Consider the following 123,316-nt stretch of genomic DNA (forward strand, 5'->3'; position numbering starts at 1 on the left):
GTCCCAAAACGTGATTTCTCGACTCGATACTCGACTTCAGAAATTAAATATTTGACAAGGAAGGAAAGTTGCTAAACATTCGCGGGAGGAGCAGCAGACAATAGATGGATAGTCACACGCACCACTAGAGTAAATGAATGTTGCGTGCCATCTATTGAGTAGGGTCAGAAATATTTGAAACCAATGTGTGTGCGGGGCAGACGGACACGCAATTAGCGGGGCAAACGGACAGTGACCTAAATGGTTAGTATGAAATAGAAAAACAATATTTCTGTGTATGTATATTACTTCAGAGGTTTCTTATTAGTACTACCATTTCTTCCAAAGATGGTACGTTATCGATCTCGTACAACACACAGATGCAAATAGGAAAATGATTCCCAATCGCTGCTGTTAGAGCCGTACGTGAAGACAAGATGCCTTTGTCAACTGCAGCGACAACTTTCAATGTCCCTCGTAATACACTACGACGAGCGTTATGTCATCGCACATAATCCGAAAGTTTGGAAATCATACAACATTCTCAGCACAGCTGAAAATGAATTAGAAAAGCATCTATCTACTTGCCTTGGACGAAATGGGACAGCTGAAAATGAATTAGAAAAGCATCTATCTACTTGCCTTGGACGAAATGGGATTTGGGCTAACTCTATGCGAATTACGAAAGTTGGCGTACAACTTTGCTGTTGAGAACAAATACAAACACATATTCAATAATGATGCAAAAATGGCTGGTAAAGATTGGGAGCATGGTTTCATACAACGTCACAAAACACTTAATGTGCTTGTAGCGCAATCATTGTCCTATGCTACAGCTAGAAGCTTAACTCGTGGAAACGATATCTCGAGGAAGAAGACTGGGTAATGTGTATATGTTGTTTTTTTCTGGTTCCATGTGAAATGCGATCCAAATGGTCCTGATGTATACTTTGTACGCATTCATTGTAACAGTGTTAGTGATTTATAAACTTTAACTGTAACTGTCCGTTTGCCCCACTATTTTTGTCCTTCTGCCCCACCCCATGGGGCATATGGACATCTTGCACTCTTGTATACTAATTGTTCAATATATCCTTGACTAATTGACAAACTGATTTCTTTGTTATATTTTCACTTTGTACAAAGCATACTGGTTTGTAAGAAATATCTTGAGTTCTCTTCGGTCATTCGTATTCATACAAGCAACAGAAAACTGCTTAGCATGTCCGTTTGCCCCGTCTTTACCATATTACACTTCCTGATAACAAAATTTACATTTAAATACAGGTGTCGCATTTTCCTCTAAGCGTCCCTTGGGCTCAGACGAAGACCCAATTCTATAAAAAGTGTAAATTGGTGGGTGATATTCAGGGGTTTAGCCAAGGGGGGGGCCCATCGGGGCCTGCCCCCCCCCCCAATGGTTTCCTGGCCCCCCCAAATGACCAGCTTTCAAAACATCATAGTAAAATTATCTCGCTTCATTCATTTAAAAGTAACAAAGTCTATTGACAATTAATAATTTATGGTAAAATACTATGGAGAAATATTGTTTTTCCATACCAAAATAGTATAGTATAGTATTTCTTCCTTATACCGATCGAAAAAATAGGATTTTTTTTTTTTTTTGACAGCAGATTACACAATTTACTGCGATTTATATTTGACAGTTTGAAGACAAACGTTTTAACAAGGTACTACAAATACGACCATAAAACAAAGGTACTAAACTGATTTGTAAGTACAGTATATTTTTATATGCTTTAACAAGTGTTTTAAAAGACGTAGAGGATGGAAAATTTGGTGAGAAACAATGCTTTTATTCAATTTGGATTTCATTCGCTCTCTCTCTTATTTCTACTCAGTGTAATAAAATAATTATGTTTTTTTAGTCACGAATAATAAATAAATATTTTTGTCAGGAAACAGTAAAGAAATTAAGTGAAATTTCAAAGAAAATCAGTCTTGTGTAGAAAGGTTCTGTATACAAGGTCTTAAATTTAAATATAAAGGGAACCAAGAAAAGTTTTGTTGCTTTTTCACCCACCACCTTCGAACATCGATATGTCACCTAACCTGGAAGATCAAAAATAGTCCCCATCAGCATCGATGACCTTCTGAAAACGTTCTGGAAGGCCATGGAATCCATCGCGGTAGCATTTTGGACTTTTACTAGGGATTTGAACTGGCGTCCTCTAAGGTGATTATCCAAAGAATGGAACAGGTGATAATCGGACGGTGGAATACCCGGGGAATATAGTGGTTGCAATATTGTTTCCCATCCAAGGCGAAAAATGGTGTCCTGAGTCATCCTAGCCACGTGGGACTTAGCGTTGTCCCCTAAACGAGGGCCCATTTGCAATTCAGAAGTGATGGACCCAGTTTTGAGTTTTTGTTGAGCACAGCTCAACTGCTGACACTACACAGTTGCATTGATACTCTGACCAGCTGGTAGCAGTTCCCGATGCACGATGCACCAAATACACAGAAGGACCTTCTTCTGGTACAGTGCTGGTTTCGGCTGTTTTGATATCGGTTCATGGGATGCTAACCAATGATGACGGCACCGTGGAGCTTCGTATAGGACACACTTTTTATCACATGTCAACGCCCTGTCCAGAAGTGGCTCCGAAACAGTAAATAAACACAGGTGACTGCCGCGTTGCCTTCTGGCCCGGAGTCAAAATAGGAGAGACCCATCGACCCAACTTTTAGTGCTTCCCAAGTTGATGGATGTGCTGCCGAATGGTTTCTCCACATACTGAATTGTAGTCCCAGTTCTTCTTTGTACATGTGTTGGTCTTCTGGCACGTGGTGTTTTCGGGTGTTTCGTCATCGTCCTTAAACTTGTTAAACCATCGCTGCAATGTCCGCGTCGTCACGACACTCTCACCAAAGGCGTGGCATATCTTCTGTCCCGCTACAGCGGCGTTTGACCTCCATTTGAACTCGTTCAGCATACATGCTCTTATGACGTTCTATGGATGTCCCATGTTCCCTCTGTCTTTACGCAAGTTCACGGTGTGTCTGAATTGCCACAACCAGGTAGTATGTTGAATATACCCACACCAACAACTGACGTTCGCCCCCACTCGCTCCACTCGCATTCAACTCACGGTGTGAGGTCCAATTGAACACAGACCTCCACGAAAAGGGCAGAACTTTCTTGGTTACCTTTATAGTTATGCACAAAAGTATAGCGTTTGGTCCCGGGCAGTAGTTCTTGATTAAGCATAATAAAAACTATCTTGAATATAATTTATGGATAATAATAATAATAATAATAATAATAATAATAATAATAATAATAATAATAATAATAATAATAATAATAAGAAGAAGAAGAAGAAGAAGAAGAAGCTGCTAAAATACTGTTTTTAGTTTTCCAGAAGGAAACCAAAATTTTCCTTTCTTTCAGGTCTCAAAAACACTAGCAGAAACACATTTTTTTGGCTTTGTACATTGTAGCTGGCCCCCCTCAGAAACGACGGGCCCCCCTACACAAAGCTGCTGGCTACACCCCTGGTGATATTATTTATATAATTAACCTACGATTTCCACATACAGTTAAAGCACCTATACGGTTATTAATCATTGTTAGAATCACACTATTTCCAAACTAAAATCGAAACTGACCCGGTTAGATCTCAGATCATGCAAGTTTCTGGTGAACAACATCATATCTGTGGATTTTTTCGGAGATCTCCCGTTCCCTCCCAATTGCTCATCTCACAAATTATCTTATAATAATTCATTTTCATTAATCATTCTTGTCCTAAGATTTCATTAATTATAAAATCCAAACTTCCTATCTCTACAAATCGCTTAATGTTAAGGCTGACAAACGATTGGGTAACATGTGATCAGCGCAGGAGCTTCCAATGCCATTTATTCTGGTGTTCTAGATCATGTTATATAACCTCGAACTCAAGTATGTCTTCAATTGCCTCACAATGCTGAACACACTCAAAATAAGAATATACATCTTATCGAGATGTAGCCAGAATTTCTCGCATCAACGCGACGCGTGCTAACCTTATGCGATGCGTCAACAAAAAGCCACAATATAAAGGTAACCAAGAAAGTCTGTCGCTCTTTCACCTACCACATTCGAGCGTCGATATGTCACCTAAGCCGTATCTGGAAGATCAAAAATTGTACCCATCAGCATCGACAACCTTCTGTCAACATTCTGGAAGGCCACGGATTCCATCGCGGTACAATTTGGTGAGCCGTGAAGCGAAGAAGGTAACAAGTGCATTTTGCACCTCTACAAGGGATTTGAACTGGCATCCTCCAAGGTGATTCTCCAAGGAATGGAACAGGTGATAATCGGACGGTGCGTTGTAAGGGGAGTATGGCGGATGCAATAGTCTTTCCCATGCAAAGTGTAGAATGGTCTCACGGGTCATCTTAACCACGTGGGGCTAAGTGTTGTCCTGTAGCAGGAAGACCCGTTTGCGATTCAGTAGTGCTGGCTCCAGAGTTTTGAGTTTTCTTGAACATGGCTCAACTGCTGACTGTACACAGATGCATTAATGTTCTGACCAGCTCCAAAAGCAGTTCACGATGCACGATGCCGCGAGCAGTCCACCAAACACAGGAGGAACTTATTCTGGTGCAGTGCTGGTTTCGGCTGTTTTGGAACCGGTTCATGGCATGCTAACCAATGATGACGGCGCCATGGAGTTTCGTACAGGACCCACTTCACATTACTTATCAATGTCCTGTACAGAAATTGCTCCTTCCTTAGATGAGACAAGCAAAGAAACACAGGTGTCTGCTCGCGTTGCCTTCTGGCCCGGAGTCAAATCATGTGAGACCCATCGGCCCAACTTGTAGTTCTTCCCAAGTTGATGAAGGTGCTGCTTAATGGTTTCTCCACACACACTGAATTGTAGTCGCAGTTCCTCACATGTCTGGCTACTGTTCGCCTCAATTGCTGCCTGAAGATCTTCATTTGGTACATGTGTTGGTCTTCCGACACGTGGCGCGTCTTCGAGTGTTTCTTCACCGTTCTTAAACTTGTTAAACCATCTCTGCACTGTCCGCGTAGTCACGACACACTCACCAAAGGCCTGGCATATCTTCCGCTCCGTTTCAATGGCACTTGACCCAATTTTGAACTCGTACAGCATACACGACCATATGACGCTCTGCGGAGATCCTATATTCACTCTGTCCTTACGCAAGTTCACGATGTAACTGAACTGCCACAATCAAGAAGAATGATGAATATAACCACACAAACAAGTGACCTTCACCTTATTTCCATTCGCATTCAACTCACGTTGTGAGAGCCAATTGAACACACACCTCCAGGAAAAGCGACAGAACTTTCTTGGTTACCTTTATATTTGATTCATACCCAATCTACGATGAAATAAAACTAGCGATAATATAAGTCGTAAAAAGTATACTTTTATTTGAGAAGTTATCTTAAAGATACATGCAAATGTCGAACATTTCTCATTTACATAATTTTCTTTCTCAAGAGGAAACTTAGTCACAGTGCTAAATAAAGCATAGGCTAAAAGAAAGAGATTAGAACAAATGTCCATTTTAATTCTATTCAAGTATAAAAACTAACATAGTACGTTTTCTATGGATACACATAGTAACAAAAATGCAAACGATAAAAAAAAACAATACTACATCTTTGATATATGTTAAAACTCATCAAATACAAAATACAGATACTCATTTTCTTCCAAACATACAACTTAAGTTTGTATCATTTACCAGTTATATGTCATAGTGAACGAATTTACTTTACTCAATTTTTAGGCCGTAATTTTTACTATTAATACTCGTACATGAAAATTGGAAATAGTCTTCACTATTTTCTAAAGCATAACATGTTTCTCTTTACAATAGCAAACTTAACCCTTTCGTTAGTTATTCAGAATGTATTTACACAGACATGAAATAATTTTGATGCGGATTACACAAATACAGTATTTTTAGGAAACATATATTCATTATTTTACAACAACGGAAGTTTCGGAAAATTGTAATGTAAATAATTAATATTTAATTCCAGATTCTATCGTGAATAATATTTAAAGAGATTATTTTCTATTGATACAATAGTATTCTTAAGAACAGGAAATGCTGCTGTAAAATTTGCTTGTCTGTTTTACGCTGTAAAGTTTGTGCAGTTAATTTAGCACGACAAGGATTATAATAGTTAACAGTCTCCTGTACTCCGGTTGAAACTATTTCTGTAACTGGTAGAAATAATGAACAGATCAAAATTTCATAATGATGTAATAGGGTCAATCCATGTGAAGTGATCGAGAAAAAAGAAAAATTACCGCTCGACCTTTTCCAAAAAAAAAAAAAAAAAAATCATGAATGTTTATACTAAATCAGGGTACTTTAAAACTACAATTAAGTATTTTTTAAAACATCTCGTAGCGACGCAGCTTCTGCCGCCATTTTGTGTTTTCTCGATTTCAGGTGTTTACGTTGTTTTGAATATCTCAGCATGTATTTGTCCTAGCAAACTGAAAATTGCTGGGCGTGTCCAACTTATGCAGAGCTAAAACTTTGTCCTCTTAACATTTTTGTTAAACCACTTGAAAGGGCTGTAATCAGGGACTACAGTAGCAACATTTTTGGACATTGTGTTTGGGAAGAGGAAGCAACTTACGTAGATATCTAAGTTTGTGTGCGCGTGTGTCCTGGGTCGTAAGTTAATGCTCAAAAATTTGCAAACCTGTAGCTGCTCCCAGGCCTGAAAAAATATCGTAAAATTGGGGAATTATGCCAATTTGGTATATTTCACTGTCCAATATCTCCAATGGGCATGAATTTAAAAAGTTGAAATTTTGGGAATAGTTACTCCTTTAGCATACCACGACACACAAAAAAGCGCGTTTTGTGTTTCTGAGCAGAAAGGGGTCAAAGTATTAAGGAATAACGTCGTACTTTAGGAGGTGTTTTGTTCATAAATTCAACTAGAAATTCGTTGTTGTGAAGTAAAATAAAGTAGGAGAAATGGCTAGTCCAGTCAGTGCTCTCAAGATCCTTTCTTTCCTCTAGTTGTGACTCACTGTCTTATTACCCACAGCAGCACTGGTGAAGAATGTCGCTATCAGCAGAAGGCGAGAAAAAATGCACACTTGGCCAAAAGTCCGTAAGTACTCATTGTTGTTTGCTATATCAATGATATTCAAACATGATTATGCTTGTTTTAACTGTCAACTCATGCAGGAGACTGTTGTTCTTTCATTTGATCTACATTCCCCAGTCAGTGAACACTCACTCACTGTAAACACTGACTGGGGAATGTAACTTTAACGAAAAGACAACAGTCTCCTGCATGAGTTGACAGTTAAAACAACAATAAACTGAATTGAATATCATTGAAATAGCAAGCAGCAAGAGAAATGAATACTTTCGGACTTTTTTTTTTTTTTTTTTTTTTTTTTGCCAAGCATGCATTTTAACTTTTCTCGCCTTCTGCTGATAGCGACATTATTCACCAGTGCTGCAGTGGGTGATAAGACAGTGAGTCACAACTAGAGGAAAGAAAGGAGCTTGAGAGCCTTAATTGGACTAGCCATTCATCCTACTTTATTTTATTTCACAACAACGAATTTCCAGTTGAATTTGTGGACAAAACACCTCCTAAAGTAGGACGTCATTCCTCAATACTTTGACCCCCTTTTGCTAAAAACACAAAACGAACTTTGTTGTGTGTTATGGTATGCTAAAGGAGTAACTATTCCCAAAATTTCAGATTTTTTATCCAGGCCCATTGGAGATATTGGACAGTGAAATATACCAAATTGACATAATTCCCCAACTTTACGATATTTTTTCAGGCCTTTGGGAGCAGCTACAGGTCTGCAAATTTTTGAGTATAAACTTATGACCCAGGACTACATGCACACATAAATTCAGACCTCTACGTCTGTTGCTTCCTCTTCCCAAACATGCCTTCAATGTCCAAAATTGTTGCTACTGTAGGCCCTGATTACACCCCTTTCAAGTGGTTTAGGCAAAAATGAGGACAAACTTTTAGCTCTGCACAAGTTGGACACACCCAGCAATTTTCAATTTGCTAGGACAAATACATGCTGAGATATTCAAAACAACGTAAACGCCTGAAATCAAGAAAACGCAAAATGGCGGCAGAAGCTGCGTCGTTACGAGATGTTTTAAAAAATAATTAATTGTGGTTTTGAAGTACTTTCTTATAGTATAAACATTCATGAAAAAAATTAGATTTTTTGGAGATGGTCGAGCGGCACATGCTTGGTCACTTAGAATGGATTGACTAAATACGGTCCAATAAAGAACCTGAATCTATTCATAATGAAGTTTTACTGTACATACACGAGATTACCTACATTATTTTCAAATAACTAAGCACCATACATAAATCTTGAAGTAAAAATACAAAACAAGGAAAAGATAAAAAAAAATGCAAAGTTGCAAATGAGGTATCGTTTCTTATTCAAATCTTTTTAAAGCTCGAACCATTTGTACATCTAGATCTGAGTTGATACCCGTATTCAAATATTATTTTTAGATATGTACAAAATGCTGCAAGTATTTATCTATACAAATTCAAAATTGTAGGTCGACCAGTACACTAGCATGACCTTTAGAATCGTCTAGTTTATTCTAAATCAGCTAATTTGAACGCTCTCCTTCTTTATTCTATTCTCCTAACCATAAGGACAGCCACAACCTTCTGTATTAAACAATCTATTCTTCAAAACTGAAAATAACACTTTGCAAATGAAATTTTGTTACTATTCTATTTTTTATATGAGTACATTTGTTAATCATACTACTTTTAATTCTTTCTTCCAAGCATCCTTCGACTCTACAGAAAACACATACTATTTTATAACTAAATGATTTTTTACACAATTTAAAAATATGTTTAGACTATTGAAACAAAATGTTGTTAATGTAAGTTAGTTTATATACACGATTTATTCTTTCAGGTACGATTCAGGTACATGAATTTAAGTTCAGGAACAATTTGGCAAAATGCAATATAAATCCTGTAACTCACTAGGAAAGTCATATTACATTATAGGAGGTTCATTACAGACTAGTATGATCTTTTGAAAGCTTATACTGTACAAATATATCAACAAAATATATAACAAATTTTGTATTTGACTACATAATAATAATAATACATACAGGCCTATATCAAAAGAAAGTATATTCGTATATTTCGAAAATCAATGAGTATACTGGCTGCACACCTGATTAACAGGAACGTGAAATGCATCACAAATGATTAACATTTCGACCATCTGGAATAACTTACTGAAGTTACATACGTCGTCGCTTCGGTCCGTATCGATACCAAGTTGAAGATGGGCCCTGACCTGCATTATTCTGACGAAGACGCGCATTGAGAGCCTCCAACTGCTGCATTAGCCGCTATTAATGAAGAAAACTACAATGTATATACAAGCAATACTAGCAACAACTTATTTATTACTCAATAGCTAAATCTAATTATCAGGGATAGTAATGCTACAGCAAAACATAAGAAACTAGATATATTGATGTTTATGAAAATTGCAGCACCAATCAGAAAGTTGCAACTCTCATGCTTTTTACAGCAGAGTATGGCGCGCTAACGATTACAGTTTTAGTGGGATGGCGCCTTTGTGGACCAAGTCGCTTCTCCTTTTGAGTTATTACTAGTGCCGAAAGAGGGATCTTTACACATCACTCTGGCCATGGAGCATAGACAAATGAACATCAAATGTGTGGGTAAGCATTACTATGTCGTGTCGATGTCAGTGTATGCAATATAAATGGGCAACTTTTGTATGGTGTCGGTCGACGAGAAGGTAGCTTGTAGTACTTCAAAATTGGTGTGCGTACAGCGCATGCCATCACAACAAATGTGCGTGAATGGAAGCAATGGACAGTATGCAATCGTATACAGCGACGATCGGACATGTGGCATCTTACCCGCCTGGCCATGATTGACAGTAGCCCTACAACATCCGTCCACTGTGGCAGATTGATGGAAGAACATGGTAACGATTATAGATTTGTCGACAGTTCGACTGTGTCTACTGAACGCTGGAATTGTAGTACCCATACCTTTGTGTCGTCTTCCATTGATCTAGAATTACAAATTATCCCCCCAAACTACGATGGATATATGAACGCCGTCGCTGTCATGCTGAGTCGTCTTTTCAAGCAGTCCCACTACAGTCTGTCCTAATGGCCAGATACATGTTTAAACTTTATCGTAGAAACACGCAATTTGCCAGTGTTCATTGTCAAACATTGTAGCAACCAAACCAGTACTGGTGATAGTATGGCAAACTACTGGATAAAACACGCAAATCTCGACTGTTACGAATTTGTGGTAATGACCGATAGGTTAAGGACATTTTGGAATTCGAGGTCATATACAACACAGACACCAAATTTCAGCAGGATATTGCCCACTATATGTATCCGGAATATATGATACACTTTTCGAGAAAAGACAGCAGAGCTTTAATAAACTGCACTTTAGCCTGGGATGTCTCCCATCGAATATGTGGGATGCATATGGATTTTCGTCATCTTATTCGTCACAGTCGTCTTGCAATCAGTGCTGATGTTATGTGGACTCACATGAAAGCTGCGCAGGCAATTTCTCATGAACTCATCAGATCCTATTTGATTTGTGCCGCCATATATGCAGGCTCTGATTGAAACACGTGGAGTCTTCACGCCATACGATTTCAATTTCAATTTCAACTTTAATTTATTAAAGACTGAGTTAAGGCTTGTGCCTTATTTTCCACTTGGTCTAATGCATAGTTACACTGTCAATAAAACAAATAAAAATATCAAGATTAGAAATGCTGTACTTTCGAAATAATACTTTCGACAAAGTGGATACTTTCAAATATCTAGGACCAATATTAACAGACAAAAATCATATTCACGAAGAAATTAAATGTAGAATAAAATCAGGGAAGTCGTGAATAGTAGAGAAATAGCGGTTCTCTGCCACTATAAACACACACTCAATTTGCCCCCGACTGATCCAGAGGACTCTATTTCTCAGTGTCGCACGATACGTGATGTCACCCGTACCATGCAGAATATACGGATGAGGTCGGAAGAGGACCGGATGAAATTCGTTTTCTTTTACGACTTTTTTCAAACATTATAAAAGGTTCTGACCTTTTTTCGACTCCTATTGAACATAACACTCGTTCTCTTTTATATCAGACTATGATCACATAGCAGGAGTGTATAGTGACCGGAACGGGATCCTAAAAAAGCCAGTTCTCTTTTACGACAACTTTTTTGGGGTGTATTCATTCTCTTTTACGACCCCTTTTTAGAGTGTATTCCTCCTCTTTCATGGCCATTTTTGGTGTTGAATAGTACAAAGGTACAGAAATACTGACAAGGGAACCTTCCGAAAATGATAGTTGCAGTGAAAGATGTGGCCTATGCCAATTGAAAGAGCTTTAACAGAGATGAGCATTCCCAAAAAATTAGCTGCCCATAGCAAGAAGTTCAAGAAATATAAGGGGTGGAAGTTCGGGAAACAGTAAGATTGGACAAGGGGGGAAAAGTGCAAATTCCGCAAAAAAAAAAAAAAAAAAAAAAAAAAAATGGTCACGGCAAAATACGATGCTGACAAGTGATGTATAGAAAGAGACTTGCCACAATAGGGAACAAATGAAGGCCACCAGTGGGGTTAACAGTGTTGCCAACTGCAATGAAAAGTACATGTTTTGCAAAGAGCACTATATGAAGTGATTGCAATGTTCAGTGTCAAGGAGTGTATAGTGACCGGAACGGGATCCTAAAAAAGCCAGTTCTCTTTTACGACAACTTTTTTGGGGTGTATTCATTCTCTTTTACGACCCCTTTTTAGAGTGTATTCCTCCTCTTTCATGGCCATTTTTGGTGTTGAATAGTACAAAGGTACAGAAATACTGACAAGGGAACCTTCCGAAAATGATAGTTGCAGTGAAAGATGTGGCCTATGCCAATTGAAAGAGCTTTAACAGAGATGAGCATTCCCCAAAAATTAGCTGCCCATAGCAAGAAGTTCAAGAAATATAAGGGGTGGAAGTTCGGGAAACATTAAGATTGGACAAGGGGGGAAAAGTGCAAATTCCGCAAAAAAAAAAAAAAAAAAAAAAAAAAGGTCACGGCAAAATACGATGCTGACAAGTGATGTATAGAAAGAGACTTGCCACAATAGGGAACAAATGAAGGCCACCAGTGGGGTTAACAGTGTTGCCAACTGCAATGAAAAGTACATGTTTTGCAAAGAGCACTATATGAAGTGATTGCAATGTTCAGTGTCAATCTGTCATGTAGAACACAACATGTGGCGTGTATAATTAGTGGTACAATCTAGCAAAAGAAAATAGAAAAAAACAGAAGTACGAAAATACGGAAAAGACGGAGTTGGCCATAATGCGCTACGTTTGATCACGAGCTGTGCATATTAGAATGAACAAAACAAGAAGCACCGACTATGCAGGAAACCGACGTACCTAGAATCGAAAAGAAAAACGAGTTTCAAAGTTGGCAACACTGGCAATGAACATCCAGACAAGTTTAATTTAGTTAGGCCACTCGCTTCACAAAAGAAAATTCCGGCAACAGGCATCACTCGGAATGCATCAATGCTAGAGTGATTGAGGCAATGTCAAGTCGGGGAACATGAAATGGTTGGGCTGAGCCAACAACCGATAATAGAAGTAGTGAACATTATGTCATGGTTGGGTTGTATGTGGGAATATACAGGGTGTCCCACAAAACTTTATGGCCTGAAAGATTTGCGAAACGAACAAAAATGTGACGGATCCAGTTGTGCAGGAATGTACCAATGTCCGGGGGTGATAAAAGTCTGTGAAAAGCAAGTGCCCCCAGGATCCCAATCATAGGGCCCCAGGAGCCAAAATCAAACTTTCAAATGGCAACAGGGACCGAGTGGTACCTCTCTCGATAGATCATGGAATGTGCAACAATACCTATAGGAAACATTTGCTGTATGAAGCATGTTTTTTTTCAAAATGGCCGCCACAAATATATGTTGTGTCTTAACATGGCATCAAACATTGTGATCTCAAATTTCTGCGAAGCGAAAAGAGATGTTGCAAATCCAATTGCACAGGAATGTACTCATGTCGAGGGCCAAGAAAACTTTGTAAGAAGGAAGTCCCCCAGGGCCCCCATCATAAGGCTCGAGAGGTCAACCGAGATATTTCAAATGGGAGCAGGGGGCGGATGATATTTCTCTGGATAGATACAACACCGCCTATAAGAAACATTTGCTATAAGAAGCACGGATTTCAAAATGGCCGCCAAAAATGCACGTTGTTCTTGTCACCGAGCAGATATTTTTGGCGGCCATTTTGAAATCCCGTATAGTAAATATTTCTGATATGCGTTGTTGCATACTCCAACATTTATCGAAAGAAATATAACTCGACCGATGGTGCTATTTGAAATTTTGAAGTTGGCCCCTGGGATCCTATAATGGGGAACTTGGGAGCACTTGCGTCTCACAGAAGTTTGTCGCCCGCTGACATGGGTACATTCCTGCACAACTGGATGTGTCACATTTTTTTCGCTTTGAAACTATTTCAGTCACAGAGTTAGGTGGGACACACTGGACATATCATATAGGCGGTGATAGTACTGCAGGCAGCAACATACAGCTGATCAAGCCTTTGATTATGTTTGCTTTCTACAGGTGTGGATATGTGATAGAAAGACCACCAAAGGTTCCGACACCTCTAGAGTACTGTTTCGAGACATTCACAGGCGATCATTGTACCATGTGTGACGGATTGGCAGTATTCCGCTGTGCTCACTGCAAATGTATCTTCTGTTTGGACCATTGTCTCATCGAACAATTGCACGTACAATGTGGACAAGCATGTAGAAATGATGCGAAGGCTAATGCCTGTTGCCAGAATTTTCTATTTGTGAAGCGAGTGGTCTAACTATGTTAGAATTGTCTGGATGTTCATGGCCAGTTGGATGTTCTGCCAACTTTGGAACTCGTTTTTCTTTTCGATTCTAGGTACGTCGGTTTCCTGCATAGTTGGTGCTTTCTTGTTTTGTTCATTCTAATATGCACAGCTTGTGATCAAATATGGCGCATTATGGCCAACTTCGTCTTTTTCCGTATTTTTCGTACTTCTGTTTTTTCTATTTTCTTTTGCTAGATTGTACCACTGATTATACACGTCATATCTTATGTTCTACATGACAGATTGACACTGAATATTGCAATCACTTCATATAGTGCTCTTTGCAAAACATGTACTTTTCATTGCAATTGGCAACACTGTTAACCCCACTGGTGGCCTTCATTTGTTCCCTATTGTGGCAAGTATCTTTCTATACATCACTTGTCAGCATTGTATTTTGACGTGCTCCCCTTTTTTGCGGAATTTGCAGTTTTTCCCCTTGTCCAACCTTACTGTTTCCCGAAATTCCACCCATTATATTTCTTGAACCTATTGCTATGGGCAGCTAATTTTCTGGGAATCAACATCTCTGTTACAGCTCTTTCAATTGGCATAGGTCACATCTTTCACCGCAACTATCGTTTTCGGAAGGTTCCCTTGTGAGCTAGTTAAAATGGACCATCGTCGCTTATTTTTCTGGTTGGAACAAAAGAAAATAAGCCACTAAAATTTATTCCTTCGTTTATTTGAATAGTACAAAATGGTACAAAATATTCAGCTTGTTAAAATGGACCTTCTTCACTTATTTTTCTGGTTAGTACAAAATTATTTAGAATACCCAAATTTATTTCTTCGTTTATTTGAATAGCACGAAAGCTATAATGGTCCTACTTCGCTCTTTTCCTGTTTGGTAAAAAATAAAACAGTCCACCCAAATCTACTCCTCCGTTTGTTTAAATAGCACAAAAAGGTACAAAATTCTGAACTAGTTAAAATGAACTTTCTTCCCTTTTCTTTTCAAATTTATTCCTTCGTTTATTTGAATAGTACAAAAGGAAAAAAATCTCAGTTAATTAAAACGGCATTTCTTTGCTTTTTCTGTTTGGTACAAAAGTAAATAGGACACCCAAATTTATTCCCTCATTTATTTAAATAGCACAAAAAGGTATAAAATTCTGAGCTAGTTAAAATGAACTTTCTTCACCTTTTTCTCAGCCTCCCGTACAAAATTATATAGGATACTCAAATTTATGTTTTCCTTTATTTGAATAGTAAGAAAGGTGTAAAATTCTCAGTTAGTCAAAATGACATTTCGTTGCTTTTTTCTGTTTGGTACAGAAGTAAATAGAAACCCAAATTTATTCATTCGTTTATTTGAATAGCCCAAAACAGGTATAAAATGCCAAGATAGTTAAAATGGACCTTCTTCGCTTATTTTGGTTGGTACAAAATAAGTAGTCCACCTAAATTTTTACCTTCGTTTATTTGAATAGTAAAAAAGGTATAAAATTCTAAGCCAGTAAAAAATAGTTCATTTTTTTTTGCTTGGTACAAAATTAAATAGGCCACTCAAATTTATGCCTTCCTTTATTTGAATAGTACAAAAGGTATAAAATTGACAGTTAGTTAAAATTCTATTTCTTCTCATTTAAGTAATACAGTTTTTTCTGCTTGGTACGAAAAATTAATAGGTCACCTAAATTTTAAAATGATTATCCTCAGTTTATATAAATGGTACAAAAAGGTAAAAAAAATCTGAGCTAGTTAAAATTCAAATTTAGAAATATTGCACTACAAATAATTAAATTGGCTTAATTTTCAAATTGGCTTCCTTTGTTTCTTAAATAGTACAAAAGATGTATAAATCTATTGAAAAATTCTAACCAAGCTAAATTTGCGCCATAAAATTGAATTTGTTCTGGTTCGTACAAAACTGTACAAAATAAAACAATGTTCTAAGCTAGTTAATATTTAAATTTGAAACTGTTACGCTATAACTAACTGGGTTTCATATTTAAGCAACTTCCAACTTGGAGATGTTAGGGAACATAAGTCGCATTTGGGTTCGTAGTCACTACTTTTTTTATACCTTTTTATAAAATGACTTGCTTTGTGGGTTACATCAAATACAAATTCTCATCGCTTTTCAATACCCTCATACCAAATATAAAAACAGAATCTTTATATATTATACCGTTTACGAGAATATATTTTGTAGTATTTAAAAAGAGGATATATAGTCCTTTAAATTGGTTATATAATTTTTGGTATGTTGCATAGGGGTTGTTAGAAGAGCCATAGTCTTTCTTGTGTCATTTCTAGTATCATATAAAAGGACCTTAAAAAGACTAAAGCCGTTCATGTGACCTCACTCATCTTTTCTGCTATGTTAATTAGAATTAGACAAAGGTGCCATTCTCTTATAGGGGTTGCGCTTTCTTCGCATAAACTATTTGGTGTCTTTATACCAAAATCTGCAAACAGAATTTCAATATGTTGTACTGTTTCACGGGTTACGCATGGTTAAATGTTTGACCTTTGACCTCGAGGTGACCGTTTTTCAGTTCGTAGTACTCAATGCCCTATTGCTAAATATAAAAACACTATTTTAATATCTTATTCCGTTCACGAGTTATACATGGTTAAACATTTGACTTTTTACCTCGACATTACAAGTTGTAGTCAATAAAAGGGTGTATCTCCCATAAACTGTAAGACCTAAGTAGAAACAATATGATATTCGTAATCAGCATGTTCGAAAACCAATAAATACCGAGTTACATCCAAATCGGACAAAATTATTATAAAAGGGCATATTCCACGTAAACTATAAGACATGGGTAAACACAAATATTATATTCGTAATCAGCATGTTCGAAAAACCCTAAATACCGCGGTTATGCCGTGTAGGCGAAAGGAGAAGATGATGATAAGAATGAACGAAATAGTGGAATGAAGAAAGTGGGAGGAAACCCAAGTATTTGTCAACCAGAAAGCTCACTTGGCACGATCTGTATTCAAACCAGGGCCTCACGCACTAGAAGTGAGCACCCTACCACTGAGCCACTGCTGTCCTCATGGATCATTCTTAGTGTTGCAATTTTCACAAATGGTGTAAACACGATGGATACATTTTTCCGCAGAAGTTTTCCAATTAGAGACATTCTTAATAGAGAAATAACTTAGAGTGATGGCTCTTCAGGAAAGAAGCTACATCGATAAAAAATTAAATTTTATCGGTACAATCTAAAGGAAGAAAACTTTATGCCGCTTCAGAATGTTGTGTACAAGAATTAGCATATTGTAATTAGGTATTCCTCCCTTAGCTTTAGCGATTTAAATTTTCACCAATGTGACTTCCTTCAAGATCCTCTATTGCTTGAAGGGTCAATTCCTGGTGCTGGTCAGACCTCCTCTTCATAATCTGATGTCCTGGAGTCAATTTTTTGTCTTCAAAGACTGCATTGCCGAAATCAATATTTGTTCTAGGTATATTTTCGACAGTCTCGTTCCCTGAAGTTGCAAAACTGCTCCTTTTCCCCGCAGGTAAAGTAAATTTCAATTAGATGATGTGACTTTTGTGGACGACACGTCCTTTAGAACGTAATATCAACAGAACGATCTTCAGCCAATGATTTCCAATCGGTATATCGTGAAATTTTAGAATTTAAACATTAACTAACTCTATGTCTTTTGGAACCCGGAAGTTCAATGCCACGTTCCAAAAGCTCTTAACCAACTGGATCCAGCATTAAATAATTAGTTAAAATCAATTTAGGAGTTTAATGTAATAAGGGCGTAAGCGAGATTACCCTTTTTTGCATCAAACACATAAATGGCTTTTACCATGCTTGCTTAACCTCCAGTCAAAATTTCAACTCAATATCTAGATTCTCGAGGTCAGGGCAGCTCTTTGAATTAAGAGCAATATCAGCCAAAGTAGCGTGAATGCATCGTTTATCAGCTGCTAACACTGCTTCTATTCCGCCAAAAGCTGTTCATTTCGCTTCAAACACCACACTGCAGTATGTAGAAGAATGTGTGTTTTACGGTAGTGCAGAAAGAATCCTGCGCCTTTTCAAGTCATTGATGGTAGTGCAGTTTTAAGAGACTAGAAGAATCATTTCATGGACCATTTGTACCCAAAACCTAAGAGTAAAATTCTGTTCAAACCTCAATCATATGTAAGGCTGCAGTGGTCTACCAGCGGTACAGTTCTAGCATCAATTAGCTACGTGTTATTGTATACGCCATTCCAATATATCAAGAAACCATTTCCTAAAAATAGTGCTATTATTGACACCAGTAACGAAACCAAACATAAGAGCCCCCAAGTTATCTAATGTTAGAAGTTTCTGTCCGTTTTTGCCAGATCCTGACAAAGCATGGTATGAGCATGTTTTGTCCCAGAGTGTTCCGAAAAACGAGGAAGAAAATTCGGAAAGTGATGATGTTCAACATGACAGTGGGGGCGCGGTGGCTCAGTGGTAGAGCGTTCACCTCCGGTGCTTGGGGTCCCTGGTTCGATTCAAACTCGCGCCGTGTGGACTTTGTGGTGGACAAACACTGTGCTCTTGGGTTTTATCGGGGTTCTCCCGTTTCCTCCCACTTTCTTCATTCCACCATTTCACTCATTTCTCATTATCACCGTCTCCTTTAGCCTAACCGGCATAACCGTGGGACGTTAAACTTACAGATTTCATTTCATTTTCAACATGACAGTGAGAGTGACTAAAGAGCAGAGCACTGACAAGCGTTTCAAGTAGTATATATTCTCATAACATCTTACTTTTATTTCTAAGAATTAATAAAGAGTAACATGTTTAGTAAATATCTTATTAATTATTTTTTTTTTTAATTTTAGAGAAAAGTTTAGATGTTAGTGGTTTGATGCAAAAATGGTGTATAACACCACTTACCTTCTACACAAATACATCAAAATAGAAAAGCTAAGTGCAACGTTAAAAACGTATATTTATCTTAATTAATATGTGATTTACGAACAACGAAAATACAATGCTGCATATTATGTTGTGTCACGTAAGAAAAATACTACTTAAGTTTTGAATTTTGTTTTTCTGAAAATGCATATTTCAGAATTACGTCATTATTGCATCAAACTCCTCAATTTTGAGACAGTCAATCAGTCAACATCTTTAGCGGCAGTAATGATGCCCAAAAGAAACTTTTGCCTTACATTATTATAATTTGTATTATTATTATTATTAAACAACCGAACGAATGTATTGTGATGTCTTGCATGTTCAATATAGTGTCGTCAGTGGGAAAAAAAAATGACAACCATTGATCTACATCCTTCCTTAAGCCAATTGTGCTGAAACTTAAATACAATTTCTATAGTGGAAGGTATGGAAGTGTCGGAACAGTGTAGCCAACTTAGCATCTGACTAAAGGGTAAAATACTGCCTGTTTCATTATAGATACTGGATTTGATTTGAAAAAAAAAAGTTACATCTATGGCATGTAAAAATTGAAGGGGACGACTAAAATAAAGATTTTTTGTAGGCTTCAACTAACGAGGGAAGGGCGCGATGTCACTCAGAGAAAATTGCACCAAATTTGGTGTAGGAGTAGGTAATGGGAATAGAAAAGAACGTGTGGAAGCATTCGTTTCGAAGGCGTTCGGAATCAGAAATAACAGGCCCTGCAGTTCTGAAGGAGCATGGCCCGTCAATCAGATATTGATACGATGGAGCCTTTGCTCGCTGTTGTGGCCAACGCAGAAGTTGAATAAAATAGAATGAAAACAGAAAAGTTGAGCTGAACAGAAAATGCACCGATGTCCGTCCTCAATTCCACCAGGCGAATGTTGCGATACTAAATCTATCACCTACTCTGCCCTTGCAGTTACCAATTGGATGTGCATCACAAGTTAGCTTAATGAAATTATATTTAAAAATAAAAAAAAAAACATATACAGAAGTTAATATTGGGCGTCGTCAGAAGTTTTTCCAGGGAAGGAATCGAAATGAAGTTGCTGTATTTCTTCACACTATAAGATGCTGTCAGTACGCAAGTATTAAATGTTTGAACCCACCAATATTAACTTATTTCATTTGTACGGGTGTTTGATATCTACGACGTGCCACCCACCAAAATTATAGTATTGTATATTTGTGATGCGAATTTAAATATATATTTCAGGATTATTGATGTTTAAAATGAGAACGACTATGCACGGCCATAACAAAAATAACCGTTTGAATACATACAAGGTTATTCATTAATACAACTATGTTAACGCAAAGGATAAAGGAAATATTTGAACTTGGTCTACTCATCACTAGAAAGTAGCAAAATGTGTTGGACAGAAACAGCCTGGTAACAACTGTGTTCAAGACTCCAAATATAACTCACGCATTTTTCACAAATAGTGTGTTTTAATAGTGTGAACACAAAATGAACATGAGCGTTTCACTTCTGTTGCCTAGCACACATGAGACAGAACGTCTTCACTGTCTACAAACATGCCATGTTCGTAAAGTTAGCTTCCAAATTTGTCTGAACAACAATAGAAAATACCGCAGTGAACAATAATATTTCGTACAGTGAATTATATATTGTTTTTTTTTCACATAAAGAAACATTTGTTAGCCGAAGCATTAAAAATATAACAGGCACCCATAGTACCAGAAACTGAATTCAAAAAATAAATATGCTTAAAAAGCAATACACTTTAAGTCTGAAACAGATGACTGCTTTTTTAAAAATTTATTTCAATTCCTCTTTATAGGGATAAGGTTGGTAATAGCAGGGGCAGTTGATGATTTAGTATCCCGGCATTCGCCTGGTGAGACTGAGGGCGGATATTAGCGCATTTTCTGTTCAGCTCATGTCTTCTGTTTTCATTCCACTTTATTTAACTTCTTCTGCATTGGCCGCAACAGCGAGGAAAGACTCCGTCCCATCAATATCTGAATCTCATTGGCAGGCCATAGTTCTTCTGAACTGTAGGGCCTATTATTTCTGATTCCGAACGCCTGTGAAATGAATGCTTCCACACGTTCTTTTCTATTTCCATTACCTACTCCTACACCAAATTTGGTGCAATTATATCTGAGTGATATCGCGCCCTTCCCTTGTAAGTTTACGTCAAAATTGTGAGGTAAATGGGAAGTTACTTGAACAAAGAGCTACAGGGATTCAGTTTCTACCTCTACCAGTACAATTAGTTATAATTTTCTTCCCTTACTGGTAGATCACGTGCCACCTATTTAGAAGTTTTTATATGCTACGAGCCCTAGGGAACTTCGTCTTGATGTAGAAATAATACCATTAGTTTTATAACTCTTTATCTTTCTTGATTTCCTTCCATCATATCTTCTACCATGTAACAATTTCTTCTTCGACAATATTTTAAATTCCTTTTAATTCTTTCACATTTTATTCTGTCACCCTTATTATTCCCAATAACTGCCATTAGTACATCGTTCCAGTCAGCTATTATTTTCATTCTTCTCAGCATTCAAGTGTGCGAGAACTCAAATACAACATTTTTTGTCGTCTTCCCGGAATGTTTACGTTTCTACTCCGCAGGATGTACTATTACTCTATGTATGAGTCCTTTTTGTAACTCTTCATTTAATGCATTAAAATCAATTAAACATGTTTTACAATTTGACACGATTCGTAACTTATATTTCGGTCTCTTTCAGTCTTTACTTACATATGGCATAATCTTCTGGGGAAATTCTCGAAAAAGTAATATGTTGTTTGTAATACAAAAAAGGCTTTTAAGAACTATAGCAGGGGCCAAAATAAACGACCCATGTAGGCCAATATTTAAGGAATTTAAAATTTTGCCGTTACCCTCTCTTTACATGTTTCGATTGCTGCTCTTCGTCAAAAACAACATTGACTTATTTAACACACCATCAACACATAAATATGATACCAGGCGCAAGGATAAAATCCCCAGCAAACAGCACTTCACTAAGTTATATGAAAGGAATCCAATGTTTATGGGTTCTATATTGTACAATAAACTACCTCAGAATATTCGAAGGACAGAACAAAAAGGAGAGTTCAAGAGGTTAATGAAAACCTATATGTTGCAGCACTGTTTTTATTCTGTAAACGAATTTTTAGATATGTAAGTGAATTTGTCTATTGATAGTTTTGGGTAGCATAGTAGTTTAATTCAATTGTCTATTGATAGTTTTGGAAATATATTGTTATGTAATGCTTTTATATCGTAGATGTAGCATAGTAGTTTATTTCAATAGGTATGTATTTGTCATTACTACGTGTTTTATATATTTGTACCCTTGACGAGTCTTATTCATACGCACGTAATCGTGCAATATGTATGACTAAAAAGACGAAATAAATGAATGAATGAATGAATGAATGAATGACGCGCATAGTGTGCTTCTCACCATTATAAACACAATAATCTTAAAGATATTTAACCATTTTCTACGTTGCTTTCTATTAATCGTTTGCATTTCACGGGTACCAAACACATGAGATAAGGATTTGAGCATTTAAAATTATTATTTTAACCAAGCAAAGCGGATAATCGAAGCTAGTAAAACCTAAAATTGTTCTTTTCTCCCCCACCACTTCTAACATCCTCTCATTCGTTTTCCGCTAGACTCAGCTAATTCTCTCCATTCTCCTCCACACCAACATTTCGAAAGCTTCCATTCGGTTTTCTTTTAAATCATTTTTGCGTAATTTCCATGTTTCTATCCCATACAGCACAATATTCCGCACGAAGCATTTCACAAGTCTTTTTCTCAACTCTTTTTTATTCAGGATCTCACAAAATAGACTTTTTTTCCTCCTAAAAGCTTCTTTCGCTATTCCTATCGTTGTTTTTAGTCCACGTTCGCATTTCATATCATCAATAACAAGAGAACCCAGATATCGAAAACTAGTCACCTACTCTATCTTTCTCCTCTGCTACTTCTATATTTGACACCGACCGCTTCGTTCCAATCATCATGGCTTTTATCTTTCTAACATTTATTTTCATCCCACATTCTTCCCAGCCCTTCCTCAAGTTTTCTAACATCTTACTAATTTTCTTACCAGATTCGTCTACAAGTGCCGTATCATCTGCAAACCGTATACGTCTAATCATTATATTTCCTACCGAAATGTCGTTTTTATTATGTGCGCTCTTTTTCACTATATCTTAAAGACAGTCTCGGACTGGAGGTATATGGCCCCGGTAGGAAATTCACTCGCAGGGCCCCATTTCGGCATACATGGGGCCCCAATACACATTTAGACAATATGATGCTGGGGCCCCATTGTTCATATTGTTCAAATATATTCTTACTAGGCCACAAGCAAAGGGCCCCATACAGGACTTCATAATACTGGTCATTATTGGTTAGTCTCATTCCAATAATGGGATCCAAGACTACATTCAATGCTGGGGGCCACCGAGCAAATGACAACGAGTTCCAACTTTATATGCTACAACACAGTAGACATGTTCTATCTTACTTTCCATGTTATTCAATATTCATTATTTTATATATAATATTTAGTGAGGGCCCCGGCAGGGATCCCTGCCCTCCTGCTCTGGCCAGTCCGAGCCTGCTTCCAGATAGATAGTAACTTACGTTGGAGAGAGACTATCCCTGTCTAACTTCCTTTTCAATTGCACTCTCCTCTATCATTTCCTTCCTTATACTAACACTTACTTTTTGGTTCATATATGCCTCTTATGAGTCTTCGATCTTTCCATTTCAATACAACCTTTTTAGAACTGTGAACAACAATTCCCAAATCAAGCGGTCAAAAGCCTTTTCTAGATCAATAAAAACAGCATATACCTGTTTCCTTTTTTCTATAAATCTTTCACCGATCAACCTTAATAATCCAATTGCATCTCTTTTGCCCTTACCTCTCCTGAAACCGAACTGTTCCTCCTCAACTTTTTCATTTGTTCTTCCATACAACCTTCTATTCAGCATTCGAAGCAAAATTTTTACTGCATTCAATATGAGACTAATAGTTATGTAATCGTCACACCTCTAGAATATATTAAATGGCTTAATTTGAAAAGCAAAAAAGTCAGATTGAAAATAGATACGAAAAAAAAAGTGGTGTTCAAGAATTTCGAAAATAAAAATACATTTATACAGTTCAATGTCTCACGATTATGTAGCGAGGCTAAGGCAGATGGTGACTATAAATGAAATGGTAGAATGAAAACAGTAACAGGAAACGGGAGAACCCCGAGGAAATCCATACTCACATGGTGTTTCTCCACCACAAATTTTATTTGGTTCAAGCTGGGATCAAGCCATAGACCCCATGCACGAAAAGTGAGCACTCTACAACTGAGCCACCGAGGCTCCTGTTTAAAATTTCGAATGATAGTCAACGATTAAAAGTGGAAATACGGAATTAGATTGTGTCAAAACTTACATCCATCTAGGACAGCAGATATTTACTTCTAGGAATATCAAAGAAGAAATTAATCAATGTAATAAATTATGCTGGTGTGCATGCGGAAGGAATAGCCTCATGCTGGAAAATGTTCTGATGCTAAGAAAGACTGTGATGATCATGAACGAAATGGTGGAATGAAGAAAGTGGAGCGGGAAGAAGAGAACCCCGAAAGAGCCCATGTACAAGGTGTTGGTCCACCACAAAGCTCATTTGGCCCAAAGTGGGATTAATCCAGGAAACCAATACACCACCACAAGTGAGAGTTTGACCACTGAACCACCGCGTTCCCAACATATGGAAAAGTAAAATGGCAACAATTCTAGAGCGTGAAATTTTCAATGAAAATAGTCTGCCTGTTTTGACATATGTATCGGAGATGGGGAAACTAACAACATCAGACAATCATCATCTGCAGACTACACAACGAAGCATGGAGAGATGTATGTTAGGAATCACCCGCAAAGAAAGGAGAGGAATCGCATGAATCAGAAAGATGACGGGAGTGACGGATATTCTCATAAAAACAAAGGTATTGAAGTGGCAACGGGACATATTGCCAAAAGAAATTGTGATCGATGGATGAAAGCTATCTAATAAGAAACGTTATCAATACAATGTGGTGTGACGAAATCAAAAAGCACTCCAGAGAAATGCGGAAATAAATTGTTCAAGATGAATTGTTGTGTAGAACAGTTAGAGAAACCTTCCTTTACCAGTAGATAGACAATGGTTGACTATTATATATAATTTGGTCACTGCCTAAATTGACCTTAACTGTAAAACCTGGATATTCCCGTATGACACACAGAGAAACGTGGGGGAATTCCGCGCACCTAAGAATGACACAAAATTGTGAAGCTATTTTGTCACATATATGAAGCTCAAAATTTGATAACGTTTATTAGGTCTGAAATAATAATGAAAACGCACATAGGTATATTGCATAGCGTGGAGTTACCCGCATGCCCCACATACCGGTGGGTAATGGCGCACAGGTTGACAAGAATTGTAAGTACTCAATCACTACGCTTCAAATTAACATTGTACTGAAACAAAAATCTAACTAAACGTTTGTTGCAACTAAAATATGTAAATGAGAATACATTTAGAGGATTCATAACACCAAGAAAATTATATCTAATTAAACAAATAATACTTGTGTATAAGTTTTCTAGATAAAAGTATAATTATATTCAATGTAAGAGACATTAAAGAAAATGTGTTTGCATATAATAATCACACTATTCACCACAATCTATTTAATTCATTCAGAAGTCACAAGTATAATTTACTTGATGTCCTAGCCACCATATTCTGCTATAGTCGTGGTCTGGACAAAGCATCAGTACTGTATTTATCTACGTGGGCTTCTATTAAATATATTAGATTCTCCTCCTAAATATATTCAAGAATTATTGTTCAGCAATTACTGCCGGAAAATAAAATTACAACACCCTGTAAAACATGAGGGAGATTGATGTACTTCCAGTATTGGGTTCCTTGGTGATAGTGAAGTATATGATTAACTGTGTAACAGTTTCGGCCAACAGATGGCAGTGCAATAGAGGGACATTTTCTCCACCTGCGCCGAGTCTGTGTTGTGAATTAGCAGAAACCGAAGATCAGCAGCTGCACGAAAGTGACTCACACAGTAAACACAAACAAGACAACATGCCACGACGACGCAATCGCGCTCCATACCGTGAAATGAGTGAGCTCGAACGGGGTCGTATTGTGGGCCTTAGAGGGGCTGGTTGGTCCTTTCATCGAATCGGCAATCACGTTGAACGTGATGCATCTGTGGTGCAGTGGTGTTGGCAGCAATGGATAGCAACACATTCCCACACATGCAGAGAAGGTTCTGGACGTCGTCGTACCACGGATGTGCGCCAAGATCGGCGTATTGTGACGGCTGCATTGAAGGACCGCACAGGTACCACGTCCAACATTCGAACAAATGTGGCCCCTGAAGTTTCCACACGCATTATTGGGAACAGATTACTACCGGCAAGACTTCGGATATACACACCAATTGCCCATCTGCCACTGATGCCACATCATCGCCGTACACAGTTGGTCTGGTGTCAGCAAAGGAGCAGCTGGAGGATGGAATGGCGTTCCGTTGTGTTCAGCGATGAAAGCCGATTCTCTCTCTATGCAAGTGATGGTAGACTGCGAGTGCGACGTCGACCTGGAGAGCGTCTGCTCTCACAGTGCGTGCGTGCAAGACACAGTGGTCCCACTCCAAGTGTTATGGTGTGTGGCGCGATCAGCTACAACTCTCGCTCATCTTTAGTGCTTGTGAATGGGACATTGACAAGCACCTCTTACGTGCAACAGGTGGTAGGACCGGTTTTACTGCCTTTCTTGAGACAGGAGAGTCATGTACAATTTCAGCAAGACAATGCCCGCCCACATACTGTCCGTGCAACGGAACGTGTTCTTCAAGGTGTGTCCCGACTTCTCTGGCCAGCACGCTCCCCAGATTTGTATCCTATCGAACATGCATGGGACATTATGGGTCGACAACTGACAACTGCTTCACGTCTACCTACAACTGTTGCTGATTTGCGCCACCAGATCGAGCAGGCGTGCAGAATGTAGCGCAAGACTGTACCCGTCATCTCTATGATCGAATGCATGCAAGAATCCGTGCCTGTATTGCAGTTCGTGGAGGGTATACACGGTACTAAAGTGGTGGTGGTAGTGTGATGATAGACGTGCCGTTCACAAAACAATGTACTGAAGGAGCTAACATTGTAATCATCTCATATTCGTACCATGTACAGTATATGGAATATATATATATAACCATGTGTTCCATGCGTCGTTTGTTTGCATCTCTGTATCCAAGACTTCAATAGAGCATTTATTCTCAGCATTAAGATGAACGAAGACTTGTCTTTGTTCGTTTCTATCCCAGTAACATTTGCAGGAATTTTCGTTCTTTTTATTGAAAGTTATACAGTGTGTAACAAAAAAGTATGGTAAAATTTCAGGGGTGTATTATTTATGTGTAGACACGTAAACAAGTTCATGTGACCATATGTCGGGAAAAGCGTCATTACAGAGTTATGGCCATTGAGCCGTCTGACGAAGTGAAATAGTCATATTTTGGACGCCCCTCAATGTGACTCAATTTAAACCTCAATAGTTCAGCTTTTAGTTAAGCTAGGAAGATAATTTTGGTATCAAAGTCTTCCTGAAGGATGAACTACGTGTAAACCACATGCAGATATGGCATGCATGTCTTAGATTGAGCCTGTATCCATATCACCCGGGAATGCAGTCTTTGTCAGCAGCCGACTATCTGCCGCGAGTATGCTTTTGCCAGTGATAGCTCCAGCAGTGTGCCGTTAATCTTATTTTCCCATCCGCAATAGTATTTACAGATGAGTCTTAGTTCACACGAGAAGGCATCTATAATTACTATAATGTTCATGCTTGAGTGAAGGATAATCCTCATGCGATTAGACCCAGGAGACATCAACAAGTGTTTGCTCTCAGTGAGTGGTGTGGAATTGTCAGTGACACTTTACCAGGCCCACACATACTCGCACAGAGGCAGACGGGAAACACCTACCGAGACTTCCTGGAAACCCACATTCCAGATGCATTGGATAATTTGTCCTTGACTCTGCGTCTACCCACGAAGGTGCATATCAGTGGAAAGCTTCATCCTTCAGGAAGACATTGATACGAAAATTATCTTCCTAGTTTAATAAAAAGGTGAGCCATTCAGGTTTAAATTGAGTCACATTGAAGGGCGTCTAATGTTACTATTTCACACTTTTAAGCGGCTCAATGGCCGTAGCTCTGTAACGATGCATTTCCCGACATATGGTCATATGGACTTTTTCACTTGTCTACCCATAAGGAATCCACCCCTGAAATATTGCTATACCCTGTATTTTGAAATGCGTAGATTATGATGATATGAATGATATGATGAATGATGACACCTTTGCCCAAAAGAAAGTGCCAAAAGGAACCTAGTTAGCGGTGACCTGATATTGGTGAATTATCAATCAAATCAATTATAACTTAGTAACTGAAACTGAAAGTTATATATATACATATATTTTACTTTATTTATATTTCCCACTTTTACTTATATATTGATTATTCACTTCACTGTGTCAAATTTTCCACACATGTATTTATTGATATTGACAGGACGGCACATTTTAATGGCCTGGGGAGACAAATATGTTAAATACCACCAAGACAACAGGACATACCAAGGACTAATTGTCGTTATTCTCAGAAGGTATTTTTTAATCATTATTTTTTAAAAGAAACAAGAAATGAAAGAAAAGGATTAGGATTTGAATTCATTTTAAGAAGTACCTCTCGTTCCATTAGGAGGAAATTTATTTGCATTTGGGCATGCTGAGCCACCAAAGCAAGGCGATATCTATCGTTTCTATCCTCAAGCGCTTCTGTATTCTCTCTGTATAGTCTGAACATTTTCCCCTCGTAATGTGAAAACAGAGCAGCATTTCTCAAGTTTCCTTCGTCTGAAATGAAAGACACAACAAAATTTTATCCTTAAGGAATGTTGACTTCTCACTAGACCAGACGAGTCCACGCCCTGGAAGAGACGAATTTGGCCTATAATTCGTAAACTATCCACCAAAGTGCAGCATGAATATTGGTACAATGTCATAGCAGATGGTTACTACTATCCATTTCATAAAGATAGGCCCCTGACTTCGTGGTGCTGCCGTGACGTTCAGTCAAAACTTATATTGCATTGTCGTACCTCGTTGGAATTGCTGAAATGTTGTCTTTTCAATACTTAAGACATACAAATTTTCTCTGTACTATGTAGTGAGAAAAAAATAAAAATTAATGAAAAAGTGCGTATTTTTTCGTACTCTTTTGGTAGATCAATGTTTAGAGGACTATATCTCAGAAAAGAGATCACGTGAAATAATTTCCTGTGCACAATATGTAGATGCATCCATTAACTGTAAGTTGTGAAAAGTTCAATTTTCATCACTTGATACTTTTTGTGTAATTAAAACAAATGTACGACGCTCTGATCTCCTTTGCCATGGTAGTTAGAGAAACGTACAAAACACTGTTCGAAAATTTGGAAGTCTAGTGTTCCAAATATTTGAAACTATTAACATAAAAAGGTTTAGTTGGTAGAGTATTTATTTTTTTAAATTTTTTTTTTACTTCAACATGTTCTCTGCGTTAAGCGGTGAGCCATGTTGCAGCCCAATCTTTAAATTCCCCGCGCTTATATGAAGAAACAGCATACAGTAAGTGGAAGTGCGGCAACGCTGTCGTGCAGTGTTGTCGCGTTCAGGAAGTTTGTAGCGCGAAGCTTACTTCATAAGAATGTAATAGGAAAAAGTATTTATTATAACCTTTCACAACATCATAAAAATAATAATAATGCATTACACATCTCAATTTAATCGAAATAAAACGTTGAAGTAAAACATCCGAAAACTCATCTATTTACTTCATTCACTTTCGTAATGGGTTTGTTGACTCATCGCTGCTCCTGTTATCTTCCTGTATACTTATTAACAATGGCTCCATTTCTACCTCAAGATCCTGTATCAGTATACACACTTTCCAGCTTACGAACATGTTAAAGGTTAAAAAGAAATGTATCTTTGGCAATCACGTGTTCACCTAAGTTCTGCGATCAATTCCCCTGCCGAATGTACAATAACACAGAATGAGTCCTTTGTTTTCTTTCAACGAAAAAAAAAAACAAAGCAATGAGTAGGTGACGAGGGCTGTATTTGGGTCTAATCACGTTGCACTGATTACGTCTTCAACAGTTCCCTTCGGTTCGTAGGCGTCAAAAACTTAGACATGCACTCACACCATATGGGTTCATTGCAATGAGACGGACGAATAGGCATTTATATTTTCCTTAGTATATGTCGTGGCTTTTGATTATATATATATATATATATATATATATATATATATATATATATATATATATATATATATATATATATATGGATATTCCTTTACGAGCGGTGGTATTACAAAAAGAAAAGACAAAATTTTTAGGGATAATGAAATTGCAGAACTGATGAATGACTCCGACTCAGACGGTTATGAGTTAGTAATGAATAGTAATGACATTGATTATTCTGTGCTCAGTGGCGTATTCGGAAGTGAACAAGATAGTAACTCTGTTTCAAGGGAACCTGAGGCTGCGCCGGGAAAGAGAGAAAAAAAGTGTCGTTCCTATTCAAAGACAGATTCTGATGTAGCTTGGAGCGATAAAATTCAAGTAAATGCATACCCCTGTTTAGTGGTATCCCGGAAATTGACCAAAATGATGGGCTATCTACAGAGTATTCCGCATATAAAGTGTTTCAGCTGTTTTTACCGATGAAGTTTTATAGTAAAAAAAAAAGTTGAATTGATTTTGAGTTGAACGTCTTGTTCAGCAGTGAGGCTATATGAGACGTCGACCTACTGATTAACGTGGAATCCAAACTACATGAGCTTCTCCCAGGAATAGTAGTAAAAGTTATGAATCAATACGCAAAACAGCAGATTGAGAAAAAGAAAAAAATACTAAAACAAAAATCTTTGTTTTCTAAATGAAAGCGTGTTACTTTAATTAAAAACAAGGAAATTTTTACACTAATTATTCACATAAGCCTTGTACGGAAGCCAGCTTTACGCGGTTTTACAAATCAACTACGCAAGAGCTATTAGTATGTCTGTCAAGTGGTGGAACAGATTTTCTGTGAAGTGTAAACTCAATATTACATATCAACTAAGGTTGTATCATATAATAAAGTTTATGCTTGTATTTGTTTCTGTGCAAGTGTATTTTGTACTGCGTGCAGTAAGTGAAAAACTGATAAAAAGCAACAAATTTTCGAAGACCATCACATGCAAATCCAAACAAAATAAGAGTTCGCTTTTCTAATTTTGAACATTTGGCACATTTTCTGTATATCCTGTTAATTTCTAAGAAATTGGTTTAAAATCTGTGGAGATAAAATTTTAAAAATATCTCTAAAAAGTGCCGGACAGTGTGCGTGACAAGTTTAAATACCCGTCCGTCTGAGAGTGTATACGCGCCAGGAAAATGTGGCAACGTAGCACTCCGTATAAACTGCGATAGCGAAGGGCGCAAAGCTGAGAAAATCATAATGTCATATTTGTGATTATTTATCTTTTAAAACAAGTCAAAACAGTTTGGTTGAAAAAGCTACTTTAAGATCTTTCTAAAAGTTTTTTAAGATTGTTAATACACCGCAGCAATTCAGAGATAATGATGTCTCACTTTTTACTGAATAACAAGAAAATTACTACGTGTTGAGTGATGAAATTTTCAGAACTTACAGGTAACATATGCATCTACATATGGTGCACAGGAAATTATTTCATGTTATCTCCTTTCCGAGATATAGTCCTATAAACATTGATTTACCAAAAAAGTACGAAAAAATACGCACTTTTTCATTAATTTCTATTTTTTTCTCACTACACAGTACAAAGAAAATTTGTATGTCTTAAGTATTGAAAAGACAACATTCCAACAATTCCAACCAGGTACGACAATGTAATATAAGTTTTGACTGGACGTCACGGCAGCACCGCCAAGTCAGGGGCCTATCTTTATGAAATGGATAGTAGACACTTTGGGCCTTATGCAGAGTCATTCTGACGAGTGATTTGTGCCATACTAAAGAGTTCGACTAACATATGTTTCGTGCGGTAGTTAGGCCTTTAGTATAACGCTAATCATACGTCAAAACGACTCTGCATAAAGCCCTTTGTATTTTCCTGAAGCGGAAGTCCACACATTTCATCAGTAGATGAGATTTTTGATTTCAGGTAGGTCAATACTTTTTTTTTTTACCACATTCCATTGAAAGCAATTTTTAACGTTCTTGATGTAGATCTCTTCGGTTTTGTTCTGTACGAACGCATTTCATTATAAAAGAATGTGTTAATGAAAACAATGAAGTTTCCCGCGTTCAAAAATTACAAGTAAACTACTCTTCTTACCTCTCCTTCTTGGGGTAGATGAACCACTGCCATCGTGGGAGAGTTGGACCGCATCAACTTACAGAGAAATAAGAAGAGGAAGTGTAAGTGCACCAAATCGACAACAAAAAACAATAAACAAGAAGAAAATTGCGATCATATCTTTATCTTCATGCAGAGATGATGATCAGTCGATAATATAGGTTGACAGTGATGATATGGAGGAGTATGAGGAAACCGAGTGTATTGGGTGCGGCGAAAATTGTAAGGAAACAAGAAGAGAAGACGACTGGATACAGTGTATTATGTGTGAACGCTGGTTACATTATGGTTCTTCGAAATATGAGAATGTTTGTGATTTGCGTTGCAAAGTTTTCAAATATACAAAACAAGATACAATGTACGGTACAATGCAATTACTGGCACACATTTTTCTTCTTAAAACATAAAACACATATTCTTTCCATTTGCAAATATTAGCCTACTTTTCTAGATTCCATGTTTTTTTTTAAAGTTCATTTTTAGATTTTTTATATTGCTATCTTAGTTTAATCAATATTAGATTATATGAGATCAATATTAGATTTCAATAAAAACTTGGTGGCTGTATAATATCTACTTTATAAATATAACGTATTTAAAGGGGAAACTGATATTTATTTATTTATTTATTGTTTAGGTTCTGTATATGGTTCATCACTCCCACAGTGCACTGTCCATCTAACTCATAGCACTATGGAGATCAGTCAGTCATTTTTTTCAATTTTAAATTTCAGGTATATTTTTTTTATTCTAAAAGCCTTTAGTTACAGCGTTTGCACACGTCCCCGGCAATGCCGGCAGCGTTACCGACAATGCCGGAACCGGAACCGTGCCTGCTTTGCACACGCAGCCGGCAAAACCGGTTCCGGCTACGGCAATGTCGGTGCTGGCGTTGCATTGCACACACATCCTGGTAATGCCGAGAAGTAGTTTGAGTTTGAACGTGAGGGAGAGAACATGAGTCCAGCAATAAACAAACGATATCTCACTCAGTTCACAATCGTTCTATGGAACAAATGCCAGACGAGACACAGATTAAATTAATATTTTTATTATGATCTATAGAGTAAAGCAGCATGCAACCACAAGACTGGAAATGTTCTTGTTCTGTTTGTGCTTTTTCAAAAATGAAATGAAATCTTTAAGTTTTACGTCCCAAGATTATGGCGGTTACGCTAAAGGAGACGGTGATGATGAAAAATGGTGGAATGAATGAAGTGGGAGGAAACGGACGAACCACGAGAAAACCCACGAGCACGGTGTATGTCCACCACAAAGTCCACACGGCGCGAGCTGGGATCGAACCAGAGTCTCCAAGCACCGAAGGTGAACGCTCTACCACTGAGCCACCGCGCCCCCTTGTGCTTTTTCAGTTCTTTCTGTAGTTGTGTTTTAGTTTTTATTTACTTCAATTTTATTTACAACCTTTGTTATGTTTGGGAATGCCTACTTCTTCGATTATGATAGATATTTAAATCGTTGTTTTCTTATTATCAAGGTGGGCCGCGATGGCTCAGTGGTAGAGCGTTCACCTCTGGTGCTTGAGGCCCCGGGTTCGATCCCAGCCTCTGCCAAGTGAACTTTGTGGTGGACAAACACCGCGTGCGTGGGTTACCACGGGGTTCTCCCGTTTCCTCCCACTTTCTTCATTCCACCATTTCATCCATTCCTCATCATAACCGTCAACTTTAGCCTAACCGGCATAACCGTGGGACGTAAAACTCAAAGATTTCATTTCATTTTATTATGAAGGTTATTCTTCTCTACATGCTGGGTTGCATAATTAACAGGATAAACACTAGGCAACTATCCTAGATTCACAATTTCTTCATATCTCCATTCTGTTCATTTCTGCCATGTTGATTTTATTTTATTATGACTTCATATATGCTAAGACATATTCCCTATAAAAACGAATCCAACAACCCCTTTGTTTAAATCGTTTTAGTAAGTTTCGGCTGTAGAAGATAACAAATTAATATACATACATACATATGTGAAACTCACTTTCCGCGTTGCCGTAGTTGTGTAATTCAAAGAAGATCTGAATTTCCCGTGCTGAGAATTTATGTAAATTGCAAGCCGCTATATTTGTGTACCTCAGAGCCATTTTGATTATTTCATTCTTCATTATATATTGAAGTGATGTGAAAAAAGAAAATAACAGAAAAACTAAAGTAAACAAAAAATCCAAATACAGGAAAAGAAACAAGAATACACAACGCCTTACCACTCACTCACTGTAGCTAGATTCAAGAAACCTATCAGCAAGCCGGCTCCGGCATTACCGGCTGTGTGTGCATCCACGCATACGAAAGCATTGCCGCCGACAAAACCGGAGCCGACACCGACATTGTCGGCGGCTAGGCCGACTGCATTTGCCGGTCCCGGGAGTTCCACTGGTTTTTTGCCGGGTCGGAAAGCGTGTGCAAGCTACCATTTAATTACATTGCCACCGCTTCCATCGCCGGCATTGTCGGAACCGGATCCGGCATTGCCGGGGACGTGTACAAACGCTGGGTGGTTTACAGAAAGTCCGTTCTTAGATTTCGTGCAGAAAATCATGCTCTACATGCAAAATTTTCGAGTTATTGGAGGCAGCAAAAAGTAGCCCATCTCTACGGGATTTACTATAAGGCGTTCCGGCTCGTAAGGGTAAAATCAACCCATGCTTGTTTCCTGAAAATACAGCCAGATCGATCAAAATAATCATGCATTTATTTTGAAACTGTATTTTCTGAGAGAGAGAGGAAGAACATTAACAAACTATATACGAGCGGCTCGTCCGAAGGTATCCAATTCAGCGGTATGACACATACCAAACAATATCCTGTCATCTGAAGGTACATTTCCGAAATTAAACTACCTACATACTTATCTGTGGTTCGATCACAACCCATTTCACAAATAACCCAATTTCAGTGGAAGTAGCGCTTGTCACTATGTTCGCCCGAGCCGCTTATATATTTCAGAGAGTTCTTGTCCCATATAACTTTTATTCAGTTTGCCGTTACTATCCGGAATGCCACTAAAAGATGGATAATATTGCTTGGAATATTTGAGTATGCTTGTCTTTTACCATTGTATGAATTTATAACAATATTTTATTTATTATTTTTCTTTTTACTCTCTTCTCGATCTTCGTAAATTCCAGTACGCTGTTTTCTAAATCGCCCAGTTTTCCAACAAAAACATTAAGAAATTGGTCAGAGATAGGCTAAGGTTGGCTCGCCTTCTATGTGCTACTTTCTTCTTCGGTAACTACTGGCTGGATCTCAACGGAATTTGCTGGGGAAGTAGCTCATCGTCAGGGGAATAAAGATCGCTAAATTTGGTGGCCGAGATCGGATCGCCAACAGAGGGCCTGATACACAGCTTTGAACACCGGGAGCTTCTGAGCTTGGTTCGCCTCGGCTTTTTTTTTAAAATTATTACTCATAAAGACAGTGGGCTATATTCAGAAACGATTTTACGTGTGACTAGGGTCGTACTAAGGATTTGACTAAAGTGTGATTATAAAATCCGTATTGAGGAACATTCTGTTTATCCTATCAACGTCTGATGCATATATCCATAGAGAAAAACTGCGAGATCTCTGCAGAGCTGCTCAAACATATTAGCAGAAAACAAGGTAATAGAGAATATTAAACACGTTTCTATCTTACCTTTTTCTCACAATGCATTTTGACAACACTACATGACAATTCTGCATCTTTCAATAAAAGTCGTATACATAATCACAAGCGTGCTTCTGAGTTCGGAAATTATAATCACACGTTAACTAAATCCTTAGTACGACTCTAATTATACATAAAATTCCTTCTCAATATGGCCGACTGTTTGCTTTAAAATTTAGTTCGTTTTGTGAAGGTATTGTGTCTTCCACGATGAACTATGTGTAAAAATACTAATAATAACAAATTTTGGATTTATTATATATTGGACAGAAATTCTGCGAAAATGATAAACATACAGGGCCTTATGCAGAGTCGTTTTGACGTCTGATTAATGCCATACTATGGGGTTGACTAAAGGATGGTTATAAAAATTGTATTCAGAATCTCTGATTAGGACGTCGTATTTGACGAAGTTAATCACATGTGACTAATTAATCTAGAGCAGATGCTAATCTTCTACCCACGGTTTAGCGTGGGGCACAACATTTCGGATTTCGTAATTCATCTATTTTTATTTTTAAAGACTACGCACGAGCTCATCTACTTTTCCGTAGTTGCCACATTTATTTTTTTACCAATGCATTGGGGTTGTGTAAGTTAATCATACCCAAATCAACGTTTTAGTTGTACTCAAAGTAGACTCTGAATACCAAAAAAGTGTACCTTGCTTAGTAAAGTTCTAATACGACATTAACTAGTCCGAGACTAACCCACGATTAACTCATTCTCTCTGCATACCGCCCTATTTGTTTCAAATCATGAACAGTGAATTCTCACCATCAGATCAATGTTAATATATATCTATATATATATATCTATATATATCTATATATATATATCTATATATCTATATCTATATATATATATATATATATATATATATATATATATATATATATATATATATATATATATATATATATATGTTAATTTCTAATTTCCTTTCTGCGCAACTAACAGTTCATTTGCAGATTCAGATATAAAAGAATTTCTATTTTGTGTTGACCCGTTTCTATATATGTATTTCTTAAACAATAAACTTTAAGGTTGTTTCCTTTGTCCACGTTCCAACAATCATTCTATTTGATAGTAATCTACACACTTTGCATTTTCATCATCCATATGGTAATTCATTGAATTGAGGTTACAATGACCGAGGACGCCTAACAAAAACGACGGAATCATAAGGGCACAGAATTGGAAACAAATTAAGCTACGACGAAGATCTAGACGTGCGAATCACGATTTTGAGACTAGATTTAGAGACCGAATTTTACCCATGTTAAGTAAGAATAACATCTGTATTTGCGTCTTTTGATATTTGACGAGAATGACACGACACTTAAGAGAGCGTCCGTATATTGATTAAATTCATCATTGCTGGAACAATAGTTTTTCTTCGCACCCACTCCGGACTTCTATTCTAGCTTCCTGGCCATCGGTTACATAGAGGGTGTGTATCGGTACCAGATGAATGACAACAATACACCGAAGAAGTGATCGTTGGAGGATCCCCGAGAACATCAGGCAAATGCTGTGTAGATTATACCTATCCCAAACATATCCTTATTCTTTTTCACTCTGTTTTTATCCCTTTCACATCACAATCTGTTTCGAAGTAGAAAGTATTCTATTTCAGTTATTAAGCAACCCAGATTACAAATCCCTTACATATGCCATACTAGTTCATGTTTACAAAATTCTGGGGTAGCTTGTCAGTTCTGAATCCCCCACATCTTAATTTCACTATTGCTGTTTTAAGCTACGAGAACTAGCAAGATCACGCTGCACATGGGTGGAGATGTCGGGTAATGAACCCAGTACCTCTCGTATAATCATAAGTACCGGTAGTTTTTGAGATATATATCTTTAATCCATCCCAGATAAAATACTGATGATTGTCTACAAGATTAAAATTTAAATTGGACGATAAAATTAAAATACACTTACCGTGTCTTTCCTCTATTGACTGCAACCAACTTTTCACTTCACTCAATTTTTGCGTTAATTCCGCATATAACTCCTCCAAATGTTGTATTTTCTGTTCAACATTGCAAGGACCAGTCTCCTCACTCTTGATCTAAGAATACACCAATGATATTATAAGTAAGATTTAGTCTCATACAAATATCAACTCTATGTAGGATAGTATTATTCTATATCTTTTATTATAACAAGGTTTACTTTTAAAAAAAAACTAATTTCAGTATTTATATTTTGACCACTTAAATGAAACTGTTTCGGGAGGATGATGCTATTATTACAGACAAATCTTTATAGAATTTTTAGGGTGGTGTGCGACACATCAATACGAATATATACATCAACAATGTTGTATCGTTGCAGCAGGGGATAATGACCAGAAATTCTAATTTCTTAGTGAGAAACGCTGTCCTTCTTCATAATAATGCTTGCGCACAATGTCAAAAGGTTTCTGAGAGATCCTGTTCATGTAATCTAGAGTCATGATCTGTCACCATGCAATCTTCCTTGAGAGATTGAAGAAAGTTTGAAACTGCATTGTACCCTTTCACATAGCTAGAATAATTCTTAGACCGTAAAGAGATATCTGTCGTTTGGTACCACAGTATGAAAAATGCGTTACTAACATTAGAAAAGAATTGATATGTGAGCACATCATTCCTTTCTTCCATTTCTTCCGCTAAGTTTCAATCGGCTTGCCATTATACGTACATAATAATTTGACTGTGCATTGCTTCCTCCAGAATCTCTGCAATAATTATGATAAAGTTACGATATATACAAATACTAGCATCAATTACCCACTTCGCTGGGTTAAATTAAGAAAAAAATACTAATATGTTCTGTCAGTCAGTCACTTTTACTATTACTAAAGTTCTCTTTGATATCGGTCATTTTCGATCATTTTTATATTTCTCTCCCCTCTTCCTCTCCATGTTGGATGGCTGAATTTAGATTTAAACGGCAACGGAAGTGTCGCTGTTCACTACAGCAACCCTGAAAACTACAGATTCGGCACTAACATCGCTCATTTTCGATTATTTTTATACATCTCCACCCTCCCCTTCCCCATGTTGTGGGGCATAGCTTCGGAAGTATTACTGTTCATTTCAGCGATCTCGAAAACCATGGATTCGACACTGATATTGGTCATTCCCGATCATTTATCTATCTATCTATCTATCTATCTATCTATCTATCTATCTATCTATCTATCTATATATATATATATATATATATATATATATATATATATATATATATATATATATCTCAGTGACCTCGAAAACTATGGATTCGACGCTAATGTTGGTCATTTTTGATCATTTTTATGTATCTTCCCCAAATTGCAGGGCTGAATTTAGACGTAAATGGGTTTGGAAGTGTAACTGTTCAACTCAGCAACAACGAAAATTATGAATTCGACACTAATATTGGTAATTTTTCATCACTTTTATGTATCTCAATCTCCCCTCCCCAAGTTGCGGGGCTGAATTTGGATATAAACGAGATAGGAAGTGTCACTGTTCAACTCAGCAAACCCGAAAACTATAGACTCGACAGTAATATCGGTCATTTTCGAACATTTTAGAAAGACTCTCCCTCTCCTTCTCCTCCTCCGCTAAGTTGTACCGTCAAAATGATATAATAAAAATCATCCCAGACCCGAACCTCATCTATGTTGAAAATTTGATCGAGATCGGTCGGGTGGTTGAATAGTTATTAACTTATATAACACCCCTCCCCTAACCTTCCCTTAGGTTTTACCGTCAAAGCGAAATTATATTTTTAAAAAAACTTTCCACACCCAGACTTCATCTATGTTGAAAATTTGATCGAGATCGGTATGGTGGTTCAAGAGTTATTAAGTTTCATTTATTTTTAAATATCTTCCCTCCCTCCCTCTACTTAAGTTGCACCGTCAAAGTGATATAATAAAAACCATGTCAGGTCCGAACTTCATCTATGTTGAAAATATTATTGAGATCGGTTGGGTGGATGAAGAGCGATGAAGTCACAAAGACAGTCACTTTCATTTTCACTTTTTTTTTTTTTTACATATAACTCCCCCTCTCCCTCTCCTACGTTGCATCGTCAAACTGAAATGATAAAAATCGTTCCAGGCCCGAATCTCATTTATGTTGAAAATTTGATCGAGATCGGTCGGGTGGTTCAAGAGTTATTAAGTATTATTTTTTATTTATATCTCCCCCTCGTCCCTCTCCCCTAAGCTACACCATTAAAATGAATAGACAAAAACAGTCCCAGGCCAAATGTTGAAAATTTGATTGAGATTGGTCCACCCGGTTTTATATCTCTCCCTCCACCCGACCACATTCGGAGTTGCTGTAATGAACAGTGACACTTCCGATGCCGTTTAAATCTAAATTCAGCCACGCAACATGGGAGAGGAGGAGGGGAAAGAAATATGAAAATGATCGAAAATGACCGATATCAGAGAGCGCTTTAGTAGTAGTAAAAAGTGACTGATTAAAGGAACATATTGCTATTTTTTCTTAATTTAACCCAGCGAAGTGGGTAATTGATGCTAATCAATACATATAATAAAAGTAAGTGTGGTTTGTCCGTGCATGCCACAAAGGCTGCGAAACCAACACTCGGAGCCCCATGGGAGTTTTATATTATTGTAGCACTATATCTCCCATCTATGAAGAAGGTTTCGGTTTGGACTAGCAGGGGTCCTAGAGGGAGAAACCGCCCTAGAAAAGGTGTTACTGTGCTTAAAAAAAAAAAAGTTTAAATTTTAACGACAATGCGTGCATTACTTTATTTTCAATTTCAATGTTGCTTTTCTTTCTACACAAATCATTATTGATCGAATAGTCCAGAATGTTCTAGAATTATCAACCATCTTGGAAAATGTTACAGACTGTTATAGAAGTTTCCCAAAGGTTCGAGAATGTTCTAGAATTTTCAGGATGCTCTAGAACTTTCTAGAACTATTCAGGATGTTCTAGAATGTTCGAAATTGTTGTAGATTGTGTTAGCATGTTATATTATTTTACTATAGGTTCGAAAATGTTCTACAATATGCACCACTAGGAAGGTACACATTAAGAATACGGAGTAATTTTTATTAAAGTTTACAGGTATCATTATCATTATGCTCAGGTTCTTCTCAACCTATTTAATGTTTCGAAGGGAAAATGGTGGGGTTATGTCTAGATGATGGGAGCCAGACAACAGAACCTACCTTAACCTAACTTAACCGAATCCGAACTACTACTACTCTTTGTACTACTACTAGCACTACTTACTACTACTACCAACTACCACTACTACTGTTTGTACCACTACTACTACTACTATTTGTTCTACTATTACTACTGCTACCACTACTACTACCAACTACTACTATTACTATTTGTACTACTACGACTACTTCTACTAAAGGCTGCCTCTCATATCTAAACAGAATTATGTCTGTGGCGCCCCTGAAGTTTACGTGTTCCAGGTTGAGTATCGCCATGCGCCAACACAAGAAGAATCTATATAGAGTAGCGACACTATTTCCACAAAGAAACGTGTTTCACACTTACGGTAAGAATTAATTATTCAGAAGCATAATTAACTAAAATTATAGATTGCTGAGAAACAATTTTTCTGGGAGGTACACTCATGTCCAAAATTATTGTCGCATATCTATAACTATGTTATTGTAGGAATATAATTTGATAACGAATTCACCCGGTATTTCTTATAATGCTATTATGTGTATAATCGGCAAAGACATGTATATGACAAATTTCATGTCAAAAGAGCAGTAAATAAGAACAATAAAACGAAAATAAAACTTTCTTGTCCATTTAGCAACATTTTGTTTTACTCATTCTAACTTTCGTATTTTATAATCCTTTTCCTGTGAAATTTACCACAAATATAACTTCCCGATTATACACATAGTATCAGTATCAAAAGTACTCTGCAAAATCATTATCAAATTATATTCTTACAAGAAGCCAGTTATAGATATGCGACAATCATTTTGGACATGAGTGCACATTGACAGAAAGTTTATGCCAATTTCATCTTCAAATTACTTAATGCTATTTGGCACCAGTGTGCTCAAATAGCACCAAAGAAACTTAACAGGCAACGATGGACCGGAATCTGAGCCATTACGTTTATTTACAAGTTTAATTAAAAGAAGAAGATATAATGTCTAGAGGCATCGTTGAAAATACAATGATGGTTTCAGAATTATCACAAAGTAACTAAAATGCCCATTCTTCGCACAAGGAAAATACGTTTATAGGAAATGAATTACTCTCTATAAATTGAAAATTAAATAAATGCCAGGGAAACTTTTAAAATATAAGATCGGATCAAGGAAAAGTGAAATTGCCAGACAGTTAATTGTATGCCAATGATACTGTATGTTTAAAACTGCTAAAACTATAACTTAGTGAACAGTGTATTAAATGGAATTTAAGAGTGTTAAGTAATAATAACGTTAAACAGAATACTGAAACGTAAAACAGGAGGTACGGTAATCTTGCCACTGATGACTAAAAGAAGGACGCAGAAAGAACAGCGAAGAAATGAAAGAGGTGAGGAGCACGAAGCACGTTTTGCGTCACAACGGAAGAGAATGAATACATTAAGAGAAAGCTTAACACATACACAACGAGAAGAAATTAAAGAAGAGGATCGAGTGAGACACCCAGCAAGTAGACACAGAGAAACTGCTGAAGAAATAAGATTACAAAACGAACTAAGTAGAATTACAATGAGTGGAATTCGAGAAAGACAACGATCGCAGGCGCATGAACAAAACATTAGTGTACGAGACGTGCGAGGCAGAAGAGGTAGATATTATATTTTGTCAGATGAGGCATTCCGTTATGATCCTACTAAAGAGTATAACAAACACAAACACGTTGTCATCGTTAAAATGGATCAAGTCTGTATGATCTGTTGTGCCAAGAAATTCAGTAGAGAAACACCAGGAAAGTGTTACAAGAATAGAAAAATTCGACTAACACCATTGAAAAGCCTCCTCCAGAATTCTTTGATTACATGCCTGCAGAAACTCCGGAATCAAAGCATTTTCTACAAAATATGAGAGCTTGTAATGCTTGCTTTCAAATGGCATCATTTGGTGCTACATCCATGAGCAGTGAGGAACATCAATTCAGTATTGTGTTTTCGATCAAAGGATAAGTCTATCATAAAATGGGATCATTGCTACCACTGCCAAATGATTCTCATAGATTTTTGCAGGTGTATTTCATTGGGGACAAAAAAACAGAAGTAGATCAACGTTGCGCAAAAATAAGTCGATTGAGGCGGGAAATAATTGAAGATTTCCAGAAGATTTCACACAAATACAATCAGTTGGTTCAGGTATTCAAAACAGCACTGGACCGAATGATATCAGACGAGCACGAAGTTGTGATTCGGGCAGACGAAAGACCAATTGGAGAACAAGAACGTCGATTCAATGCACCTCAGGTTAATGACATTGCTGTTATAAATGCGGACAGTGAGTGCACAAGTCGAGATATAATTATTCAAAGAAGGAAGGAAGGGTTACAACAAATCGCAGAAACACATCGTTCTTACGATGCACTTCAATATCCATTAGTTTTCTTAAGAGGAGAAGACGGATATCATTTCAATTTAAGACAAGTGAACCCAATACAGGTGCCGAAACAAACAGAAAAGTAATTGCGCAACGATATGATTATAGCGAGTCACCTATAGGTATATTTCCCCTGTGCGAAGAACGGGCATTTCATCTAGTAAATAATAAAATAACATGAATTATTTTTAACTTGAACCAATTGAACTTGTAGAGGGATAACTAAATTACAGAAAATACAATCGATTTCACTCCTGTTCATATAAAAAATATTAGTTCGCTAATTGGCATTCCTTTACCATTATATCTGGTATACATCCATATAATAAAAGGCAAGCTTCAGATGTATGTGTGACACAACAAAACTAACTCAACAAACACTTCAACTCATATTTACAAGACTGTATAATCACTTACCACACAACATTTAAAGAATATCGAGAATACAAGAAACTTCAAGAATGGGACATTGACATTTCTTGTAGATAAAGTATACTATAGCATTTTGGAACGTCTAGAAATTATGTTTACAAACTATATATTTACACACTTTTTAGTGCAACATTTTGGTATTTTATGGATTTTTTATGTATTGTAATTATGTATAATGATACTTCTGACTTGTGTATGTATTTGGTCTTCTGTAACCATTATCTACAATAATAATAATAATAATAATAATAATAATAATAATAATAATAATAATAATAATAATAATAATAATAATAATAATCTTGATTTTAGTGCCGCGAACAGCTTTTGGCAAAAATATAGCACGTTGTATCAGAGCATTACATTGCGATGGAATAACAATACTAGTACTAATATAAAAAAATATAGATAAAGTCAGTTAAGCAGAAATAATTTCTTGTCAACGCAGTAAAAATTATCAAGTTGTCCATCTATCTAAAACAACAAGAAGCTAAGAACAGCAGTCATAAAGTTACATTTTGGCTTAAATGTTTCTAAACGTCATTGGTTAAAAACTATCAGTCAGATCACATAGAACTTTCACATTGTTTAACACAGTGAGTCTAAAATGAGCTTAAAGAATCTGTCAAACTTTTAAAAATTTCACATTTCCAATTCAGAGGAACTAAAATCGTGCTATTTCTTATGCTATGATTGGGTGCTTTAAAACCCTATGTTTTGTAAACAATATTCACTGATATAAACGTTATCTAGTATTTTTTGCATACATACTCAGTCGAAATTTTTTTGTCTATTCATAAGACTTTCCAAACCCCAATAATCAATCCAATATTCATAACTATGTGAGTAATAGCTAATTTTCATTTTAAAATATAGCAGTCGAATAAAACATTTTTGCACAGATTCAATCTTGTTTGTCAAAGTTTTAGAAATGCTGTTCCAAATTACCGAGCCAAATTCTAATTTTGGTCTTACAAATAGTTTATATAGAAATACATACGTTTTATCTCTTTGAAATACAGGCCACTGTTTAAAAATAAAACCTATCATCCTTCTGGCACCTTGTGCAATACAATTTATGTGAATAGAAAACTTTAACTGACAGTCAAATGTAATACCTAGGTCTTTAATAATGCTTACTTTCTCTATTTGTACACCATTGACCTCATATTTACTGACATAATATTGAGTTTTATTGGTGTATGTCATAAATTTTATTTTCTTATCATTAATTTTTAGAGAATTGTTTCTACACCACGTGTTTACTGCATTTAAGTCTTGTTGCAGTAAATATTTATCGAACTCATTGTTGACTAACCTGAACAACTTCATATCGTCAGTTGCTCAGTCATATCGTCAATAATAATAATAATAATAATAATAATAATAATAATAATAATAATAATAATAATAATAATAATAATAATAATAATAATAATAGTTTGAAATGCACCAGTGAAATTAAACTGATAGTGAATATAAAAAATCGTATCAACACAAATTAGGAAAGCATAATAAGTGGAATACTCACCTGACTTCCTTCGTCATTTGGCTCTGTAATAACATCTGCTGCTAATTTTACCAGTTCTTCCTTCTTAACTTGTATTTTATTTTCAAGATCGTTTATCTCCTCATTTTGTTCTGAACTCTCGCCCTTTGACTTAATATCCACTTTCTCTGGGTCATACATTTCCATCTCCATTTCTTCATCTGCTTCTGGCTCATATCCACAATCCTCCTGGATTTGGTGACTGGTCTCCTCTACGGTCAACTGATCCTGGAGATTGTCTTCCTCGTCTTTCAGGGATAGATTCATTAGAGTAGAGGGATACATTGAAAATTAATATTAGGGATACAAACGTAAACAACAATAACTAAGTAATTGTTAATACACTAAAGAGATATTCACATCAATAGATATTCCTTTGGTATAAAGAACTATCACGTGCAGTTTTTGCTCAAAATGCGATTTTAACGGATATAGGGGTAGTTTGGTGTAGATCATATACCTATGAAGACATTTACGTGGTTATCATACTTTTAAGGGGTAATTACGTCATAAAACAAAACCCACCATCTGTTGAGACGAAATTGTACGACATAACGTGAGAAAATTATTCATTTTGTGGGCAACATTGAAAAGCGAGTGACTATGAAATAGTTGGTGAGAATGACAATGGTGGAGGAAAACTGAAGAACCTCGAGAAACTCTACAGAATGTTGTCCATTACAAATTCTCATGGTCTGGAATTGAACTATGGACTCTCTTGCCAGAGTTTCTCGTTCTAAGAAACATACGGGATTCTGTATGTATATACAATAACATGCATACCATACAATGACAAGTAAGAACATTGTCTGATATGAGTGTTTCTCGTAGGTTTCGTGCTGATGTGTACTTGTGTGTGTTGTTAAATAAAGCATGTTTCTACTAATATTGCAATGGTGAATTGAAGAAAGTGAAGATGTATGAACAATAAAATATATATTGGTGGTAAAAGATATTCTCTAATATTAAAGTTAAAATTAACTTGATTTACTTGTACCTAAATCGTGTACGAAGAATTATTACAAAGACGTTTCTTCCTCCACGCATCGCCCTCTGTGGTAGGACAAGATAGTTCTCCATATAATGCTTCAATAAACCTTCAAAATGAAGGTGATTTTAAACTTCTGTTAAGGATTCTAAATCAAAATACGTTGGAATAATTAATTTAATTAGTATGAATAAAGAGAAAACGATAACTTTGCTTTCTTGCCTGTAATTTCAAAAAATGTACAGTACATATCACTTATGGTAGAGATCCAACACGCATTTAATATTACAACAGCTGGTTCCACATCACCACCACCACCACCCAGTATTGATATTTTGTATGATCAAGTATTTTTTGTCGTTAAGGCATATATCTATATTTTTCCAACAATGAATCAACAAATAATTTTAAGACAGATATTGTATTTCTAAATAAGCATTAGTTAAACAATATTTAAGTTTGGTCAACAATGAATGAACAGGGAAAATATTAGGTATTCTTTTGTATTATGGTAAGATAATACATCAGCTACATGATGTCATGAAGACGAAAACGCAATGAATGTGAAGAGCTATGCAAAGAATCCTCATTTTGCATGACGTTGACAAAGTTACATCCCAGATTGTGGTTGTCAATGAAATACCTTTGGGTTTCAAAATTACTGTGGTATTCCTCTTATTCATCTGGTTTGGCTCCTCTGATTATTATTGGTCAAATTCGAAGAAATGCCTCATGGTACTAACATATGTTTAAAACAGTCAATACAAATTTCATTTTTTAAAAGAAGAGGTTAGAAAACTATAGATTGGTATATCCACCATATCACTCTCAAAGATGATATGTTGAATTGTTGAGTTGAGTTGATTTTGAGTTTAACGTCCCTTCCAGCAGCGAGGGTATATAAGACAGGACCTACTGATTAACGTCGAATCCAAACCACATGAGTTCCATGAGTATCGAATCCGGGTCTCCCACGCCAAAGGCGAGTATGATAACTTCTTAGCCAGGAAGGATCTCTAAGATAATATATTAAATAACTATGTACTTTCATCCCTATAGTTCTCGCCTTTCTATATATATATATATATATATATATATATATATATATATATATATATATATATATATATATATATATATATAACATGTACGTTTCCCCATCCTCCATTCGTACAATGAGAAAACTCCTGCTTTCACCGAGGATCAATTGCTTTTATAACTAATCCAAATTTAAGCAAATATTAGAACTACCATCTTCCATTGCACTGAATCGGTAACAATGACATGAAGCACAAAGTGACACGTATTCTTTTAAAAGCTCTATTCCTGCCTGCAGAAAGAAAAGATTTGTTACCCGTCAATGGTTGACGCTTTGCCCTACAGCTGAATACGGTTTCTAAACATAGACTCTGACTGACTGCGGATGCACTAGAAAAAACTGTTGAATTTCTCTTCCCTGCTCATTTCAAGTGTAAATATTTCAGTCATAGAGGATTTCCTGGACACATTCAAACTGAGCTCTAGGATCTTCCAGTTTTTCCCAGTAGAGGCGCTAGTAGTGATTGCTAGATGAAAAAGTGAGCGTCTGGTAGCGGTAAAACGAAATACTTGGAAAAGGGGGAGAGAAAAGCCACCTTAAGATCAAGTTAGTAAGGGTTATTGAAGATAAATGGTCAGAGTCGTGATAATAAATTTATGATGGTAAGGGTCATGATAATAAATTTACTTTTGAATATTAGGAAACAAGAATACGCAATAATAAATGCATTCACCGCGATGATCATCATCTATAAAGTGTTACAATATGAAAAATAAAGATAATTTCTTCACCTGTTAAGTATAACTCAGATCCCACAATTATTACTAAAGACCATTAATAATAATAATAATAATAATAATAATAATAATAATAATAATAATAATAATAATAATAATAATAATAATAATAAAAAGCGACTATATGGTCATAAGAGTGATGATAATAGAACCTAATGATGAGAGATGTAAATTTTTATCAAAAAAGATGTTTAGAAGATTGACTTCCATGAAAAAAAAAAGAGTCTGATAAATTCTCACTTCTGATTTTATGTAGAATACTCATCAACGCGCCCACCCAAATAAGTACAAAGATGAAAATAAGAAGTACATCTAATGTAAAACACGTACTTACAAAAAAGAAAATGTAATATATTGAGTAACTAAAAATGTAAAAGGAGAAAAGATAAGAGATAATGTTACTCCATTAGTAGAAGGTATAAATGCATTGCGATGTCTATCACAAAATATACATATGTTCACATTTCGTATGCTAAAAAAGGAATACTAAACTCAAAATCAAATCAAGCAGCCTACTGCTTAATTGTGGTCTAAAATAATAGTCAAGGTTAATTGAGACCAATGTCTCAATGTGCTAGAACACAGACACGCAAAGCATGGCGTCAATGAAAAAGCACTCACAGTCTTATAATACACTTTCTTACAGCTGAGATAATATCGTGGCAATGGTATATACTATGAAAGTTGATCTTCCATAGTGGTTCATGTCCTTGGTGAGTACATTATCCAGGAAAGGGGAAAGGAGAAAATTAATGGTGAAGGAAGAAAGGGGCCTGGGACCTATAGGTACCATCCCGGCTTTTGCTTGGTGTGAATGAGGAATACCAAGACAAAAGCTCACTCAAGATAGTTGCCCTGAAAATGTTGTTACACATCTTCAAACAGGTGTTCCCACCGGGAATCGAACCTGGAACTGCTCGCACTAAAGGCGATAGCGTTAATGACTACGCAACGTGAGGCCACATAAATGCAATTAATAATGCACAAAACTATAATAGACTTATCGTTTAGGACACTCGTTTCCACCACACACAGTTAAGAAGTTTAGGATTCATATCTCGTCAAAACTTTTCATTTGCGTACGCGCCTTTGGCGTCGGAGACCCGGGTTCGATTCCCGGCGGGAGCTCACGTGGTTCGGATCCCAAAATAAGCTGTAGGTCTACGTCCCATGCAGACTCGCTTATGAAAAAGGACGCTTATGAAAAGGATATATATTTACTTCACATTCACTACTTCACAATGATTGAAAACCTGAGTATCTTTTGGTATGAAGGATATGCGATCTCCAATGAACAGATTTCACTAATTTGCGTTTCACCATCTTACTTCTCTGGCTTAATGGAGCTTTAAGAAAAGAAAAGAAAATGGGCCTCATACTTTAGAGAGTAATTTGTAACACGAAAGCAATGACACTGAAACTTTGACAAAAATCTGACCGCGTACGGTACACATTGTTTTTGTGCTTAATCGGTACCTTAATTTAGTTTTCATAAAATTCCGTTATTTAAAAAATATTAAACTGTAGCACTGAAAAGAGGAGGTCTCACTAGACACCAAACAATCACTGATAATACCTGAAATATCTAGTACTTGGAATCGCGGTATGCGTTTCCTTCCTACCTGGAAATATGCTTTTATCAACACAACAGAGAAATTCTTATATTCAGAGTAATTTCAGTATCAAATTCAGTAATTTTCCAATACACGTTAACTTTCATTGATCGAAAACCAACAATTCACTCCTCCAGATATCAACTAACTAAAGCTTGTGACAAACATCTTGGCATTTCAGCTAAGCGAACAAAACGCAAGCTCTGACGCGACGTTGCCGAATGCTATGGGGTGTGGCTATGGCTAAGCAGACAAACTCCATCGCGATCAGTTGGCAGAGGATAGACGTGGATATGTACAAAATAAATGGCAATACCGCTGGCTTCTCATTTGCTCGCAGCATTTAAAGGGAACTTCGAGCGCCGCTTTCAAATGCCAAGATGTTTGTCACGCCGTTTAATTACAAATTCAATCGTATATGTAATCCGGAGGTTCAATGCAACATTCACAAAAGCTCTTCATTGAGTTTTATCCTTGACGAACTGGATACTTTTCTACTCTGCATTCCTATTTTTACGAAATCCATCTTAATATTGTTGTTGCATCTTTACCTAGGTCTTTCCAGCGGTCTTTCTACAAGTGGACTTCCAGTTAAGATTTAGCAAGTGTTCTTGTTTTGTTCCATTCTGGCTACATGACCTGCCACCTAAGCCTACTACAATGTTAGATAAATTTTATGAAGTTCTCACCATTTCCCATTCCTGTCCGTCTTCGGTCCCAATATTCGCCTTAGAATTTCACTTTCATGTACTTTCAGTCTGCGTTCTTCCCGCAAAGTAAGCGACCAGGTTTCAAAATCAAACAGCACAACACGCATAATTATCGTCTTATATATTAATATTTCTTAATTAAATGAAATGAAACGAAATCTTTCAATTTAGCGTCCTAGGTTGCGGCCGTTAGACTAATGGAGACGGATGATTAAGGCAAGTGTATGATAATGGAAGAATTGGTGGAATGAAAATGTAGGATGTAGCGGGAGTACCGCTAGAAAACCCACGGACACGAAAAAATCTTCTTTAGATTTTGTTCTTTTTTTTTTACAGAACAGCAACATATTATAATACATGGTCACTCAATATTAATTTTCCCTATATATTACTATTAAAATTTTAACAATTTATCTGCTAATTAACTTAATAATTGCCACAGATAATATAACCTAGTAATGATAAACAGAGAATTAATTTGCATTTTGTCTGTTGCAATATACCTTAACAAATTGTAACTTATTTAATGTCTGTAAGGTTTAATAATAATTTTAGGGGACCCGAAATTTATTTTAGCAGGTGGATCCGCATAGTTACTATTGTAACGCCAATGGCTTCATGCCATGTTAATTAATCAAGATAAGTTGTATGTATAGTCATGTAATGAACCTGCCGCACAAATTTTATTCACTTGCACGTTTCTTTCGGGGTGCTGAAATTTTCAAACAATCGCGTACTAGAAAACAACTCTCAAACCTCTAAACATGTGGGTTTGTGTTAATTTCAGAAATACCGATGATTAAATGAGACAAATTAAAAGCAGTTAATTAAATTAATGTCTATTTACCGTTTGTTCTGTTATTTTCTATTGGGGATTCCGTTTCATTAGCTTCTTCCGCTAACTCATCATTCGACTGCTGCATCTGTTTCTCTTTACAATTGCACGAGTTCTTCTCCGAATTCTTTTTCTCTTTTGCTAGTTGAATTTTTAAATAGCCCCACTTCGTTCGTAAAATGGCGTTTTTCTTCTTCAGTTCTTCATTCTCCTTCTTAAGCTTTTCAATCTCTTCAGCTGTCATCTGAAAGACATTTAAAATATAAAAATATATCTTGATGAGATATGAAACGAATCTATTTCCTGTCACAATATATATAAAATGTGAACGTCACAATATATTATGTTTACTCATCACGTTATTAATTGAATCAGCGAGTGGAAGGAGAATATTCCAAGAAATAAAAAAGAACATCCCGCGTTAATAATTTCTGTGTAACTAAATATCTAATCTCATTACGTTTTTGGCATTTTTGAAAATGATAGGTCCTCAGATATGCTACAAATGTCCCATATAAATATTTGTGTATAGGTAACCTTATTTTCGGTCAGTGGTTCAGTTTTTTCATTTTCAAAAAGTAAGGTGTTATGGGATGTTTGCCTTTTTTCACTCATCGATTCAACTGATTCGTGTATATTGGAATTAGCTAACCAAGATTATACAAGTTTGTCAAACGCACAAATACATCTAGTTTGTTCTATTGAATTTTAAGAATATACATAAAAGGTACGGGCCACCGCACTAAACTTAGATATTTATCTATGAAACACACACACAAAAAAAATCATTTGAGTCGTTTTTTCAGAAAGTAAGCTAAAAATAAACTCACCACAAGAGTGCTATTAGTTTGAACCTTTTTGTACAGAAAAATTTACGACACATTAATTAATGAAACCTTTATTTGTGGAATATGAACAAAATCGCCTGAGTCGTTTTTGAGAAAAAAATCCGAAAAAACACCTTGAAGATTATTCAAGACAAATGAGATGCCATATTGTTAGGTTTTGTTTATTTATGAACACACAACACAGATTGTTCAACACAAATGAGTTATATCATATTGTCAGGATGTTAATGAAATATTCATTTATGAAATATGAACAAAATTGCATGAGTCTTTTCTGAGAAAATCATCCAAAAATTCACGTCCAATAATCAACTACTCCTCAATTTTTTCCAAAGAAATGACTTACACCTAGAAACAAAACTTTTATTCTAATGCGATATGTGCGAAACGCTAAAGAAAATGCGTACATGTTTAAGAAAACCTCAAACTTTTCGTTTCAGAGCCAGAAATCACGTTTATATTATCGCGAATTCTCTCAAAATTGGGCATTACTTGAGATAAATGCGAATGAAAACAAAAAGTGGAATTCTTGCTGATTCTTGCTAATAATAATTAAAAAGCATATTTCCAATATTATTGTAAAAAATCGTTGCATTTTACTGAAAACATACATGACGCTAAATTAAGTTCTCCATAAAATTCGTAAGCTTGCATGGCATGATGTCACTTTCTTTGATTTCCAACGCCTCTTTGTGCGTCACTAAGGCCAGCCGGGACCTTTATCCTCACCTTATTGTCGGGAAAACAAAAAACTTCCGAAATAAATTAGAGTTAGCTCAAGAGGCAAATTTGGCTCTGCTACTGCAGAGTCAATTAAAAAGGGTAGTGATTCTCACCAGGCTGAAGATGAAGTAAAGTTGAAAACCTGCGTTTCAAAAGTATTGATGAAGCTGCAAAATTACACGCAAGCAAGTGACGACAATTCTGTGTCGAGAGTTTACGAAAAAATTTGATCCAGAAACTGATTAACGTCAATCCCTTTTTAAAAAGAAAAAATATTCCCTTTTCATTAAAAGGTGCCGGTACTCCGTACCGTTGTCTACCTCCAGAAAAACTATGTATATAGTCTTATAAAAACATTGGTTTAAATTTTATCGGGAATCTTTTCATGCGCTGAAGAAGTTTCTAGTTTTCATTTTACTAGAGTATTTATGATTATTTGACCCGTTACATAGACTATGTACTGTACATATTTTCTAGACACTTTAATGTTCAAGTTATTAATGATAAGTTTTCAAACTTCATTCGTAAAGCTATCATTAAAAGCATTAACAATTTCAGTTAATTATATATATATATATATATTACCTGAACTTGGGCTTCAGTAGTTGCACTTTGTCCCTGTTGAGCTTCTTCCTGTTTCTTTTCCAGTTTGCTTACGTCATCCTCTGACTGGTGCATCTTCTTTCGCATCTGAAGCAAGAAAAAGTAGACGCTGCATATAACATCGTTTTAAAATAATAAAAATTGTTATTTAAAATATTTGAACTTCCATCTGCACTGTAAAAATATATATATATTTCTTTCAATGACTAAGATTGTGTATCAATTTATCCTTATACATGTGTGAATAAAGAAACTACTTTTTAACTAATCTGTATTTTCCCTTTTATGATTATTAATGCACAATTATACATCATTCTTAACAATATAAGGTTATTCTCGTGAGATCAAGTTCCACTATATCGACTGTAAGAAATCGAACATGGTGGTAATTCAATATCATAATTTATAATGTGATATATTTTTGGTATTATAAAATGAACCGAAACTCTACAAGTTTATTTTTTTTCCTTTCGAGCGACGATAGAAGAAAAGAAGGTTTAGTGATTGTCGAACGTATTTACACGTTTCATGACCTCTACAAGCCGAGAAAATCGTTTTTGGATGTCCAACCGTCCGTTCGCCTGATGTAGATACGTTCACTCGTCTAGAGGGCGTATCGTACAACGTATCTGCACCAAATTTTAAACTTATGAATTCTATAAAATTCTCCAGTGCTATTTCCCGAATTTTTTTCCTAGTTTCAAAATTAAGGGTAATTTATTGAAGAATGAAAATCAAAAACTTCTGTTTTCCCGAATACATTAATATTTTATTAGCAACCTCATAGTGTAATACAAAACTTTTCTCTGGGAAAATTCAAAAAGGGTAATTTACTCTTGTGGGTAAGTTTTTCCCGGAAGATTTTTTCAAAAACGACTCAGGCGATTTTGTTCATATTTCATAAACAAATATTCCACTAATAAGCCAGTACAAATCATTTTATATTAAAAATTTCACAAGAGATATTTTATTGTTTTTTCGCGATATTTTCTCAAACTATTCAGGCAGTTTTGTTCATGTTTCATAAATAATCATTTCTCTAAGAACCCCTATGGTTTGAACAGTTTCTCATGAAAATATCCAAGAGGGGTCGTTTGCTCTTGGAGGAGCTTTTTTGATACAGTTTTCCGAAAACATGTATTATAATTTTCTTTATGTTTTGCAAATAAATATTTCCGTAATAACTACAGCATAATATGATATAATTTAAGAATTAAAAGCAAGAAAGTTTAGTGTGGTGGCCTGTAGAAAAATACCCTTTATTCATCTTCTTGTCAGGGTACGCAAGAAGTACTAAAGCCACAATTCTTGTATATTGCCTTCACAATTTACATTAATCTCTTTTTGCTAGCAAAGATATGTTGAAATGTTTTCAGTTTACACTTGTACGGTTTCCTGTTTCTAAGAGCTTCGATTGTCATCATAAGTATAGAGAATGACTTTCTTAGAGAACACAGATTCCTACTTAAGGAAATTATTTCCATGGAAAGTATTATTCTGATATTATCATAGTGTGGGAAAATCCTGAAATAAAACATCTCGAACAACAACTAAATTCTTTTTTAATCCTCTCATATTCAGCAGAGACTAATGGATAGACCTATATTTTGTCACTTAAAAACTTATATGAGGTACGAGAACAAGTTTTTCAGTGCAACAATACAAGGAATAATTTTATCCAATACGAAATTGAAGCTGCCAGGAAATCATGTCACTCTCTTAAAATTTTCCATAATACTATTTGGGTTATATATTGTCGACAGATAAGACACATATTAATCAATAAATCACATTTAGCTGAACAAAATAACATGATTGGAGTAAATTTTCATTCGTAGTTTCGAGAAATCGAACTTTTATGGCGCTAAACTATATCTTGTTCATTTCCAATAATAATTGAAAGTTTTTATTTTGGTGAAAGTAATTGTTATTTATTTATTTATTACCCAGGGTGAACCAAATGTAAGTAGACAGTAAAAGATGACATTTATCTTGAGATTACATATACAATTATATTTACTGAAGAGAAAAATATTAATTTAAAATAAACTTAGTTATAAAGTTTATAACGCAAACACGATATACAGGGTGTTTCAAAACAACACCGACAACGTTTGCGAGGTGATTCCTGACACCAAGATGAGACAAAAAGTATAGACCAACCTGGCTTCCTTTCGGAGTTATAGGCTGCCGAAAACTTGAAAAAACGAACTTTAAAGGTCCATAGCTCCAATACTATGGGACAGTGTTCGAAGTGGAAAAAAAAGCAGAGGCGGTATGTTTTATTACGATTTTGACTTGGCATACCGGTTATCTAAATATTGAAATACAGTGAGAGTATGTCGCCTAAAAAATCGCATTTCTATTTACACAATGACTCAAAACCATGCGAGAACTTTTCCGTAGTCATAGGGGGCATGAAGAGACTATGTCCTCTGCCAACTTTCTGAGAAACATAAAAAATATCCTCTTATATATTATTACATAGAATTATAGTCGAAAATGCTCTAAAATCGAGTTTTTATATTGACAATTTGTAAATAGTTTTCCGTGGGAAAATTCCCGGATCTCCACTCGACAGAGGTATTTCGGAACGCTGGAAGGTCCGCCTCCACAAGAGACAACTCTTAAATCCGTTCATGCCCAAAACACGGCATTTATATACCATAAAGAAGAAGACATATGTACATAAGAAAGAAACAATTGAATATAGCACAACAAAATTTTGAGAAAAATATTTACGGAAAGCAGTTTTTAAACTATCATAAATACACTGTGTTATAGTGTTGGGAAACTTGAGCAAAGAGAAAAAGAAACTATCTACTTCATCAACTGAATTAGAGAAGAAGACGCGAAAAGAAATGACAAGTGTTGCCTAACGACTCAGTGTAATGTACTCGTCAACCATGACTCCGATTTTTAGATTATTATCAATAAAGCACTTGGCCAGAGTTTCATGCCTTTCCTCAGCAATGTGCATAGATATATCCATAGCGGAATGATCAGAATGCAAAATATGGTCCATATCAACACTATTGAATTTCTGAGTACCTATCCATGAAGGCAAGTGTGTAAAGGTCAACTTTGTTTGGCCAAATTATATACTGTTCTAAAAACTCTGCACGTGGTTTCTCCATATACAGACTCCTGTGTAGCAGTGGCATGCAATATTTGATTTTTGTTGAACTCTTGAACAATTTTAAGACATTGCATATGAGCTATACATGTTCTGTGATTACAGACTTTTTTTCGGATGGCCTGACGGTTTTGAGCATGTGTGCTCCCAAATGCTTTTAACGCTGATGTACACCATTCATTTGAAATCCTAATTCTACAAAAAGAAATAAAATCTTTGAATGCAACTATTTGCCAATTACTGTACATAAAAATGGTTTATTAAGGATATGTTAGCATCCACCTTCCAGTGACGGTATGTCTTGATCACTGAAAAACAAGAGAAGGTATGTCTTCATCACTGAAAAACCAGAGGCGGTATGACATACCACCGCATACCGTCTAACTTCGACCACTGCTATGGGACCTACCGTAGTCGGGTCAAGACTTCACTTAGAAACTAGTATGTGTCCTATCTAAATATCCACGGTAGGCTACGGGCATATAATTTGAAGTACTCATCAACTACCTCTATAAAAAATTGTTACGAAAGTACTGCAGGATTCTGAAACATGGATATTTAGATAGGCACATACTAGTTCCTAAGTGAAATCTTGATCCGACTACGGTAGGTCCCATAGCATTGGAGCTATGGACTTTTAAAGTTCATTTTTTTTTCAAGTTTTCGGCAGCCTATAACTCCGAAAGGAAGCCTTTGTGCACCCAGGTTGGTCTATACTTTTTGTCTTATCTTAGTGTCAGGAGTCACCTCCCAAACGTTGTCGGTGTTGTTTTGAAACACTCTGTATAACATAACGGCCATAGTAATAATGGATACTATTAATATAGTAAATCCCTAAAACAAATCCTATTCTACCAACTGTCCACCTACTTTTCGGTCACCCTGTATATGTAGGAATATACACTTTTAATTAGATTTATACAGCAGATTTATGGTATTTCCCTTTATCTAATAGTGACACATAGAACTGTTAAGGTACATTTCTTGATCAAATAAATTTAAAATAATCATTTTTTTTTAAATTCCTCAGGTGATGCGACTACAAATGTAAACTTTTATATAAATATATAGATTACTCATAGATATCTTATGATTCTATGATCCCTATGATATGGGAATAGGAGATTCATAAATTTGCTACAAACTCACTCCAACATCTATACATAGCAATTCACTTCCTTTGTGAGTCTCCGATCCTTTACTTGTGTGGGTAAGGAGATGCACAGTGGGAAGGAGATTCATGGTCATAACAGTACGATGCGCTGAGTAGACAGCGCAGGTTCAGCTAGTTGTTATTAAAATGTTAGTTTGAAATGGAACAAATAAAGGGCGAAACCATGAAGTGGTCCAAAGATGGTGAAAATGGTTGCTCGATCATCTCCGAAAATTATAGAAATTGGAGTGTGATGAACCTTGAATGTGAGAAGGTCAATAACAATATTCATGTTGTCGTATGTATCCTCGTCGCCAGACTGCCTTTACATCGCCGTGACGGGTATGTGACAGCGCAGTACTCTAAGGAAGGGATGGTTGCATAAGAAATTGTGATTAATTTTAAAGAGTTTTTATTTTGACTAGGGAAATAACGTAGGTATAGGGAATAAGGGCATAGATTTAAAGCATCAGTGCACTGTCATCTCTGAAAAGATTTGTATTCTCAGTTTTTCAAATTATTGTCTTATATGTTAAGTTAAAAACTGCTAACAACTGCTGCTAGCGCTTTTCACTCTTCAGGAATTTACTACGACATGTTCGGGCTCGAATTATTTCACTCGCCTCACTGTAATTATTTGAGAATGGAAATTGATTACGCTGAACATGAATGTTTCGTTGTCGTAAAGCAAGGGCCGTAATAAATGTAGATAAGGTTCTTATTATTATATAAAACACATAAGTATTTATTCCGTGTATAGAATAATATAATACAGTAACTAGGCAACATCATAATCACTAACGCCCGCAGGATTTTTTCCAACGGGGGGGGGAAGACCGATATAGAGTTTTTCGTTTTATTCCCTATATATATTAACAGTCATAACATTTATCATTGATAGCGTATAACGTCTTTCACCGTTGTAGCCTATTAGTCAGAACATTCATCTCCAGATATGATGTCGAAAGGAAAAATAAATTGATATTAACAGTGATGTGATTAATTTTACTGCGCCCTGGATCGATCTATCTTCGATTTACTCATACTCCCTAGGCCTCCTACCCCAGGTATTTCAGCTGCTCCGTTATATATATGATTCCATGTCAAAAGGGCCCGACAAAAGGGCAAAGACCGAAAGGCCAGAGTCAAAATGGCCCGCGACAAAAGGACTCGAGTCAAAACGGCCCTGCTTCAAACGGACCCGGGTAGAAAGGTGTCCCGCTACAAAGGGCTCAAGTCAAAACGGCCCATGTGAAAAGGACCCGGGTCGAAACGTCTACGTAACAAAAGGGCCCAAGTCAAAAGGGACCACGCTACAAAAGAGCCAGACCACAATGGCCCCGCAACAAAAGTGCTCGAGTAAAAAAGTTTCCTCAACAAAAGAGCAGGAGTCAAAAGGTCCCGAATCAAAACGACCCTCATCAAAAGGGCCGGGTCAAAACGGTCTCATGACAAAAGGGCCCGAGTAAAAAGAGACTAACCTCAAACGAACCCGGCTGAAAAAGAGCCCTGCTACAAAAGATCCCGAGTCAAACGGCCCAGGCTAAAAGGCCTCCGTAACAAAAGGGCCCAAGGCAAAAGGGGCCGAATCAAAACGACCCTCATAAAAAGAGCCCAGGTCAAAAGAGACCCACAACAAAATAACCCGAGTCAAAAGGCCCCGGGTCAAAAGGGGCATCGCTGCAAAATGGCCCGAGTCAAACAGCCCGGCGTCAAAAAGGTCCCACGACAAAACAGCCCGAGTCAAAAGAGACCTACCTGAAACGAACCCAGGTCAAAGTTGTCCCGCTACAAGAGAGCCCGAGTCAAAATGCCCTCGTCAAAATTACCCGGGTCAAAACCTCTCCGCAACAAAAGGGTTTGAGTAAAAAAGACCTGAATTAAAACGCCCCTTATTTAAAGGGCCCGTGTCAAAAGGGTCCCACAACAAAATGACCCGAGTCAGAATACCCGCGTCAAACGGGCCCGAATCAAAACACCCCTCATCAAAAGGGCCCGGGTCAAAAGGTTCCCACTACAAAGGGGCTCTACGTCGCAAGGGCTCTACGTCAAACGTGCCCGAGTGAAAAGGGGACCCGCTACAAAAGGACCCGAGTAAAATGGCTCCCTGTCAAAAGGGCCTCGGTCAAAAGGTCTACGCAACAAAAGGGCCCGAGTAAAAAGGGGACGAATCAAAATGCTCCTCATGAAAATTGCCTGGGTCAAAAGAGTCCCACGACAAAAGGGTCCGAGCCAAAAGGGGCCTGCGTCAAACGGACCCGAGTCAAAAGAGGACCCGCTACAAAATGCCCGAGTCAAAACAGCCCCGCGTCGAAAGGGCCCAAGTAAAAGGTCTCTGCGACAAAATGGCCCTGCGTTAAAAGGGCCCGGGTCAAAAGAGATCCGCGACAAAAGAAGCCGAGTCATAAGGACGCTGCGTCAAAAGGCCCCGGGTCCAAGGGGTTCTGCGACAAAAGGGCTAGAGTCAACAAGAAACTGCGTCAAACAGGCCATGATGAAAAAGGGGCACCACTACAAGAGGGCATGGGTCAAAACGGCCAGACGTCAACTGGGCCCGTGTCAAAAGGGCCTCGCGTCAAAAGGCACAAGTCAGAAAGACCCTGCGTCAAAAGGGCCCGGTAAATACGGTTCCACGGGTAAAAAGCTTCAGATCAAAGCAAGAGTGGAGATCAGGCATGCACAAGAGGATTGTGCCCTTAGTAAATTGAAGTGTTTGTGCAAATGAAGGAAATATATCTGTCGTTATTAGTAACAAATAGGAAATTTGAATGGTAATATTACTTTTGTTTGCTTGTTTTGGAACAATCGCTATCGCTTAAGTCGTTCTCCATGAAAGTTTGCTTGCATTCCCGCCATAGGCGGACTGGGTGTATTAGGGCCTAGGGCGCGGTTACCATGGAGGGCCCTCAGACTATAACACCAATTTCTAAAATAACGTACAATCAGTGGCGCAAGCAGCTATGAACTCGGGGGCCCATGCCCTCTCCGAAACAAACCTGGTCTATCTTATACAGCAGCGCTGCAGACAAATTTTGGTGAAATTTCAAAATAGATCAATGCAAAAATGAATATTGAATTAAGTCAAAGCACTGTACGAAAGGAGAAATACCCAGTGAAAACCCCTACATTAATTTCTTAGAGTAATAAATGTTAGTAAAGAGTGCGTCATTTTATGCAAAAATAAAGATATTCAAAATAATTATTATAGCGCAAATTTTAAAACTTGTAACCGTTAATAATAGGGAATTTGTGAATTGGAATTTTCATTTTAAGGTTTTTTAGCATGTTAATAATAATGATAACTAAATTGCTTGTAATGAGGAGAATTCAAACTTTCAATTTTGTCCACATCAAATGGTACAGCACGTCGTTTGCAGACTATTGTACAGGATATTCTTGGCCCCTCCCCAAATAAAACCCTGGTTGAGCCACTGCGTACAATGAACATCTGTGATGAGCCATCGCGTTATGCAGTTGTAAATTCGTTGTTACTTGATAGTTTTTGCAAGCTATAATTTATCATTGGTCATTAGAAATTTGATGTCACAGCAAGCACAGGATTTCCAGAAACATAAACTTTCAAAAGAATATTTTATAATTATTATTGTATATCCACACGAGGTGTCTAAAAAGTCCCCAGACATGGATAACTCTGTTATTATCAGAGTTACAACAAAATGTAAGAGAAGACACCGCCTACAAATATAATGTTTTTAATAGACAGTAACTTCATTCATTTATGTTGTGGGTCCGGGTAAATGGTAACATTGCATTTTCATTGTAACATTGGGCGCATATAGAGTGTACAGCCCAAACGGCTTGTCCGATTTTAAAAATTCTTCCACTTTAGATTGGAAACATCATATTTGGACACCGTTTCCCTGCCTATATTTTGTTGTAACTCTGATAATAAGAGAGTTACCGTATGTCATGGGACTTTTGAGACACTCTGTATAGTAGCTGAAACACTAAAAATATAACAGCGAATAACTTTTATTGTGGAATGAACAGGACAGCTTATTAAAAATTGTAACACTAAACAACTAATAATAACTCTTGACTGTGGAATGAACACGACGTTTTACTGAAAATGATAAACACTGCTGAACCACTAAACAACTAATAATTTTAAAAAGTTAAGATTCTTTGCAGTTCAGCTTATGAATTGCGGAGTTCCTGAATAACTTCGTTCACAGACACTAAATTTAACATGTCTCTTTCCATATTCATTAGCAAAAATGTGTCCAAAATGTCTTAACACAAACTAGCTCTGAGATTTGTTTACTCTAGCTTTAACTTTGAGAAGCACCTTCCACATGTCACTTGTGTGTATGGTAGAGACAACGCATGTTTGTATACAATGTATAAATTATTAAAGCAACTAGACTGACAGAAATTGGTACAAAATTTTCCCTGCACATGACAAACAATTTTTATACAAGGTGTTTGCAGCATCATTATCACTCTTACTATGAATCCCGTCCAAAGATGTTCCATCTCCCATAGCATGCTCAGATGCATAATCAACATCATCTACTTATTCAGGGGCATCATTCTCTTCAGGATCATCAAAAACCAGAACGTTTTGTGACAGTGAAATACACGACAGGGAACTGCTGAAGCTCTTTGTATATTTTCTCCTGTTTTATATTTAGTTTTTTCGCAAGAACTCTGAAAGCACTTGCAGATACACCATTTTTCTTGATTTCTGAAAAGTGCTTGGGTTCCAGTATTTGGAGTTTTTTGGCTGCTGAAATCTATCACTGACACATGTAACAGCTGTATTCTGAATTTTCGTTGAAGTTTTTTATACAAATAACTGAAGAAGTGAGTTATTTATATCAAGAACTCTGTTATAATTGTTACACAGCCGGAATATTATATGACAAATAAATATAATTATTATTATTTATGTTATTCTATCGTTAGTAAATAAATTAAATTAGAACAAAATATTGAATATTTTGTACTTCAAAATATTGAAGGGACGCGTCCCCCTCGTCCCCCCGGCAGAGACGCCCAAGCTGTTTACGACAACTGCTAACAGCCGCTCAAATACTTGACAGTTTATAACGTAGATAATTACTATAGCCAGCTGATTAAGCCCTGAAACATCTTGGATAGAATCAACCATTATGTTGAAAATGCCCGCTTTCTTGGCGTCTTCCACTGTTTTATCCTGTTATTTTGTAAACTTTTTGATAGAAAATAATTTTTTAAAAATGCTCTGTTTTTCCATATTTGAATTATCAATTATAGACCTACAAGATATATTAACATCCATAAAGAACCAATCAGCCTGTGGTTAAATATGAACCCAGCTACAAACCAGGCACCAGTCTTCAACCGTGAAAGGGCCGCAAATACCCAACATTATGAAAAAAGGTCCCACGTCCCAACAGCTCAACATGATTAAAAACATGCCTAGGACCGCAACTGTTCAATAAAATGAAAGAAGGGCCAACTGCCTAATATAATGAATAAAGGGCCCAGGGCCCCAACTTCTCACTGTAATTTAAAGAAGGCCCCAACTGTCCAATATATTGAAAGAAGGGCCCAAGGCCCCAGGTACAAACTAAATCACAGTTTCTGATAATAAAAGACCATAGTGAAAGATGGACCCAGCCACAAATCTAGTAACAAAAGGACCCTATTGAAAAAGATAACTTACTGATTGATGGAAGGATGGAAGAGGAGTGTGTGTTGGTAGCATAATAACACTGAGTTACCGAATTATTTAGTTCTCTTTTGTTTTAGCTTTTCTTTTTTTATTCTTTCATCATTGTTTTCTTAGAGGGCCTAGGCCGCGATTGCGACCTAAGGGCCCTGGCCAGTCCGCCCCTAACTACCGTCTTTCTGAGTTTGTATTCTCGTGACATAGCCCAATTAAACTTTATCTATTGCTGACTTTCCCCTTACATCTAAAATTCCATTTCTACTCCTGGATCAAAGTATAAAAATACATATTAGTATGAAAAATATTCTGTGGAAAACATTAGTTTAATTTTGCTGTGAGAAGACATATGTGGATCTGTATACAGGGTTACTGAAAAGTATTGGGACATCACAATAATAACGACATGTCAATTGCACTGATTTGGAGTGTGGTCACCATGGAAGGCATCTTAAATTCCGCCATATTGCATATCACACAATATTGTTTTAAATGTAAAAGGTTATGATTTTACACTTGAACTTAGACTTGAATATTCCCACAAATGAGAATGTGAGTTCATTTTTGACACTTTGTCTGTTTGAGACAGGGTGTGCTATGTTTTACATATGTATCAAATAGGGAAAGCATTATGACAGGGCTGTAACAAAGAGACGCATAGACGGAGGAAAAGCAAATGTTACAATTTGGCATTGGTGTATAAACTGCGTTAAATGATTTAGTGCACATCATGGCAGCCATCTTGAATTCCGAATATTGTATACCACACAATATTTTTAAATAGAAAGAGGTATGTGTTGAGTTTTGATTTAGAGTTTAACGTCCCGTCCAGCAGCGATGTTGTATGAAAAGAGGTATGTGTGTCACATAAATTGATGCTAGAATCTTCGTACAAACTACATTCATCGTCCGTTTCAAAAGCATCGGAGGCTACATTATTTATTATTTCCATAATTTCTCCGGACGAAAATACGCCACTATCATAAGAACCACGACTTGTCGCGGTGGTATTCATTAGGGATGGCCTTTTTCAAAAAATCTGTTTTTCGATTTTCGGAAATTTCATTTCTCGTTTTTTCGTTCGTTTTTCGAAAAAAATTGTTTTTCGTTTTTCGGAAACTTTTTCGTATTTAATTTTTCGAAAAAATTTTGTTTTCCGTTTTTTCGAAAGATTTTTCGTTTTTCGAAAAAAATTCGTTTTCCCTTTTTCGATGATTTTTCGTTTCTCGAAAAGTTTTCGGAATTCGTGGAATGATAATGTGGGAGGAAATGGGAGTACCCCGTGAAAATACACAAACACTATGTTGTCTGCCACGAACTTACTTGGCCTGGGATCAAATGCACAAAAGGAAAGTGTTCTAACTGAGCTACCGTGCTCTTTGGATTTGGATCTAATGAAAGGATAGTGTGTAGTGCCTACTATTGACGAAACTCATCCAATCACGACCAAAATTAGTATTGTTATGGACTGCAATGCATTTTGTACACACGTTAAATATTATGGTGTTTGGGACTTTGGTTCCAGAGTTACTGCTAATCAAATTTGTGTTAGTGATATCAAGAAATTTCACTAAGTCGCATTTGATTAAACTCAAATGATCTTGACGAAAGTTGGTAGGATCGTAAATATTGACAAACTTGGTATGCATGGAAGCTCATATAAAATATTATGATGTACAGACTTTTTGTTCCTGAGTTATTAGCTATCAATGTTAGGTTTGGAATCAGTGAAATAAAGAAATTTCATTAAAGCGCGAAAGATGGAACTCATCCAATTTTTACCAAACTTGGTAAGGTGGTGGATCTTGACGAGCTTAGTAACTATAAAGATAACCAAGAAAGATCTGTCGCTTTTTCACCCAACACCTTCAAACATCGATATTTAACCTAAGACATACCTGGAAGATCAAAAATAGTCTCCTTCTGCCAACGTTTTGAAAGGCCATGTATTCCATCGCGGTAGAACTTGGTGGGCCGTGAATCGAAGAAAGTATCAAGTGCATTTTGCACCTCTACTAGGGATTTGAACTGGCGTCCTCTAAGCTGATTGTCCAAGGAATGGAACAGGTGGTAATCGGACGGTGCAATGTCCGGGGTGTATGGCGGATGCAATAGTGTTCCCATCCAAAGTGTAGAATGGTGTCCCGGGTCATCGTAGCCACGTGAGGCTTAGCGTTGTCCTGTAACAGGAGGACCCCTTTGCGATTCAGAAGTGCTGGCTCTAGAGTCTTGAGTTTTTTCTTGAACACGGCTCAACTGCTGACAGTACACAGTTGCATTGATGCTCTGACTAGCCTGTAGTAGTATTTTTTTTCTCAAAATACTGTCCAGAAAATTTGGACTTGAACTTAGTTAAATGAATAAATTTCATTAAAACGCGTTAATCTCATCCGATATTGGCCAAAGTTGATATGGTCATAGACTTTAACAAGTCTGGTACGCGTGCGAGCTCAGCATGAAATATTGTGATCCACAGACCCTTGGTTCTCGGTTCTTGAGGGATATAAATTAGAAATAATAATTCACAAAGGTAAACAGTGTAAAATTTATATTTTACAGAATATTAAAAAATAATTATTTACTAATAGTGATTATTAATGTGTTATCGACAATATGGCATTACTGCTGAATCGCCGGACCAATTTGAAAATCGAAAAAATGGAGCAAAATATACTGCATTCGGTTATATTTGGTTGGATTACATTAAGTTACGTTAGATTATGTTATTAGGTGCGCAGTTTTACTATACGGATCCATAGTATAAGTAGTAGTAGTAGTAGTAGTAGTAGTAGTAGTAGTAGTAGTAGTAGCGGGAGTAGGGGTAGTGATTGTAGTAGGAACAGGTTAGAAGCCCCACAGGGGTTTGTTGGTTTCTGTTCTCGACATGAAATGGGCAAATTAAAGATTTGCTCAAATTTATCTATACATCAGTATCAAATCAATCAGTCAGTATCAAAAACAATGTCAGTATCAAAAACAATTTGATTGCTTTCAAAAATAGGCAATTTAACACTAACAAAATACTATTGAATGGTTTATTTTTTCCAAAGATGTTTTATATACGGTAGGACAAAGAACTAAGTATCTGACTATAATAATCTCATCAAACGAGAATTCAAATTTTAAATAGGTGGGTCTTCGTTTTCGTATTAGTTTTTACTGCTACTAACTTCAATAGAAGAATACTACTAAGATGAAATATTTTTATTTGGTTGTTTGTTGAAGTTCAGCGTCCCTTTTCAGTATCGAGCAAGACTATACAAGACATGGACCTACATTTTAAAGTGGAATCCGAACCACCATAACACGTTCAATGTTTTCCCACTCGGGACCCTGTGCATCAAAGGAATACGCGCTAGCTACTAGACCAGTGGCAGAGCTTGAAATCTTTTCTTGGAATTAAGAAATTATATATTTAAAAGAAAAGTTTGTCGCTTCCTAGTGCCTCTCTCGTTCTATGAGAAAAAAATATTGTAACCAGAGATATAGTAAGTATTTATCACTTTCGGTTGCATTAAACTTAGAGATGGAAACTACCATTGTGGCACAGAATCCATATCAAAAACTGCTTCCGGTTATCGTCTTTTCTTTACTATGAAATCGGAAATGGTAGTTTCTCACTATTTCCGGTTTACATAGAGGTATAGCGATCGATATGACAATCTTCGAATCCTGGATACATATATATAAACATATCTCATTATCTCTTATTATTTTTGTTCTATGGTGATCACTATTGAAATTAGAAATGATAGTAAATTTCTACCACAGGATAAAACTTGGAGATAGTCTATTGCGAAGGTACTGAATTCATGCTTCTCGCTATTACCATGCTTGCTCTATGGTGATCAATACTGAAACCGGGAGTTGTGATCAGGGGCGGATCCAGGACGGAATTCTAAGGGGGGGGTTGTAATACTGCTACTTAGAACTATATTTACGAGCTCCGACTCTGGGATGGGTTTCATTTATATATAATATAAGAGTGTTTTCTTCTGGGGGGCGATCAACCCCGGGATCCCCCCTGATTATGATACATTTTTCCTACTTCCTGTTTTTGTAGAGAAATAAATGAGTTTCGTTTCACAGTGTAAAACTACGGCAGACTTACAATCCATGCGAATTGAATACTCAAACTTCAGTACAACAAGTAGCACAACTAAAACTCTTGGTTGGAATAGATTAATAAGATCAAAGATAGAATATGTTCCTCGGATGCTGAATCCATATCAAAAAGCCACTATTAGCTATCACTTATCGTTTTTGTTCTATGGCGATAAAGATTGAAAGCAGGAATGGCTAATTTGAACCACTTCCGGCTTGAATAGAGGGTTAAGGGAGGAGACGGAATCTATTTTTAAGATGCTAAATCGATTTCAGAAAACTTCTCGATATCTTTTATAGTTTTTGTTCTATGAATATAAGTATTGGAACCGAAAGTAGTAGTAACTTTCAAGCATTTCCGGTTACAACAGAGTGAAGCAGGTTATTACGATATGTTCTCTTAAAACCCTGAATTGATTCCAGAAAATTGCTTGTCGCTATCTATTACAATTTTTGTTTTATCGCGACAAGTGTTAACACCGGAAATTGTTAATTTGAACACTTTCGGTTCAAAAAGAGTGTTAACGAAGAACGTGGAATCTATTCTTGGGATGCTGGATTAATTTTTTTTTTTAAAAAACGCATCTCGATATCTCTGACCAATTTTGCTCTATGGAAATTAGTATTACCTATAAAATCAAAAATAGTAATAAACTCCAACCATTTCTGCCCTTGTGGAGTGTTGCAGATTGTAATTGTATTTCCTCTTGAGAACCTGAATCGACTGTAGGTGAACCACTTGTCGCTATCTATTACCAATTTTGTTCTGTGGCGATTAATGTTGAAACTTGTAATCCTTAATTTGAACCACTTCTGGTGTGAATAGAGATCAAGGGAGAAGGTAGAGCATATTCTTAGAACGCTTAGTCGATTGCGAAAAACCGCATCACTATTTCTTCAAGCTTTTGCTTTATAAAAATCAGTATTGAATCCCTATTGAATATACTAGTAAATTCAGCCACTTTCAATTTCGATAGTATTGTGCGTTGAGATTATATATAGCTTATATACTCTTGAGACGCTGTATCGATTCGTTTTTTTTAAACACACTTGTGGCTATCTATTACTATTTTTGTTCTATATCGATCAATGTTAAACCGAAAATGATTATTTTAAACAACTTCCGATCAGAATAGAGGATTAATGGGAAAAGATAGAGCTATCTCTAGGTAGTTGAATCGATTACAAAAATCTACATCTCGATATCTCGTAATTCAGTATTTAAACCGGAAATAATAGTATATATAAACAATTTCTGGTTTTGATTGAATGTTGTGGATAGTTGTATGTTCTTAAGACGGAAATTGTTTGCAATAAATCACTTCTCGCTATCTATTACTCTTTTCGTTCTATAGCGATACAAATGGAAACCAAAAATGGCATTTGAACCACTTATGGTTTTAAATGGAGGGTTAATTTAGGAGATCGAACCTATTTTAGGGGCTCTAAATCGACCGCAAGAAACGACTTCTCAATATTTGTTACTGTTTTGCTCTGACAACTCTCGACAGACAGACGGACAAAGCCATTCTAAAGACTTCCGACACTTATGCATAGCTTAAGCTGCAAGTGTAATAAGGGCGAACATTGAATATATTCCTGAGACACTGAATTGGTTCTGGAAGACCCCATCTTTCTATATGTTACCGTTTGTGTTCTGTGTTGATCAACAATGTAGCAGAAAGCGATAGATCTCTACCACTTCTGGATTAAATAAAAGTCAAATGCATTAGATGAATCTATTCGTGTTGCAAACCTCTTGCTCTGATACCAGCTGACAGACGAACGGATGGATAGGCAGACAGATGAACATAGCCGTTCTATGACTTCCTATACGTATCCATAGTATACTATAGTTTGGAAGTACTAACAAATGAAATAAATTCAGTTTGTTTTATAAAAATTATCCGTTTTCCGTTTCTCGGTAGTTTTCGTTTTCCGTTTTTCGAAAAAAAAATCGTTTTTCGCTGTTTCGAAAAAAATCGTTTTTCGCTTTTTCGAAGAAAAAAAATCGTTTTTCGTTTCTCGAAAAAATTTTCGTATTTTCGAAAAATTTTTCGTTTTCCATTTTTCGTTTTCGAAAAATTCATTTTTCGAAAAGTATTTTTCGAAAAAATGTGGCCATCCCTAGTATTCATAGCCGAAAGCTCAACTAAAAAGAGGAAGTGAATTCTAAGCAAGCTACAAGAAGGATGTAGAAACAACGCTTCCACTGGCTAATAGAAAAAGGGAAACAAAAGTAGCTACAGGTTTTTGCCTTTTGAGTACTCATATCTTTTTGGGAATATATACTTGACACAGCCTTTTAAATTTACGCCAGACGTGACCTGTACGCATGAAGGTGAAAAATATTCGTGAATACTAAACAGAAGAGACTAGTTGTATGCTTCTGTTTTCTAACAGTCAACTTCGTGTTCAACTGCAGGAACTGGCCTTGATACCTGCTACTTGACTGAACGCCTTGTAACAAGAGGGCAACTATAATTGCCCATAGGTCTCTTGCAGCTACACAGCGAGCTGTGTGTGTTCTGTGTCACTCCCTCTCTGCCCCATGGCTGTGTTGGCGAAAATATTGTTTGCTTTTCATGCTTTGGGGGAAGGGGTAAGACACCCTTGCACACCTTCGAACATAAAATGATAGAAAGACGACCGATGTTAATGTAGAATTCATAGTTTCAAACAGTGGCGTATACTGGTTTGAAGGCATGGGCTACCACTGACCTTGCATATTATTATTAATAATAATAAAAATGGTAATAATAATAAAATATAATAATAATAATAATAATAATAATAATAATAATAATAATAATAATAATCACAATATGCATAACAATGAACAAAAAGTGGCTGATGTGTTTTGTTTGATCTTTTGTTTTGAGACCGTCAATGTTTTCCACCGTAAATGAAATTCCATCACACACTTGCGCAGTTAACTTCGTGTGGATTGCGTTCGTAAAATGTTAATTTTTACCAATGTCACTTCCCTCAAGAGTCGCCTTTATTACTGACGTTGGTTGTCATTCCGTACCAGTCTACACAAAAATTCTGCAGACATCATTATAATTGTTATGTTTATTATCTCTATCTAAATCTCAAATTTTTGCGTTGTGTTAACAAACGATTCTCGGGCTCTTTTGTTGCGGTGCCCTTTCAACCCGGGCCCTTTTGATGAGGGGCGTTTTGATTCGGGCCTTCTGGCTCGAGCCCTTTTGTTGAGGAAACATTTCGACCCGGGCCCTTTTGACGAGGGCCCGTTTGACTCCGGATATATTTCATCCGGGTCCCTTTGACGCAGGGCCTTTTTATTTGGGTCCCTTTGTCGTGGAATTCTTTTGACCCAGGTACTTTTTATGAGGGAGATTTTGATTCGGTCCCTTTGGACTCCAGCCCTTTAAGCCCGCGCCCTTTTGACGCATGGCCTTTGACTCGGGCACTTTTGTAGGGGGATCCCTTTGGACTCGGCCCCTTCTTATGAGAGGCTTTATGATTCGGGTCCTTTTGTTGTGGAGACCTTTTGAACCGGGCCCCTTTTGATGTGGGGCCGATTTCACTCGGGCCCTTTTGTAGTGGGGCCCATTTAACCCAGGCCCGTTTAATGCAGGGCCTTTTGCTCGGGTCCATTTGTCGTGGGACTCTTTTGACTATGGACTTTTTGTTGACGAGACCTTTCGACAAGGCCCTTTTGATGCAGGGCCGTTTGACTCCGGCTTTATTTCACCCGGGTACGTTTGACGCAGGGCCTTTTGACTCAGGTAACTTTGTCGTGGAACCCTTTTGACCCGGGCTCTTTTTATGGGGTGCGTTTAGATTGGGCCCCTTTTGACTAGGGTCTTTTTAACCCGCGACCTTTCGACGTACGGCCATTTGACTCGGGCCCTTTTGTAGCGGGGCCCCTTTTGACTCTGCTCCTTTTTATGGAGGGCGTTTTGATTCGGGCCCTTTTGACTCGGGCCCTTATGATGTGGAGACCTTTTGACCCGGTCCCTTTTGATTTGGGGCCGTTTTCAGTCGGACCCTTTTGTAGCGGAGCCTCTTTTGACCCGGGCTCATTTGACGCAGGGCCCTTTGACTCGGATCCTTTTCTCGTGGGCTCCTTTTGACTATGGCGCTTTTGATGGGGGGCGTTTTGATTCGGGCCTTCTGGCTTGGGCCCTTTTGTTGAGGAGACCTTTCGACCCGGGCCCTTTTGACGCGGGGCCGTTTGATTCCGACTTTATTTGACCCGGGCCCGTTTGATGCAGGGCCTTTTGATTCGGGTCCCTTTGTCGTGGAACCATTTTGACCCGGGTTCTTTTTATGAGGGTGGTTTTGATTCAGCCCCTTTTGACTCCAGCCCTTTAAACCCGTGCCCTTTTGACGCATGGCCATTTGACTCGGGCAGTTTTGTAGGGGACCCCTTTGGACTCGGCCCCTTTTATGGGGGGCGTTATGATTCGGGCCCTTTTGTTGTGGAGACCTTTTGGACCGGTCCCTTTTGATGTGGGGCCGTTTTCAGTTAGACCCTTTTGTAGTGGAGCCTCTTTTGACCCGGGCTCATTTGACGCAGGGCCCTTTGACTCGGATCCTTTTCTCGTGGGATTCTTTTGACTATGACTCTTTTTATGAGGGGCGTTTTGATTCGGCCACTTTTGACTCGATCCCTTTTGACGCAGGGTCGTTTGACTCTGGCTCTTTTGTAGCGGAGTCCCTTTTGACTGGGGCCCTTTTTATGAGAGTCGTTTTTATTCGGGGCCTTTAGACTCGGGCTCTTTTGTTGCGGAGACCTTTCGACCCAGTTCCTTTTTATGAGGGGTGTTTTGATTCGGGCCCTTTTGACCCGAGCCCGTTTGACGCAGGGCCCTTTTGAGTCAGGTCTTTCTGTCTTTGCTCTTTTGTCTGGCCCTTCTGACATGGAACCATATATATAACGCAGCAGCTGAAATACCTGAGGCAGGGGGCTTGGGAGAGTATGAGTAAATCGATGATCGATCGATCCACGGCGCAGTAAAATTAGTTACACCACTGTTCATATCTATTTCTTTCTATTCTCTCGACATCATGTCTGGAGACGAAGGTTCTGACTAATAGGCTACAGTGGCGAAAGACGATATACGCTATCAATGATAAATGTTATGACTGTTAACTTAATATATATAGGGATAAAACGAAAAACTCTATATCGGACTTCCCCCCCCCCGGTGGAAAAAATCCTGCGTGCGTTAGTGATTATGATGTTGCTTAGTTACTGTATTATATTGTTCTATACACGGAACAAATACTTATGTGCTTTATATAATAATGAGAACCTTATTTACATTTATTACGGCCCTTGCTTTACGAGAAACATATTCACGTTCAGCGTAATCAGTTTCCGTTCTCAAATAATTACAATGAGGTGAATCAAATAATTCACGCACAGATTTAGGACTTAGAATAATTTCTTGCGAACATGTCGTAGTAAATCCCTGAAGAGCAAAAAGCGCTAGTAGCAGTAATTAGCTCAGTCGTTTCTTATAGTCCCTTAGTGAATTACATAAATCTTACAGATGTTGTATCTCCTTCCTTCTCCTTTCTATACATCATGTCTGGACATTAATGTATGGACAAATAGGCTACAGAGACAATTTTAAAAAGTAAGATGATCTACGCTATCAGTGACAGATGGTGTGGTGTTTAACTTAACATATAAGGCAGTAATACGAATCTTTTCAGAGATGACAATGCACTGATGCTTCAAATCTGTGCCTCTACTCCCTATACCTTCGTTATTTCCCTAGTCAAAATATGCAACCATTCCTTCCTTAGAGTACTGCGCTGTCACATACCCGTCACGGCGATGTAAAGGCACTTTTGGCGACGAGGATACAAAAGTGTTCTTGAGTACCAATTTTTGCATTTAGAAGCGTTTACGAAAACTACAGTTGCTCAGGTACGAATCAGACGAACACCAAACAAAAACAAATGTTTACGGGAGACAATGAGGTGCACGAAGAATATACACTCTTGCTTCTAAATAAATATGCAGGGTTGCAAACCTATACATGAAATCACCAGAAAAAGTACAGAAAATTACATTTTTAAATGGGCTGTATTTTGGAATGACATAAACTGGGGGTTCATAAGTTTTGTGCTGAATACTATTGCATTTAAAGAGTCTGTAGAAATATCCACAACTATAATACTACTGACATCGCAGACAGGCATAATATCTCTGCAGGGCAAAGTGCTAAAAATTGCTCCTTAGGCCACAAAGTAATTCTGTATGTAAATAAACTATTGCAAAAGAATCATGACTGACATTACATGGAGAAAAAGTGAGGACATGGTAGAAACGCGAAAAAAGCACCTGCCCGGAAAAAGTTAAATGCTTGTATATGTTTCATGCTAAATCTCATCTTAAAAAAGCTACGCATGGCAGCAATTGGGCTTGCTTTTGCTTGTATTCAGTTGTGCAAACGCTTGTAAGGGGCGTTTGTTCCCTCTTTCTAGCTCCATGATCATTGCCACGTCAAAATGGTAAGGGGGTTGGCTCTCCCTTGCACAAACGACACCCATCATCGAACTGGACCACAGTATTAAGGCACTCCATGTATATCAGCAAAGTGACATTGAAATCCAAACCCAGTTACGGAAGTTCACAAGTTTGCATTACCGGTACATCTATCTATTCTATATAACGCAAACTTGTACTCTTTCCAAATCACAAATATCATAAATAACAAATATCATATTTGAATATAATTTCGTATTAAACTAACTGTGACTACATTTACTTCAATATTGAGTTTTTCGATTGCACAGTATGAGCGTGGCTAGAAGAAAAGTCAATAAGAATTGTCAGAATTCGAACCTAAGATCATCCAAGTAGGAATCCCTTACATTAAACATTCATGTAACAGATAACGACGCAAAGTATTTGGCACTATTTTATCATATAGTTCTATCAAATATAACTTAATGAACACAATAAGAATAAATTTTACTGACTTAAAAAGTGTTCTTGAACAAGAGGAAGTTCATTATACACTCTATAACTAAGCTACAAGAGGTCTGCGTCCCATCTGAACGGCGCATCCACTGAGTCAACGTTTGGAATATCCCATTCTAGTAGCTAAATTAAAAGTATGTAACAGACCACATAGAATTCTCTGTGGGTGAATGGATAAAGTCTTGGATCGATAACTATAAAGGTTCGTGGTTCGAAACCCGGCAAGGAAGCTAAAGATATTTTAAATTCTTAATTCTCCAGATCTTAAGATCTTTCTCTCTCTTCGTAATCATCTGATGCTCTAAAAAGAATTCTCCATCTTAATTCAACAAATGCCTAATGTGATCCTCGCAGTTAGGAACCTTTCTTTTTCTGTTTCACAAAGTCACAATGTTTATCATAATACGGATGCTGTCCGATCATTTTTTCTCCAATTCTAAACTTGTATATGTAAATCATTCCTTTCTGTATCCATATTTGAATCTCTCTCTCAATGTCGTCCATGAACTATTATGGCTTGAGATTAAACCTTCGACTCTTGAAACCAAATGTAAGCGCTCTAGCAATGTACTATCGTAACTATAAACTTGTTGTTAAAAGCAGCGTCATTTTATATTTTGCCGAGTGCGAGGGGGGGGGGAGACGGAGATTCTCCGCCGACATAATTTCACTTTTTTATTAGTAAAAAAATGAAACGAAATCTCTAAGTTTTCCGTCCCATGATAATGCGGGGAGGATAAAGGAGACGGTGACGATAAGCAATGAAGGAAATGGTGGAACGAAAGAGTGGGAAGAAACGGGAAAACCCACACTCACGGTGTTTGTCCACCACAATGTTTACTTGGCGAGAGCTGGGATCGAACATTTTTTTATTATATTACGACACATTTGATCAAACAATATGTATTTCTCAAGCTCAAGGGAGGGGGCAATTACACCCTTCTGTCCTGCCCAAATGACGCCAACTGGAACATTTGCTTGCAATTACTGACAAGAAATGAATTACACTCATTTCTGTCAGTAGTTTTTTAGATCTCTGCGCATGCATTACAGACTTTGGGAAGCACAGAACCTACTGCCATGATTAACACTTTCCATAAAATTTACAAGGAGCATCTTCCTAGGTTGATGTGATATGCAGCCTTTGGAGAAGGGAAAGAATGTAAATAAGGTTGTTTTTGAAGCTATGGGAACATTTTGTGACGTTTTGTTTTATCCAGGCTCTAGAAAGGCATTTCAGAACAAACGAATGAAAGAGACGGTTTTAGAGCGATAAACCTTGTAGACCGGTTCCTGTTTTTTTTTTTTTTTTTTTTTTTTTTATCTGAATGGAAAGGGTACATTACGTTACACACCGCTTTAGACAAGGAGAGTTGGAGGAGAGGGTGAGTTGGGTTGAATACCGGAAGTATATTAGTCGATGATAAGTGTATTTCGGAATGCAGAAGCACACGGCGCAAGAGTTTGTTCCTAAGTTGGACTTAAACTTTTTTTTAACATTTTCTATGCTTCAAACTGTACCTCAGTCTCTCCTGTAAACATTCGTTTTTGTTTGGTGTTCGTCTGATTCGTACGTCCTGAGCAACTGTAGTTTTCGTAAACGCTTCCAAATTCAAAAATTGGCACTCAACCAACAAAGATGGCCACGGTTCAGGAACACTTGTACAAATGACAACGTGAATAGTGTTATTCACCTCCTCATACACAAGGTTCGTCACAATCAAATTTTTATAATTTTCGGAGATGGTCGAGCAACCTATTCTGGACCACTTCGTATGGGTTAACCTAGGGTTGTCAGAAGTCCCGATTTTCCGAGACAGTCCCGGTTTTCAATGAAAGAATTACCTGTCGCGATAAAGGCCTTCGGGACGCCTGTTTGTCCTGGTTTTCCTTTTCCAGATTGAAAAATCAACCTGCAAAAAATAATATGTCTTGCCTAAAAACGGAAGGTTTGTGTAGCCAATTAATTTTACTAAACAAACAACATACATTCTTTCGTCCTATGGATTGTTTAGCTTCCAGAAAGGAAAAAGGAATTTAAAGAATACTATCATATATTACCCGCTTCGCTGAGTTGAAATGAAAATTTAAATGCACAAATCCGTATCTTATGTGTTTAGTACCCGTGAAATATGCTGTTTTCGTTTTTAATGGCATCGATTTAAACAGCATCATTGATCATCTCGGTGACCCCGAAAACCATGGATTCGACACTAATATTGGTCAATTTCGATCATTATATATATATATATATATATATATATATATATATATATATATATATATATATATATATATATATATATAGAAATATACTTCCCCCTCCCTCATGTTGCGGGCCATGGCATCTGAACTGTCACCGTTCATCTCAGCGACCCCAAAAAATGTGGATTCAGCACTAATATCGGTCATTTTTCGATCATTCTTAAATATTTCTTCCTCTCCTCCCCCAAATTGTGGGGTTGAATTTGAATTTAAACGGGATGGAAAGTGTCACTGTTCATCTAAGCGACTCAGAAAACAATAAATTCGACACTGATAGCAGCCATTTTCGATCATTTTTATATATCTCTTTCTCCCCCTTCCCCAAGTGGCTGGGCTGATTTTGGATGTAAATTGCATCGAAAATGTCACTGTTCATCTGAATCATCCCGAAAACTATGGATTAGACACTAATATTGGTTATTTTCGATTATTATTATATATAGCTCCTCCTCCTCTGTGCTGCGGCACACCGCATCAGAATTGTCACTGTTAATCTCAGCTACTCCTAAAACCATGGATTCGACACTAATATTAGTCATTTTCGATCATTTTTAAATGTTTATTCCCCTCCCCTACGTTGTAGCCTCCCCTCCCCAACTATCAGGGCTGAACTTGGATTGAAACAGCATCAGAAGTATCACTGTTTCTCCCATCGACCCCGAAAACTATTGATTCAACACTAATATCGGTCATTTTTGATCATTTTGTAAATTTCTCTCCCCCTCCCCGACGTTGCATCGCTAAAGTGAATAGCCTAAAGTAATCCCTGCTTCTAAACTCATGTATGTTGAAAATTTGATTGAGATCGGTCGGGTGGTTCAAGAGTGATGAAGTCACAAAGGCAGTCATTTTATTTATTTATTTTTTTTTTTTTACATATATCTCCCCGTCCTCCTCCCCTAGGTTGGCTCGTCAAAGTGACACAATAAAATACACCCAAGCCCCAACAATCATATATGTTGAAAATTTGATCGAGATTGGTTGGATGGTTCAAAAGTTATTAGGTTTTATTAGTTTTTATTTATACGTCCACCTCCCCTCCCCCTCCCCTAGAATCTACCGTTAAAGTGAAATTACAGAAATGTTTCCAGATTCGAACCTCATGTATCTTGAAAATTTGAATGAGATCGATCGGATAGTTCAAGAGTTATTAAGTTACAAAAATAGTCACTTTCAATCTTATATAAATTGATTTTTATATATGTCCCCCTCCTTTTCCTTCCCTACGTTGTTCCGTCAAATTTAAATCATAAAAACGATTCCAGGCCTGAACCTCATCTATGTTGAAAATTTGATCAAGATCGGCCGAGTGGTTAAGGAGTTATTAAGTTTTATTTATTTTTTATACTCCCTCTCCCTTCAGTTCTACCCTCAAAGTGAATACCCTAAAACCAACTCAGCCTCAAACCTCATCCATTTTACAAATTTGATCGAGATCGGTCAGGCTGTTCAGGAGATTTAGAGTCATAAACATAGTGATTTTCAATCTATATATATAAAAGAGAACGTACAAATCCTTTGTTAGCTCATCACGCTAATACGGCTGAACCAATTTCTTTCATTTTTGGGGGGTTATTAAGATTTGGACCCTAGATGGTTTTTATCATATCACTTTAATTTTCAATTACCAGTGTCTTGAGATAATTGACCATTCAAGTGTCCATAACGTAGAAATCCTTTGTTAGCTCATCATAGGTAAATCTAACCGTATTTATATGCAACCCACATGACCGTGTCACTCGGCGGGTTAACATAAATGACAGGCGATATAATGTTAACATTTACTGCAATCTTCTATGGTTTTTATCATATCACTTGAAAGCGAAAAAGTAAAAATTATCTAAGTAACAAAGTTTATTGCGTTCCGGGGTGACCCCAGCGAAGCGGGGTGAACGCTGCTAGTTTTATATATATAGATTCAAGACGGGGGACGGATATGTTATGTAAATAATTTCTTGAATATCATTATCAACAGAAAAGAACGTATTTTTTTCCTGTGACGGTCTTTAACTACTATACTTCAATCGGCAGCGCAGAACTGCTTCATTGTTGAAACTTTAATCAACAATGACGATACTGCTCTCAGTCCCTGCATGTTAACAGTATTTAAACTGTCTATTTCGTCCTGTCTGCCGTCTTCTTAGGCACAATTTCTTCTGAGAACTGAGTTGTCTTTAATATGCTTTCCCATGTGTGGATAAATATTTCTAAAGATGCTGTGCACACATTCAATAATTTTGTATCAGTGGCGGTTCTAGAAGGTAAACCCTGGGGGGGGGGGGCAGCCAGAACCAGACTATGATAGGTATATAATGAGTACTATAAACTTTCAAAAATATATAAATAATAGCTTAAATTATTTTTGTCACTCGAAAAACTTGGGGACCTAGGCTTCCCGGCCCTGTGCTAGATCCGCCACTGTTTTGGATTTTTATTTTTCCCTTTATCTGATAAAATTTTCAGTAGTTTTCAGGCTAGACTTTCGTAACAACTTACTCTAGGATAAGAAGTAGCAGTTAAACACATAAAGGTATATATCTTGTTTAATTTTGATACTGATTTGTTTTCTGCCAAAATTTTGAAGAGCCTTCGTAAGTCTTTCAAGAGCTTCAGTTTTGTTTAGCGTTCTGAATTTAGCAGAAATGTACTTTTCTTTCTTTCTTTCTTTCTTTTTTTCTTTCTTTCTTTCTTTCTTTCTTTGTTTGTTTCTTTTTTCTTTTTTTCTTTCTTTCCTTCTTTTTTCTTTCTTTCTTTCTTTCTTTCTTTCTTTCGATTTCTTTTTTTTCTTTTTTTTTTTGCTAAATGCTAAATTTCTATTTCTTTTAGGGTAGTGTTTCTGACTCAATTATGACGCAACAAAGAAAAACACTATCTCTTCAATCATAAATGGCGTGTCGAAATTGGCACAATATTTAGGATCTGTTAAACACAACAAATCGGAGTTCGGAATAAGGGACACTAGGCAACTCTTCTTACATTAGCTTGTCACTTTCTTTATACATCCCTTGTGAGGCTCCATTTGTGTTAACTATATACAGAATGAACTGAAAAAAATGTGAGTAGTAATCGGGAAAAGACGTAATTAATTGACTATAATCAAATGAGTAGGAAACCTGACCTTATGTATAGTCTGAGATTGGTGTCCCGGTTTTTCGTTTACAAAATCTGGCAACCCTAGATTGACCTTAAATATATAAACCTACAGAAAATTATTTTCAATCGAAAATTCTCTAGTCAAAGTTTTCCGAAAAATAAATTACAAGATGTTTCTGAATATAAGTAGTTAATAATAAACGACAGAGAATCTTAACAAAATACATTGGAAATGCATAATAAACCTCTTTCTCTTACCTGGGCATCTTTGGTTCTTGCTTCCATCAACAGGGCTCCATTCGCGGCAAGTTCATCTGCTAATTTTGCCACTTCTTTGTTCTTATCTACTATGACATTAAGCATTTTGTTTATTTCTTCCTGCTGTTTCAGATTTTCTGCCTGTAACTTGTTAACCAACTCTTTTAGGTGATGTACTTCCTGGTTTCTTTGTTCATCTACCTGGCATTGTTCCTGGTTCTTTTCTTTGGTCTCCTGAAGGTCCTCTTTTTCGTCTTGCAATTTTCTGTCATCCTTAGGTTTTAACCATTGCGATATTGCTTTAAGTGCTTCAGCTCTATTTCTCCACAGAGAAACTTCTTGTTCTAGATGCTGATTTTCAGACCTCAAGTGGATAATCTGGAATGCCAATTTTCTACACTTCTCTTGAGGAGGACGCTGCTCTTTATTTAGCCTTTCTGCACGCATACGCAAATCAATGGTTTCTGCAAGATATTTATCACGTTCTTCTCCCACTATCTGGAGCCTTTCTGTCAGTGTATTTATCGTTTTCAGCTGCAAGTAGAAATGCAGTAATATTTATGAGTCATTTCACGAGATTGTCAAAATTCAGTTCAAATAAAATGAAGAGAAGCCTGTCTCGCGGCTATTCTCTGTAGGCTAAAAGAGACGGATAATGAAAATAAATGAATGATAGGAAAAAATTGGTGGAATTTTACATGGCCCGGGATCGAACTAGGGACGGGTGAGGTTAGATTTACAATGAAGTTGCACCACCCGAGCAGGACATAATGTCACGTGGTATTATCATTGTGATAAAGGTGGAATAAAACGAGCCCTGCGGGGATTCTAATCCCCTTCGCTCGCTGACGCTCACACGCTCACTCAGCTATGTTTTGTAGCGTAAGTAAATCACTTTTTTTAATCAATAAAGTTGCGTGTGTAACGTGGACTAATACCACGTGACATTACGTCACGCTCGGGTGGTGCAACTTCAATGTAAATTTAACCTCACCCGCGAAAATTGCACAGTGACTGAGTGAAAGTGTGAATACCTCAGGTGTGAAGTAGATGTACTTATCCACCGTGCGCTACATCTTCATTCAAATATTCGGAGAGAACTTCGTGGGTAAAACAAGATATGTTATATAAGTTATTTGGTTTGAATTGGATTGAACTGAATGTTATTTTTCGAAAATCAACTATCCAATTGTTTTTTATGGTTATTTTGGATAAATGGTAATTCTATCTCTCAGTATTTCTGAAAGAAGAAAGTATGTTGCAATTGAATGAATGGATGAATGATTACAGTTTAATTGGGGCATCTGCAGCTATGCTATTTGTCCCCGTCACGAAAATTGTAATTCTCATGGTTGAACAAACTTGACGTTCTTGTAAATTGTTTACAATATAACATAATCTTAACTTCATAAATCACAGAAACTAAAAACATTCATACGCACCTGTTCAGAAGGTTAAGAGTAAGAAAAGGATTTCATGTTGCATTACGAACAAATATCTAAACAATACTTTCAGCTATTTCAAAAGTTCGAAACTATAGGCATACAAAATCAGTATACAGCATAAAGCACTTATAGCATAAAAAGACTCACATTAAAAGTTTTAAACAAATATTAAAGAAAACATAATAAAATATGATTTTCTCAAAGCTAATTCCAAAATATACAGAAATTTATTCTGTGAATGTTTCAAATAAGTACACAAAGAACTGTATATATATACAGATGGTGATCAGAAAAATGGAAACACCTGTAGTTGGCAACACGTCAGATGTATGGGTTGGCAGTGGTGTCGTGGCGCCCGCAGCGCCGGACCGCTGGTGGTGGTGTGTTAGGTCGGTCTCCATACTACGTCAGGCGCAGTGGAACAGCAATGTCCAGTGGCTGCAGCAGACGGAGGTAGTGTAAAATGGGAGACCTCTCAGATTTTCAAAGAGGGCAAATTGTTGGTGCGCGGTTATGTGGAGTGAGTGTGACGGCAGTGGCTACTGTGTTAGGTGTGTCGCGTGGGACAGTGTCGAAGGTAATGACGGCCTACACAACACACGGGAAACCACATCGGGGAAGTGGAACAGTGGGCGGAAGAAAATCATGAGTGACAGGTCACGCCGGGAATTAAAGCACATTGTCACGCAGAACCGTCGTGCCACTGCGGAGCAAGTGACGGAGGAACTCAATCAGCACCTCCCCCACTATATTTCGACAATCACAGTCCGCCGCGAATTACATGACATGAGCTTACAGGGTCGTGTTGCACGGGCCAATTCGCTCATCAGGGACCATAACGCTTTCGCACGCCGCAAATGGTGCCGCGACCATGCAACTTGGACCGTTGAGGACTAGAAACATGTGATATGGTCGGATGAGTCATCCTTCACCCTATTCCCAACCACGAGCCGTGTTTATGTGTGGAGAACACCTAAAGAAACTTATGATCTGCAGTGTCTCCGCCCAACTGTGAAACATGGCGGCGGCTCGGTGATGCTGTGGGCCGCCATATCATGGTTTTCATTGGGTCCTGTGGTCACACTTAGCGGACGAATCACTGCCAACGATTATGTCGCAATTTTAGGAGACCACTTGCATCCTATGGTCCGGATGTTGTTCCCGGACAATGACACCATCTTCCAGAATGATAATGCACCCATTCACACAGCTGGCGTTGTTGCAGCGTGGTTTGAGGTACATCGGGATGAAGTTCAACACCTCCCCTGGCCCGCCCAATCCCCAGATCTCAACATAATTGAACATCTGTGGTCCGTCTTGGAAACACGACTCCGGCGACAATTTCCACCTCCATCCTCTCTCACAGAACTGGCCGATGCCCTGAACGAGAAATGGTGTAAAATTCCACTTGCTACCATTCACGACCTCTATGCCTCCATCCCACGTCACATCAAGGCTGTTCTGAAGGTGAAAGGTGGCCCGACACCATATTGATCTGGTAAGTTGCAATTTCGTTCAGGTGTTTCCATTTTTCTGATCACAATCTGTGTATATATATATTGGAAAAAGATCCTACATTATATATTATCATAACGTAAAGTTATCATCCATTTGTATTTATTTTTCTACCTTTAGATTTGTGAATTTGAAAGTTTATCAGAAGACATACTGTATGCTCTAAAAGTTACACTACTATTGAGCAATAATGGTAGTGGTAAAGCTATTGATAAACGGCAAACGTCGCAGGGCATAATGCTAATTCGTAATAATAAACAGTAACGCTAATAGATGTCGCTACTTGCTTTATCACTTGCCTGCTTGGCAATGATAAATGTCGCTAGCATGTACACAATTTACCGATTTAAAACTATTGTGACGACTTAATTCCAATTTAAAAACTGTATTGTTTCAATTTAATCATTTCAAATTAGGACAAGGGGTCCTAACCATATTTGAGCATTAGTATTTGAGTATTTCTACAGTCAAATATTGCGAAGATTTAAAATTACAATTTGATGGGGCGGTGTTGCATTAGCTCTTAAGTGTTCAATACCGAAACGCTCTATTATAGCACTACATTCTGGAAATATCCGGAACACGTCATTGCTACAATCTATTTTCCAGATCGAGTCATCACAGTAGCGACTTTTTAATGTCAGATCAACACAACCACCGCCAGATCGTTTCCTTACATGCCTCGACCTACATTTAAAACTTATGCTCTTCTGACTTACATAAGTTACCACTCTCGTGCTGCAGCAAAAAAAAAAAAAAAAAAAAAAAAAAAAATCATTACTTTCTTCTCACTACAAATGCCTCTTTCATTCAAATCCCACAGCCCACATGCCCCAAAAGTAGAACCGCTCCGAATGTATTCATACTGTCAAATAATCTCTTGACTTCTTCTACTATCAAAGTATTGGGAACTTCCAATTCTTCTTACCGTTACGCAACCCAAATGTACTCAGAATCTCGTGTCTTCACCTCTAAAATACAATTGTAAGGGAATGAAAACTCTCGGAGGAAATGTTGAAGTATAAGATTATATGAATATCATTTGTGGGTAAAAGAAAATACAAACATTTTAGAAATTTTCAAAAATAAGTATGGATTTCGAGACAAGCTTAATAAAAACGGACTTGTCCTGCTGAATACGGACATCTAGTAACCCTACTTCCATCTGAAGCAGCTTCTGTTCCATCTGTTGGCATAAGTTAATGGTTATAGAATTCTATAATTTTGATAGTATAATCTATGTGAATTACCTATAAAAGGGGACCACAATCAACGCAATATATAATCCTAACCGTTCATAAGATCCACTTTCACAAATGCTTGTCAAAAACGACCTGGAAAGATCTGCGACCGACTACAGCAAGATCACATTATTGCTCATCAAAAGAAGAAACCTTTAAAAGACCTGTGTATGGAATTACTCCTGCATCCATCTTATTCACCTGATCTAACAACCAAGAACAACCATCTGTTCTTGCAAGTAAAGAAATCTCCGAGTAGCATACAATTTCATAACTTAAATGACATAAAACGTGCTATAAAGAAATGGATAAAGGAGAATCAGCAAAACTTCTACGAATATTGTCTTCGAAATTTAATTCCATACTGAGAGAAGTGCATAGAGTAAACGGAAGATATGTTGAAAATCTACAATATAATAGAGATGGAAATAAATTAAATAAAAAAGTTAAAACAAAATTCCCAGAACTTTAAAACCATATGATATTTCAGTCTTAGTTATATTTGAATTCAATATCTTAGCTGATACATCGATGGAAGAACAAATTTGTTATACTTACCTGTTCTAATACTGCGAGGCGATTCTTGGCCATCGCAGCCTGAGAGGAATTCAAGCGATCTTGTAAAGTGGAGTTCTTTTCTGTCAGCTCCTCGATTTGTTTTAACATATTTTCAGCGTTCTCCCTTAACAATTTTTCTTGGTTTTCCCATTCAGCTTTTGCTATGGCCAATGTTGTTTCGGACATTTCCTTATCCTTTTGTAACTGTACTATCTCGCTACTTAGATTCAATATTTCTCTCTTCAGTGTAGGTAAAGCCTGAATATTATCTCCACGAAGATGCTCATCTTGTGTGGCCTGCATGCTCTGTGTAGCTTCACTGAAATCAGCTCTTTCAACAATGTCTTCTGCTGGACCCTTATAGCCATCTTTCTCATTACCCTTCTCCTTTTCCAGTTCTTCAAACAGCATTCCAGTTTCCTGTTCACAAGATTCCAATTGGCTCACTGGTTCAATTGAGGCTTTCTTTTCTTCACTGGATCTGTAGAAGAAAGAATATTATTTCTGAACCAACTGAAACATAATGCTATAGAAGTAAGTATATTTTGTAAATTTTATTTGTACAACCACGTACGAAAATGCTTGTTGTATACTTACACAATTTCTTCTATAATATTTTTTGAATATTAGAATTTCTATTTTAAGAAGAAAGTTATTGTTCTCAAGTTACAAATGATTGTGTTTTAATCACCCTAACTCATTCTTTTCTTTAGAAATATCTAGATTGGTTGCATAAATTTTGGTTGTAAAAAGAGCTACAATAAGGCTATTTCATCTAGATAGAGTTTGTGTGACTAATTATAACGTCAACTCGAGTATTTATTTTCTAATATCAAAATCACAACACATCGAAATGAGTATGTGCTTGTTAATCTAAAAACAAGTTTTACAACAGCATGGAAAGTAAATAGACACTTTCCTCAGCGACCAGAAAATTCAATCCCTTTACTCATTACCCGTACGTGGTTACAAATGTCAGATTGATTATTGGTTTCAGTTACAATTTGGTGTAAACGACATCGTTTGGTATTCTTGTCCCTCGTAATACAAAATATGTACAAATGTAAGTGTCTTATTTCATTTTCGTCCATTCTGTTGAACAATTCTTATCTCAAAAGTCATCTTTGTTACTTCTTAAATCTAGAAAACATTTCTAAAGAACTTTCTCTTTACGGAGAAGTATAAAATAAAACTGGGCTTACAACAGAATTTATGCCTATCTGACACACTAAAGAAAAAGTCAAAATAAAATTCAGTTTTTAACTAGTTGAGAATGCTCTAAGAGCATTGCCAGAACAAACTTAAAAAGAGTGGAGAGATGGAGCGGGACGGATAACTGTAATTGTTCCTACATGTTAAAGTAAATCTTTTCATCCACGCCTCCTTCTGTTTCTCGCAAAAATTCGCAAAATATCATCTCTCTATGACTTACGGTTCCCAAGAAAAGGCTCTTCAAATCTTCCGAAATTCAAACTTTTTTGGCCAATATCTGGGGAACGGTGGCCAGTTTGCCAGTAGCCAGTTGTCCAGTGGCCGCCGGTTACTATTTGGTACCAAAATGTTCACCATCCTCTTAGATATTGGCCAACACCAATATGATCTCTCTGATTTACGGTTCCAGAGATATGGATCCTTAAATCTCCCCAAATCTGAACTATTTTCTGGCCAATATGTCGGGAACGGTAAGACTGACGCGAAAAATTTAATTACTTTCTCAGATAGCTTTTGATGCTTTATCGAATGGAGGACTCAAAATTCAAAGAAATCTCAAATAACAGACAGACGGACGGACAGACAGAGAGACAGACATAGAGAGTTCAGTAACAAACTTTTTAAGTTTGTTGATAAACAAAACATATGTTTATAGTTAAATTTTTAACAAAAAAATCTTAATAAAACTTTAAATGCTTAAAAATTTCGTATCTTTCAACTCAATTTAATTAGTTATCTATATATCTTTTAAAAATGTGACTTTTACCTTAACCCATCTGTTTCATCACTCATCATATCTTCTTGGTCTGTTAGGGCTTTTGTATTTATTTGTTTCTCCTTTGCGAAGTCATCATTGTCATTCTTGAAATCATCCCATTCCACTTGATCGCACTCCAGCTCATTTTCAATCTGAAATTAAAAAAAAAAAAAAAAGTTATGTTATTTGACAAAAATATTCGCAAGTCATTTTACCTGCATAAGTACTGGCAATGCATTTATTGCTACTACAATTCGTCAAATTAAAAACAAAATATTATCCAACTGGATAGAAATTTATTAACCAATTGAAACATGAACAGTAAATAATAAATATATAAAGGAATTCCATATAACGAATTACATTTTACATATAATTACATATTGTGTATTTGTTTTATTATTATTATTATTATTATTATTATTATTATTATTATTATTATTAAAAATTGTGTAGGATGTAGTTATTGGAAACTTGTAGGTAATTTAGATTGTATTTATTAGTATTTGGAATTAATAGTATATTTTAATGTATTTATAATATGTAAGTGAAAGATGTTGGTGATTTTGGGGATGTTTATTATTGTTTGTTTAATGGTTAAATAGAATTGTGATAAAAATGAAAAGTAAGTTATTCAATGTGTATGTATATTTATAATAAAATACTAGCTGAACTTGCGATCTCTACACAGCGCATCATTCACATATGAGCATGAATTTCCTTGTTATTCCTCACAACATCTGTACATGTCCTTTTACAGACATAAGTGAATGACATTTTGTTAAAAATCGGCAAGAGATATCATAAAGGGGAAATTTTTCGATGATTTTTTTCAATATCTCGCACCGTTTGCAAGATTTGAGCCTATTTTCGGTTGGATTTTCTAATTCATGTATGATCAGTGTTTTCTCTCTTCTTGCATGCAATATGTAATAAGCAAATACATTACACACACACACAATTAATTATAATGTCAGTGATATATGGTGTTCATTGGCCAAAAGACTCCAAACAATATATGGTATTCATTGGGCTAAAGACTCCAAATAATAAAGGTACATCATAGACTGGAGAAATGATTATCCTTCGTTTTTCATTATCATTTGGCCATGAAACAAACGCCTGAGAGATATACAACCTCTGTATATAAATATGTGGTGTTGGAATGTATAACTCGTAAGATATGCTTTATTTTTTTTAATTACAACACTTCCAGTGTAGCCCTATAAATGTAATAAAGAAATAACGACCATGTTTTTTAAATACTCAATTAGCACTGGGGAATCTATACAAAATTTGGAATCGACTAGTGAAAAGAGCACGCTTCTAGCACTTGTGGTTTTCAAGATCTCATTGTCGAAAGGATTGGAGACAAACATATAAACTTTTCTTTGGACACAAGCATATAGACCTGGGATTTTAATATATATATATATATATATGTATTTATAATAAATTGAATTTAGTGTGTAATATGTTTGAGAGATATTATTTTGGATTTGTGTGTTACGTTTTAAGTTGTTGTAAGTAGGTTTCTAGTTAAAGGATATATATTTTTATGTTGTGTAAGTTACTTGATAATGGAAATAATGTGTTTAGTTTTAGTGTTTTTTAGATTAATGCAATTAGATTGAAAGTTATAGTAAATATATTAGTTTGTAAAACAAAGTTTTCTGACGTTTTATCAAATAAATATTTTATATTTTTTTATTTTTTATTATTTATTTTATTGTTTATTTAGAAAGTAACTTGAAGATTATATATTATTGGGAAGTGTTAAATTGTAGTATTACAGTTTTTATGCTTTGGATAAAAATTTATACGTATTTTAAAGATTTTTTTGATAAAATTTGATTAAGTAAAAAATTTTTGACATTATTTAACATTACACTAAAATGAAATAGTTTTCAATATGCTGTTTAACAGTTGTACAGTTGTTTACAAACAAATTGTACAATATTTTCTATAATAATTTAATAGAATACTTTATTACATTGATATATATATAATATTAAACATACTTTTGTAATACACAAATATATAATAACAAAAATGAAGTTAATAAGATTTTTAAAATAGCTAAAACTTGTTTTTTTTTTTTTTTTTTTTTTAAATATGCTTTTAAATAATTAAGTTTGAAAACTATAGCTTTACAATATAAACTAATCTGAAATAAATTTTAGTCTACGGGTGAATAATGCACATAGAACCAACTGAAGGAGAAATTTTGCACGCGAGAAAGCTGTTTTTCTGCCGACCCTCTTCTCCTATCTTTGTAATGCTAAATTCTTTCAAGTGTTCTAAGTCGTAATGTATCTATATCAAATGTGTGCTTAGCCTCATATTGGAGGAAGACACTTGACAAAAGGAAATTTCTTTAACATTTAAGCATGGATTTATGTAAATAAGAATACCACTGTGGATCAGTCAGTTCCAACTAGTGGCTTTTGAGCGAACTATCTTTTTCCTTTCTTTCTTTCTCTCTCTCTCTCTTTCTTTGTTTAATGTTACCTTAAGAAAATTAATTATCTTGCAATTTGGTAAGTAATTGGATAAAGTCTATTAATCCATTGATTGAAAATAAGAGTTTAAGTTACTGGTATATAACATGTAATGCTTTGTTGCGTGTATGCAGCCGGAAATGTGCTCCTATAAGGAAGAAAGTTGTTCTTGCAGTATGACTTATAATAAAGTAGACCCAGTTTCTAACAACGGTGAAGTTCAGAACTCTGATGATGAATACTCAGTGAGTTTGAAACATAAATTAATATAAAATACCGTATTTACATGAATATAGGCCGCACCTAAACTTTTGACACGAGATCATAGAAAAAGTAAATCTCGAATATAGGCCGTACTACTAAATTTACGGGAAAGTTGTATTGCAACTTTGGAAGTGTGTATCAGTCATCCATTTTCAAAGCTAGACAATTCTGTAGAAATTACATGATGAACAAAGCAACTTCAACTCCAGGAGGCAGTATGCAACGTGCATCTATGTCAGAAGTGTGCCGTTAGATTTTGGCTGTTTGGCGGTCAATATCGGAAGAACTTATCATGAAAAGTTTCAGAAAAGCTGGTATTTCCATTAATCTTGATGGGACTGGAGATTACCTTCTTTATGATAGTGACTCTGAGCAGCATTCTGGATCGTCTAGCGAAGGTGAAGAATCAGATGCTGATGATGCTGAGGTGGTGGGAAGTGATTGTGCTTGATTTGGGTGGGTACAAACAAGCTGATACAGTTCTGCGAAACAAAGTTGCTTTTCTTTTCTCAAGAACAATTATTGCATATAGATATACCATATATATTATATATACTGTAAAACAAAAGTATGTATTCCTGTTAATAAAAGTATTAAGTGTACAAATGATTTTTGTGCCAGTGTAAGGTGTTATCGATACCCAATAAAGGTGGCAATATTGCGAATAAGTTTTTCTGCTATTTTCTTCTTAAGGTTTTGGTTATTTGCAAAAGTAACTGCAGTAACTTGTAATGGTATTAATTTCAACCCACAAGATACATGTACATGCCATTTTGAAATTGAAGATTTATTATCTGATGGGAAGAATCTCGATTATAGGCCGCACCGTTATTTTTCAAGCCAAAATTTAGAGAAAAAAGTGCGTCCTATATTCGCGAAAATACAGTACTATGATTTCTGCAAATCTAACAATTTCTAACAATCTAAGATTGATTCGCTATGCTTTATCTTTGTGATTACTTCATTTAGATACATTCTGTATGAGTGGTAGTAATCTACTGTAGACAAAGCTCTAAATTTAATTGTAGCACGCATTCTTACCATTTGTTACATAAATATGTCTTCTTGAAGGTCTGTATAGGGAGACCAGAAAACAAAAGGTAGACGGCCAGGATATTTAGAATGCACTATTACGAATAAATCAAACTCACTTAAACAAAAATTCAATAAAAATTAAAGTTAATTCCAATCATTTTTGTAGATTAACTGCTGTACTGTTGGATAGCTCAGTATTAACTACAAATGTACTTGTTATCTGATGACTTCGAAAGTAAAAGAAAAAAAATAAGAAAAAAAAGTGAAAAATGATCAAGAAAAATAATTACCTTTTCCGCTATTTCGTCTTGTTCTGGTGACCATGGTGTTTCAATGGAGAGAATGGATGTCTATAGCAATAAAAAAAAAAAGTATTTAAATTAAAAATTTGAAAAATACTACAGAAGAATACGTTTACTTATTATTAATCTTATTATAAATATTAAAAATACTTATCATTAATCATGTATTAATTTCTTTTTGACTAATTTCATACTCATATTGAGTATTTCATACTCAATACTAAAAAAAAAAAACCTGAAAACGATACGTTAATGTTAAAATATTTCATATAAATTTTAATTTTAGGAACTAACTATACGATATAAGTGGTTATTGGAAAAAAATTCTTAATACTGGTCGTGAGTTTCAAGAGGAAATAAGTAGTTCAATATTTATTTACTTATTTGCTACCATTCACATTTTACTACTCATTTGTTTATTTATTACTATTTTACTCGTATATAATACTTCTTACTTATTTAATACACATAACAAAGGTATTTGTCTTCAATATCAATGTACCTGACGTAGACTCATTTCTTTAATATGTAAAATATGATTTTAAAAAAAGAAGAATAAACAAAAGATAAGAAAAGAAAATCACATATACCACAGGGGAAAATGAGGTAAGTCAAGAAATGGCCGAAAATGAGTTAACAACAGAATAATGTAGCCTGAAATATGTAGTTTGCATGAACAAAATCCCACAGTAAGAAGAAGGTTAGTCACTAAGAAATTTAATGCTAAACAATTCGCCTACAAACGAAGAGGTAGCTAAGTCAGTAGAAAACAGGGCAAATGTGTAAAATTATAAAAACTGACTTACTTTCTGTCTCCACTGTAGCCTTCATATATGAAAGACTACACTAAGTAAACTAGAAATTCTGTTTGTAAATTAAGTTGGTTCTATCTACAGATGTAAGCGTTTCTATTTAAAGCGAAATTGAGCTTCCTGCTACTGTTACTGGTATTATTGTATGATGATACAAAGCTCCTAAATGTTGTTATTCTTCCAAGTAGACAAGAGTAAAAGTGTATCTGCTTTTATTCTCGGTTAAATTGGAATCCTGTTCAAAGCTCAAACTCGACACTTTGATTTAAACAGATACGAGCACCTACATTGTTTCTGTTTTTTCCATAAGTGTAGAGGTTGGACATAAGACTGGTGATACTATCTCCTCCCTCCAAAATAAATAAATACATTAAAAAAACGTAACAGAAGCGTAATATACAGATCTTCCTATGGGAAAAGAAATCTGGCTCGAAATGTGGAATGTTACTTTATAAGACAGTGTAGTTTCAGATATTAGCAGAAAACATAGAAAAGGCTAATATAGATGCACTAGCTACTCAGAAAGTTAAGTGGACTGAGGATGAAAATCTCAAGATACGACGATACACGTTATCCCATGGAAGAACCGAAGCCCGGAAAGAGTTCTTATTTAGAAATAGCATACCAGAAATATTTAGAATCTTATTTAGAAATATTTAAGGGTCTTCACTACAACAAAATTAAACTACCGCTAATTTTAGAGTTTTTCTGTAATATCTTCAAAACAAATAAAAATATTCGAAAAACAGAAACGTAGTGAACTATACAATACGATTTTGCATGTGATACCGTTATCACAACTCATCTATCTGCTTTCGATTTGCAACTGTGGATAGATTTAGCATTTTCTGCGGGTTCTGTAAATAGCGGCAAACCAAAAACTGATAGGTGAATTGTGGTAAAGGTATCACACGGAAAGTCGTATTGTCTAGTTCACTATGTTTATGCTTTTCGAATATTTTTTTATTTGTTTTGAAGATATTACAGAAAAACTCTAAAATTAGCGGTTTCGCTGTAGTGAAGACCCTTAAGAGACTTAAATTCCTGAATGATAGAACGTCATACATTGCATTGAACTGACAATGGTTCAATATAGTGATCATAAATCTGGATGCACCAACGGGAGAAACGGAAGATCTCGTTACAGTTTTACGAATAATTAGAACTACTATTCAATGGTTTTCGGAAATACGACATGAAGGTAGTCGTAGACGGTTTCAGCACGATGACAGAAAAAGAACAAATATTCCGAGCAGCAATTGATAAGAAAAGCTTGTGTGGGAGCAGTAATATAACAATAGAGTAAGGTAATATAACAATAGAAATTTCGCAGCCTCTAGTAGTCTTATCCTCAAATTTACATATTTCCAATACAACGATAATCACAAGTGTATTTCGACTTCTTCAGGCAGCTGCACGACCAAAGTTAGTTTATCAAAGAAGACATGAGAGTATTATAGACATACGTACATACACAGGCCCAGGTTGCAAATCAAACCACGATTGATCACGAAGAGCTAATAAAAACCTCGGTAATTAGAAGTTCAGAAGCGTAACTAGAAGCTAACACTAATATTCGTAAAATATCCAGTAAAAATGGATCAATTGAAATGAATAGATAATGTAAATTGAAATGAATGGACAATGTAAATTGAGTTTTTTTTTTCTGCCAGGAAATTTGTTAACATAAAATTTTGCTCTCCACAAATTATACAATTACTAAAACTTCGAAATTAGTAATATAGGAATATTTCCATACATTTTAGCATAATAACAGTTTTATTTATCATTCATGAGTAACTTACAATGTTAGACATCTTAATATTAAACTCAAGTTAAATTGTAATTATACCTGAATTCACACTTAGCACAAGCCGTTTCATTTTAGTGTCCTTAAGATCGCTAATAGGAAATATTTCACCTCATCCAAGTAAATGGCAGAGATTTAGAAATACTGAAAATGTATTACTTGCATCCATCTTAACTAGCTTATGATTTCTCTATTAACCCTCAAACTACCAACGGAGGGGAGGGGGGGATTCGTGCCCACCACAATATATTTTTTGTAATTACTCTTCTAATCGTTTCTTTAAAAAATGTAAGAGAATATGTTATTACTCAACATGTTTACCTAAAGCGAATACATTACCGTGGTTCAAATTGTACGTTAGTGTGTCTCATAAAATTTGCTATTTTAAGTTGGTGGGCACCCCCCCCCTCCCCGGTTGGTATAACATGTGACTGACATTTAGTAGTGTCACTCCTAGATGGCAGTATAGTAAGTAGCTGTTTGTCTTATCGTGTGTACTATTCACTACAGTCTCTGTAGATTTTTGTGGGAGTTCTAATTTGTTTCTTTTGAGAGATACATTTAATCTTAACAGGCGGGCACAAAATGAAAGCCCGCTTGGTAGTCTACGTTACAAAAATACCTAGGTAGTGCGAGGGTTAATGTTGAGATTTGTTTGAATATTATGAGTGCCGTATTATATTTTAATACGGGAAAATAGTCATAAAACAAACACCTTAGTGAAACAATTCAAAGATCATGGAGTGATTCTAATGACATTTGTGTTTATTTCAAGGAATAATTACTTCGATAGGGAAACAAGAAAATTCAACTAAATAATTCAAAATATTGTCATTCTTGATTGTTTTCTCTTTGTTGTTTAAATGTAACTTCTCTTTGTGTAATTAACTATACTAGTCATCAGAGGTCATTAACGGTTTGCAGATATCAACAAAATAGGCTACATAATTCTTCAAACAAACAACTAACTCTTCCAAATTATTTATTAAAAATATAACTCACCATTTTTATTAGCAATAAAATAAGTAAAAACTGAACAGTTAAATAATAAGTCAAAACTGACTAGAACTGTAAAAATAATTTTACCTAATTGATGTTCCAAGTTACAATAATATGGATATACAAAATAACCATATAATTATTTTCAAAGTTACTGGTTACAGTATTTTTAGAGATGCTACGACTGTACCTCAGATAAAACTGAATCTTCTCTTGCCTCTCTTTCGAGAGCAGGTTCATCTTCCTCCATGTCCCGTTCGGTCGAAAGTTCCATCATCTGAAAAGGAGAGTAAACTACACTGCATTTCTCTACTCACGTTACTCTTCTTACTCATATCCATATTCATATTTATTTGCCTGTTTATAGCTTACAATATGAGAATATTCCTCAATTAAGCTTTACAGTTGTCATGGATACATTCTCTATATATTATCAGTAAGGTAAGTTTCAACAGAGTAATAACTTTTTTCTAACAATAATTGTAACACAATATTCCTAAACACCCGTTTCTCATTAATGTACTTATACTTTGTTGGTAATTGTTGGTAATTTGATATACAATTCATATAAACAGTTTTGTTAAAATTTGCATTGTTCTGCTGAATGATATACATATTACAATTCTGCCTAGTATTGTATGAGTGAATCGTATTTGCTAATGTAAACAGATCCTTGTGTTCGATTATATACATAATTGTGCGATATATACAGGGTGACTGGTAATTCGATGCATTCCTTGCAAAGGGATATTCAACAAATACTTTGGAACATTTTTACCTATATGAACCGGAGATCGCAAATCAATAGTTTCTGAGTAATTTGCACATGTGTGATTTCTTTGAAATTTGCCAGCTAACGAGAGTTGCAGGAGAAAGTTTTACCCTGACCCATTTCCACATATCGTAGAGCGATGAAATTTTACATGTATACTCCTGCATATCTTCGAACTCGCAACTCTGCACCGTTGCTGTTATAGGTCCGAATGTGAAGTAAGTTGAAGTGGTCCAATATCCATTACTGGATGAAGATAGTGTGTGGTCAAGAGAAAACGCGAAGGATTTCATACCCAGGGGCGTGCATCTGTCTGGCCAACATTCGAGCAGTGAACGGGGGCGTTGTTTTCCACGAGAGGGACATCTTTTCTCAGCATGTCACGCTCTGGGATTTCACAGAATCCCGCAACGCAGGCAGCACTGAGGCATAGTATATCCTGGTAATTGTGGTACCCTTTGCCTGGAAACCAAGTAGTAATATCCCATGCTGATCTCAAATAAACGTGATCATCTCTTTGGTCGCACAGAGTTGAACACGGACATCTTTAGGTGGTGGTACGTTTGCACGCTGTCATTAGTTTGACTAGGTGTTTCCTAGTTTTCTATTTTATCAAAACATTTTAAGTTCATTGATCCAGAATGATAAATTGGAAGAATATTTTAGGTATGAGTTATCTATTCCGCAAACTTTTTTTTTTTTTTTTTTTTTTTTTTTTTTGACAAATTGAGAAAGAGAAAAACTACAAAATTAATTCTGTCTTCGACGAAGTGAAGCAGGATCTTCCGGATATGGTAGAGATCCTCTTCACAGTCGATAGTGGGTGTCTGCTTCACACAGTAATCTGGCATCTTCAGGAAACTTATTGTGATGTGTTTGATGCCGACACTTCTTACGTCAAAGTTCACTACGCAAAGAAAAGTACTATTGTATTTGAGAAGTGGATAATTTACATATGAAAAACGCACAATGGCAATAATTGAAAGCCATCTTCCGATAGATGACAAAAAAATAAATGTTCCTATCAAATAAAAGGAATAAATCTCGCTTAATCTCTTTAATATCAGGAAAAATGCTGATAGGAAATTCAATCACAGTCCGAGCACCCGATGAATCAGATTGTCTAATCGCTAACTCAGCGATTTTTCTAGCTAAAACTAATGACTCGGTGATCACAGTTGGAGAGAACATAGACTTAATAGTCCTAATGATTACACTACCACTGGAAGGAAAAAACTTTTTCTGAAACCTGAAAAAAAAGAAAGTGGTCATTCACTCTTTAAATATAAGCAAAAAAAAAAAAGAAAAGAAAAGAAAAAAGAAAAAGAAAGAAAGAAAGAAAGAAAGAAAAAATAGAAGATTTATTTCTGCTTCTCCATGCTACAAATGGCTATGACAGCACCTCTTGCTTGCACAGTGAGGAAAAGAAAACTTTCGTAAATATGATTTAAATAATTATACCCTCCATAAATAAATAAATAAATAAATAAATAAATAAAAATATCAATATTTAACACCGAAAGCGCTACTGAGGACGAAATTGCTGAAATCAGTCAAGATCTTACAATATCTTTGTATGAGGCTAAGAAAGGAGATTCCGCTGACCAATTAAGGTATTTCTGCTTCACTCAAGCCACTGGTAGAAACAAAAACCAGGTAAAATTAGATAGCATGTGACCAACTTTAAGAGTTGTTATAATGCTTTTTTTTTTTTTCGCTTATAGCATCAAGTGCAGGCATGGAGAGGAAATACGTTACTGCCAGAGAAATGAGTTTGGAAAATCCATAATAACTCCCTTTGCCACTTCCATCTTTTCTTCCTCCAGCTCCAAAGAAATTACCGAAACTTTAAACTGGGGTAAAAATTTCACATGGAATATTATCAATATTAAATCTCTCATAGGTCACTTACATCAAGATAAACTTCAGATTAACTTCAATTTTACAATTTCTCACGTTTTTTTTTTTCAACCTATGTGATATATATGAAAAAAAAAAAAAATTAAAATGGTGTAAATACTAATATTAAAATTCTTTACCACAATTTTCATTCTCTCATACAAATTCACACAAATTATATTTACAACGTTGGGAAGTAAACCGTACAGGACCTGGTAAACATTATTGGTCGATAAGTACGACAGCATCTTCGAAAATTGTGTCAATTTTTCCATCTTGGAACAGACCTGGCGTACTTTATTTAATTAGACTAAGGATGTACATAATACTCACACCAACCAAACTTCCTCAAATTAAATGTACTGACTCTCCAGTATATTATTGTGAAGCAGAAAAGGGTATCTTAAGTCGTATAATTTGTCAATCTTGCCTATATCCCATTTTCAGAGAACCTATGCGTAGAAATCATTCTCTTACTTACATTACCATGGCCACTTTAATTAAAAATTCCTTCTAACAAACAATAATATGTACAAATATATACTTATACTATTCCACCTAAAACAAAATAACACAAGCTTTAAAATAATAATAGTAATAATAAAATAATAATGATAATAGTTAGTACAGAGGGGGACGATAACTTACATAAAAAATTATTTATAATATTGTCGCGTTATAGCCCTATGAATAGTAGCAATAATAACTAGGAATGCAATGGATATACCCGATTGCAATGAAATGAGCTAAGCGAGCTTAAACTACGTAATCAGGAAGCGTTTTTCGGTGATTATTCCTCGATGATACATCGGATTTTTGATTTCGACCTATGTTGTCACTCAGCACGACATACTCTATCAGCGTGCTAAGTTTGGTTGAGATCGGCCAAACGGTCTAGGAGGAGTTCGCGGACAACCAAACGGCTAACCCGAGTATAAGAGCTTCGCTTCGCTCAGCTCAATAATAGTAATAATCACGAACCATCAACCTGAAGCCTCACTAGTTAAACGTGTGCAACAAATAGCTTCCCTATTTGTTCTGTTCAGTATACATATATATCTGAGTTATACCCAATAGTCACTCGTTACTAAAGTAGCTGTATTGGGTACCTTATCCACACCAAGAACCTTTCATAATAAGAGGGAATGAACTGAACAGAACTGAGAAATTACTGCACCTTATCACGTATCCTTGTGAGAAAGATGCTCGTGTAAACATCAAGACTCAAGTGCACAAACTTGCTATTTTAGGTGTGAGTTGCTTCAATTCGAACTGGATAATGACTCTGATGGCGATTTTGCAGACAAATAACAAACTATTCTTTTCTGTATAATAGCTATACCTAAACACGTTAATCAAATAAATAAGTGAAATAAAATTAAATAAAATAAAATAATATAAGAATAAAAAAAAAAAAACCACGCCGAGAGCCCTACCTCGCCAATTTCAATTTGTCGCTGAAGAACGATCTTAAGGGTAAAGGTAGTGTGGAAACGGGCTTAATTAAAATAATAATTATAAGTACACAACTCCGCTTCAATAACAGTCATATTCGTCCACATTTAAAAGAAAAAGAATGAATCAAAACGTTGAAACAACGGTTTTTCGGCAATAGAGACTAATTATTTTAAAATTAATTTGCAATGTACGTACTAAGCGGTTTGTCGTACAGGAAACAATTGGAATACATGTTCGTTTTTCTTTTATTTTCAGATAATTTTATGTTCTTCAATGTTTGGCTTTGTTTTTCACCTGCAGTTAATATTTACGGAGGAAAAAAAAACAGCACGAAACATATTTTCCCGCATTGTTTTTTAATGTGACGGCTCTCACACAACTTGGATTTATAAGGCCTTGTAATAACTCATAGAATATCACTATACAGACATTTTTGTGAAGAGAAACAATGTGTTCTAATTTCTGTTTACCTGAAACCCTATGACGAGTGCACTAAAGAGTATCTTGGATTACTAAAATTGTATTATTTATTGTAACTGACAATACTCAACATCATATGCAATCAACAACAAAAGATCATATTCCTCACTCAAGTTCTTCTGTCAGTAAATTTTGGAATGAATTAAGTAATTTAGATAGTTAATGGTACCGTTCAGAGAAGTACGTTCTCACTACGGTAAAAAGAACTGTAACTATATTTATGAATTCATTATAAAATTATTGACAACAGAACATGCACGGGAAAGGTAACCACTTTTGCTAGCAACATATGTACTGAAAGTTCTGTAATAACAGCGCAAACGAAATAATAATAATAATAATAATAATAATAATAATAATAATAATAATAATAATAATAATAATAATAATAATAATAATAATAATAATAATAATAATAAATAAAAGCATTGACTTACCTTTTCTTTATATGAAAAGAGTCTTTCGCGATATAAGCGAAAGCAACGCTGTCTATTTGTTGAAGTTTGGCTTCTCTTTCAGCACCGAGGCTGTATGGGACTTGAAACTACAGTTTAAATGGAATCCAAACCAACCTAATGGGTTACTTTTTATTTATTTATTTGTTTGTTTGTATTTTGTGCTGTCCCAGCGGGAATAATATACCGTACCTTACAGGCTGATAATAGCTAGAGAACAGAAGTTTATGACCTATAAAAAGACCACATTTCATCAACTTCTGCTCCCTAATTATAACAGTGAAACGCTCCATTGATTAGTGATTATTAGTTGTATTATGACTATGTGATTTAACTGGACTCCCCCCCCAAAAAAATAAATAAATAAATAAATAAATAAATAAAAGCCCTACAAGCAGATAGAAGGACAATATTAAGATGGATCTCGCACAACAGGAACACAAAGTAAAAATTAGATCCAGTTGATTAAGGACAGAATTCAATGGAGAGCTTGTGTGAATGTGGCATTGAACCTCCCAGTTCCATAGGCCATAGAGTTAGATGGTTTATTTATTCATTTATTTATTAACGACTATATGAGGATACGTACCATATCATTCCTTGCAGCATCTCCGGTTCCAAAATTTTGAACTTCAGAGTTCTGATGCATTAGGGTAAGTTGTGTCCTATACATTGGAAGATCTCCTATTAAAGCTTTCACCCGCATGTTGAGTGTTTGCTTATCATCGTCCACCTGCAGTTCCCTACAACAATAATCATTTGGGATTCAATTAGTAAAGAAAATCACTTACAACTTCATTTCGCTTTCAAATCATGATAAAAGCAAGTATACTTTTTTTAATTATCTATACATTTACGTAAGGATGTTTTATTTCATTTTAAACTAATATCTCAAGGAATTTGCTCCGTAGTCTATGGCTAAGATTACCATTTTGCTACTACAGAGCCATTGCAAGTAAGGAAGTAGAATAAAAGCTAAAATGTATATACTCTGTACTATTATATAAGGTAGTAGAAATGACTGATTCATCATCGTCCAGATCATACTACTATAGATACAGACGTGAAAAGAGGTGGGTAAAGATGGGCTTTTTTCAACTATGATAGCCATAAAAACCAGAACTGTTCACAGAAATCAGTATATCAAAAGTCAGTACAAATATGAAGCTAAAACATTGAACGTTACATGTCAAAAATATTGTTGCAAGTCACATAAAGATTCCTGAAAACAAAGCATAGTTATTGATATACTACCAGTTGACACTTTTTTTTTTTTTTTTTTTTTTTTTTCGAGTTTCCAACAATATTTTAGTATGAGGCGCTTCATGAACCATTATGTTTATTTTTTGTGAAGACTAGAGTTAATGACCTTATCAACAAGCATTCATGTAGTGTGGTTCATGAAGCGCGAAAAAAAAGTGTCAACTGGCAGTGTGTCAATAACTATGCTTTGCTTTCAGGAATCTTTATGCGATTTGCTACAATATTTTTCATATGCTTCTTACAGAGATGTAACGTTTAATGCTTGAACTTCATATTTTTATGAACAGTTAACTGGCTTTTATGAACACTTTTACTTTTATGACAATCATAGGCGAAAAAAGGCTGATCTTTACCCAAACTCTTTGCTGTAAAGGACACTATGATCTTTCAATTTATTTAAAACTATTTATGCAATTGGATGTGGAACTTATCTCAGCACTTTTACAAAATAAAGCTTTTTGGAGAAACATCAAATTTTCGATCTCTTGTAACGTTGTTTCTATATATTGAAAATACGTCATATTATGATCATAGTATTCGATACTAAAGTACTTTGGATGTGCATTGACCTTTCGTCTCACTCGCGTTATTAGTCTTGTAGAACCTTTCAAACTTTGGTTGTTTTCCGATATTTCTGATGCTATAGTATTTTTAGTTCGTAACACTGTATTGTAAGTTCTCATTTAGCATATAAAGTTGATATATATGTAATAGTCTGGCACTTGAAAAAAAAGATAATTTTATGTTAGCAACACTATTAATCTGGTGGTACTGAAGACTATGTCAAATGAAACTTACGGCAATTACTGATAAAATAACTTCTAAGGGAAACGCAGTAGTATGTTGATACTTAAGAAATATCATTGTTAATAATAATAACAATAATAGTAATAACGTTAGACCATCTAATACTTGCCTTCTGCGTAAAGTGTCCTCATGCTCTCTTAATTTTTCTGCATGTGTCGCAGCCTGGCTTAGTTTCTCCTTCAATCGTTTAAGCTCTTGATTTTTCTCTTCCAGAGCTCTCTCTAGTTCAATGTTTTGATCTACAAGTCTTTTTATATTGGAACGACATACATTCAGTTCCTTCTGCAAACTTAAAAAAAAAAAAAAAAAAAATGATTAATTACAGGCACCTGATGAAATGTCACAGGAAAGTTCTACGGACAATATATTTTCTAGCGTGTTAAATATGGGGGAGAAACAACAAAACGCAGAATGTTTATAGGCTTAACTAAATTTATGTCAAAATTATGAATCAACCGCAGAGCTACTTCAATTAAGAGAATTAAGCGATACTGAGCTCTGATCTCTTTACCTTTATTAATACATTTCATCATATTATTATTTTTCCATCACTTTCGTGAGCTCCCTCATGTTTATGTGGATAGTGTATGAGCCTTTGGTGTGGGAGACACGGGTTCGGTTCCTAGCGGAAGCTCATGTGGTTCGAATCCCAGGTTAAGCTGTAGGTTCACAACTCATATAGCCACACTGTTGAACAGAACGCTAAACTCCAATCCAATCAAGCCATAAGCTTCCGTGCCCTATAAACTGTGGTTTTGCTCCTCTTCATTCCTTCATACTTTCTACTATCACAATCACATGCATTTTTTTTCTCTAATAGTGTTCTAAATTATTTTAGTGATATTCAATCATCTTTTCTCCCATATTATTTACGATAAGAATTCTCGTTGATTTTTGATTCTACTGTCTCCTCTGTTATATACACACATTTTGAAGAATTCAGATCCTTCTCGTTTGTTAATTGTAATGTTCATATTTCTGCTCCGTGTAATACAATACTCAACATTTGATAAGTCTATTTTGTAAATCTTCATTCAGGGACTCATATAATATACGAGGGACGTTTTCTTTTCTTTACTTTTTTTCTTTTTCTTTTTCTTTTTTATTTCTAAGCCGCCAGAGGAGAACGAAGTGAGATACCAAAACGCAAATTAGTGAAATCTGTTCACTGGAGATCGCACACCCTTCATACTAAAGATAGATTCAGGTCTTCAATCATTGTGAAGTAGTGAGCATGAAACCGGTGAATTACGTGATATAATTTGATTTCTTCAGGCGAAAGGGCACAATACAACCGCCATTCATCGTCGAATGATTAAGGATTATTAGATGATAAGTGATCGCTTTGTGCACAACTGTTACAGAGAGTTTGAAGAAAGACTTACCGACCTACACGACGAGAGAACCCAAAAGTATACATCTGTGACGAAAGGCGACCTTGATCAATGGATGAATCATGTGATTTGTGAAAAGGGTAGAATATGGTATCTGAAATATCTGATCTTGAAATTTCAGGGAAATCAGCAGCCGCCTGGAGAAATCGAATTATATCATGCGTTTTACCCTTGGCGGGCGCTTCGATTGAACTCAATATAGTTTCACGCTCACTACTCCAGAATGATTAAGCACTAGCGTCTGTTTTTTGGTATAAAGGGGATGTGCGATCTCCAATGAACAGATTTGACTGACTTGCGTTTCACCATCTCTGGTGGTTGAACGGATGTTGAAATAAAACGGCCCTCGTACTTTTACTTTTTCTAAAGGTATTTCGTCATTTTTATCCTTGCTTCTATTTCCCGTTCATATTTTAGATCGTCGTTAATTAAACTACATTGGTACCGTAAACTTGTCAGCTGTTCTACTTTGTTCCCTCTCACTTCTATAGTTATCACATATTCTTTCATTTCACTACAATTGCTTTTTATCCCTGTTTAATATCTATTTTCGCCCTACATTCACAGCTTTTCGCCATGTTTTCTAACATCATTTTAATTTCAGACTCACATTGCAGTAATATCATCTACAAAGAGCCTACACTTTTGTTTCCTAGCACCTAGGTGTTCATCTCTGATTCAAGGTCAGAATTTGATATTGGAGAATAATAACAAATAAAATGATGTGAAGTTTGACTTAGGTAACGATATTGATACCTTACCAATCAGGTATATATACTTTCAGTAAAATTCTTAAACGATACTATACAGTTCTTTTTTGAAAGAAAGTAAATGTGAAAACTTGAAAATCGTGTCATACGTTTCTTTGTAAATTTAAGGACCTTGTATCCAAAATTAAATATACATTTATCAAACAGATTTACAGTTGTCTGTAAGAGATTTTAAGCATATTTTCACGATACAAATGCCTGTGGGAGATCCAAAAGAGAAAAAAACCGAAAGGAATAATTTATCTACTCTGGATGCGACTGTTACTTCTAATACCACTGACGGTACAAGGTCTTGGAAAAAAACCCTAGCCCGCATTCCATCCCTCATAAATCAATTGTGTATAAAAACGGAACTCAATGTAGCTTGCAATTTCCTCATTAATTGACGATGCATGCAATTAAAACATTATATTGTGCAGGTATGGAATCTCATATCAGATATAGAATTATCTTACAGGGTAATATTACAAGATCATTCAGGTTTCAATTATCATAAATATCACACGAAATAATCAAAGAACTCACTGCAAACCATTATATCGAAAATTAAATACACTATCTCTACCATCGCTTTATATACTACACTGTGTAATCTATGTGAACCAAAACCATGAAATATACCAAAATGTAAATGTACATAATCATAACACAAGAAGATAAACATGTTCCTTCACGTAGACTGGAAACATGTAGGAGAAATTTCTTCTGGACACTCATTAAATTGTTCGAACACTTACTACAAAACATCAAACTGGATAGGCAATAGGTGCATTTTGTTATGTCGATATGCTTCTTAATGAAGAATACAAACATTGCAATTATTACTTGTTTTACACAATATCATTCATATAAGTAATACGTTTATATACATAAATTAATTATCTGTAAACATAATATATATTAATCAGGTTAATATTTTCTGATGTGTTTTACATCAATGTGCAACTGGCACATGCCTTTGGTACACTGAACGCAATAAGTACAATACACAGCCTGAGAGTTGTCTTCACGAAATATAGTGAGTCAAAATCTCAAATACACGTTTTATTTATTTATTTTTTTAAATAATTAATAGCAATTGCATACACGTTTAAACTACAAGTTTGACCTGATAATATATTAATGGACAACATATAATTATAATAATTATAATTTACTATTTAAAACTGAAAGTATAAACATCTAGTCAGCTCTCATAAGTACTGTTTAACTGAACTGTGCTGTAGTAATATGGTAAATTTCACGGCCATTTTTTATAGTTATACGCTAAATGTCCATACATAAAATCACAGAAGAAACTTTCGATCATGATTGTAATAGAATTTAAACTTTCGAACTAATAATTCTAATGTTGACATAAATAATGGACAGAGGCAAACAATTTGCAAGAGTGTATTAAAGATGAAAATTTATAGAAATGATGCATGCAATTAAAACATTATATTGTGCAGGTATTTAACATTTATCTGAAGATTTCTTCTCTCTCAGGTGAAATGAAATCTCAGCCATTAACACTTATTTCAGTATGTCTTTAGAAAATATACCATGCCTATTATATCCAATAGAAAACGAAAATAGTGGGAAATAATATAGTGAAAAAGTAAACTAAAAAAATCGCTGCTTAAAACGTGTATGCGTTTCAATAGAAAAACTTTTTTCACCTACCTTTGGATAGTTTTCTGCAAGGCACTTATTGTTTCTTGACTGAAATCAAGCTTACTTTGAAGGATCTCAAGTTTGTCGTTAGCTGCCTTAAGGACCTCTTCTACCTTATTCGCATAGTCATTTTTTTCTGCAATCGTCTTTTTTAGATCTCCAATTTCCTGGTCTGAAAATAAATAATTAAAGATGGGATAGTCACATTTGGAAATCAAAATCTAGCCGAGAGATCTTCCGACCACTATTTATTGTGCAAAATGGTATCCATAGATATATATAGATACTATCTATATATATCTATAGATATGTAAAGATATATATAGATAGATATAGATATAAATTAGATTAGATTAGATTTATTAATCATTCTGTGGACCATATTACATGTACGTTTTGTACAAAATGGTATAGAACTCGTCGGTATATAAAATAGATACAATACTTAGAAACATACAATGCTCTTGTTTTTAACGACTTGTGAAAATATAAATAGACTAAATCAATTCTACAATCTATATAACAATTATATATATGGATTTATTTACTGTATATATGTGTATAATTGTATTTACCATCTGATATATACAATAGGGATTTAATTATTTTCCCAAGTTTCACACTGAGCTGTTGAGATATTCATCTACTGTATAAAATGTGTTATTTAATAGCAGTTTGCGCACTGAGTTGACAAAGAAACTCTTTTCATGAATACTTTTTCATGCACCCAGGTAGCTTATCATACAGTTTTACACTCATATAGATGTGTGATTTTCCGTATGCAGATGTTTTATGATACACAGTAGATAAGTTATCTTTTCCGCACGTAAGATAATTGTATGTATCACCATCTCTTTTAATATTATCCAAATGATACCAAGTTAATTTTATGAAGTTCAAATTTGTAGAAAGAAGGAATTGTCGTCATATTCAATGATTCAAATAGTGTCTTACAGCTGATACATTTCAGTGATTTTGTAATAATTCTAACCCATTTTTGTTGTTTGAATATATACTGAAGTTTTGGCGAAGACCCCCAGAAGGCAATTCCGTATTTAATTTGGGAATAGAATATAGCATAGTTCAGGCATAGAATAGATTGTGGATTCAGTATTGGGACTAGAGTTCGTATTATGTACACAGCCTGGGCTAACTTTTTGCTTAGTTTGTGTATGTGTTCTTGTCATAAAAAATTTATCATCTAGATACATATTTAAAAATTTTACGATGTTAGTAAATGTACACACTTTATGATTTATGGATATCTGCGATAGTGTGATGTTCTATAAGATAAATGGTAGTAGACACACTTTGTTTTCTCTACATTTAGTTTTAATTTATTTGAAGAAAACCATTGCATAAGTTGGAATGTTGTAAGATCAATGGCTTTCTACAAGCTATCTATGTCCTTTTCAGTTACAATTACTGTTGTATCATCAGTAAACAGGAGTATATTACTCTTTTCTATATTTAAGGATAAATCATTAAGATACAGAAGAAGGAGTATAGGTCCTAGAACAGATCTTTGTGGAACACCTTTTCTATTTATTTGTTCATTTGAGCTTATTTTGCCCAGAGTTTTAGTTGTTTCGTCCATATGAGGAAGTGTACGATTTGTCTACGATTATTGTACAAGTATGATTTGAACCACTCCAAAACAATACCCCTAATACCATATTTTGCTAACTTACCAAAAAGTACACAATCAAAAGCTTTTGAAAGATCAGAATATACGTATTCTTACAGGGTTGACCTTTTGATCAACAGATGTTATGGCTATTTTGATATGTTCATATATGGTAGTAATTGTGGATTTGCCTTTTATAAAGTCGTGTTGCGTTTTCGAGATTAAGTTTTGTTCATTAATGAAACTTAGAAGTCGCTTATATACTAAAGTTTGTTCCCATTTGTTCTCCAACAAGTTTTGAAAAATAGAAGAAAGTGAAATGGGACGGTCATTTTCTATTTCTTTTCTACATCTTTTTTTGAATAAGAGTTTGACGACTGAGAGTTTTAATGTGTCAAGGAAAATTCCTTGAGAGAATGACTCATTAATGATGTCCACTAATGCAGGCGCGACAATATAAATATATTTCTTCAAAAGAAACAGTGGAAAGTGGATCCCAGTTGAAAGTCATACAACAGAAGCTCACGAATCAGTATTTCTTGCCGTTCCATATTTCAGATTAGAAGACCACCTGCCATTAAGACTAAAAAAGCTATTAATGAAGGGGAAGAATTCCTCTGTATAGTGCTCTATTGATTGCTATATCTCACTAATGTATCCAGAGGTACTCAAAGTTCACGTTCTGACATGGCAGGAAATATATACGACAGTCTGGTATATACAGAATGGGTCATTTATCATGATACAGCCTTGTAACTTTTAAATAAACAAAAGCACTGAAATTCTGTACCATGCAAATACCAGCAGGGGGACATTGCTTGACATACTCTAAGATACCACCAGGCTAACAGTATTGCCAACCAAACGTAAAGTTACATTTTTTTCAAATGTTACTACGGTAGACTATTACACATTTCAAATTTACATGTTAAACGAAAATTTACAATATCACGTTTCTTACTCACTGTTATAAACTAAGGACGTTACGGTAACAAAAGCATCCAAACTTCCTTGGTCTTTATAGCAGTTAGAACGCATGTAAGATGGACGTTGCAATGCACATTTCAAGTACTTTAGTGTCTAATACTATGATCATGATATGGTGGATTTTGAATGTGTAGGAACAAAGTTACAAGGAATAGAAAATTTTATTTTATTTATTTATTTATTTTTTATTTTTTGAAGGACTTTATCTTGAAAAACTGCTTAGATAAGTATTTTATCTAACTGCTTATATGATGTTTAATAGATGTGAAAATCTTAATGCCGTTTACAGCAATTTGGTATCTCGAACCACTCGGGAGATATGATAAACACTGCTCAAGTTTGCAATAGTGCTTAAAATTATGTAATTTCAAGAACTTGTTGTAACTACACCTACCAAAAATATTGTTATTATGTTAGAGAAGCAAAGTAAATTTAAAAAAAAAATGATTTTGAAAGTTCCCACAAATATGCCATTTTAAGTAATACATAAAATTTTATCATTTTCTTCTTATTTTCAGAAAGTTTTGAGTTATCAAGTTGCTGTAAACGGCATCATGATCTTTATATCTATTGAAAACCAACTAAGTAATTGGATGTGATACTTATCTAAACATTTTTTTAGATTAAGTCCAAAAAGAAAAAGAAAAAAGGACAAATTTTCAACTCAATATAACTTCGTTTCTACGTGTTCGAAATACGTCATATCATGACTGAAGTATTCGACACCAAGGCACTTTGGATGTGCATTACCCCGTTTGTCTCACTTGCATTATTACTGCTATAGAACCCTCCAAAATGTGTTTGTTTTTCGATGTTTGTGATACTACAGCGTCCTTAGATTGGAACACTGTATATCAATTATGATATTGTAAGTGTTCGTTTAATATGTAGACTAAATATGTAATAATCTGACGTAGTGTCATTTAAAAAATATAACTTTATATAGGATTGGCAACATTGATGGTATTATAGATTATGTCAAATAATGTTCCCTTGCCGGCATTTACATGGTATGAAATTTCAGTGTTATTTATCTAATAGTTTAAAAGTTACAAGGGCGTATTCAAGATCAAATGGTCCACAATGTATATACTGTATATACACATATAGTCACAATTTATCAAGAACATAACCCATCGTAACCATCTTGCTGTCAAACGTTCTAAACTTCAACCACTACCAAAAAGTGTAGCCGTTCTACCTCTAATAGTCTTGATATAAGTGCTAATGTATCGAGTAGTTTTGTAGCCGCTCCATTACTGCAATCGAACATAACCCATAGCTACGATCTTGTTTAAAAACTACCTCAATCATGACCAATAAAAACTACCTCTTTGTACACACCGAAATCATCCCTTTTGCACGTAGTGTATCGGACTAGTTTCTTCAGGCAGAAAGAGCTACTGATGCTAACACATGGGACAATTTTTCGAACACCATTCTGCAAGAACACAATCTAACACAATCCTGTTGCTAATAAACTATCTACGTCACAATCACCATCACTGTGTAAAATTTGAACATCTTTGAGAAAAATGTTTCAAAGAAACAGATGTGTGGGCGCTCAAGATTATCACTCGCTCACACCTGACATTCCCATAAAGTTGATACCTTTACAGAATAATTCCTAATACCTGCTGTCAGGCAAATAATAATCAAAACCTAATCCCTCACATCTAAACCACGCTTTTCTTTGTACCTACTCATCGACCTAGTAGTGATAGTGTCAAAGTTCTAGACTTTCATGAATCATAAAGCACTGCAAGCTGATCAGTATGAAACAACATACATACCTTCGTCAACACATTATTCATGATATTATTTTACACTCAAGTTACTATTTGGGTACAGAGAACCGTATTTTATTTTCTGTTTCCGTATTGTCCCAAAACCTAACTAACTAACTCTATGGCCTATGGAGCTTGGAAGTTCAATGCCGCGTTCACAAAAGCTCTCCACTGACTTCTATCCTTAGCCAGCTGGATCCAGTTTCTACTTTGTATTCCTATTTCTGCGAGATTCATATTAATATTGTCCTCCCATCTGCGTCTAGGTCTTTCTAATGGTCGTTTTCCGATTGGTTTTCCAGTCAAGACTTTGAAAGCGTTCCTAATTTCCTCCATCCTGACTACATGATCTATCGTCCCAAAATCATTTAATATAACACCGCAAATTCCCAAATTTCCTCTTGTAAAGCTCAATTTTGGATTTCCTTAGTTTTATTTTGTTTTCTTGATTTTGATTATATTATTATTAATATAGGACGAAATAAGTATGACAGGTATTTAGAAGGCAAAAAACTGTAGGCAGTAAGCTTAAAAAAAAAAAAAAAAAAAAGAGCTGCCATATGATCTTTGTACACACTGAAATCATCCCTTTTGCACATAGTGTATTTCCTGGATCGACAGTAAAAAAGTATTGTAACCTTATTTTCTATGCTTCCAATAACAAATAATATTTTATAATTTAAAAACTTACCATACAAATTGTTAAAAATGGAGGGAAAAAAATGTTTGACATGACACAATCTAAGAAATGAACAAAAATCATATACCGGGTATAAGGAAATGAGTATAGTTTAATATGTGGAACTAAGACTTTCAAACTATGTAAACTTAACACTCAAACTTGAAGTAGTGTACCTATAAGTACTGGTTGCAATGGAGTAATAAGAGCAAAGGTAGAACTTGTTCCTCGGACGTTGAGTCCATATGAAGAAGCCATTACTCGCTATGTCTTAATGTTTTTGTTCTATGGCGATAAAAGTTCAAACCAAAAATAGTTTATTTCAACCATTTCTGGTTTGTCTAAATGGCTAAGGGAGGGGACTGAACCTATTCTTGGGACATTGAATCGGAAAGTCGCTTCTTGATATCTTTTATTGTTTTAATTCTACGGAAATCAATATTGAACCTGGAACTAATAAATTGAACCACTTTGTTTTTGTAGATGTTTTGAATAGTCACGAGATGTTATCTTGAGACACTGAATCGTTTGCAAAAATCCACTTATCGCTATATGTTACCACTTTTGTTCTATGGCGATAAGCGTTGAAACCGGTATTGAAACCGAAGTAATAGTAAATTTGAACCACTTCCAGTTTTGGTAGTGTTGTGGATATTTATATGTTGACTAGAGATGATGAATTGTTTGCAAAAACTGTTTCTGGCTATCTATTATCGTTTTTGCTCTGATCATCAACAGACAGACGGACGAAGACTTCCGAGACTTATGCATAGCATAGTTTGGAAATCTAAAAATCAAGAAGTAGGAAATGAATATATATGATGTCCCACTACATTTTCTTTTCACACGAATTTAAAATTCATTTTCGGCATTATTTATGGAAAATAAAATGATTTTTTTTTTTTTTTTTTACATTCTTATAACTGATGTACATGTGAAAAGTAGGGTAAATGAAGATGATTCTTCCCTCCCCTTCTTTTTCTGTAAAACTGTATTAGCTTCAAAGTTATATAGAAGCAATCGGGTCCCAAGTACCAGCATGGCTATGTAAAATAGTTTAATACAACGATAAAATTATTATTAAAATTTCATTCAACGATAATGGTGTTCAGAAATAACATAAACTATGCAGCGTTAAAGCTATTTTTGACAACGTTTGACGTTAAAGTTATACTTGAGGACATTATACATATAATCATATTTTAGTTTAAGTAGTATAAAATAAATGTAATATGGCGGCAGCCGCCATTTTGTTCTGGTTGTTAAAGACAGAAATAATATGTTATTAAACTTAAGATATATTACAAATGTGTGAGTTTATATGTTTTTTCTCAATCTATGTTCAATTATGTTCTAAATGCTAACATTAGGTTTCTTGACTACGTTTAATTAAATGTGAGCACTGAAATTAATATGATAGGAAAAATGTGCTCACCGGTGTTCGTTTTCAAACAAGAAAGATGTTCTCTTGATTCCTTTATATCTTCCTGAAGAATTCGTAAGCATTCTTCCAAATGATATACTATATCTTCTGGTATCTTCTTTACGTCATCTTCAGACAACACACGTAATAAATATTCCAATTTATCCATGGTAATAAGCTGTGGCAAAGAGAACGCCTAGAATCACTCCACAGTGCTGGAGGTCAAAGCGCAGTTGCCCTACAGTCATTGCGACGTTGCCAATAATTTACTAATGGCTAAAATTCTGATTCGCCAACCTACAATGTTTTTCCAAAATTCAAATAGAGAAAATTTTTCGGAAATAATAGTACTTTAAGTTATAATTAATTTTTCATTAAAAAAAAAAATCGTCACATTGTATTTACTTTTGTTCATTTTGTAATCGAGAATTGAACTGATAATTCTTACGTCGTCAACTGTTCTTATTTTTCGAAATTAAATATAATCTATGGAGCTACTTTCAGTCTTCGATTTCAAGTTTCTTAAAATAATATATAATTTTGTAATTAAAAGACTGTTTTAATAATTCTAAACCAATTTTTTAATTCTATTGAACAATCACTCAACCCCCCCCCCCCTTCCTTTGAATAGAAATAGCTTGCATTGTAACAGCTTGTATCATTCCAAAATTAGCTTTCAAGTCATATTATATATTTAGCATGAATAGTGCTCATCATTTTATAGTTGGCGCATTTCACTTGTTTTCGTTATTCCTAAAAATATGTTGTTTCACGTTGGTATGGTGCAAAGTAAACCACCATATCAACTGAATTTGAATTTGGAGCTATCATCCTATCTTCTTCCATAAATGCCATTTTCAATGTCCGGTTTGATAGATAATTACATTTTAATGATCACATATAACTCTCGGTATTAAATTTATTAATAATTATTTCATCTGACTTTTTTTGTTTTTATTTTTTAAATTGAAAGAACGGAAAGCTTCCCAGATTAAAACACTGTGAACGTTGATCATCGATCTTTCATCAAGCCATTTGGAAATCTCCTCCACCAATAAAGAAACAATTAAATTCGTTGGATTTATTTATTTTATTGTATTGGTTATTATTTTTTGAACGATATGTTAAACACAGTTGGACCTGAAATTGCATATTAATTTACTAGAAGAATCAATATATATATGCATCATATTTTTTAAGAGAAATTTCCATCATCTTCGGAGATATTTACTTGTAAAGATTTCTTATGTTTGTGTACAGGATTAAATACACATTTTTTTTTTTTTTTTTTTTTTTTTTAAGTTTTGAAATTTTAATATATACGTGTGGGATAGCAGTTTAATATTATTTGGTACAATGGAGTTGAGCTATTCGTGATCAGGAAGATATACAATGTGTCCATACAAATACTATTGTACTTTAACGTGGTATTACATCGCTTTGTATAATCGTATTTAAATGAAATTGGTCGCATTTGAAAGTAAAACTCAAATATTTCTGTGTATGTCAACAATGGGCATCAATGTACATAATAGATGGGATCAAACAAAGAAAAAGTAAATTCACTCATGTTTACTTTGTGATTAGTCGATATGGATTCATTGTTGAATATTTAGCAGGCAGTTACTGTTTGTGCTTGAGGTCACTTGCGAAGCTTTTATGTTTCTGTACTGTTATGCCGTAATGTGCTAACAGAAAATTTATTTTCTTATGTTGTGTTGTGTTGTTATTAAAGAATAATATGGATATGAATGATGATAATACAAGTGGCCGCCGAGGTCACCGGACTTGCCGGTCTGTGACTTCTTTTTATGGGGTTACGTAAAGAATTGTATCTATGTACCTCCATTGCCTTAAAACCTGCAAGAAGTGCAAGTGTGTATTAGTGCTGCCACCCAGTCCATTTCACAAGATATGTTGGAGTGTGTGTGGCGTGAATGTAAATATCGTCTTGATGTCTGCATCGCCACTCGTGAGGCCCACATTCAATATCTATGAAGCATAGTAAAAAATATTTGAGCTTTTCTTTCAAATGTGACCAATTTCATTTAAATATAATTATCCAAAGCGACGTAATACCACTTTAAAATATGATAGTATTTTATGAACACCCTGTATACATAGATTACTGAAGCAGAACCTACTAATACATTATCATAAATGGTCAGTTTGGTAGTAAAGTCTAGGGTGGAAAGAATAGCCTAGGGGTCTTAAATTCCGTACACGAAATGCAATGGATGAAAAACTGTTTGTGGTAATCCTAAAAATAAACAGGAAACGTCTCAGTCTATGCGTCACTCTAATTTCTAATAATAAAGTCACGTTTATTTATTAGAAATAGAGTTGCTAGCGTTTTAAACAAACACAATGTTATGTATAAGAAGTCCTGAAACACGAAAAGGCATAAGATATGGTATGGATTTTGGGGTGGTTGGTGAGCAAATAATAATAATATAAATTTGTTAAATGTAAATAATTAGAGTTTCTTATTAAGCACAATTTTAGCCTACTGTGTAAAACGACCCGAAGACCTGGGCTGAACAACTAGTGTAATATAACTGGAATTCGCAACGTGACAATATCACAATATCAGAAGAGAAATAATATATATACTATGCCTTTTCGTGTTTCTAGTCTCTACTTGTCATAAATGATACTGTATTTGATTTCTGGATTTTAAAGGGCCTTTTTTTTTTCTTACGCACAAAGTTTGCTGGCGTAGACATCGCACTTGTTTACGTATGATAAATATTGCTTCCTCACAAGCTGTGTGCTAAGCGCATCCGCAGTATTGCGCGATGACTCATCCTGCTTTCGTCATCTGGAGCTCGAGAAAAATTTGTGCCCTTGAAGGAGCAGTACACATCATCATCTAGGAATTGTGCATGTATGCACGTAACTTTCTTAATGATTTTTTTTTATTTTTTTTATGTGTGTGTGTAATGCAGGATTTGAGATTATTCTTCGATTTTCATGTCATCACAGAGAAATTTTGTATTTTGTTGTTACATATGAATAGCACATATCAATTGTAAAACGTTCTCGTCTTTTGTATCAAGCTCTTGTTCCTCATCTGATGGGATAATATTAATTAAATATATTTTATACAACCCTCTTGACGGGTTTAACAAATGAGAATTGAATGGAATTCAGACTCCTACCCTCTCTATAAATTTGCCCTAAACGATTTCCCGAAGTCGAGAGCTAGATACATTGATTTCTCGTCCTCGAGAACGATAAATTAATTCCAATTCACGAAAACTGCTACACAAGTACACTGCTGAGAACTAAAATCCAAAATTACATGATAAGTATTTCAGGTGTAAAAACCTGTCCACCTCACTGACTTGATCTTATTTTTATGGAACCTGCAAGAGTAAGTCGGTTGCCCCGAATTATAGCGATATAATTCCTGTTCTAATATTTGCCCTTTTATTCTACCAACTACTAGGGTAGTTTTCGTAAGTACGTGACTACACTGCTGCTGATTGCTACGAGGGTCAGTTAGAAAGTTTCTTGCCTGACGGGGAAAGTAACGTACTAGCGAGCTGAAATTTTTTGTTATACATAGTTCCCTTGAATTTGAATGCACTTTTTCCAGAGGTGCTCTAGTCCCTCTAAACCGCAGAAAAAAAAAATGTGGAACCAGTCATTTACAGTATCCATAACAGCTTCGTCCGTGCGGAAGTGCTTGCTTTTCAAAGGTACCTTAATGACAGGGAATAGATGATAGTGTGAAGATGCTAAGTCTTGTGAATAGATGGATTTTGGATCAATTCAAATCCCTACACATGCAGTTGATGGTGTGTCTGGCGAGCAGTGTGACACGGCACGTTTTTATGGAGAAAGAGAACACAGCGTTCCAGTTTGCCAGGTCGCTTAAACCTGAGTCTGTTGTTGTAGGGGCTGCAACAGATATGAGTGATATACTGCATTATTAGTATGTCTTTTTTCAAACTAAATACAACAACACACTGTGCAAGGCTATGTGATAATATGTAAAAAAAAAAAAAAAGTATCAACACAATAACTGTTACGTGGTTGTTTTTTTTATATATTATCACATAGCCTTGCTCAGTGTGTTGTTGTATTTAGTTTGACAATACGAAAACAAGGCCAGATAGAATAGTTATATCTTTTTTTGTAAGAAATCGATGAGAACACCCTGTACATCCCGGAAATTGACGCCATCACTTCCTGCCTGCGGAAGGTTGAAAAAATAAAAAAGAAAAAGAAAAAAATAAAAATAAAAAAATCTTCGGTGGAGGAGTTAAGGAATATCTGCACTATCGTGATCCCTGTTTGATCTCTGGGTCAAAACGATGATACATGTTTTATCCTGAGTCACAAGCCTGCTCAGAAAATCTCCATGTTCTGCATGATTAGTTAAAATTTGCACCTCAGAGAACCACCAGTATGCGCTTTTGGTCAGCCGTTACGTTTTGGGGAACCCAATGCGCAGCCACCTTGTGCATGTTTCAATGGTCGCGAATGATGATATGCACGCACTCCTTAGAATGCCTAAGCGTGTTGCAATAGTTTATTGTATCAATTGGCGATCAGACTTCGTGATGTCTGGGAAATCACTCCGCTGACGCTAGGTTTGAGGGACTGCCGTTCACCTTTCATTTCACCCAACCTCCACTTTACTCTTGCTTACAATGAGGTATTATCTTGTAAGGTATTTTGCATGATCTCATGGATCTGCTTCTCGTCCGATCCTTTAGGAACAGATACCGAATCACTACTCGATCGGCGATGCGCAGCTCATTTAAAGTTGACTCCATACTGGATCATAATCCACCTGCAGAGAAGAAACAGTTAAACATCAGAACATGTAATCTCATAGGGAATAGGGGAAGCTGGGGTAATAAGAGACAAAAGTAATATAAAATGTTAACAGTTTTCAAGTCACATTTTTTATTCTTTGTGTATATATACTTTGTTACTGGGCAACACAATAGAAAATTATTTTATTTCTTCCCAATGTACAGGATGACTGCGAAAAATTATTTGTTTTTTAAAGTTCAGTTGTTGTTTCTTATTACCCCGTATGGGGTAATAAAAGACGCTGCCCAGATCTCTTTCATGCTGTGCCTTGTCGGCGATCAGACTTCAAACTGGGGTTACAAGAGATGTGCCTAAGATGTATTCTACTGCCTTATCTTTTTACACGTTTTTATTCTTGCTACTTTTTGATCAATTGCCATGTGAAAATTAAGGTTAGTGAAAGTCGTACTTGACAGTTGAATGCTTTTAATTACAAACTATACAAATTACAGCCTTTCATAATTTATGAAGTTTTCACTCATTTTGCACATTTTGGAATGACAGAATTAACACATTGTAGTCATATAAACCTCTTTTATTAAAAATGTAGGGCCCACATCGTAAAACAATTCTTTATGCTACAGTTACTTCTTACACAGTAGACTATACAAAATTAAATAGGCTATTCCAAACTGAAAAATAGCCTGCGCGAATACTTTCCACAATAATGGAATGAAACTTTAAGCCCAAAAACAGTAGACTTAGGCCAAAACTTTTAAAACGAAGCATTCTCTCTTTTTAATAGAATAAAGCCTCTTAATATTTACAAGTTCTGCTCTTTTAACGATGAACAGATTATTTCCTAATAAAATTTACAGGACCATAAAAAATAAACACTTTATTCACTTCTTGAATATTACCATGAGGAGGCCAGTGGAATTTTAATCTTCAGTTACTGAACCTGGAAAGACCACAAGACTCTCTCTTATTACCCCAGAAAAAAAAGGTAATAAGAGAGACGCATTTTTTGGCAAGCTCATTTATCACAGAAAATCTGGAACAATTCCCCTTTGAAGTATTACTAATGCTGTACAAATTTATACAAACATTTTTAGAAACATTTATAACTAACTAGGGATGTACTTGAACCTGAACCCACAAAATATCAACACAATCTTCATTGCAAAGTCTATGGCCACTCGTATGAATCTGAAACGGTTGGATAGGTGTTAAAACAAAAACATGGATATGTCATTATTTCAAAAGCATAATGATTGAAAAAAAAAAAAAAGTTCCAGGATCCCTCACAGGGTCCCAGACGGGATCCAACTCAAAATGTTGAAATGGGAAAGGCTTTCAAGTTGAGTATCGTATGAAAGTTGATGTTAAGTGAAAGAAGATGAAACAAGTCTCCACTCTTGATGATAAGCCTGTGCAAAATGGCGGTGGGTCAAAATGTCAACAAAAGCGTGTTGATATCTTCTAGGTTTTTTTTTTTTTTTTTTTTCACCTGTCTCGCAGTTTCAGATTAATAGGGTGGCCATAGACTTTTCAATGACGTTTCTGCTGATATTTTGACCCACCGCCATTTTACACAGGCTTATCGTAGAGAGTCGAGACTTCATTTATCTTCTTTCATTTAACACCAACTTCCATATGATATGCAAGTTGATCCCCCTTTCCATTTAAAAATTTTGAGTTGGACCTTCTCTGGGACAATTTATTTTACTTTGATATGTTGTACTTTTGAAATGATGAAAGACATGTTTTTCTGTTTTCATATCTGTCTTACCGTTTGAGATTTTTCGGGGTTGCAACAGACTTTATGGACACGCTTAAAGATTTTAATAAAAATGGGTCAAGTGCTGCCCTCAAGCGGAATGCATGAGACATCCCCAATTTTAGTAACCAGTTTTGATCTTACCTTGACCAAAACTTTCAGGGAATATATATATATATATATATATATATATATATATATATATATATATATATATATATATATATATATATATCACCCTCACTTTGTGGGTTCAGGTTCAAGTACATCCCGGTAAGTTTAAAAAAAAATGTTCAGGAAAAAGACTGATTTTATGTACCTAAAGTTTTTGGTAAACACTTTCTGAAAGGCAGAAAAGACGGTAAAGAAATTACCTAAAAGCAATAAATTTTTAGGATTGTACACAGAAAGATACAGTAAGCTGTGGACTTTTTTTTTTTTTTTTTTCTGATGATAAACCAAACTACCAGCAATTTTGTCTCTTATTACCCCATCTTCCCCCACATATAAAATCTATTTAAAAAAAAAAAAAAAAAAAAACAATCAGAAGTGCTTCTTTCTGGGTCAAGCCAGAAATTTTCTAGCCGATTCTCGTATAGTTGAATTCCGCGCCGCATCTCAACCGATTTGCTGAACATCATGTTGTGAAAGAAAAAAACAGATCGATTGAATGCAGCTCACCTCTATCTTGGCCATATACACTGAATGTTCTACTAAAGCAATATATATATATATTAACATAAAGAAACGCGTCCCCAAAACATTACTTCCTCTGATGCATTTCAGGTCAGTGTATCAAGTTTTGCATAATTTTAGTTGAAAAGGGTTTCGGAAACGACTTGTCAGAGGAGGTATTGTTATTTATTGCTTTTCATGTTTAATATCAGCGACGGTATGTGCAGATCGGGACCTAAATTATAAGCTTACATTGATCGTTTTATGAAATGAAATGAAATCTTCGAATTTTACGTACCACGCTTATGCCTGCTAGGCTAAAGATGATGATGATGATGAGAAATGAAAGCAATGTTGGAATGAATAAAGTGGGAGGAAATGGGAGAACCACGAGAAAACCCATGTACACGGTGTTTGTCCACCATAAAGTTCACTTGGTGCAAGCTGGAATCGAACCAACGACCCCAGATACCAGAAGTTAGTGCTCTACCACTGAGCCACAGCGGCTCCACTGATAGTTTTATCTCGGCTAAAATTTAAAAAAGAAATCTTTGTAGCACTAAGAATTAATTTTGTAATGCGGCAGTGTAATGAAGGAAAAACATGTTTCCTAAGTTTTAAAGAAATTTAACAAGAATTTTAGGAATGATCCTCTCAAAGAAAGAAAGAAAGAAAAAAAGGATCAAAAGATTGTAATCTTCGTCAAGAATTTTAGGAATGATCCAAGAACATGCATCAAAAGATTGCGATCTTGGCCAATAATCAATTTTTCGAACAGAGCGCCTAAATAGAGTTTTCGTATTTTTTACGGAATAAGCACATCATACTGAGCTAAGTGATAGTTTGGGTTTGGATACACTATATACAGTTCTCCAGATATAAGACGTACAAGAAAACGTTTGGTTGAATGAATTATATTGGATTTTTTGAATCAGGGGTCACAAAATTTTTGGATGGGCCCTAAATCAAGATTTCGTATTTTTTTACGAAATAAGGACATCATACTGAGTTAAGTAGTAGTTTTGGTTTCGCTGCACTATATGTAGTTCTCCAGATATAAGGTGTACAAGAAATTTCTTGACTGAAATATATTCGATCTTTTGATCCAAAAGTTCAAGGAAACATCTTTAACTCCCACGTTTATAGCATGTAGGTTAAAAGGAGACAAAAACCTTATTTCTTTCAGTTAAAGTTGCTGTGAGCTCAGGATAAAATCTCAAATGTAGATGGCGCTACTTTTGACCTTCTAATGTATTGTTTTCTCTAAGCGAAATTCCAACACCGATTCCATAAATTTGAACATAGCCAGACTTTCAACGATTAATGCCACCAAGTTCTTGATATTCTCTTACGATGATCTCATTTTGTTCTATTCAATTGCTCTCTACAGTGAATAATACGGAGCATCACAAATAGTTATAAACACAAATCTTGAATTTATTGAGAACTTAAATGTACACTCATGTCCAAAATGATTGTCGCACATCTGTAACTGTCTTGTAAGAATCTAATTTGATAATTATTTTGCAGGATACTTTTAATACTGATACTATGTGTATAATCGGGAAATGTATAATTGTGATAAGTTTTATAGGAAAAGAATTATAAATATGAAAATTAGAGTGAGTAAAACAAAATGTTGCTAGATGGACAAGGAAGTTTTATTTTCGATTTATTGTTCTTATTTGCTGCTCTTTTGACACGAGATTTGCCATATACATGTCTTTGCCGATTATATACATACTAACATTATAAGAAATACCGGGAGAATTCGTTATCAAATATATTCCTACAAAAACATATTTATAGACATGCGACAATAATTTTGGACATGACTGTACATGTAGGAATTTCCAGTAGCGACAATCGAATCAAGTTTGGAAAAAGTAATACATTATGAAAACGCAGTGCTATCTACATGTGTATTCCTCATTATGATCTCACTCAGAGTAAACCTAATCGATGGAAAAAGGTTTTCTAGGGAATGTACAATATAATGTTAGTTAATCTTTGTTTTAATATATCATCTAGATATTCTAAAATTCGGTCTTCCTAGTCTCGCCCTTATTTCTATTTCTCCATCAAACAGAACATTAATCCATTCCTTATGTCTTGTTACATGGGCAATCATAGTTTTTTTTCCCTTCTTTTTGGATCAAAAAATTCAATATATTTCAGACAAAAATTTTCTTGTAGGCCTTATATCTCAAGAACTACATATAGTGTAGCAAAACCAAAACTACCACTAACTCAGTATGATGTGCTTATTCCGCTAAAAATACGAAAACTCGATTTAGGGACCATTAACAATTTTCGTGGGCCCTGATCCAAAAAATCCAATGTTTTTCATTCAATTATAAATTTTCTTGAAGGCCTATATCTGGAGAACTACATATACTGTAGCCAAACCAAAACTCCCACTTAACTCAATATGATGTCCTTATTCCGTAAAAAATACAAAATATCGATTTAGGAGCCATTCAAAATTTTTGTGGACCCTGATTCAAAAAATCCAATATATTTCATTCAACCAAACGTTTTCTTGTACGTTTTATATCTGGATAACTGCATATAGTGTATCCAAACCAAAACTACCACTTAACTCAGTTTGATGTGCTTATTCTGTAAAATATACGGAAATTCGATTTATCTAGAGGCCGTTCAAAAAATTTTGTGGCTCCTGACCCAACATCTAATTATTGGCCAAGATCGCAATCTTTTGATCCAGTTTTTTGGATCATTCCTAAAATTCTTGTTTAATCTTGTCAATGGTTGTCAGAACCTACCTTTTTTGCTTTATTCCTTTGAAATTTTGTAATTTTCTGTACAGAATATACACAGAATTTTGTGTCAATACTAGTAAGCAACGTGGACATACCTTTGGTAAACGTAAGGATTTAATCTAACACCTACAGATACTAAGTGGTAAGTACTGTCATTCTTTAGTCACCACGAATACCTCTTTTACTAAGCACTAGACTTTGAGCTAATTCATTTGGAGATACGAAACAAACACATACAGAAAACAGAAATAATAATTTCCCAGACTATTCCAATATTTTTTTTTCTCTCTCCTTAGCTTCCTAAGTATACTGACACTGGTAGAACAACGCTCCAAGTAAAGTTTTTGATGACGCATTTCCTTTCTCTTGTCGAAATGTATTCGGAAGTTAAGACTTTTCTTCCAGTAAAATGCTTAGATTGCTTGAACTACTTGTGTTGTCATCTGTCTTGTCCTTCTGCCGGAAGTAAGCACACGCTGTAAGTACAGAAACGTTTGCCAATATTATGCTCTCTCTCTTCTAAGTACATATGTTTCGACTTGTCTGTCCCTTGCACTTTGTTCAAAAAGATCTTGAATACCATAAGCAGAAAAATTGGTTTGTTTGATTTGAGTTCAGCGTCCCTTTAGCAGCTATATGAAACGTGTACGTATCAGCAGAAGAAAATCAAATAAATGTGAAGCTCAAATACTAACTTTTTCTACGTATAGTTGTGAGAATACAACCTTTTAAAGAGAGGTTTTACATTTCTTTTATTGTTTTTAATAACACTGTACATTTCATTGCCTTTGTTCATTCTTATTTTAAATATTTTCTTTTATTGACTTAAGTATTGAAAGAGCATGTTAAACCTTCTATCATTTTATTAGTTCGTTTAGACTGAAAGTGACTAATTTTCCCACATTTCCATTGTTTTACCTATTTTTTCTCCCCCGAGGACAGATTCTTACTCATTCAT

The 123,316-nt window shown here is 35.7% G+C and overlaps 2 protein-coding genes across 3 annotated transcripts; both read right to left on the minus strand.

The window, feature by feature from the left end:
• Positions 1 to 8,094: 8,094 nt before the first annotated feature.
• LOC145687657 (uncharacterized) lies at positions 8,095 to 100,683 on the minus strand. Of its 2 annotated transcripts, XM_081761117.1 has the most exons (12): positions 100,547 to 100,683; positions 95,084 to 95,170; positions 91,261 to 91,320; positions 87,180 to 87,322; positions 85,202 to 85,682; positions 80,443 to 80,976; positions 53,772 to 53,876; positions 51,628 to 51,859; positions 45,616 to 45,881; positions 38,015 to 38,144; positions 28,704 to 28,873; positions 8,095 to 9,393 (listed from the first exon to the last, which is right to left on the minus strand). In XM_081761117.1, exons 1-12 carry the CDS (start codon positions 100,661 to 100,663, stop codon positions 9,283 to 9,285), a joined length of 2,436 nt encoding a protein of 811 aa, XP_081617243.1. In that variant the 5' UTR covers positions 100,664 to 100,683; the 3' UTR covers positions 8,095 to 9,282. The 2 variants fall into 2 exon arrangements, with proteins under 2 accessions (XP_081617243.1, XP_081617244.1); XM_081761118.1 differs by lacking the exon at positions 28,704 to 28,873.
• A 368-nt stretch (positions 100,684 to 101,051) lies between these two features.
• On the minus strand, positions 101,052 to 112,555 carry LOC145687171 (uncharacterized). Its single transcript, XM_081760635.1, has 4 exons — positions 112,363 to 112,555; positions 105,857 to 106,019; positions 102,137 to 102,316; positions 101,052 to 101,079 (listed from the first exon to the last, which is right to left on the minus strand). Exons 1-4 carry the CDS (start codon positions 112,517 to 112,519, stop codon positions 101,052 to 101,054), a joined length of 528 nt encoding a protein of 175 aa, XP_081616761.1. The 5' UTR covers positions 112,520 to 112,555.
• Between the last annotated feature and the right edge of the window lie 10,761 nt (positions 112,556 to 123,316).

Source organism: Thermobia domestica, chromosome 6 (genome assembly GCF_964235325.1).
Source record: "Thermobia domestica chromosome 6, izTheDome1.hap1.1, whole genome shotgun sequence".
Lineage (NCBI taxonomy): Eukaryota > Metazoa > Arthropoda > Insecta > Zygentoma > Lepismatidae > Thermobia > Thermobia domestica.

What these genes read in the sequence shown, in the direction of transcription:
- LOC145687657 (XM_081761117.1), bottom strand. Translation starts at nt 100,663, where the DNA reads ATGCGGGTGAAAGCTTTAATAGGAGATCTTCCAATGTATAGGACACAA. An exon ending in CAAGAACCAAAGATGCCCAG is followed by an intron (nt 53,877 to 80,442) that starts GTAAGAGAAAGA and finishes TTCTTGCTTCAG; the next exon opens with ATGCGAAAGAAGATGCACCA. An exon ending in CAAATGACGAAGGAAGTCAG is followed by an intron (nt 38,145 to 45,615) that starts GTGAGTATTCCA and finishes GTGTATTCTTAG; the next exon opens with ATCAAGAGTGAGGAGACTGG.
- LOC145687171 (XM_081760635.1), bottom strand. Translation starts at nt 112,519, where the DNA reads ATGGATAAATTGGAATATTTATTACGTGTGTTGTCTGAAGATGACGTA. An exon ending in TTGTTTGAAAACGAACACCG is followed by an intron (nt 106,020 to 112,362) that starts GTGAGCACATTT and finishes ATTTATTTTCAG; the next exon opens with ACCAGGAAATTGGAGATCTA. An exon ending in TTGCAGAAAACTATCCAAAG is followed by an intron (nt 102,317 to 105,856) that starts GTAGGTGAAAAA and finishes TTTTTTTTTAAG; the next exon opens with TTTGCAGAAGGAACTGAATG.